Source organism: Lutra lutra, chromosome 10 (assembly GCF_902655055.1).
Source record: "Lutra lutra chromosome 10, mLutLut1.2, whole genome shotgun sequence".
Classification (NCBI taxonomy): domain Eukaryota; kingdom Metazoa; phylum Chordata; class Mammalia; order Carnivora; family Mustelidae; genus Lutra; species Lutra lutra.
In genome coordinates, this window is record NC_062287.1 from 37,086,705 (window position 1) to 37,203,201 (window position 116,497).

At 43.2% G+C, this 116,497-nt stretch overlaps 4 protein-coding genes across 13 annotated transcripts; 1 reads left to right on the forward strand and 3 right to left on the reverse strand.

The window, feature by feature from the left end:
• Positions 1-4,073: 4,073 nt before the first annotated feature.
• ENDOD1 (endonuclease domain containing 1) lies at positions 4,074-31,882 on the reverse strand. The gene is made up of 2 exons (XM_047692446.1): positions 31,456-31,882; positions 4,074-8,337 (listed from the first exon to the last, which is right to left on the reverse strand). Exons 1-2 carry the CDS (start codon positions 31,753-31,755, stop codon positions 7,135-7,137), a joined length of 1,503 nt encoding a protein of 500 aa, XP_047548402.1. The 5' UTR covers positions 31,756-31,882; the 3' UTR covers positions 4,074-7,134.
• Positions 31,883-59,382: 27,500 nt separating this feature from the next.
• Positions 59,383-60,975, reverse strand: LOC125079692 (lysine-specific demethylase 4D-like). The gene has a single exon (XM_047693487.1). It carries the CDS (start codon positions 60,973-60,975, stop codon positions 59,383-59,385), a length of 1,593 nt encoding a protein of 530 aa, XP_047549443.1.
• A 9,460-nt stretch (positions 60,976-70,435) lies between these two features.
• Positions 70,436-100,863, reverse strand: KDM4D (lysine demethylase 4D). Of its 4 annotated transcripts, none has more exons than XM_047692570.1 (3): positions 100,339-100,863; positions 98,616-98,709; positions 70,436-72,929 (listed from the first exon to the last, which is right to left on the reverse strand). In XM_047692570.1, exon 3 carries the CDS (start codon positions 72,591-72,593, stop codon positions 71,007-71,009), a length of 1,587 nt encoding a protein of 528 aa, XP_047548526.1. In that variant the 5' UTR covers positions 72,594-72,929; positions 98,616-98,709; positions 100,339-100,863; the 3' UTR covers positions 70,436-71,006. The 4 variants fall into 4 exon arrangements, 2 of the variants coding, with proteins under 2 accessions (XP_047548526.1, XP_047548527.1); XR_007121051.1 differs by lacking the exon at positions 70,436-72,929 and adding an exon at positions 88,996-96,165 and having other exon boundaries at positions 98,662-98,709; XR_007121050.1 differs by lacking the exon at positions 70,436-72,929 and adding an exon at positions 88,996-96,165.
• CWC15 (CWC15 spliceosome associated protein homolog) lies at positions 100,837-111,324 on the forward strand. 7 transcript variants are annotated; one of them, XM_047692577.1, is made up of 9 exons: positions 100,868-101,186; positions 101,326-101,438; positions 101,539-101,597; positions 102,120-102,258; positions 102,828-102,940; positions 103,992-104,080; positions 105,240-105,353; positions 109,309-109,427; positions 110,445-111,324. In XM_047692577.1, exons 4-9 carry the CDS (start codon positions 102,128-102,130, stop codon positions 110,572-110,574), a joined length of 696 nt encoding a protein of 231 aa, XP_047548533.1. In that variant the 5' UTR covers positions 100,868-101,186; positions 101,326-101,438; positions 101,539-101,597; positions 102,120-102,127; the 3' UTR covers positions 110,575-111,324. The 7 variants fall into 7 exon arrangements, with proteins under 7 accessions (XP_047548535.1, XP_047548533.1, XP_047548531.1 ...); XM_047692575.1 differs by lacking the exon at positions 101,326-101,438 and having other exon boundaries at positions 101,541-101,597; positions 102,107-102,258; XM_047692573.1 differs by lacking the exon at positions 101,326-101,438 and having other exon boundaries at positions 100,869-101,186; positions 101,541-101,597.
• The last annotated feature ends 5,173 nt before the right edge of the window (positions 111,325-116,497 follow it).

Consider the following 116,497-nt stretch of genomic DNA (forward strand, 5'->3'; position numbering starts at 1 on the left):
AATCAACACATATCTTAGGGAAATACACACGTGAGAGAGGCTCCACACACACAATCCTGGAAGCGGAAGCCGTGGTCTGGTATTCTTAGGGATGGGTGGTGACTCAGTGGCAGGCCAGGGCTGGCCTTCAGTTTGTAGGCTGGTCTGGGCGGCTTCTGTCCGCTCTCAGAGGCTCCCCTGTGGCTTTTCAGTCTCTGGCATGTCTCTTGTTCATCAGCTCTATTGTTACGTGACTCATGGAGTGTCTTCTTTTCAACACCTAATATCCCAGGGACTCTGCTGACTCAGACATGAGGAAAAGGCATGAGCTGTGTACTGAGCAGTTCTACTGAAGATGGGATTTATTGGTTTTGAGAAAACAGACTTAAGGAAAGATAAGAGGCAGAGAATCCTAAGGACCTTAAATCCAGACCCTTCCCAGGACATTAATGTTTTGCCAAACACAGTCTTTGGCTAAACCACTTTTACTTTCCAGAAATCTGCTTTAATTTTCATTTATATCACTCATGTTTTAAAATATGAACTATGCATCGGTTTTGGAGGAAATAGAATCAACACTTGAGCCTCCTATAATAATAAATCTTTGATACACTATAGTTTACAAAGCTTATAATCTCATTTGATCCTTACAGAAACCCTATGAGGTTGATATCTTTATTTGGAGAGTTTCCCCCAAAAAAAGAAAATGTCATAGGAGCACAAAGACTTGAACCCAGGTCTATAGAATCCAGACTGCCAGGCTAAAAAAAAACAAATAAAACAACACACCAAAAAATCCCGAACTCATGCCCTAGCTCTTTATGGAAGCACTTTAGTGCAGAACTCATAGCAAATTTGATCTTGAACTCCTTTTCCCTCCCAAAGATGCCCCAAATTCTGGGAGCTCTTGTTAAGACATGGCCTTTCCTGTAGCAGTGAGTCTCTAGGTAGTGATGTTCCAGATCGGGGTAGCATTATTCAATACAGTCCTGCATGCAACTTTTCTCCACACCCATGAAGTTTAAAAAAAGAGTTTTTTTATGGAATATTGGTCCATCTTAGTGAGTGTGTCCTTTTCCTACCCAAAAAAGAATAAATACTCCCTAAGATGCCAGCAGCCCTAGACTCCTACCTTGAAAGTCTAGTAACTGTGGGTGTGCCATCTAGCACTCTAGTCCACACAATGTCTGGGAAGGTTGGAGGAATCCCCGTAGGTGAAAGTACTTCTGCAAACTCTAGGGTTCTGGTAAGTGGATCTACCATTTTCAGATGAAAAAGAAGCCAGTAAACTTTTTCAGATGGGCGAGGCATATGCAAAATTTTACATATATTTAGGAAAGGTTTACTGACTTGCTACAGAATCTTAATGAGTGGTGGTTCAAAGCATCACTCTGCCCCACCACCAAATCACTGCATTTATTCTCAAAGCCCTTTGCAATAAGCAAGAATTACGTTTTTCTAATGCTTCTAAAGTCAATTTATCTCTGGTCAGTTGCATGAACGAAAGTCCCCTTGTTAGCCTTGTAAACTTCTCCCCCATTACCCGGGAGCCTTCTGGTGTGCTCAGGAAGTAGGTTCCTCCTGGTGGGGGCTGTCTGAGCAGCTGTCCAGACGTAAGGGGCTCTGGGTTGGGAAAGTGATCTTTCAGGAGGTAGAACTATGTCAAGATAAAAAGAAGGCTGGTCCTGCAGTGTGGAGTCTTGAAAACACGGAAAGTACTTCATACGTGTATCAGTTGGAGCAGGAGGCAGAGAAGGGTGGAAAGATGCCCAAGTAGGTGGCCAAGAGGAGTGGAACTCATCAGTGAAAAGGTTTAGTTCAAGGGCCCAGTCCATATGCTCTGAGCATCAGCCAGTATGACTCTTTTTTAATGTTGAATCAGAGGGATCCATGAAGTGGGCCAACTGATGACACAAAGAATAAGCAGACCTCTTATCATTTCTTAATTAATGATCAAAACTATCTTTTGGTTCATCCGATGAGTATGGATTTTTTTTTTTTTTAAGATTTTATTTATTTATTTGACAGAGAGATCACAAGCAGGCAGAGAGGCAGGCAGAGAGAGAGAGGAGGAAGCAGGCTCCCTGCTGAGCAGAGAGCCCGATGCGGGGCTCGATCCCAGGACCCTGAGACCACGACCCGAGCCGAAGGCAGCGGCTTAACCCACTGAGCCACCCAGGCGCCCCATGAGTATGGATTCTTCTTTATAGAAATAATCTCTTATTTTGAAAGGTATGCGATCTTCAGAGATAACATCCAGAATCCGAACATGCTGTCAGCATCTGCTCTGGATGAAGGTATTAAAGATCAGCTGGTCTTTGGGCACTACTTCCCAATGCCTTAACTCACAAGAGGCTGAAGAATAAAGAGTGACTATTTACCGTAAGGGCTATCATGCTTTCCAGTCACTGAAATGTACATACTCTCTGTGTACTTACCTCTCTTCCAAGAACAGGTTCTTGGGAAGCTGAGCCTGTTATAAAACCATGGACTTGGCAAGGAAGGGGCCTGGAGAGAAAACTCCTCTCTTCCAGTGTCCAGATGTGCTCGTGCCCCACTTCTAGTCCAGCCTCACCTCTTTCTCCAGATACTCTGACACCAGATGCTCTGGATGCCTTCACTTTCATTCATGACCTCAACTCCCAGACTGTACTTTAATGCCAGGCTTTCCAGCTGTGATCTAGAACTATCCTGACCTCTAGGGCAACTTCTGGGTAATTTCATCCAAGAGCATGGCTGTTATTACCAACAATAGCTGTACCAACAAGAATCAACCTTTACTGAGCACTTACCATGTGACAGCCATGTAACGAACCCTGTCTTCATTAATTCACTGAATTCCCATAACAACCCTCTGAGGTTGGTACTGATAATTAGCCCCATTTCACAGGAGGAAGCCGAGGATTTGGGTGGTAACTTGTCCAATACCACATAGTCATTAAAGGGTGAGGCCATTTAGGATTCCTTCACGGATTCTGAATCACATAGAAGATTACAAGGTTTGAGCCTAAGTCATTTTGACTCCACAGTCTGGGCTCAACCACTAAATACTCCCTCCAGAAGTGACCTTGACCCCTCTCTCCAGAGCGTCTGGCTGTGGACTCCATACAGAACACAGCCAAAGAATGAGAGTCGTCATGAGGGATTTCTTTGTTGAAATTTAAGCTTAACAATAATTAGTTTGGAGTGTAGTTATTAGAAAGGAAGCCAGGATCTGGAGGAAATTACCTACAGAAAGAGACAGGGAAAAGTCTGAGAATGTATGAGAGTCAAGCAGTCCATGCTGTGTGGCTCCTGGTGTAACATTTTGAAAACACACATATTATGTGGTGAGCTCAGGTGAAATGCTGAAGACAGTGTCACATCTCAGACCCTGCCCAAATGGGATGACAGCCAAGAAGTACCTGCACCCCAGATGGGACACCCTACCAAAGGCCACAGAGAAGCCTGGATCCCCGAGAGACTGTTAATTATTTCTCATGTTGTAGGGGTTTCCTAATGAATAAACCAAAAAATAAGTGTCTTTGTAATTTTCTTTGTGATTCAGAACCAGTGGAATAAGACTTTGGTGTTTATTTCAGGAGGACATACCACAAATACCTAGTGTCCCAAATAGCTTTTCAGAGGAAAGAACATTGAACAGTAGTTCAGGCCTCTTTCACTGATCTAACCTTCTCGTTCGATTCTGAAAACCTTTTTTTAAAGATTTTATTTGAGAGAGAGAGAGAGAGAGAGAGAGAGCATGTGCATGCACAAGTTGGGCAGGGGGAGAGAGCGGATGGAGAAGCAGGCTCTCCACTAAGCAAGGAGCCTGTTGTGGGGCTCAAGCCCAGGACCCTGAGATCATGACCTGAGTCGAAGGCAGATGCTTAACCAGCTGGGCCACCCAGGTGCCCCCAAAACGTTTCTTAAACAAACTTAGATGTGAGCAGAAAACTGCCAGAGTTGATGTGGATAAAGAAGAAAATGGGAAAAAAATAAAAATCACAGATAATCCCCAAAGCTCATTTCAACCATTAGCATTTTCCTCTTTTAGATATCTTATGGTTAATAATACAGATAGGCTGATACAGATGGATGGATGGAAGAGCTAATGAGTTGTCAATGATTACTTTATTGAGCATTGCAAGGTGCACAGCATTGTACATAGCCTGAAAATGTCAAGGTGACTTTTGTCACACCCTCTGTTAAGGCTTCCCTCATTTCCATGGTCTTGCGGGCTTTCTTCCTGTGCTCCAGGGAGCACGTGCTGGAACCGATTCTGCAGCACTCCCTACACTGTGTTTCAGCGGTCAACGGCACCGTGGGTCCGCTCCACTAGGTTTCTGGACTCCTCCAAGACAGGGTCCATGTATTGCTGGTCTCTGCAACCTTCATGTTCAAATCAAGGTTTTGAATCTTGGACGGGATCCATGTTTGACATATGAATGACCGATGGAATGGTGAGTGCTTCATTCTAGGTCCTTCTCCCAACTCCCTAGTCTGCATGTAGGTGGAAATGCTGATAGGGAGTGAGAAGCCAACATTCAAAAGGCACAATGGAAAAGAGGGGGGAGGGGCAAAGGCGTGGCTCATCCACAGACTAGAAATTAGCTCCGTAATAATGAAGAGTTGACTTCCCCAGGGCCCGAAAACATAACAGAGCAACAGAAAAATCTTCCAAGCTAAAGACAGGGGTCATCAATCCAAATTCTCACCTCAAAGCTCAAAGCAGCTTGGGAGGACCATCCAGCCACCTGCTGGTGTCAGTGTCCGTAAATCAGGGTCAGCTACCTCTCCCTAAGGGTTTATTTTGCCTTATTATCCGTTTCCAGATTTCACAAAAGGCCACACAAAAATAAATAAGACACTAAACAACTAGAAGTGAAAAGAAGGCATTTCTAAATGGCTCTCAAGAGGCAGTTTGGATGCCCTGTTCCTTGCCTGGTGCCAAGGGGTTCAAGCTTCCATAGATGCCCTCTCTGGGCCTATCAGTATGCAAACACATACTCTGAGGGAACAAACATTCTTCGGGGGGGCAGGAAGCATGGTGCTGTGCATGGACGGCTAATGGTTTCATCCCATAGGCTCAATCCATCCGACTGATGAGCCAGGGCCTGGGCTCTGTTGGTTGGATGATGGGAAAAACCCAGGGAGGCAGCTGAGTACTGACACACACACCACCATATCTGACATCCCAGGTGTGATGGGACATGTGTGAAAGACATTGCTCCTGATCTGCCACGAGCCAGCAGAGAAACTAAAGACAAGCCCGGTGCCTCCCTGTGCCTCAATTTCTTTATCAGTTGAAGATTTGGCCAGACCATCTATCTGGCGGCTTCAAAGATTCCCTTTCATCCAGCAGGATTCTTGACCCATCAATACCAAGGCAAACCCTCACCCTTCCATGTACCTCCATGCAGCTGAAATGAAGGGAGGCCCACTACAGAGTCTCACACTCACAAACAGAAGTGTTGCTAAAATGCTGCTTAAGATTCTTGGATAAGTCTAGTGCATACCCCCTACCATGGACCAGTCTGGTGTTCATAATCCCCAACACTATCTCACCAATTGATCTACTTTGGGGGTGATTCAATTATTTTTCTCCAAAATGGAACTCACTACACTCACATTTCTGGTCTACCTACCTACTGGAAGTATTGTTTCTCTCCATTATCCCCTCCTTGTTGCCTTCTGGATCCCAGGTGTTTACAACTAACCTTCAGATGAATGGTACTCTACACCCCAATGTCAGTATTTTACATTTGGCCCATGGCCCATTTCTACCTCATGGCAACTCTTTAAAATGTTCAGAAAAATCCAGATGATTCCATCTCAGCTGTGGAAAGCAGAGCAGTTTGGAAGACAGCTGCTTTCTCCTTTAGGGCAAGATTTAAAATGATAAGTGCTTGATCAGATTAGCTCCCAAATCAAAATTGCATTAATGGGAGAGTTGTGTTTTCTAGCCTCAAACACACTATAAAATGAATTTCCTAAGACATGGTGATTCTTAATCAAGTTTATGCTTATATAAACTTATATAAGGATATGGTTATTGTTGTTTTTTTTTTTCTAGAATAGTTGTTTTCTTCTTCTGTGGCTCTTCTGTACACATTTATACCAAAACAATCATTTAAGGATAGACGTCAGAGTATTTTACTATAATGAGTACTCGTCTGATGCATAACAAAGACTGACCTAGAATGCTGGAGAGTACAAATTTTCCTATTGGCTAACATACCAGTCTTTGAGCTCATTCTTGTCAGCCAGAGACTTAATCTACGTCAAGTTAATCCAAGCTTAGCTAAGGATTCTCAGACCTACACCACCTACTCAGAGCAGGGTTCTGACCCTTGTACTCTCCTCTTTATGCCCAAGAGGACTGTGCTACACTGTTCAAAGGGCAAACAATTTTTGCCCTTGCATTCAAACTTTGTTATGCCACATTTAACACAAAATGCTTATCATTACCTAAAAGAAAAATGCAGCAAAACTCCTCTTGGGAGGGGAAAAAAAAAAAAAACTAAACACACACGCACGCACACACACACACATACAAACAAAAACAAAAAACACAAAAACTTACAGGTCCTTCAAAGCCATGGAAAGCTCCGGGATATTAGCAAATCTTTATCCCTAAGAAAGTTATTTCAACAAGAAAGCATGTCTGCACTTCACCAAGGTCAGCTGAGTTGGAGAGAAAGAGAAGCGAATGAAAACAAATCGACCAGCAGCATTATATAAGTTGTGCCTTACACCTCATAACAGAAACAAGATTCCCATCCCACTCTCTCAGAAACTCTTTGGGTTAAAGTTGTCTCCTTCCTAATTCTTCCCTTCTCTGTAATTCTTAGTTATCACAAATGAACACCAGAGTATCTCAAGTGGTCCATCTAGCAGCAGAGTGAAGGAAGATTCCAATGGTTTGGAAGTTTGCCCATATCCCACAGATGATCTACCTACCCATAATCCCATTCTCAACATCTCTCTTTGGTCAAGTCTAAATTATACCATCTTCCTGTTCAAAACATGCAAATACCCCTACCACAGGCCAAGATATAAAGTAATTGACAGCAAACAGAAACCCATTGTAAAGACAAAATATTCCAGCTTTCTCTATTAAAAAAAAAAAAAATCAAATTCAATATAACTGGACCCTGCTAGTGTTTTTGAGTTCTATAACTCCCCTGAATTGTCAAAAGTAACCCGGTAGCCAATCCTCTTGCAGATACTAAAAATAACCTGAAACAGGCTCCCCACAGTGCCAAAAGCAGCGTCAAAGAGCAGAGAGAGGGTGCCGCCCAGGCCCATGGCGATGTCCTTGCACACAAGTGGAACCGCGCCTATGGTGTGCATGGGGAAAGTGGCCACGTCCACAAGGACTCGGACCGGAATGCCCAGAACGCGGCAAACAGCCTTCAGCAGACAACAAAGGATCCGGAGAATGGCCCTGATGATTTTGACCATGACTTTGAGTACCTTCCAGGGAATGCTGGCCAACTCTTCCCCGATGGCCAAGAAGTAGGAGATGGTGGCTGAACCCAAGCGGTAAAGGCAACTTTCTATGCCGTTACACACTTGCTTGGTAACAAACCACAGGACGTACATAATGTTCTTCAGGACGCCCACGGCAACGTAATAAAGTAGTTGAAAAAGCTTGATGACGGGGGTGGCGAGGAGGCCCATCAGCTTGCCCAGCAGGCCCCTCCCCTCCTCAGCCGGCTCTGGAGGCAGCAGCGCGGAGCCCTGGCCCTGGGGGCCGGAGAGAGGACGAGCGTCCTCTTTGGTCTGCACGGTTCGCTCTTCATCCTGGACTTGGTTAACCACTTCCAGGATTTTTTTCATTCTCTCCGTGTCCTGTTGGGCCTCGCCGCAGTTGTCCTGGAACAGCCTGGGGCTGGACGGAAGCAGTTTCTCGAGCTCGGGCACCATCACGTCCTCTATGATGTCACCGTCGCGCGCGTGCTGGACGAAGCCCATAGCCCAGCCGGCCCCGGGCGCGGCGCAGCAGGCGGCCAGCCAGACAAACGCGGGGATGGCCACTCTGTCCTTGACCTTGCGGCGGGAGGGCACGGCGCCGGCGAGGATATACAGGTCCGCCCCGCCGCCGCACTGCGGGGTCAGGGCCCGCTCCATCAGGCTGCGCAGATCCCGGTACCACCGCTCGCGGAAGGACGGGGCCATCGGAGCTGCGTTTGTGAGCGCGAACGTAGCCACTTGGAAATCATCGCTAAGGGAGACCGGGTACACCTGTCCGCTTTGGTCATCGGAGTCCAAGTAATCTGTGCTGAGGGCTTGCTGGCTTCCCAGGCTGTTCACAGAGGTGACGGCATCAGCCTCATCACTCGCCTCCTCGAGGTGGCTGGTGGGATCGTCGATCTGAAAGAAGAGAGCAAGTGTTGAGACGCATCCTGTTCCCTGGAGAGAGGGTGCCCCTGGATCGCCTGCACTTGAAGCCGGGGCTCTAGAGAAGTCCCTAGGGCACCAGCCCTCCCAGCGCCCCGGTGGGGAAGGGCTTGTTTCTCCGGTGCACACACACTCCTTCCTAGTATCCCAGGACCCTGGTGTTTGGAAGCAGCTGCAGAAGAGGCTGTTTCCTATTTTACTCCCTATGTACACTCCGCCCTTTCTCTGTGGTAAGACACTCTCTCTCACGCACACACACAGATTGGGTATTATGAAGCCCCTCTACTATATCATTTATTAAACATTAAATCCCAGGGTCTTAGAACAGTCTGCTCACTGACCTCCACTGACAGACATGCCCATTGAGATTCCTGCTTCTTGTATTAAAACCGGTTTTTTAACCTATGACAAAACTTTCTCCGGGGCGCCTGGGTGGCTCAGTGGGTTAAGCCACTGCCTTCGGCTCAGGTCATGATCTCAGGGTCCTGGGATCAAGCCCCACGTCGGGCTCTCTCCTCAGCGGGGAACCTGCTTCCCTTCCTCTCTCTCTGCCTGCCTTTCTGCCTACTTGTGATCTCTGTGAAATAAATAAATAATCTTTAAAAAAAAAAAAAAAAACTTTCTTCTGCTCCCAGGCTCACTAGTATTTGAATGTCACTCATTAAAGAACCATCTGAATAGCTAAATAAAATCAGAATAACAGCTCCCCTTCATCACTGGCCTTAACTCTACAGAACAGCCTCATAAGTCTCGGTAGGCTTCCCTTTCTGAAGGAATGTCTGTGTATGTAACTAAAATACCAAACTCACCTATGGGAAACTGGACTAAATATAGAGTATTTGATTTAGAGAGTCTAATATATTCTTTGAGACACGGTCGTGTAAAAGGCAGTGTATTTTTCCATGCTCTCTGCAGACAGTTTAATGACCTGGCTATTGCCATTACAGTAAATTACTGACAACACTGCTCCCTGAAGACAAAAATATGCCTGTGATGTAAGAAGTAATTTCAGATCACATTTCTGGGTTACACTTGCCCTTCGGCAAGCACCACTAATCTTGCTCTTTGGTTTCCCAGCGGAACCTCTGGACCGGGGGACGGGTACAAAGCTCACTCTGTGTGCTCTACCTCCCTGTGGACCTGGTCCCCCTGGGCTGCCCACGTCATTTGATACAGTTCCTGCATTTAATGGAAATTTTCTTCCCTAATCACAACATGCTAAGTAGGTTTTAGAAAAATGAACTCTTCCCCCTCCACCAGCATCCTGCTCCATAAATAATCTTATAATAAATTCCTTTTCGAATTTAGTATCAAGAAAAAAATGGTTTCTATGAGTCGGTCTCTGTACCAGATAGTAAAAGCTCTTGAAACCCATGGGGTTTCTTGCTGTTTGGGAATTAAGTGAAAGGAGACTTTCAGAGTTCCTGCCAACATGCATGTAAGAAAAAGAAACTAATTGGGCGCCTGGGTGGCTCAGTGGGTTAAGCCTCTGCCTTCAGCTCAGGTCATGATCTCAGGGTCCTGGGACTGAGTCCCGCATCGGGCTCTCTGCTCAGAGGAGAGCCAGCTTCCCCCACCCCACACCCCCGCCTGTCTCTCTGCCTACTTGTGATCTCTCTCTGCCAAATGAATAAATAAAATCTTAAAAAAAAAAAAAAAAAAAGCTAATTTAGAGAATTGCAAAGGAGGGGCACCTGGGTGGCTCAGTCGGTTAAGCGTCTGCCTTTGGTTCAGGTCATGATCCCGGCCGGAGTCCTGAGATGTAGTCCCACATCGGGCTCCCTGCTCAGTGGGGAGTCTGCTTCTCCCTCTCTCCCTCACCCACCCTGCACGTGCTTGCTCTCTCAAATAAATAAAATCATAAAAAAAAAATCACAAAGGAGGACTAGAAGGGAACTACCCATCTATTCAACAACATTTATTGAGCATATATTACATGTGACCAGGATGTCACTTCCTTCCCTAGGGAAGGAAGCAGTAGCATGGGTAACCCCCACACCCCATACCCCCGTCAATCCTTCTTAAGAACTATACGCCAGGCCTTCTTCTGAAAACTTCACATGTATTAAAACAGCAAGTGGCTATGCTAAGTCTTCACTCATTTAAACTTACCAAAAAACTAGGTACTATGGCACTGCTATCACCTTTGGATAAATGAAGACACTGAGGCACATCAAGCGTGAGCAGCCTAGTCTAGGTCACACAGTGAGGGATGGCAACACCACGCAAACATGCCAAGCCCAGCCCCACGGCTGGTGACCTTAATCACTGTTTTATGTGCCTCCAACTAGACCTTCAGAACATAAAGAAATGCACCATCTCTTTGGGGAAACAAGATATAGATACAAAGTTAAACAGGAAACCAAGATAACGGTGCCTGCAGATTACCCTAAATGCTGCAGAAGAGAGATAAAGAAAAAGAGCTAACGAATTCCAAAGGAAGGAAGGGCACCATGAATGCAGTCAAGGATGACTTCTTACTTCTTAGAGAAGACAGAAGCTGAGGCAGGATTCGAAGGATACACAAGACTCCCATAAATGGAGAGACACACCAAGGTCAGTGAGGCTTAACAAGACTTCTAGACCAAGGCATGGGGGCAGAGACCAGCGGCCTGTGAAAATAGGATTCTTTCTCTCTCTTTTTTTAAAGATTTATTATTTGGGGGGGGGGGGTGAGGAGCAGAGAGAGAGAGAGAGAAAGATTCTCCATCAGACTCCCTGCTGAACACGGGGCCTGAAACGGGGCTTGATCTCACGACCCTGAGATCACAACCCGAGCTAAAGTCAAGAGTCGGACATTCAACTGACTGAGCCAGCCAGGTGCCCCCAAAAATAGGATTCTAAGTAAGGACAAGTGAAAGGCTGAATTGGAAAGGACGGTAGCAAGCAGAGTATAAATGATCTGATACACAGAAAACTCACCATAGGAAAATTATCTCGACCAGGGAGTGCCCACTGTGCACCAGGCACCACGGAAAAGGCTCTGCACAGAGCATCTTTTTAATCCTAACAGGATCCCCATCGCCTCAGATATGGCAAATAACTGTAAAGCAAGTTTGCAAATAATTACAATTTGGAAAGCACTGCCATGGGGGCATTTACTCTTCACATAATCCAAGAGGCGAGGCACTATCTCCATTTGACACACAGGAAAGTACAAACTCAGAGAAGTGATAGGGACAAGGTCACCCAATATGTAAGTGGCAGGCTGAGGTTTATAGCCAGCTTCTCAGACTCCAAAGCCCCAGCCCCAGGCCAGCAGCAGCCCACACCCCTGGGCGAGGAAGGGAGTATGAGAGCCACACGTCGGCGGCCGTGCTGGAGGACAGGCGGGGGGGAAAAAAGGCACATGGGAAACAGACAGAGCTGCAGGAGAATCAAGTACTTTGGGTCACATCAGAAGTCATGGGAGGAGAAAGCTTTGGCTAGAGAAGGTCAATAGTGTGGCCCCCGCCACAGAGAGGAAAGGGAAGGATGGAGACAATGAGCAAAGTCTTTGATGACTGAGAATCCTTAGTGAGACTTCAAAGGGCGATTTCCACTGAGGGCTCAGGAAGGAAGGCAGACTGTGAAAGTGACCGGATACGGGCAAGCGTGGACTGCAGACATGGACGGCTTGTTGGAGAAGTCTTAGGTAAAGGCAGAAAATGAGCAGGCCCTCAGCCAAGAAGCAGGGCTCCCAGGAATCAGCAAAGATGGTCTTCCAACCCCCACACACAACCCAGGGACAGGGGCACTGGGAGTGGGGGTGCTGCGAGGTCTCCATGTGTGCAAGGAGCATTTGGGGGCTCGGAGGCATCTCAGGGGAATAGCACCACCGCACCGAACGAGTCCCTGAGGGCTTCTGGGCTAAGAAATCCATGCAAGCCTCAGGGACCCGAGTCAGCTGGTGCAGATTTGCCACAGTGGAGTTTGTCTCCGAGTGTGGTGGGAGGAGCTATTTGTGAACAGTGATAATGGTCTGCAGAACACAAACCTAAAGCTTCAGCAGTCAGCAGCAGTGAGTGCCGCTGCTTTCCCTTCTTTCCTCATTCCTCTTGCTCGCTTCTCAACTCCCCTGGGAATTCACAAGCACCTTTTCTGAAGCAGTTCAGAGGCCTGGCAGGTACAGGGGCGCCCCCTTAACTGCCTTCCTGGTATCAAGACAGCACAAGGATTTTGACGGGACAGATGACCCAACGGGGCCAGAAGACCAGAGAGTCCCAGTCAAGACCCCCAAGACCAGTCAGGGGACTGTGCCAAGGGGTGAGAGAGTGGTAGCAGAAGGAGAGGGGGTGTGTGCCCTGAGAGAGTACAGAAGCATAGAATGTTCTAGAACACAGAGCTGCACAGAGGCTTTGCAGAGGGCTGGGATGACCAGATGAGGAGGATGGGAATGTGGGAGACGCTTACAACTAGTCACATAGTTTAGTTTTAAAAAGAGCCCACACAACGGATCCAGCAGAGATATCGGGGGGTGGGGGAACTGTGCATGTGGAGATAGGGCTCCTGTGCATTTGCTTCTTACATTTTTACAGACTGCAAGTTCCACAGACATCAGGATCATCTCTCATAGTTTTGTCTGCCTAAAACATCATGAAGATTCTGGGTATGGTAGCTTCTAGGTAGGTGGTGACTGATTAGTATGCTGGTGATGACGACAGCACTGATGGCATGGGGGCGGTGAGGGGGAGGACAGCAGAGGGAATGCTTCTGGGAGCACATGAAGAAGCCTCAGCCCGGGACCCAGGGTGACCTCTGCTGAGAGCACAGGGGGAGGAGGAAAGGGTGTGTTGGGAGCTGGGACTGGGGAGTTCTCTGCCCTAAGTGGGGACATGCAGGCAGAGCCCAGGGAAGGTCTGCAAGCCTCTGGGGGTCACTGTGCCAGGGAATTCAAGAGAGAGGCAAGGAAAGATGCTGGAAGGAAAGGGAGGCTCTGTGGAGGCCGCCCAGGACTATTGGGCCAGGCCAGCTCTGCATAGGCCAGGACTGTCATTTTTGTACTTGTCCTACCCACAGACATGACCCACAGTCCAGGGACAGATGCAGAGAAGGAGCTGGGTGTGGCCCAGGAGGGGGGATACAAGGGATGGTCAAGTTGAGCAAGCTGACCGCCAGAGTGGGGAGAAGGTAGCTAGGCCCTGAAACCATGTTTCCCCATCTGTCTATGCCCCTGAATGGAAGAGTCCGAGCCCGTGGCCAGTGATCTCTGGGTCCCAGCACCCAGCACAGGGGCCCTCCGCAGCAGGAGCGATTGGTAGCTGCTAAAAGAATGATCTCACCCTACAACAGTCTGCCGGTGCCCCTCCTGTCCTCAGGTTTGCAGAGGAGAAAGAGAGGCCCCGGAGAGAACAGCCTGTCCTCCAGTTCTGCTCCGGGATCTGCTATGTGGAAAAGGTGGTCATCTAGAAGGATTCTAAATGGTTATAAAATTTTGCAGTGATTCGGGAAGGGTGGAGTTTCTCCTCCTGGGGGAGAATTTTAGGCTGGGGCTAGAGAGGCACTTGCAGGGCTGATCCAGACACGATCCTATCGTCAGGAAAGACCCAAGAGGCTCCTACCTAACTCTGTGGGGACAAAGAGGCGATTTAGTTTGGAGAGTTTTTTTATTTTCAAGAAGAGCTAAGTAATCGATGCGCTGAACAGGTGCTGTTCCAGTTCTGGTTCTGCCCTGATCTATGACACACACAAACAGACACACACACACACACACACACAAACACACACACACTGAAAAGATGCTATCATCTCACGACCACCTCCAAGGAGGGCGAGGGCCCCTCCTTACAAGGAACAGGAGTGCTGCTGACAGTCGGAACATCAGATAATCTTATCAGACCCGGAGCTGGCTGGTGCAAAACAGGCCCTCTCCACAGACACGCACAGGAGAAGCAACATCAACCAGATCTGAGGCCTCGGGGGAATCCGGAGAGAATGCCCTCACCCCAGAAAATACCAAGATGGAGGGAAAGCTGCCTTTCAGAAAAGGAGCTGGAGGCCGGTGGGACCAGGAGGGCAGAAGAAGGATATTTGAGGAGGAATAACCCCTAAGACCTTGCAGCTCTTGGGGAAAGGCATAAACAGAGTTCCGACCCACCCGTTTAAGGAAAAAAAAAAAAAAAAATCCTCCCTGTTTGGCATCCAAAATATTCTTTATCCTCTTGGGAATAGAAACAGCTTTAGAAGACTTAGTAAGATTTTTTTTTTTTTTTAAATTTTAATTCTTTTTTTTTTTTTTTTTGGAAAGAGAAATGCAGGGCTTTCCATTTCCTGACCAGCCCTTCAGCACCGAGACAGGCTTCCCGGTCCTCTTGGCCTTTCTCCCGGTGAATCACCCTTCCTTTGGGCCCCCAGGGCCACTCACACACCTTCCTGCCTCAGGGAGCAGCGGGCATTTCCAGCTCCGGCCACCGCGTGCCCTGGAGGTGCTCAGGGTATGTCCCCGAACCCCATGGGTGCAAAGGCAACCAGTGAAGGGTTCTCTCCTCCTAAGTCATAGGATGACAGAGCAGAAGACAGACTACAGTTCTGTTCCAGCTCCATCGCAGACTTTTCTTTTTTCTTGGAAGTTTAAAAAAAAAAACAAAAAACAATGGAAGGGAGGGAGTAAAAAACGCACCAAACCTAAACAGCAGTACGGGTGGGAAGGGGACCCCTGAGGGGAGGCTGGCCTCTGGCCTCAGGGACAGACAAACTCCCCACAGGCTCCTTCTCACACAAAGCGCCAAGTTTCAAACCCCCTCCGGGAGCCTCCGAAAGTGAGCCGACTCCTTTAAGACCTTTCCAGAAGTGCAGTCCCTCCTCAGGTTACATCATCCCTGCTCTTCTTGGGTTTCCTGCCTTGCTACTTACTGAAGCCCGTTTTCCACTCTCTGCTCTGTTGTCTTTTCCAGAACAATTATTCTTAGCATGTGACTGTGTGGTACAGAATTCCGAAAAGTCCATTAAGCTGAGACATTTCCATTTCTAATTTTTTCCACCTTCTGGGGTTCAGACCAGATTAGAGGTTCTTGGGTCTGGCTGCATGTCAGAATCACCTGGAAGCTTTATATAAAATATGTCTGAGGCCTCACCCCAGCCCAATTAAATAGGAATTCTGGGGTCAGGAGAGGGCTGGGAATCAGGATGTTTTTAAAGTTCTCCGGGTGATTCTAAGCGGAGAACCTGTGGGGCTAGATCTGTATCAGCGTTTCATTTATCCCATCAGTCTCTGCTGGAATTAACTCCTGCCCAGATGGCCAGTAGGAGAAATCAGGGACGTCTCTTTAAACTAGTAGGTTTCAAAATTCAGTTTGTATCACAAGCTCCTTGGTCCTTGTTCTTGTGCTTCACCCCAGGGACATATTGCGTGGTGTGGAGTGGGGCTCCGAGTGCACTTTTACTATCATCCCAGGTGATGCCGATGAACCAGGGTGGGGGGAGGGTTCCCCATGAATCCCACACCTAAAAACAAATGTTTGAATCACCTTAGGGTAGTACCCCATCTGGGTTTACTGATTCACGTGATGCTTGTGATTCCTGAGAGCATTATCCTCACGCTGCAAGAGCGCCGATGACAATACCAAGGGAGAGAACCAAGTACCATAGGGCCATTTAAGCCGGCCGCCTATCGGACCCGTCAGTAGTCTGGTCACAAACGTGTGTAAGCATGGATTTCCTGCCTTATCCATACATGGAACGAGAAGCCCATTTTTGCTATTTATACTCTTTTGAGCATATCTCACTACTCTAAGGTCTTTGACAGCAACCTCGATTTCCTGGTTAAATGACAAACAGGCGTATTTGTCAGCACACCCCCCTCCCCAAAACTCCTCCAATCTCTTCCCTCAAGTCTTCCCTTACTTCAACCAAAATAGGCTAATCCGTCCCCAACCACGTGAGTTACATGGAGGTCGTGTGACTGCTTCCCTGGTTCTGTCTGCACTGCCCCCTCCTCCCTACCCCCCTCACCTGTGACCTCAGGGGCTAGGGGGTGCCTCCACCATTCCTCTCTACTTGCATTCCACCTGGCTACTCGGGCCCAGCCCCAGCCTCACAGCTTCCCGTGCTGGGTGGTCCCTTTTGGCTTCCCACATCCATTTTCCAGTTTTCTCCACCGGCTCTGTGCCCCAGGAAGCTGACTTTTAGGGAGCACATCGTCTGAGCTCTCATGCCCTCTGGCTTCTGACTGAAGCAGCCAGGGGAGGATGGGAGAGAGAAAAACCGGGGTATTTATTCCTTCGTTCCCCCCGCCCCCCCACCTGGCTGCTGTGGTTCTGGCTCTGGCTGAGTTTCTCAGCGGTCATGGCGCCAACCAGGCTCCCACCTGATCCCACAGGCTTGGAAGGGTGACAGCTTCCTGTAAATGGCTAGGCCCTAGCAGCTTTGCCATACCTTGTTGCCTCCCTTAATTCTCTGGAAATAATTTCTTCATTCCATTCTTTTGGTTAAGCTACGTGGAGAGTTTCATCCGTTTCCTTCCAGGACCCTGGTGGAAACAACCTTCAGTGAACGCTTTCCCAAGATCGCAACTCTCCCAGTCCTGGGAGACTGATTCCACCTTGGGGCCTTTGTGGCATGAGTTACACACAGAGTTGGTACACAGAGCCGGTTCTGTTGAGTGGGGAAGGTCCCTTGGGTAGTCGAATATGGCTACCCAGACTGGGGTCTCCCAGACAACCCGGCTATCTCAGGCTTCATCAATCAGTCTGCTATAGCTAACTTCTATTTCTAAACTAACTATTTCAGATACTCTCTCTGAAAGAAAGCACTTCTTACCATATGACCCCTTCCTACCCACCTCCTTGCCAGTCACATCCGGCCAGCAGCCCATCAGAGGGCACTCTCTCGGATTTTCAATCCAAGAAATTCAGAGACTGACAACAATCAGAGTGTGAAGCAGTTTATGGCTGAGAGCCAGGTTGACTCACTTTTAACGGAAAGCCGTTAAAAGACCGGGAGAGGAGGATAGAGACCCTGAAGACTGTAAGACCATTTGACTTCTAGAAGTTTCCCAGCTCTGGTTCCTTGGAGGCCTGTGCGTATCTCTGTTCCCATGTCTGTGAATCTACCAGGGATCTATTACCACAGCCCTGCCCTTCACCTGAATAAGCTTATGTAAATCTGTGATTCATATGCCAACCAGCCTGAAGCATCAGGAGAACCCAGCAAGTCCCCTGTGGGAGTTGGGGCAGGAACCTTATAGGCATGGAACCCTCCAGACACCTGGATTAAATTTCAGGAGCAAATGAAGAAATAGGCCTGTCTTGGTTCCAGAAGTCTGGGAACAGACCGGAGGGGCACCCCATGGAGCAGAGAGAAGGAACTTCTACCGAGCTCCCCAACAAAGACCATATCAACGGGCAAAGGAACATGGAGGACAGTGTATGAGCTACTGAACTCTGGGAAGAAGCTGAGACCAGTCACAAGGAAGGTAGCAATGGAGCAGGAGTATGGATTTTTGTTTTTGCTTTTGACCAGCTCAACAGTCTTATTAGAGAAATCTAGGGTTACACAGGACTTTAGAGTTGGTGTTGGGACTTTTTTTTTTTTTTTTTTGCTAAAGATGCATATGACACTGACAAGCACTGGTTCTGCAACTGCTTAACTGCTTGGCCTGACCTGTCTTCTTGCATTGGGCCACCTTGAGAGTCTGACCTCTTGCTTTCCTGGCACAGGCCAGGAAACCCAGTATTGAGAAATAATACTAAGGCAAACAGGAGCATGGCGACCCTCAGCCTGGCCTGGTCTGGGAAGCAAAGGTTACTTGTTCATTCCGCATGCTTAATGAATGCATACTGAGTGCTTGGACACAATGGGGAGTGCCTTTTGCATACATTGTCACACCATCTTCCCAACCCCCACCGGTGGAATGGGGACAATTTGTTAGGCCCATGCCACAGGGAAGGAACTGAGCTCCACGAAATTCAGTAACATTTCCAAGGTCACAGAGCTGGTAAATGACAGAGTTAGGACTCAACCCAATTTTGTCTCTCTACAAGTCCCACCCTCTTAAACACTCTGTATGCTTGCTCAGTCCTTGCCCCTTTGGGGCTAACAGTCTAGAAGGAGAGAATTCAGTCATGGCCACGATCTGTCTTCCTGACTTAAGTAACAAGACACCAGCAGGAACAGACTGTGTCTTGTTCCAGGGCGGTGTCTGAGACTCCTACTTCTTGGCTTGGTGCTGAGAACTCACTAAATGGTTTCCATGTGGATGAGAATGGCAACACCCATCACAATGTCAATCAGCAACTGGGGGGTGTGGCTCCCAGGTGGCTCAGTTGTTAAGCATTTGCCTTCGGCTCAGGTCATGATCTCAGGGTCCTGGGATTGAGCCTCACATCGGGCTCTCTACTCAGTGGGAAGCCTCTTTCTCCCTCTCCCACTTCCCCTGCTTGTGTTCTCTCTCTCACTGTCTCTCTCTCTCAAATAAAATAAATCTTAAACAAGCAAACAAACAAAAAGATGCAGTCTAAGCCTACCTCTTAAACCCCAAGTAACTGATGATACTCTCTGGTCTCTGGCCGATTGTGACCACATTTATTACGTACGTGAATGAGAGGAAGTACTCGGGCGCAGGCTGTGGCAAGAATGGAGCAGAATGCAACCCAATACTGACAGCAGCAAAAGCAACGGTACCATGCCTGGTCCATGAACCACAGCCTGCGATATAACCACTGTCAACCCAATTATGGGGTCACCCTTGTTGGAAAACTGGGAAAGGCTCAGAGCCTGTCTCCACACAAGATGACAGCTACAAGAAATAGCCTTTCTCTGAAGCCAACTGACAGATTTACCCTCCATTTGGAAGATCATTAGAGAAGGGGACCTGACAGCCCTACTGCCGTTCGCACAGCATAGTAACTCTCACCGTCGGGAAATGGTTTATTTGCTTCCAAACTAAACCCTCCTCGAACTATTAAATCTTAACCCTTCTGTCTTCAGCACAAAAGACACAGCATGTGCTTCTCAATGTTGTATAATAAATATGATTTGAAGCTAGTAAATCTGCCCTCAGGCAAAACCATTTCCATTTGTTCAACCTTTTCTCCTGGGCTTCATGAATGTCGCTCTTGGTTTTTTTTTTTTTTTTAGATTTTTTTTTTCTTTTTCGGGTTTACATATTTTTTTGACAGAGAGGAAGAGAGCAAGAGCAGGGGGAAGGGCAGACAGAGGCAGAGGGAGAGGGAGAAGCAGGCTCCCCGCTGAGCAAGGAGCCTGATGTGAGGCTCGAGCCCAGGACCTCAAGATCACGACCTAAGTCGGAGGCAGACACTTTACCAACTGAGCCATCCAGGAGCCCCAAATGTCACTCTTCTTCAAGTTCTTCTATATGTGAGACTATAGGACAGCAGGGCTTAGGAAAAGACCCAGATTAGAAATGAGGAGACTAGTCAGCTCCGCCACTAACTGGGTTCCTGATGTTGGGCAGGCCAGTGAGTCCCCCATAAGAGGACGAGCATCATCCCTGCTCAGGAGCACAGGAAGGGGCAAGAAGTAAGATTATTTTGGGCTACCCTTGAGTTATCTAGACTGTGACTGGAAAAAATATGATAAAGTAGACTTTGTATTTGAAGGGCCCAGGCCTTCTGTATCTTTTCTTTTCTCTCTTTTTAAGATTTTATTTATTTATTTGAGAGAGAGAGAGCAAGAGCAGGATGAGGAGCACAGGGAGAGGCAGGCTCCCCGCTGAGCAGGGAGGCCCACGTGGGGCTCTATCCTAGGACTCCAGGATCAAGACCTGAGCCAAAGGCAGACGCTTAACTAACTGAGCCACCCAGACCCCCAGGCCTTCTATTTCTAAATTAAATAAATTATTTCTATTCATGTGCAAATTCACTCATGAAGAGCCCCTTCACTTTCTCACTCCATTGGTAGGGTGGTCCTTTGAGGGTCTTGTTAGCTGTGGCTCCGGGGTCCAAGAGGGTGCTGAATCTTGTTGACTAGAATGAAAGGCCTGAGAGCCTATATGCATCTCTACGTGAATAGAAATTTCTGGAATGTTAGTATACGCACGCGCACACACACTCAACTGTAAAGGTTAGCTGTCTGTGAGAAATGAGATCCTTTTCTTTATATACTTCTAAAATGCTCAAAAAATATTTTTACCATAAGCATATATTACTTCTATAATCCTAAAAACCCTTACTATAAATGATGGCCATCATCATACATTAATAGGATTAGTTGAAAATTGTCTGCGGGTCCAGATCTAGGGCTGCTGGGATGCAAGAGGACTAGGATTGCCCACGTTTCAAATTGCACTGTTGCTGTTCAATCCATATTTGCTAAGTGGTCCACACTGAGCAACATTTCTTCATCACTTACAAAGCACTGGCATGAAGCTCGACCAAGGGCTGGCAAGCTACAGCCTGTGGAGCCAAATCCAGCCAACCACCAGTGTTCATAAATAAAGTTCCCTCAGGACACAGCAATGTTCATTCATTTACGTATTATTATCCAGAGCTGTTTTTGTGTGAAAACAGCCCAGTTGAATAGCTGCATCAGAGACTTTAGGGCCCACGGAGCCTAATATACTTCCTATTTGGCCATTTACAGAAAACGTGTGCTGGTCCCTGGGTTAAAGACAGAGGCTCAGACAGTGAGCAACCAGAACCCTGTACTCTCCTTCATAGCACTTCGTGTCTCACTGGGTGGCAGTCCCACAAAGATGTGTAACTGTGACATACTAACAAAGAAAGGTGAGCTCTGGTGCTTAGAGAATATTCTGGGCAGTTGCCCCATTTGAGAATTTCAAGGAAGACAAAATGCAAAACCAAACAGCAGGTACATAAGTCCTTTGAAGGAAATAGGAAAACAGCATCACCACCACCCCCACCGAAATGATCCAAAATGGCTAGAGGTGAAGGCCTTGCAATGTGTGTGGCACCAGATAAGGCTGGGTGGGAAGTGGGAGACGTGTGTGCAGGACTCTAGGGCACCCTGGGGACCACGATAAGGGCTTATCTTTACATGAGGAGAAAGGGGAGCCCCGAGGCTTTCCAGGGAGGCTGTTGGAGGCACGACGGGCTTGATGATCTGAGAGGATTTCTCTGGCTTCCAAGGGGAGTAAGTTTAGAGATGCGGGAGGAGCGATTAACCAGTGTGGAAGCTGTTTTGCAGAGGCCTAGAGGAAGATGAGGGGAGCTTGGCCCTCCAGGTGCAGATGGAAGGGATGACGGGGGCAGGTGTGTCCAGTGAAGGTACAAGAGCAACGGCTCCAAATGATGCCCTTGGCCATGAAGGAGGAATCTGCCATCCTGAGCACCATGGTTCCACACTGGAGATACTCAAGAATGAGAAAAGACCAATGGTGGTTCATAACTTCGCCTTTCCCTTCCCCAGGGTTCCGTGTACCCTGACATTTTGGCAGATGACCAGTCTTTTGGAAACATCGACAGTGGCTATTTCCTTATGTGGCCCCAGTCAGTCATGCATCCTGGTCAATTCACTCAAAACACTGATGTGATATGGGTCCACTTCTTCCCTCGGTTATAAATATTTAAATAATGATACAGGGACCTCCTGAAACCAATGCTACCATCTCCCAGACACAGCAGGAACTCGAAGGCTGGGTGGATATCGGGTTACCTAGGACATGAGGGCAAAGGTAAGAACTTGCATGGGGACGGAGGACATCAGTTTACGAAAAGTCCTAAAGGAAAAAGGGAATTTCTATACTTTCAAGGACGTGGGAGATGCTGAGTTGGAGCGAAGGCCCTCTCCCGGTCCCAAAGCAGGGTGTGTGACATTACCCGGGTATGAAGTGTCAGAATGTGCTGGGTTCAGCTGTCTCTCCTACTCTGGGCAACCAGGCAGGGGGCACCGGAGGGACTCTCAAGCTCTCAAGGGCTGGTGGATGGATGAGCGGGTATTCTCTCTCTGTTCCAGAGGTGGGGCTCTGGAGGGTGTGGTTTTCTTGCCCCCCCCCCGCCCCCGCACACCCGGGGCAGTTGGCACTTGGTCAGGAGCCAGATTCTCCTGAGGCTCGTACAGGGCACCCAGCCCACTTTCAGCTGCAACAGCTCCACACCCCACAAAAGCAAGAGCCCTCCCTCATCCTGGCCACACTCACTGAGACTCAGTGATCCTTGCTGCCTGACAAGGGTTTTTAGAAGATTCCCCCCTTCCCCAACCCTTTGGAGAATGTCTGTTTGCATAATGGCCAAAGGATGGGCTCAGGGTGGATCGGAGCAGAGCACAATTGCAAAAGGGGGGCAACAACCCCCTCCGCCCAGGGCAGCACCTCCAGCTCCTGTAACCACCATGGCTTCAGCACGAGGGTGCCCCTGAGGCCGTGAGCATCCTCAGGCGTGGGCATGCGCTCTGGGCTGGGAACGTGCTTCTGCTCTATAAAATCCTGGTAAGTGAGCATGCGAACTTTGCAAAGAGCAGCTTCACTCAGCAGAGGGAAATAGGAGATCCCCGCACGTGAACAGGTTTGCTAAGACAGGCAGCTCCACGATCTCCCATGTCAGAGAGCCCCAGTCCCACCCTTCCTGGCTGTGTGAGTGTGGACGACTAAGCCACCCTCTCTGTGCCTCAGTAGCCTCCTCTGCCCAAGGAGGATCACAACAGCACCAATTTCCTGCGGCTGCCATAAGGATTATGTGAGATCACATGTGAAAACAGGCCTGGAAGAGTACCCAGGGTGGTAAGGAAACCCCCATCGAGCTCTCGGCCCGACCTGAAGCTCCGCCGAGGACGCGGAGAAGCATCTCGTACTTAGCACGGCAACAAGTCAGCTCCTCTCTGGGATCCTGGTCTCCGTCGCAGCAACCCCATTCTTTCAGTTGTTCTGGCCAAAGTCCTTGGAGTTGTCTGCGACTCCTCCCTTTCTCTCCCTCTTGGCTCTTCCTTCAAAATAGACCTAGAACTGGACCCCCACCCGCAGTGGTCCAAGCCACCACTGTCTCTTGCCAGATTATTGAAAGCTCCCATCTGGCCTCTCCACTTCCGCCTTTGAACCCACACAGCCTGTTCTGAATGCAGCTGTCAAGATGATCCCATTAAAATTTAAGTCAGAGCACGTCAAAAACCCCTGCTCAAAGTCGGCACAGTGGCATCCCATCTCACATGAGTAAAAGCCAAGTTCCTTACAAACAGCCCAGGAGCCGTACATGGTCTGCCATCTCCCACCCCACCTCTCGGACCTCATCTCCTGCTACTCTCCTCATGAATCTTTCTCTTGCCCTATTGGCCTCTTCGTCAAACATGAGGAACACTCCTGCCTCAGGGCCTTGGCATTTACTGTTCTCTCTGCCTGGAACATCCAACCCCCAGGTCCCTGCATGACTGGCTTTTTCCCTTCCTTCAGGTTTGTACCCAAAATCACCTCCACAATGACACCGTCCCTGAAAACTCTTTGAAAACATCACCTTTTCCCTGTAGCTCATATCCTCCTGCCTTGCTTTATTTTTCTTCTAAGTACTTTCACTATTTAATTTGTTATGTCTTTTATTTATTACCTGTGTCCTCTATCAGGTAGTAAGCTCCACGAGAGAAGGTATTTTTGTCTGTTTGATTCACTGCACTGTTCCCAGGGCCAAGAACAGTGCCTGACACATAGCAGATGCTCTAATAAATATTTGTTGATTTAGGGAATTAACTAATTCCCTAAGTTAGTTCCTAATTCCCTAAGAAGGCCAGGGCCGAGGGCCTTGTTAAAGCATTAGGCATTCCTACCAACCGAAACTCAAAACCAATCATGCCTAAAATTAAGGTCCGAGTCGACTGAAACATGTAATTTAACCTTTATTGTCAAACGCTATTTCAGCCACCTGTTTACTCTGCAAAATGAAATGTACCCATATTTTTTATCTTGATTCAAAGTATAAGATGTTCTCAACCTGACCTCTTCGGAGGGAGTCATACGCTGTCTGGCACTGGGTCAACAGAAGCTGACCGGAATACTAACGGTGCTTCTATTTTTGGTTCATACCATGAGTCGGTTTCTCTTTTATTCCTCCTTCCTTTCCGTGGCTAAGGAGATACATCAGCAGGCAACAAATCACGGCTGCCACAGATGCCGCGTTCCACGGGGCCGATCAGTTACGCGGCCACTCCCGAGACGTGATCTACGACTTGAAGGGGGATGAAGGGGGACCACATTCTCAATCCAATGGCAATTTTAGGAGTAAGACCAGATCACAGGAAGCACAAGCTCCTGGCAAGTGGGAGGATTTATTTTATCATATTCTCACTTGTACTTCAGAAGTTTCACTGACCGTTTAAAAGGAAGAGAAATCTGAAACCCAAAGAATAAAGTCTTTATTCAGGGAAAGTTCCATTGTATCACCATGAGCTTGTAACTGAGCTGAGGACAATCTGAAGCCGATTCCAAAGCAAAGCCACAAATCATCCAAAGAACTAGATGAATTCAGTAAAATGAAAATAAATGAACAACCCTAGTCAGTCAGTTTGGAATCTGGAGAAAAAACACGAAAGCTGTCACTGGAAGACCTCACGCTCGAGTAGGAAGGACACGAAGAACTTGGGAATCAGGCAGCCGTGACCTCCCATCCAGACTCTGCACCCAGCAGCTGTGGGACCGTGGGTTAAGTGGCTTCACCAGGCCGAAGCTCAGTGTCCTAAATTCTCAAACATGGGTCCCAGCACCTAGTTATAGGAATGAGTTAATTTGCGAAGACGCCTGTTCACAGCAAGGGAGTCGGTAAGTGCCAGCTCCTTTCCCGGACTGTCCGAATTTCAGTCTGAACTGAAAGAACAGTGCCCAGAGATGTCACCACTGAACTGTTTGGGGCCAAAAGGGCCTGGAGATGTTCTGCCAATGTAGGGCAAGGCCCTTATCCTGCTTCTGAGAACGAGCACAAATCCAACAGAAACACTGAATTCCAAGAGATAGAAAAAGGCAGAAGAGGAGAAAAATGCAAGGAAGAAGAGTCGAGGTGACTCGTGCTTTTGCTATGTGCACCCAAGGAAGGAAGCAATTGTGAGTGACTGACTCTGGAATCATCCTTTTGAGTCAGCCACTTCCCAGGCTTGCCCAGAGTCAGCACTGCAGACTGCAATGCCATTGTTCACTGTCTGTTTTGTGACAACACACCTCTTGGTGACTCAGGACAGGGAGGGTGGAGGTGTTTCTGGCACCCATTTTATTTTTGTTCTTTCAATCACCTCAATCCATTCATTCATCCATCTAGCCATTCAATCTCTCACCAAAGCTCTTTCTGAGCACTTGTACGATGTGAAATACAAGCCTGTGTTTGAGACAGTAGAGATGGAGGGTTTACGTTTTAAGAGAGTTGTAGAATTTTAAGAGTCACCTGCCTAATCCAACGTTTCATTTGTGTGTGTATACGTGTAGGTCTGACACGTTTTATAGCACGTGACTCTTGATCTCGGGGTCGTGGGTTCAAGCCCTACACTGGGCGTGGAGCTTACTTAAAAATATAAAAACAAATATATTTTATATATTAAAATTATTATATTTTTATTATTATTTATATCATTATTTTATATATTATTTATATTATTTTATTATTATATTTTTATATAATAAAATAAAAAGGGGAGCTGACTCAGTCAGCAGAGCATGCGACTCTTGATCTCAGGATTGTGAGTTCAAGGTCGGTATTGGGTGTACAACTTACCTAAGTTTGTTTGTTTGTTTTTTTTTACCGTAATAACAACGGGGCGCCCATGTGGCTCAGTCGGTTAAGCATCAGACTCTTGATTTCAGCTCAGGTCGAGTCAGGCTCTGCACTGGGTGCGGAGCCTGCCTGGGATTCTCTCTCCCTCTGTCCCCCAGCCCCCTGCACTCTCTCTCTAAGTAAATAAGACCTTAATAAAACAGACACCTTTCTATTTCCTAAGACCTCACCATATTCCAGGTACTGTGCTATAGGTTCATGTGTGTTACTCTGGTCACGTGTCACAAACACTCTATGAAGTTAAACACTGTTGCTGCTTCTAATGAGCAGATCAGAAAAACAGGACTCGAAGAATTTAAGGTCACATAGCCTATATGCAGCAGAGCAGGAAATCTGGATTCAAGTCTGGATTCAAACTAGAAAGTCTGTATCAGAATTGTCCTATTTGCTGCACAGGGATTCAAGTATATGATGTCTTCTATGTATCTGTTCTCTGACACAATGAAAAAGGGACTGATGTTAGAATAAAGGCCTGTGTGACAGTTTCAGGGTGTGTGTAGTTGAGAAGCCACTGATAGAAATTAAAGATCCAGAATTTAATCAAGGTTCTAAATTGTGATCACTATTCCCAGGCATTTACTGAGATCTGAAATATGGCCTCACTGGGCCTTTTAGAACAATGCTCTTATAGCATCTACCCTTCACTCCAGAGCCACTTACACCTAAGTCTCGTAAGTACGAGGCCAGATTTCTGCTCCTGCTTGTCCTGCTCACTATTGAAATGAGCAATAGAGTGGAAATTAAGACCCCACATACAAGACGAGAATTAATAACCTATGGCCATTAATGTGGTGGCTTGACTATGAGGTCAAAGTGATATATGCAAAGAGCATTGGACTGAGAGCACATAATCATGAGTTCAAATCCAAGCTGTGTGACCCTGGGAACACTGCTTAACCCCTCTGAGTCCATTTCCTCATCTCTACAATGAAGACAATGACATCTACCTCAGAGTATTTTTGTGAGATTAAATAAGTGTAAGCCAAATACAAAGCCAGATGCGTCCAGTGTTCATCTTGATAAAACGGTAGTCATATATGATGGCCTCCAGCATGAATGGACAGGGCACATTGGTAAGGCATCACTGATATCTTCTCCAAAAATGCTTCCCTTAAATGGAAAGGAACTGAGACATGAAAAGGTCTGGGGCTCCCCGTACAAAAGAGCAGTTCTCAAGTCTCTCAAGTCTTGACTAGAAACTTTTTAAAGCATCTCCACCATGCTAATGGGGGGAATATTTTCTCACCTTTTTTGCCTTTTCCTGCATTCTCTATTTATTTATTTACTTATTATTTATTTCTTAAGATTTTATTTATTTGTTTGACATACAGAGCATGAGCGGGGGTAGGTGCGAAGGGAGAAGGAGAAGCAGACTCCTCGCTGAGCAGGGAGCCCAACGTGGGGTTCAATCCCAGGACCCTGGGATCATGACCTGAACCAAAGGCGGATGCTTAACTGACTGAGCCACCAGGCACCCCCCATTCATTCCACATAAAACTACAACAGCCCACTGTTTTCTCTGCTTACTTTGGAGTTCTCCTTCTGCCCCTCAGAAGATCCCATTTAAATTCTTCCCGTGTGGGTGGACATGGGATCCTGTATCTGACACCAAAAGCTGTTGTACCAAGAAGAGATCTAAACCCTTTGGGGTCGTTCCAAAAGCCAGAGCTGGGACTAATGGGGTGGACTTAGAAGAAGGTTCCAGCTCTGTACACGGAACATGTTTGTATTAGCAGCTGCTGGCCAGCTATGGGGCAAGCCTGCGCAGCAGCGTGAGTCCCACCACAAAAGCTCAAGCCGAGCGTCTCACCCGCTGCTGCCTGAATGAGCCCAACAGCACGTTATTTGATTCAACCCTTGCTGAGGGACTGTGTGTGTCCCAGGCACTAGGAACATAAGCAGGATGAGTGAGATACAGCACTCTCCTCTCAAGGCCTCACACGGAGGAGACCCACGCATAAGCAGGTCATTACAAAACAATGTGCAAAGAGATGCCTCGGTGGCTCAGTCAGTTAAGCGGCTTCCTTAGGCTCAGGTCATGATCTCAGGGTCCTGGGATCAAGCCCCGCATTGGGCTCTCTGCTCAGCAGGAAGCCTGCTTCCTCCTCTCTCTCTGCCTGCCTCTCTGCCTACTTATGATCTCTGTCTGTCAAATAAATAAAATCTTAAAAAAAAAAAAAAAACAATGTGGGGAATACAAAATAGAGAAATTATCAGAGTCCTGACCAGTGGAGCTAAGTCAAGTGGGCAACTCCTTCTAGAAGAGAGGATACCTTGGCCGTCTTAAAAGATGGTGGAGGGGAAGAAGTGAGGGCAAGAGAGGACAGTACAGAAAGGGGATTCGGGGCCAAAGGAATGAGCATGAGGACAGAAGTAGAAGTGACAAGCAGTACGGTTTCTGAGGGGCATGCCAGGCAGCTGGATAATGCTAGAACAGAAAATTCGAGGGTGGGGAGGAGTGAGAACCAAGGCTGGAGCTGGAGCCAGGAGCCAGGACGTGGAGAGCCTTGTAAACTGCATCCTGAAGAATGAACTTCGGGCAGCCAACACCTTAGAGTTTTAAGCTCAAGAGTGATGAAGTTTCTCCCATCTTCAATTTTGGGTTTTTTTCCCCAAGGGAAACAGGACAGCTGTGAAGCTGCTGAACTGGGCTGTGGGAGCCCCCCAGAGGCCAGCAGAACCCTGCCTGACTCATCACTCAAGGCAAGCACGGAGCTCCTCCAGCCTCCCACCTCTTCCTCCCCGTCTGCTGGGCCTCTCGGCAAAGCTGATTTCAGAGAAAGGGGATGTGGGCACAAGGCAGCTCAGCATTACAAAGTGCTCTGAAGCAGCCAGAAGTCCACAGTGAGCCTTGAGCATCCTTCTGCAGTGGGGACCTTGGCTGGAAGGCAGGTCCCGGGATCCAGGCCAGGGGGTGGGGCGGGGTGGCGGGGTGGAGTGGGGCGGGGAAAGGTCAGGTTTGCTGCAGTTTGCTCCAGAGCCCGCCTGCATCTCATCTTGCAGCTTTTTCTCCCTCCCTTCTTCCTTCCCTCCCTCCTGATACCCTCTGGCTCCTGACTGAGGCTGGGGGGTGAGGGGGGAGCGGATCAGGGAGGGAAGGAGGGGTCAGGAGCCCATCCTGCAGGGAAAAGCATCAGCCACTACCACCATTCTGACCTCCCCAGCCAGGAACTCAATGGCCTCCTGTCCTCTTCCAGTTCACTGTTCATCTCCACTCTCAAGCTGCCATTTGGACCCATGTCTCCCCTCCTTCCCCATCCTCTTTTACCTCCCCAGTGCCAGTCCTCATTTCCTGCCCCCCAGGGCCCTCTGCCTCTGTGACTTGGTTCTGCCCCCCAACTTGCTCCAACTCTTTCTGGAATTGCACCAAAGGCTCTGCCTCACTAAGCCTTGATGATTCCTTCATACCTGCCCTCTCCCTTCCATTATTCCCCTCCATTGGGAACACCTGAGCAGACCGTCACCTACCTACTTCTACTAGTTTAGTAACTCCAACCACTCCCCACACACTAATCCCTGAATGTGCATTTCTCCCTTTAGCTGTTCCCTCCAAAGCACCAGGAGGCTTGGACTGTCCTCTTGCTCTTTGTCTCCTGAATTCCGCCTCCTCCTCTAACCACAGCACAAGTGTCATCCTGACCCTAAGGCTTTCCCCTCTCACCTCCAAGAAAGATGAAATCTAATAGGACTTTGTTTACCTTTATTAAAGTATGGGCTTTGCTTAGGTCCTAATAACACTAGTACTTGTGTGCCAGGCATCTCTCAGAGAACTTTATATAGTCACTCATTTAAATCCTCAAGGCCACCCTGTTCTTAGCTCCGGGATAACCTGCCCAGTTTTACAGCTAGTCAATACAGAAACACTCTTAAACCCACATGGCTTGGCTCTGACCAATTGTTTTGCCACTCTCCACCCAGCAGAGTTTTTCACCTGCACACCAGGAAGCCTTAGAGCCCAAGAGCCACCCCCTGTTGTCCTGGTACCCTAGGTTCCTGGCACCCAGCCGGTGATTACTAAATGTGCTCCGAATTCAACTGAAATTGAGCGCACATTCCCATGTCTTCCTCACATGTATGTTCTGTCTCCTCGAGCCATCCAGGAGATCCTCAAGGAGAAAAGCTTAGGTCATCCGTTTCTTGAGAGGCCCACAGTCGTGAGGCATAATGAATTGGGGGATAGGGAAAGAGCTTGAAGCTGGGGGCAAACTATGGCAGATTAATATATATCTTACGTGTGTACAATTTACAATGGCATTTTCACACATGCCTGATCTCCTAGGTCCTGACAGCAAGGTGAGGGTTATGGACTAGATGCGGGCAGGAAGGGAAGAAGACTGACGTGCAAGATGGGATGAGTCCTGGCCAAGCTCTCAGAGCTAGAACTATCTGGACATTACAGGGATTACCGCTCAGGGCTCTGAATGCAGCCCCTGAAAGCCGCAGTCTGTTCCCCCAAGTGGTTTTGGCCAGCTGTGACCGTCAGGGATGGGTGGGCTCAGTGAGGAGCTCTGCCCCCTGCCAGGGTGGCCTGGGTGGCTGGGGCCAGCATAGGAAATAGTGGAAGGTGGGTGAGGGACAGAGAACCTACCAGAAGTGAGCCTGGCTGGGTGTGCAGAGGGGACTAGCTAAGCAGAAACAGGATGTGTTAAGGCAGATTCAGCAGGGCCTCTGGGAACCTTCTGCAGTGTCGGGTCACCCTCCCCAGAACACTCATGACACGGTTTCCAAGTGGTCTGATAATATAGATATGAAGAGTCAGGCAAAACTAGTTTGCCCTTCCCACTAATTGAAGATAGTCAGTCTCCCTACTGCTTGTAACTATGCCATGGCATTTCTAAAACGATGTACCTTTATTGTTCTAACTCAGCAGAACCACAGGTCGGAGTTACTCCACATCCTGTGCACAAGGGGTTTTCAGGCTCAGGTGGCCTCAGAGGAAGAGCAGCTTTTCCATAGTAGAAAGGGAGGTAAACTTCTAAGCCCAAACACCTGTCCCATCTTACCAGCTGGGTGGACTTCCACAGGTCTCTTCACTCCCTGGGCCTTGATCTCCTCTTCTGCAAAATGGGCATGAAAGCGCCCACCCACCCGCCTACCCCGGCCCAAAAAACTGTGGCAAGGCCCTGCCAGAAGAGGCTTTCCGCTGATTTGAACGGTCCATCTCACGCCCCTCACCGGTCGGGAAATGAAGGAGACACTGCAGACGTCTACCTCCCACTGGGGACCGCGGGGGCCCCTGCGGCTGAAGCGGAGGCTCGCGAATCGCCAAGCCCTGGCTGCGGCTCAGACGGGGTGCGGCGGGGAGGCTCGGAGACCCGGGGTTCCTGACCCGGCCCCGAAGACGCGGGGGCTTCCTTTCCCCGCCCGCGCCCTCGCGGCGGCAGGCCAGCGCGCCCCCACCTCCCCTACTCCCCCGGGGCCACAGCCCCGCGCCCGAGCTCCGGCACCGCTCGCTCACCTGCGGCTCCACCAGCCAGCGGGGCTCGGCGCCGGCAGCCGCGGGGCGCGCGGCGCGGAACGCCGAGTACACGGGGATGCGGTCCCGGCGGCTGTACAGGGTGGCGAAGCGCTCGGCGCCCTCGAAGCGCTGACAGATCTTCACGTGGGCCTCGGCCGCCAGCCCCGCAGGCGGGGTCCCGGCGTAGAAGAACCGGTCGCATTCGCCGAAGCCGGCTTCCTCCTCGCCCACGAGCCGGCCTTCCAGCAGCCCGGCCAGGGCGAGGAGGCTGCCCAGCGCGAGCCAGCGCGCGGGCCGCATGGCGGCCTCTGCGGGCGCGGCGGGGGCCGAACGGCGGCCGGCCGGGTGCGGGGGCGCGCGGGCTGTGCGGGCCGGGCGCGAGGGGAAGTCGGGACCCGGGCGCGGGCGCGGCGCGGCGCGGCGGGGCGAGCGCACGGCGGGGCAGGCTGGGCGGCCGGGCGGCTGGGGGCGGGCCGGGGCGCGAGGCCGCGCCTCCCTCCCTCCCACCCGCCCGTGCGGAAGATGGCCGCGGAGGCCTGGGGGCCCGGGGCTCGCGGGTGCGGCGGCGGCGGCGTTCCCGGCTCCCCTACCCGACCCTACCCCGGTCGGCCTGCGCGCCGCCTCGCCTCTGCAAGCCGCGGGGACGCGCCCCAAGGGTGGGGTGCCCGAGTCGGGTGGGCCTGATCCGAGGGGCTGGGAAGGGACGGTCCCTGGGCGGGGCGCCCGGAAGCCTATGGAGCCTACTCGCGGCGGGAGCGGTCAGGGATGCTGAGGCGCGGCGGGGGATGCGCGCGGAACTGTGGCTTTCTGGGGCGAGTGGGAAAAGAGGGCCGCCCCCCAGCTCTGAAATCCACTGAAAAGCGAAAGGCTCCACCGGGCGCACACGTAGAGCTTTGATGTCATTTTAGCAGATCAGAAGCGTAGAACTTCAAACTGAGAAATTGTGTTGTAGGAAGTTCCTAACCTAGGCAGACAGGAGAGCCCGGCTGTGGTTTGCCTGGTTCTAGGCTGAGAAAACCAAAATCAAGAAGGGACACCAGCGGACATCCTCAGTTGATGTGTTTATTTGATTCATTGTTTGCTTCACCGCATTGAGTGCCTTCACGCCAGCTGAGGTTGGGCGCGGGGGTAAAGCCAGAACAGGGCCCCTGCGGCATGTCGACAACTGCCTAATGGGAAACCTTCTCATTAATCAAAGAAGCGTGCTATTAAAGGAATCATTAAAAACGGAATATGGAACTTTGAGAAACTGACCCCTTCCAGTCCGTTTGCTTTCCTTCCAAAGGTAACATTTTATTCTAAGATTGAGCTAACTTTTGTAAATTACACATGTCCTCACCCCCAAGATTCTGGAACAAACTACAGGGTGTTAGCGGCTGGATCTAACTAAAGCTTTTGCTGACTGCTCATTACGGCCACGGCCATCGTTAGCTAGCTGTGTCTTTATCTGCTGTCCTCAAGTGCAGCCACAGATCAGGGCTCTCTCCCCATTTGATGGCGCCTAGTCCCTCTTTTCCACTGACTCTCTTCTCACAGGGGAGGGGATTTCAAACCAGACCCCCTTGGGCTTCTGCACTCATACCCCACCTCAGTGGAACATCAGTAGATAGCCTTCAGCAAAGGCCTGAAGAGGAAAACTGATGGCTGGTGTGGAATAAAATGACATTCTACTTACACTTCTGCCAGCTGGTTGGTATTTCCCCTAGTTTGTTTGAAATCGGGAGGTAATTTAGAGACATCACACCCCTGTCCACACCTCCATGCTCTGATGACAATTCATCCTGGGCATTCCCCCCATCACTACCTTAGACCAAGCCAGCTTAATCTCACACCCAATTTTTATCCTTTCATCCCCTCCAATCCATTCTCCAGCTGGAGTGACTTCCTAAAATAAATCTGATGATGTAACTCAACTCTTAACAGCTGTTCAAGTGGAGACTTGCCTGAGGATGCCCCCAGACTCCCTGCTTGACCCCATGACCACTGAGATCTGGCCCTCCTGATTCCTCAGCTCTAATCTTCCACCCACACCCCGTGCTGCTAAGCAGCATTCAAATTTACAGTTCCTCAGTTGATAATGCTCTCTCTTGTGCCTGAGACTTTGCATCATAAAGGACTTCTGCTGGTCTGGAATCCTCACCACTCACGCATTTCCTCCTGCCCCCCTTTCATTTAGCCTCCCCCCCAACAATGATCTGGTTGAACATTAGTTCCTCAAATCACCCGCCTTCCTAACAAGCTTACCCTTCCTCCTCCCCCTCAGCCCCATCATCCCCCATCCCATACCTGAGGTTAAAGGTCCCATGTTATCCTGCCTGCCAAGCCTAGTATATCCCGTGTATCTATTATCTCCCCCCTTAGAAATTCACATAGTTCCTGTCATAGGGATTCAGTGCAGTGAGTGAGTAAATCAATGAATGAAAGAAAAAAAAAAACCCTTCCTCCATGAAGTTTTATTTGTATTCTCATTGCTCTAGTTCATTCATTTTCAAGTGGTTTTATTTTTTCTATTTTTTTAAAGATTTTATTTATTCAGAGGGAGAGATAGAGAGACAGAGCATAAGCAGTTGGAAAGACAGAGGGAGAGGGGGAAGCAGACTCCTCGCTGAGCTGGGAGCCAGATAGGGAGCTCAATCCCAGGACCTGGAGATCATGACCTGAGCTGAAGGCAGAAGCTTAGCCATCTGAGTCACTCAGACGCCCCTCATTTTCAAATGTTTTTCAAACATCTACCATGAGTCAGCCATTGTGCTAAATGTCGAGTATGCAGGGGGAGCAAAGTCAGATCTGGTCCCCACTCTCGTGGCACTCACACTAGCACCTTGAAGGGCTGCCCTGGTAATCAGGATAGAAAGCAGAAAGTAATGGATCCTGCGCACCTGCTCTGCCTCAGATCAGAAAAGGCAATGCTGGGAACTTTCTGGAACGTGGACTTCATTCCAGTGCAAGACTGAGCTGCACCAGCCTTAGCAGAATAGAACTTAAGTAGGCCTGGAAAACAGATAAGCAATTACAAGACAGTGGGGGAAGTGTGATTCGCTATGAGGGGCCAGAAGGCTAATCTGGGGAGAAGTTCTCGAAAGACAATGCGTACAGCGGAAAATCACACTTCATGATGAGACATGTTGAAACAATGGCTCACAAACTACCACAATAATTCATTTCTAGCCAACATCTCTAGCTCTTCTCTCAGGGGATCATTTAGCACTTGCACAAAATTGACAACTCATGAAGAAGTTAACCTCCTTTGGATCACTGGGAGTGGTGAGGGGGCTGAGAAGTAGCTCCTCTTTGGGTTAGAGTGCCTGATTCATTTTCCTAATGATGACTAAAGCCAAGGAAGCAGGCCTGGCTCACCACTCCGGTGAAGGCAGAAATCCCCTGAATCATAGGGGCTGTTGACACCCACACCAGCAGGGGGCTAAGTCATGCTTACCTAGAGTGGTGGCAGAGCTGTCTTCTTCCCAGCAAAGCTAAACTTTGGATGATATTTAAAAGTAATAATCAGACAACTTCTGTCCTCATAGAAACAGCATCCATGGGGGTGCCTGGGTGGCTTGGTCAGTTAAGCATCTGTTGCTGGGATCAGTCCCCTTCTGGAAGACAGCTTATCCCTCGCCCTTCGCCCCTCCCCCCTCCCCCCTCCACCCCGCTTGTGCTCTCTCTAGCTTGCTCTCTCTCTTTCTCTCTCTCTCTCTCAAGTAAATAAAATCTTAAAAAAGAAGAAGAAGAAGAAGCCTCCATATGTGCACATGCACTGTTTCTCTGATGCCTTGTACCTGGCTCATGGAACTGCTGGATCATGGAACTGTTGAGTCATCCAGAATTTTCTGGATCATTCAATGGCCTTCTTGATATTGTCCAGACATTAAAGGATTACCTCAGGTAGGAAGAATAACTTTGGACCCACCAATGGACAAATATTGAAAATAATTTCTCTGATATACCTCAATAAAAATGGATGAAATAAAAACAGATCTTTTTGTAACTTTTTTTTGGCTTTCCATATCTATGGGGAGAAGGGTGTAGAGGTTATGAGCTTGGACTCTGGAGTGAGACTGTCTGGGTTCCTACGCTGGATCCTCTTCCTGGCTTTGTGATCCTTGGCAACTTGTTGAACCTCTCTGTGCCTTGAGCTTCTCGTCTCTAAATGAGGACGATGACAGCACCTGCTTCCTAGTGTTAAATGTTAAATGCATGAATGCACCCTGTTTCCTTGAGTGTAAGGCATGCATTTTCACACTGAACATTTCTGAAGTTGAGGTGCGTTTTACAATTGACAGTGTGGCAGAGTTTAATTGTCACAGGGCTATGTGAAATAATGGTGCATCTTATCATCAGTCTTGTCTTAGATGTGATGAAAATCAGGATACAAAATAGAGCTTAGAAAAGTGCATAGTAAAAAAAAGAAAGAAAGAAAGAAAAGTACATATCACCCAGAAAATACTATATAAGTATTTAACAGATTATAGATACAAAATATAAATATAGCTCCTCTGACTTCATCAGAGCCAATCAGTATAGCTTATTTTAAAACGTTTGTCCATGTTGGCAATGGCAGATCATGGCATGACTGATCCATTTGCCAGGAAGGAGAGAAACTGCTCTTAACACCTGGTGTGCTGTTGGAGGATACATCTGATATCCATCCTTGTGTCTTAGCAAGATCTCGGAAAGTACATATCTGAGAGCTACTGAGACACAGGTACCCTGAATGGGTTAATAAGGTGGCACCCCTCTAGGTCAATATGCTTTATCTATTTATTGGAGAGACTGGGTGCTCTGACATACAGCAGAGAAGTAGGATCTCTGACGGTAGGGCTCTGCAACCCAGCTGTGGCCCCAAACCTGCATACATCAGGGGGCACACCAAAACTGTATAGTTAACCACTACCTTTACAAGGATGATGTTCTTCCAGCTACTGGAACTATCCATCTAGCTTAGCTACTCAAGAGGGCCCTTTGGAAATTTTACACCCCTCTCCAAGTGACTAAAAAAGTATTGCTTTCTAATCATAAACAGCACCCTTCCCAAGAAAGGGTTCTTTATAAATATATATGTATATATTTTTTTTTAAAGATTTTATTTATTTGTCAGAGAGAGAGGGAGAGCGAGCGAGCACAGGCAGACAGAATGGCAGGCAGAGGCAGAGGGAGAAGCAGGCTCCCCGCCAAGCAAGGAGCCCGATGCGGGACTCGATCCCAGGATGCTGGGATCATGACCTGAGCCGAAGGCAGCTGCTTAACCAACTGAGCCACCCAGGCGTCCCAGTATAAATATATATATTTTTAAATCATCACGTTTCTGGTAATGCTTTAGTGGACCTTGGAGACTTGTCCTATGAGTGACTCCCATGCCTCTTGCCCCCAGCCATAATTCAGCTCAACTTCTGGGCCCCAAAAGGCCCAGATGGACAAGCAGACAGACATAAGTGGGTGTTGTATAGTTAGAGAGGGGAGCAAAAGCAGCTTCTCTTGCCTTTTATTTCTCGCTGATTACATGTTCTCTCTTAAAATGTATTCAACTGTCAATGTGAGAATGCAGAACATTCTGTGTTAAACTTTCATTATTTTTCATTCTCTTCATTGTGAACAATTTGTATAATTCTACTTATCTAGAACAAATGTCTATTTCCTTTGTACCAAGAAATTAAAAAAAAAAAAAAACTTCCCAACAGCAATCAGAAGAAGGAAATAAGGGCATCTGAATTGTTAAGGAAGAAGTAAAACAAACACTATTTGCAGATAACATGATACTATAAAAATGAAACTATAAAGACTCCACCAAAAAATTACTAGAACTGATAAATGAGTGCAGTAAGGTTGTAGGATACAAAATCAATGTACAGAAACCTGTTGCATTGCTATACACAAATAATGAAACAAAAGAAAGAGAAATTAAGAAAACAATCCTGGGTTGCAATTGCACTAAAAATAATAAAACATCTAGAAATAAAAAATAAATAAGTTTGAAAAAAAAAAGAAAAATGTCTAGAAATAAACTTAAGGAAGGAGGTGAAAGATCTCTACTCTGAAAACTATAAGTCGCTGATGAAAAAAATTCAAGATGACACAAATGGAAAGACGTTCCATGCTCATGGGCTGGAAGGACCAATATTGTTCAAATGTCCATACCACCAAAAGCAATCTATAGATTTAATGTAATCTCTATCAAAATAGCAACAGTATTTTTCACAGAATTAGGACAAAAATCTCAAAATTTATATGGAACCCCAAAAGATCCTGAATAGCCAAAGCAATCTTGAAGAAGAAAAACAAAGCCGGGGTAACACAATTCCAGATGTTAAATTATATGACAAAGCTGTGGTAATCCAAACAATATGGTACCGACACAAAAATAGGCACATAGATCAATGGAACAGAAAAGAAAGCTCAGATAAAGCCACAACCATATGGTTGATTAATCTTCCACAAGGGAAGCAAGAATATAAACTGGGGAAAAGACAGTCTCTTCAACAAATGGCGTTGGGAACAGTGGACAGCTACATGCAAAAGAATGAAACTGGACCACTTTCTAACATACACAAAAATAAACTCAAAATAGATTAAGGACTTAAATGTGATGTCTGAAACCATAAAAATGCTAGAAGAGCACACAGGGAGTGATTTCTCGGACGTTGGCTGGAACAGCATCTTTCTAAATACATCCCCTGAGAAACAAAAGCAAAAATAATTTTGGAGACTACATCAAAATAAAAAGCTTCTGCTCATCAAAGGGAACCACCAACAAAACTAAAAGACAAGCTACTGAATGGGAGAAGGTATTTATGAATGACACATCCGGTAGAAGGTTAGTATCCAAAAGGTATATAGAACTTATGCAACTCAACACCAAAAGAAACAAAATAATCCAATTAAAACATGAGCAGAAGACATGAACAGACATTTCTTCTAAGATGGCCAACAGACACATGAAAAGATGCTCAACATCACTTGTCACTGAAAATCAAAACCACACAAGATGTCACCTCACACCTAACAGAATGACTAAAATCAAAACCACAAGAAACAGTAAGTGTCAGCAAAGATGTAGAGGAAAAGGAACCCTTGTGCACTGTTGGTGGGAATGCAAACTGGAGCAGCCACTGTGGAAGACAGTACGGAGGTTCCTCGGAAAATTAAAAATAGAATTATCATATGACCCAGTAATCACACTACTGGGTATTTACCCCCCCAAAATACAGAAACACTGATTTGAATGGATATAAGCAGCCTGTGTTTACTGCAGCATTATTTACAATACCCAAATAATGAAAGCAGCCCAACTATCCATCAATAGATGAACAGATAAAGATGTGGAGATAAATACAATGGAATATTATTCAGCCACAAAAAAGAATGGAATCTGGCCATTTGCAACAACATGGATGGAGCTAGAGAGTATGTTGTTAAATAAAATCAGTCAGTCAGAGAAAGGTAAATACCATATGATTTCACTCATATATGGAATTTAAAAAACAAACCAAATAAAGGAGAGGGGGGAAAGGCAAACCCAAAAAGAGTCTTAACTATAGAGAACAGACTAGTGGTTATGGGGGTGGGGATGGGTGAAACAGGTGAAGGGGATTAAGAGCACACTGGCAGTGATGAGCACAGTGTAATGTATGGAATTCTTGAATCCCTGTATTGTATTATCTGAAAGTAATGTAACACTGTATACTAACTACACCAGAATTAAAAAAAAAAAAAAAAAAAAAAACTTTCCAAGAAAAAAAGGAAACTAAAGTTCTAGTAACATGTTTATAATAGAAAAATTAGAAAACTAGAATAAACAATTGTATACATGGCATGATCACACTGTGTGAACATAGGCAAAAAATAAAAGACTGAGAATTCACTAATTGTCTCTGCATGATAGGATGAGTAAGATTATTTTATTCTATTTTTGGATATTTTAAACAGAGAAAAATATCTTACAAGAGAAAAAAATAAAACTTTTTCTTTAGATAAAGAACTCAGAAGTATGGGGAAGGGCAGAGGGAGAATCTTTTCTTTTCTTTTTTTTTTTTTTTTAAGATTTTTATTTATCACAGAGAGATAGTGAGAGAGGGAACACAAGCAGGAGGAGTGGGAGAGGGAGAAGCCGGCTTCCTGTGGAGTAGGGAGCCTGATGTGGGGCTCCATCCCAGGATCTTGGGATCATGACCTAAGCCAAAGGCAGACGCTTAACGACTGAGCCAGCAGGCGCTGTGAAAGAGAGAGAATCTTAAGCAGACTCCCTGCTGAGCATGAAGTCCACTGGGGGCTCAAACTCATGACCCTGAAATCATGACCTGAGTCAAAATCAAGAGTCTGACACTTAACTGAGCCATCTAGGCACCCCAAGAAAACACATTTTTAAAGCAAATGATACTAGGGACGTTTGGGTGGCTCGGGCGGTTGTGTCCAACTCTTGATTTCTGCCCAGGTCGTGATTTCAGAATCATGAGACTGAGACCCAGCAGGCTCTGTGCTCAGCGTGGAGTCCGCTTGAGGTTCTCCCCCGCTGCCCCTCCCCACCCCTACCCCCACCCCCACCGCTTGGGTGCACCCGAGACCACACACAGTCTCTCTCTCTCTCAAAAAAGAATAAATAAACAAAGCAAATAATACTAAGTTTAGAAAACACTAAATTTAGTAAGTATAAACTTAAAAAAAAACCAAAACTCTCAGGAGGATTTCCTTCCACTGTTCATAGATCACCAAGGCGCTTGGTCATTCTTCATAACACAAACATGACTTGGAGGCTCTGATGAAGCAAGAAGACCCAAATCCACACTCTCCAGATAACAGATAAACTGCTTGGCTTGGTTGTCTCACTTAACAAGATAATTTAATATTATTACTAAATTAATATTAGTGTTATTAATGTTAATATTATCTAGTATTTGCAGTAGCCTGTTGGGGATGCTATGACAACATACCGCATACCAGGTAGCTTGTAAACAACGAACATTTATTTTTCAGAGTTCTGGAGGCTGGGAAGTCCAAGATCAAGGTGCCAACAGATTCAGTGAGTAAATTTCATCACATCCAATCACCCCTGATTATCAGAGGCACCACTAAGGTAATTAAACAATTCCACATTCATGCTAAAACCCAAGAGGTTCATGGTATGTCATCCCCTTCCTTTGATTTGTCTAAAAGGCTTTATTGAGAAAAATGGAAAGGAGCAACAAGAACCCTGCTTTGTGTCCCTGACCTCATGCCTCAAGAGTTCTGCCTATGCTTCCAGTGACATCTAGAACGTGGCCTTGGGTCCCGGCTCACCCACAGGGCTGTCCCCTCCACCTTGCCCAACGCTGTGTGAGCCCATGGCTCTTGCAAGTTCTGCTATTAAAGATCCTGGGCATTTGAGGTCTTGTCTTGGCTTTATTAATCTGCTCCCTCACAGACCCAGGGCCCAACAATGAGGGCATCTGTTGCAATTCTAATATTAGCAACAAACACGAGTCACATCATCTTGTATAAAGAGAACATTGATGGAGCAACAATTCGGTCACTAGCAGAGACATGGCAACATAAAACAAGGACCTCTGTCAACTGCTGGCCCGTCTATTACTCAGGGGAGAGAGATGGAGGAAGAGAGATTAAATCTTCCCCTCCTCCTTTCTGTTCTGCGGTCCTAGGGAAATGCACATACTCTGCAGAATTCCCACGCAGGCAGAGAGGTGTGCTGCAACCCTAGGAGGACAGAGGTCTGAGAAGGTGAGTCAGAAACAGCCGTGCTTAGGGCTTAGGCATATGGAAGGTGTGCAGAAGGTGTACTGAGCTAACAAGTCATCTGAATTACACACCTTAGGTCACACGACTTAGAGGACTCCAGGCATCTCACCTTTTTACCAGCTCCAAAGGTAGGGTGACAGTATTTAGGTTTGTCGCCATGATTGTGGGATCTCTGCAACCCAAACTAGCTGTTTAAAACAAGGGGCATGGGGTGCCTGGGTGGCTCAGTGGGTTAAGCCTCTGCCTTCGGCCTAGGTCATGATCTCAGGGTCTTGGGGTCGAGCCCTGCGTTGGGATCTCTGCTCAGCAGGGAGCCTGCTTCCGCCTCTCTATCTGCCTCTCTGCCTACTTGTGATCTCCCGTCAAATAAAGAAATAAAATCTTTAAAAATAAATAAATAAAACAGGGGGCATGTCTCAGAGATCTATGGGCTAATTCTAACCTCCAGAAACATTTCATTTGGCCTTCAGGGATTTTAAATTTGGTAATTAGCTGCCAAATTTTAAAAACCTGAAGATTTTTTTTTTTCCCTAAAAGTGCCAGTTGCCAGCTACTCTGGAAAATTCAGAAAATGGCAACCGCATGACCCCCTTTCCCACAAAACCACAGAAGGCTGGCCCCAGGGAGAGTCCTCGGTCTTCCTGCCGGGCTTTAACCAACATCTCCACAGTACCACTCACTTACATAACTCCTGTGAGCCCAGGCAGAGGGCGAATTTTCCACCAGGGGTCAAGGGTCTCACAGGAAAGGTCAGGAGATCCTGGCCAGGTTTTCTCCAACCAAGCAGCCTCTGGCCGTGGGCAGTGGCAGGAATGGATGGAGAGAGAAGGACCCCACTGCAAAGAAATCAAACTCCCACAGCTGAAAAGCCAAGCCCCACCTGTACAGCGACTTGACTGAAGGAGACGGTGGGAGCCAACACAGCCTGGACACTGTGACCCGCAGCAAAGAGAAAACAGAAACGTTGGCCAAGAAGTCTGCACAGAGCCTTGTCACGTGTGCTGTTCCCTGGAATGAAGATGGGAATGGCGGGGGCAGGGAAAGAAGAATGTGTCCTCTCTGTGTCCCTTCCTACTTCCACGGGCCGAAGAGAAGGAAAACAAACCAGAACTCACTGGCACTTGCCAAAGAAACTAAACTCCCATGCAGCCCTGCAGCCTAACTCCCCAGGGACCCAAAGCTAGGTGGGTGGTCCTCATCTTGGCTGCACAGGGGCGTGGCCCAGGGAGCTTTCAAAATCTTGTACCCCTGCCATTGAAATGAAACTGGGGGGCGGGGGGCGGGGTGAGGGAGGGCGACCAGACATTAGTATGTTTCAGATGTGATACCAACTACTCCCCAGCAATGCTTCTCAGCCTTAAACTTGACCATGACTCACCTGGGATCTAGTTAAAAGTGTAGATTCTGAGTCATAGGTCTGGGCGGGAGTTTGAGCTTCCACATTTCTGCCAAGCTCAAAGGCCATGTCCATACTTCGGATCTAGACCGTGCTTTGAGTGACAGGAAACCACGGCCCTTTTCCTTTGTCTTTCTGTTTTCAAGTATTTTAGCAAGGGAGACTGACGGCCTGTCACTTCCGATTCTGAAACATTAGTAATAACAAAAAAAAAATAAATAAAGTAATAATAATGTTATTGAAGTAATACAAAATAATAATAATATCAATAATAGCAAGACTTTGTTGTGTGTTTTTTTTTTAAAGGTTTATTTATTTTAGGGCCCTTGGGTGGCTCAGTGGCTTAAATGACCTCGTTGGGCTCAGGTCATGATCCCAGAGTCCTGGGATCAAGTCCCACATCGGGCTTCCTACTCCTCGGGGAGCCTGCTTCTCCCTCTGCCTCTGCCTTACACTCTCTCTGTCTCTCAAAAATAAACAAATCAATTCTTTAAAAAAAAAAAAATAGAGATTTATTATTTATTTTAGAGAGACAGAGAGAGAGCATGCAAGCAAGCAGGGAGAGGGGGCAGAGGGAGGGACTCCTCAAACAGACTCCCCACTGACTGTGGATTCCCTTCACCGTCACCAGACTCGATCTCACAACCCAGGAGATCATGACCTGAGCCAAAACCAACAGTCAGATGCTCAACTGACTGCGCCACCCAGGTGCCCCTGTTGTGTGCTTTTTTGCCAAACACCATGCTGATGTTACACTTTTTAAAAATATATACATTCAACAAGAAGTTGTGGATAGCTTGTTCTTAACTTCGAGGTGGTTACTCCTGAGCGTTTTACTTGTGGTGACTTATCTGATCTTCACAACCCTTTGTCTTGTCGTGGGTGCTGCTATGATCATTTCCATGTCCTAGAAGAGGAAGCTGAAGCAGAGACGAGGTCACAGTTTGTAAAGAGACGAGGTCACAGTTTGTAAGTGCAGTCTCCAGGGCACCTCGGAGTTGTCAGTCACCTGCCCGTGGTCACGCTAATAAGTGGCTGAGCTGGGCTTCAAAGCTCCATCTTCTTAACTCTGCTGACTGACTTCTTGGAAGGAAAAATGAATGATGTGTATCCTCTGCAAGTCAGTGTTCTCGGCACACTGCCGATATGGCGACTGTGTCTCCTTGTCTCTTTAGCCCTTTCTTTTACCTTTCTTCCGGACAACCAGTGTGAACCCTAGACAAGGAGTTTGGGAGGTGTCTTTGCCCATTCGGGCTGCTGTAACAAAATAGTATAAACTGGGTGTCTTGACATTTATTTCTCAGAGTTCCAGAAGCTAGACCTCCAAGATCAGGATGCCAACATGGCCGTGTTCTTGGTGAGAGCCCACTTCCTGGTTTCCAGACTGCCACCTTCTTCCTATATCCTCAGATGGTGGAGAGAGAAATCATCTCTCTCAGGTTTTTCCTTAGAAGGGCATTAATCCATTCATGAGGGCTCTACCCTCATGATCTAATCACTTCTCAAGGCCCCACCTACAAATATCATCATACTGGGGATTAGGGTTTCAGTGTATGAATTTTGAGGGAACACATTCAGTCCATGGCCAGGGGTGGGGGGCAGATCGTGGGAAGACAGAATGAACACAGGAAATGGAATTTAAATGACTTGGCTCCCTAGAGGAGCAGAGGAATGTCAATGGCATGGGCAGAGGAAGGGAGGGGTCTGACAGCAAGCCCCATTCACTTTCCAGGGTGAAGCAGCCAGTGGGGAAAACTCAAAGCCAGCCCCCTTCCCCATGCAGAACTGGGCGAGAAAGGAATAGAGATGTCTGGAGCAGTCCTCCTTCCCCCCAAACGGTGGCAAGTGTCCATTTGTCAGCCATCATTGAGAAAAAGCCAGCAAGAGGGCTGCCATGAGCCCCAGAACAGAAAGAAACAGCTCGGAGAGCCCCACAGCACTTTGGCCCTGAACTTGAGGCTGTGGACTCCCCTAGCGTTCCATCTCTCAAAGGATCTATAAAACCAGTGGCTTGGGGAGCCCCTGAATATGGTTATGGCTGCTGAGGAGAAGCTGTGGCATGGAGAAACTGCCTAGTGCTTGTCTGTGTCTCCAAGCAGCTCCCAAACTCTGCATTATGTTGTTCTCTGGGCACCTAGTACAGTGCCAGTCGTGATGGTGTTTAGCAATGTTTGTTGAGTGAATGAATGAACGAATTGTGTTTAGAATATGAGACACAGAGTTTATTCTCTGGCTCTGTGAGTTATTTCAACCTCCTAGCTGAGAACTGGATATCTTATTTTAAAACATACTTAATACGAAAGCAATAATGCTATCCTAGAGACCGTTGATTTATTTTAGCTGTTTCTTATGATGTTAACCTTTTTCTCAACTCTATGGATGTTTCGAGTCATGTATTCATTCAACCAACAACACTCATTGAGTTGTCACCACACAGAGAAAACCAAGAGATAATAGCCAAGTGTATAAATCTGGTATAATCCACAAGATAAACCAAAGGTAAAATAAAGTTCTTAGGGTCTTGGGGGTCAAGGGTAAGTACAGTCAAGATGAAACCACCACAAGAGAGGGAAGGTTAGGCCAACTGGTTCCTAAGGAGTTTCTCAGGAAGGAGAAACTTACTCAGGAGACCTTGGACATTCACAGGGAATGGATCCCAACATCTTCGCCAATTCCTAATGCTGGCGCTTTCCAGAATAGTAAACTTCTCTGGACCTGGGATTTTCTCTCACACCTGATTGTCCACCTTCTAGTTGTTTTGCTAGAAAATTCCTGCTGCAGGTGCCCCAGGAGTGAGGTATCTCCCTCCTTCACACTAGTGTCATTGCCCTCTGCACTATTCACGTACGGGCTCAGCAAAGCTCCAGAATATCGAGCGCCCGCCATTCCTCGGAATTGCTCCTAAGTAGCTGAAATGGCTGTTAACTGAGGGAATGCTCTGTCTGCTGGAGTCCCCGCTAATGACAGTACAAGTCCGACACACACCATGGGAGCGGGTCCAGCAGGGCACCGAAACATATAAAGCTCCTGCTCTCAGGATTTGTATTTATAGAAAAGACAGACCAGTTCGTGTTGGCTATGAATTATGAGTGATTCCAAAGGTTCTCTGGTCCCCAGACTCGTCTATCCCCAGCTTCCCTAACACACCAACCACCATAATCACTGGGCAGTCTTCTAGAGCAGCGTGCATTAACTGAGTTAAGATGTTCTGTGCCTCCCCCCTAACCCCGATCCCCCCGCAGGCTCCCACTCCCTCACTTCCACTCTCCACCCATCTGTAAGAGTATTAAGGAGGCTCCCGCCTTAGTCTCCAGCGTTTACACGTGTTGTCCCTCAGCTATAATGATACCCCATGTCCTCATGGAACACTTGAAGACCACAGCCCCAAAAGATCTTCTCGAAGTCTCTTCCCGTATCCCTAAAAGGCCACCCTATCAACTAGAGGTTTGTCACCCTCTAGCCCCTTAGCTCTGTTTGTTTGTTTTTTTCCCCCTTATAGCACTTAGGACTACTTGATGTGTTACTGTATATAATTTATTTATTTATTTATTTTTAAGATTTTATTTACTTATTTGTCAGAGAGAGAGAGAGAGAGAGAGAGCAAGCCTGAGCAGGGGGAGAAGCAGGCTCCCGCTGAGCAGGGAGACTGATACAGGGCTCCATCCCAGGAGCCTGAGATCATGACCTGAGCCGAAGGCAGCTGCGTAACCAACTGAGCCACCCAGGCATCCCCGTATCTCAGTTTTTATAATGAGAATCTAAGCTCCAGGAGAGTTGAAAGTTTTTCTTTTCCACTGTTGCATACCCGATCCCAAGAACAGTGCCTGGTACCTAGTAAGTGCCCAGTAACAGGCAGACTGACTGAATGAATAAATGAATGGTCCCCAAAAGGGCTCTTCACACAAGATGTGGATCTTTGGAGAAGAGGCTCTGAGAGATGGGACAGAGAAAAGAAGCTCTCTGAGGTCTAGAGGCTTGGAAGTAAAGCTGATCTGAGTAGAAGACCCTGAACATTAGGGCAGAAGGACCCTGGAGGCCAGCAAACCAGGGGTGCTGAAAGAAAATGCAGAAACCCAACAACACAAATGTTGGGTCTGTGTAGGGTCACCCCTCCAACAACGTACCCTTCCCCCCACAGTGCTTAGCTCTGCTCCTCCCCAGTCCTCCCTTGAATCACCCTATAGTCCCCGCCACTTATTGAGGGTTACAGCGAGAAGGGGGTCACTCTCACCCCACAGTGAGGGACAGTGAGAGACAGGGACATGTGAGGAATTTCAGCGTGCAGCACGGGAGGGCCAAGGCCCTTCCTCACTCCAGTTCTGTCCAACTCTGATCGGTTTCCTTTCCGCTTATCTCTGCGGCCAATTCCTCGCAACGGTTTGTGGTTTCCTACTTCAAGGGATGACAGGTAACCCAAACACTGTCGGGGTGGAGCGGGGTGGGGAAGCAACTTCAAATCCATATAGAGCCACAATCCAGGGAAATAAATATCGTGCTGCAGATCTTTCTGAATCTCTGGAAAAGACCCCATTTACACGCGGAGACTGAAACGGGGTCCTGGTTAATCCTGCCAAAGAATGCAGAGTCCAGACAGACAAACCAATAACCGAAACATTTTAATAAATCTTACAGGAGTCCCAAGACCCAAACACCAACCCTGCAAGTCCGGTTTCTTCTGTCCGTCTTACAAGTTTGGGCTTGTGAGTAATAATGACCCCAGCTAATATTTCTTTAGCACAGTTTTGTTTGCACTGGTCTGAGCCGGCTGTGGGCGGCCTTCAGAGCAATGTGGTAACAGTTGCCCTTGCCTGAGAAGGGGAGTGGAGAGCCAGAGGAAGGAGTGACTTATTGACAGATTACTTAACACAACGGCGTGGGAGTCCGAATCCACATTGGGTCTTCTGGTTCTTGAGCCTGGATGAAATCTTGACCTTGCCTTGCTAACATTACAACAAGGCCAAACACGACAAGGAGTGAAATTTGCAAACAAGCAGATGTGACCTCTTGTACAATTATGTGGTAGATCATGAGGGAAAAAAAATAAGCTTTCTACCAGGGAGAGGAATGGGTGGAGGGCAGTTGGGCATTTTCTTGCAAAACTAAGTATACTTTTACCATGTGATACAGCAACTGCACTCCTTGGTATTTACCCCAATGAGCCGAAAATGTCCGTCTACACAAAAACTTGCATGCGAATCTTCAGAGTAGTTTTATTCATAATTGCCAAAGCTTAGAAGATGTCCTTCAGCAGGTGAGTGGGTAAACAAACAATGGTATCTTCATACAACGGGGTATTATTTGGCACGAAAAAGAAAAGAGCTGTAAAGCCACAAGACACGGAGGTAACTTAAATATGTATGACTACGGGAAAGAAGCCAATCTGAAAAGGCTACATATTGTAGGATTTCAGCTAGATGACATTCTGGGAGGGCAAAACCATGAGGTCAGTAGAGAGACGAGTGGTTGCCAGGAGGTTGGCAGGAGGAAGGGAGAAACCCAGGCAGAGCACAGAGGATTTTTAGGCAGTGAAACTACTCTATGCTGTCTGTAAGGGTAGACACATGTCATCACACATTTGCCAGCCCCACAAAATGAACACTTCCAAGAGTGAGCCCTAACGTGACTATGGACTTTGGGCGAAAATGATACGTTAGTGGAGAGTCATCAATTATTTTTTTAAGATTTTATTTATTCATTTGAGAGAGAGAGAGAGAGTACAGAGGGAGAGAGAGAGAAGCAGACTCCCCGATGAGCAGAGAGCCTGCCTCAGGGCTCAATCCCAGGACCCCAAGATCATGACCGAAGCCAAAGGCAGACGCTTAACCAACTGAGCCACCGGGCACCCCCCAGCTTCATCCATTCTACCAACTGTGCCCCATGGGTGTGGAGGCTGATGGAGAAGGCTGGGAAGGGGGTATGTGGAAGTTTCTGTACTTTCTGCTTCATTTTGCTGTGAACTATTCTAAAAATAAAGAAGGAAGGAAGGAAGGAAGAAAGAAAGGAGAGGAAGTTCTCTTAATTAAAGAAAAGAAGAAATAGAAAAGTCATGGGTAAGCCTGTGGGGATGCTGATGAGAGCAGCAGTAGAACAGAGCAGCTCAGAATGAGAGCATCGGAGAGCACATCCTTGGCCTTGTGCTTGCCCTAGGGGCAGCGAGGATGTGTGATACCCAGCCAAATGCCCTGAGCACCTCCCACGTGCCCATGGCAAGGTCATCCCGCAGCTTTGCACACACTCTTGCCCTGTAACGTTGGCACGTCGGTGAGTGCTTGCTGCAGATCGCCAACTAGAAGGTGGCAAAGCACAGGTCCAGATGACATTTTCTGATTTTGAGTCGGGTTCTGCCCTATCAGTCACTGATGGCAAGGGAAAAGCCGTGACTGGGGAAATACGTCATGCTTCAGAATCAGCTTTGCACATCTGGAGCCAGAGTGGGTATATCAATGAACTGAGTTTGTGGATGGAGGGAAAACACAGAGCCACCTCAACGGCACGATTGTGTCTCTCCTTTACCACCAAAAGAAGAGTCAGAAGCTACAGGGAAAGAGGTAAGGAGGAAGAATGAATAGAGACTCCTGACTATTCTCTAGCATGACAGCCTTCCCAGATTTCCCAGACCAAGGACCGAAGGCCATTTGTAATGGACAAGCAGAGTCCCAAGGTTCCCCAAAGTCACCCTGGGGAGTCGTGGTCTGTGAGGTGGTGAGGAAGGTGAGCCTCTGCAGGTCTGGAATCCGGTCACAGCAACTCCATGTGGAGTGGCCCAGGCAACCTGGCTCAGTTGTCACAACCAGCCTGGTGGGAGGTCTGAGGGGATGGGCAGGTGCACAAATACAGAAGGGCAAGGGAGGCGAGCAGGGGAGAGCCGGAGTAGAAAGTGTTATGCTCTCCAGGACTAGGGTCTCACTACAGTAACTTTAATTCACCAGCAGCCAGCCAAGGATCCAGTCCAGCAGCTCTGATTCCCTTCTTGGTGTCCTCACTGTAGCAACTTATATCTTTTAAAGTGTCTCACATGACGCACGATGTCCTGTGTAATTCCAATCACTACAGAGTTTTCTCCACCCACAGGGCTGACTACTCTCCCTGGCCAAAAGCAAGTCTCAGGATCCCAAAGATGTGTTACCCACTGTCCTGGGGCCCATCTTACACCAGAAGCCCAAAGAGGAGGCAGGCAGAGCCCACACAGCCCCCCACACTGGCCACTTTGCAGATATCAGAGCCTCAGTCCACAGTTCTAGTTGTATGTCTAGAGAAACAAGTCCCGCTCTGAATGTCCTCACCAGCATTTGATGAAGAAAAGCACAGAGCCTTTGCTGTAGCTAAATTTCCCAGTCTGCTCTAGACCCAGGCAGGCTTTCCCAAGTCTCCTTTCTTGTCTACCATGCATCCCAAGGACTAAGACCCATCTCCCCACCTCTTCATGGCCACACCATCTCATTCTTCCTTCTCCAAGCCTGGCTGGAGAAAGAGAAAATCTACCTCCCTATTTACTTGCTGCTCCAGGAAAACTAAGACTTCATTCCTTACACCTGCAGTAGAGCAGAAAGGAGACAACACACACACACACACACACACACACACACATACACTTACATACACACACACTCACACACACTCACACACTTTCAGTGCCTTACAAAGCTCTGGTCTTAATGTCATTTGTCTGACTCTAAGCTCCCTTCCCAGATGGTAATTATAGGTGTCCTTTGGACTTTCTCTTCTATTTTTATTCTAAAAGTGCTCACCTAAAATCTTTCTTATTCTGACCCAGACTTTTCCAAAAGTGATGTAGAACCCATATTCCCAGGTGGTCCCTACAGAGGCAGTCAAGATCAAATGTTAACTACTGTTAGTTGATTACATGGTAGTATACAGCAGTCACTGTTAAAGATAGCTTGAAGCATTAGCTAGTAAGATCCTCACGGCAATTGTGAAGTAGGTATAGTATCCCACTTCACAGACAGCAGTCTGAGGCTCTGAGAGGGGGAATTAACTTGCTCAAGTTCCCATAACTTCTAGGCAGTGACAGAGCTAGGATTTGAACCCGGCTGATGCCAAATCTAATCTTTTTGACCACGAGCTCGGAGGTGCAAAGGAGATCAGGAGCTTATGCTACTAGTTGCCAGGTATCCAGACAGAATTCTGCAGCGTCCAGGAGCGTTTTTGGAGAGCTCCGTCAGAAACATAATAGCGTTTTGCAAACTCCACTTTGGCCCAGAGCTGGAATGATAGTTAACGGCGTTAAGTGGTGGCACCAATGAGGCAACCAGGAAGGACTGGAAGGGACGGGAGGAAGCAAGGTCCAGGGGCCGTTCAAGGACTCTGAGCTGCGGAAGCCTTAGCCTGGTGACAGATTGCCGGGCTCAGGTCCCGAGCGTTGTCTTGGGGCGGGACTAGCCTCCGGGTCCGGAGTTGTGCGCACTGTGCCCACCGAGGCGCATCCTGGCCGCGGGCCCGGGCAGCCGACTCCCGAGCCTCCTGTTCCCGAGGACAGTGACAGCGACCCTGCCTCCTAGCTGGGCAGGTGGGTGGAGATTCCGGGCAGACCTCCCTCCAGGCGCTCAGCTCCGGGCTGGGCTGCCGCACTGCTGCTCCAACAGGTCTTGAATGGTTCCCGGCTTTCAGAGATTTGATCATATAAAGAGCCTTTGTTTTTTAATGCCATAATTTGGTCGTTTGTATAAGCGTTTCTTCAAATATTTTCGCTCCAAATCTTCAGAATCCACCTATGCCTGGATCTATATTTGGGCTTCTCCCCAGCGGGCGGTGCTTCTCCGCAGCCCCGCCCTCTCTTTCGGCGTAGCTTAGTGAACAGGCTCCCCGCCCCCTCGCCCCCTCACCCCCTGCTGGACAGGAGTGGTTATTGCAGCGGTATCCGGCGTTCTGCTTTCCCATTTCTCAGCCAGGCGGGTTCTGTGCCTGTGTTTGGACTCCGTGTTCCATGTAAGCAACGTATTTCTGAAATATTTAAATATTTTTCACGACTGGACGAACCGTCCTTATTGTACAGCTTATATTCTAGATGCCATGTTCCTGAGATGCTATAGTTTCAAATGAATAAGCATCAAAGTCCTAAATCCCAAGGTCTATTCTGGATACAGCTGAAGTTGCTGGAGGTCCACGTGAAACCCACAATCGTATAAACGTAAGTATAGGTTACTACAGTGCTAAAGGTGCTCATAGATGTCAGGAACCACCACCACCCATTCTAACTTGAACTCTTCAAGCAACTAAAATTATAAGAATACCCCCCAGCCTGCCAATTCGTTCAGGAACTAAATCCTATTTTCAGCAGTTTCTTGCACAAAGGAAATGGGATATTTTTTGACTGGCATTTTAATCAAAAAATATTATTGAAGATAGTCATAATTGAAAGAATAATTTTATTCAGTCAGCTCCAACATAATTCCGTTGTCAGCAGACCCATCAGTCTCCAAAATGTTCTTTTTCACTGCTAGTAAACCTCAGTTTGTTACCATCTCACAAAAAAAAAAAAAAAAAAAAAAAAAAAAAAACTATTTGGGGTAAAAATATTTCTTTCAAGCCTGAAGACGAAAAGGTACAAAAACTCACATGCCTTAATAGTGTGAAGATTTGATTAAAATTTTTTTAAATGTTCTTAATCACCAACATCAAAAGTAAAGATTTAAAAATTTTAAACTCTATTTCAAATGTAAATAGTTCCTGCCTTAATCTCTTTTACATGCTTGTTTGTTTTAAAGAACAAGGGTGAGAAATAAATAGCCAATCGTCCAACAATATGAAATCCTGATTTCCCACGAGCATTTTCCAAGACCCAGAAATAAGCTTTCCTGTTTGACTGCAACCTCAAAATGAAGCAGGATGAATTGATTATGTGTTCCATCAAAAACTGAATTCGCTGAGCACTCTTCTCATCCAATCCCTCGATATCCTCAAAATCTTCATGTCAAACTCTGGTCTGCTCCTTCAGTTTCCCATAAAATAAAGACTGCCTGATAAAATCTGTCTTTAAGACATTTTTAAAGATTTTATTTATTTATTTATTTTATTTGAGAGATAGACGGGGGTGGAATGGGCAGAAGGAGAGACAGAGAAAGAGAATTAAGTAGGCTTCACGCCCAACACAAAGCTCCAGATGGGGCTTGATCTCACAACCCTGAGATCACAACCTGAGCCAAACCCAAGAGTTAGACATTTAACCAACTGAGCCACCCACTCACCCTGACTTTAAAACTTTTAACATGACAACATAGCAAAAGTAGTTACCATCCATGAGACAATAACTTAATGTGTATATATATATATATTTTTTTACTTAATTATATATATGTATTCATTTTTAATCCAGGAGAAATAGAAACCCCATCTATCATGATTTCCGGTGCAAAAATTAGAAAATGTTTCCACAACTGAAAAGCAAAAGCTTTAGACATTTAATAAGAGAAAGTTCTCCCTTTCCATCAATTTCACATACTTAACAATAAAAAAAAACCCTCAAAATACAATAATACATAGCCTATCTTCCACTGATATGAAATCCTGATTTCAAATAAGACACTCCCAGACCCATAAAGTGCTTTCTCACTGGAGCTGTTTTCAAAATGAAAAGGAATGGGGTGATAAGCCAACCAACATTTTATTTATTTATTTATTTTTTAAGTAAGCTCTATACCCAAAGAGGGGCTTGAGCTCAGGACCCTGAGATCAAGAGTCACAGACTTAACTGACTGAGCCTTCCAGGAACTCTGCAGTAACACTTTAATTCAATCAGCTGTATCCTAATCCAATCCCATGGATCCGCACTGTAATTCAAGATAGAATTAAAATTAAAATCCACAAAAAGGTGGAAAGGTAAGGATCAAGAGAAATTTTTAGTCAGGAGAGAGTTGAAAAACTTTAGCTAAATGAATTGAGTGACTGCAATGCTTAAGGTATCAATATAAGTTCAATGAAGAATACAAAAATGAGTCAGAAGATGTTTATATCCATGGGGGAGATAAGACATGTGCAGAATGAGCATTAATTGACAAGATGGATTTGAATACTGATCCCAATATTTACTAAATGGTGACCTTAAGCATTTTATCCAATTTTTCTGTAATTTTATTTTTTCATTTATATAATGAGATTAGTAATACCCTCTACCACATTAGGCAATTTTGTGTATTAAACGATCTGCTGATCTTGATGCTTGGTATGGTTCCTGGCGTATTGTCTGTGGTCAAGAATCTATTACAGAGTGTTGCCAAAGTTTGAAGGAGAGAGGTCCGAGATCATTCTGGAGAGTTTGTTAGTAAGTAGGGATTAAGGTCATCTGCCTAAAAATGGGAGGAGTGATAAAACGGAGGTTCTGGAAAAGGCAGAAAGTTTAAAATACAGTACACCTTTGAACAATGTGGAGGTTAGAAGTAACGCACAGTTGAAAATCTGAAAATAACTTTTGACTTCCCCAAACATAAAGCCTACTGTTGACGAGAAGCCTTACTGATTAGTCAACTAACACATACTTTGTGTTCTTTTTATTATATACTGTGTTCTTACAATAAAGTAAACTAAGGAAAATGCTATTAAGAGAATCAAAAGGAAGTGGGTGTGGGGGTTGAGGGGCTCAGTCGGTTAAGCATCCAACTCTTGATGTCAGCTCAGGTCAAGAGATCGAGCTGGTGCTGGACCAAGAGCCTGCTTAAGATACTCTCTCTGCCCCTTCCCCCGTCCCCTCCTCTCACTCTTTCTCTAATAAGGAAGGAAGGAAGAATCAAAAAGGAAGAGAAAATGCATTTCCAGTACCGTACTGTATTTATCAGAACAAATCTACATATAAATAGACTCTCAAAGTTTAAACCCCTGTTGTTCAGGGTCAACCGAAATGACTGTGTGCGGGTGACCACCGATATAAACAAGGAAAATGGGAAAGGTGACAAGCTTACCTCTCCCCTTTCTTAAATGATCTTTATCCTCACGCCAACTTAGTCACACTGTGACCTCACCTTTTTTGAAATTTTGACTTTAACAATCCTTAACCAATGCTGACTACTCCCTCAGTTTGCATAAAATATACCCAATATGTATCTATTTTTTTAATCTAATTGGAAATCTCCAAATGTCTGATTGTCTTGGTTCTCTCCTTTTGTTACTCATTTTAGATAAACAACAAAGTTGTGTTTGTTTGTTTTTTTTAAGATTTTACTTGTTTATTTGAGAAAGTGAGAAAGAGTATGAGCAGGAGGAGTGGGAGAAAGAGAAGCAGATGAGCAGGGAGCCCAATGTGGGGCTCGATCCTGGGACTCTGGGATCATGACCTGAGCCAAAGGCAGATGCTGAACTAACTGAGCCACCCAGGCACCACAGGACAACAAAGTTTTGATTGAATTCTTCTTCCAAGAAGTAAAACCTGGGAGCACAGAACCCTGCTAGGATAGAGTAAGACAAAAACAAGAAAGATACAACTATACTCCTTCTTGGGTTTTCTAGGTTTTTAATCATACCTACTTAAAAAAATGACTAATTTCATCACTTCCCTTCCATCAATTAAAGTTCTAATATTTTGCCCTGGTTTATACTTCTAATTCTATTGTAATTGCTGGTAGAAATGTCTCAAATATAAAATAGCTAACTAGATACAGAAAATGCTTTCATTTTAAGGAATTGTTCTTTCATAGATTCATATGTGGGGGTGTGTTTAAAGCATCCATAAAAATGGTCATATAACTTTCATTCTTGGAACTATTAATAAGGTAAGTTATATTACCAGATTTTTAAAATTTTAAACCAACATTACCTTCCTGCAATAAACCCCACTTAGTCATTACATTATTTTTATAATGTAGTTATCTTGTCTTAGCTAATTTCAATTTAAAGCTTTTGCATGGATATTCATAAAGAACATTTGCCTATTATTTGCTCTCATTATGCAATTTATTAGGTTTTTCTATGTTGTGCTTGCTTTAAAACTTTGAATTTTGGGGGGCATCTGCTTGAGAATTCTTTCTCTTTCCCTCTGTACCCCCTTTCACATGCTCTCTCTTCCTAAAATAAAATGCAAAAACAAAAAAACCTACAAATTAATTTTTTAGAAATGAAATTAATGTCTCACCACCTGAGCCAAAACCAAGAATGAGATGCCCAACTGACTGAGCCACCTAGGCACCCCTAATTTCTAGGGTTATTGTGTGGTAATCACACAATAATGATAAGGGTTTTTTCCTACTTTGTTTTTGGAATGATTGATGCTTTTTTTTCACCCTAATATATTGTCAATTTGTGTGATTGATCCAATGGCACTTGACAAATGTGAGTGTTCCCTCTTGCCAGGTACGTAAGTTCTGCCTATTGTTAATGCTGATTAAGTTTTTGACATCCTTATGTCTGTCCATTTTTATGTCTTGCACTAGGTTAGATAAAGGGGGTTCTGCCCACCCAATTGTGATGTGTGTCCCAGTTTCCCCACACCAGCACCACTGCCAATGCTGAGAATACCAGCAAGTTGTACAAGAACTCAATTCTGAAACTGTTAGGAGTCAGGTGGATAGGTAGGTAGTTGGGGCCAAGGTCCCCAGCAAGGAAATACGGAGTCAGGACAGCTGAGATCAAACAGCACTGATGTCCTGTTTTGCAGCTTAGACAGGACCCTACTGACATTCTGCTTTGCAGCTTTTGCACAAATGACTTCTGTAAAACCTCCTAAAATAAGACAATTCACTGCAAAAGCATTTGTTAAAATCACAGGTAAGGGGCAGGTAAGACATAAGCCCCCACATGGCAGCAAAAAAGGACCATCAGCACATGGACTAAAAACCCAATAAGTAGACAGTTACATGACCAAAGCCCTGATTGGCATGACTCAGCGCTCCCTGATTGCTTAAGAAAGTTCTGCAAAAGAGCTCATAAAAACCCCCAAACTTAGAAACTCTGGGGGCAACCCACTTGGGACCCCTCCTTCTCCAGGAGCTTTGTACTCTTGCTCAATAAACCTTGCTTTGCTGCCTACCACTCTCCACCTGCTCTACCTCTTCATTCTTCAAAGGAGCACAACCAAGAACTACGGGCACTAAGGGAACACAAATCCTGTAACAAAACTATTTACCTGGAGATAGTATCAGGTGCTACAAGTTACAGTGTCAAGATTGCTGTACCCCTGCATTTCCCCCCCATCTTGCCCACCCCCCTTCAGCACTTGCCTGTACTTCTGACCAACTAGCTAAAAATCTCTCCACCCCTTTCTTCGGCTTGATTAATTTGTTAGAATAGCTCCTAGAATGCAGAAAACATTTTATTTCCTAAGTCACCAGGTTTTTAATAAAATGATAGGACTCAGGAACAGCTGGATAGAAAAGATGCCTAGGACAAGGTAGAGGGAAGAGGTGCAGAGCTTCCTGGCCCTCTCCCAGCACCCCAATGTATTCACCAACTCGGAAGCTTTCCAAACCGGTGGTTTCATCGCCTAGACCTGATCGGTTAAATCATTGGCCATTGGCAACTGATTCAACCTCCAGCCTTTCATCCCCTTGCTGGAGGTCAAGGACGTGGGACTGAAAGTTCCAACGCTCTAATCCAAGGTTGGTTTCTCTGGTAAGTCACATTTAGGTGACCTACAGGCATTGCAAAAAATCACATTGCTAATGTAACAAAAGACACCTTTATCATTCTTATTTCTTACGAGATTCTAAGGGTTTTAGGAGCTCTATGCCAGAAATGGGGATAAAGGCCAATGTCTATTTCTTGTTACAAATCATAATATCACATAAAGTGACAAATTCTATTTTGATGTGATTCTTTCAACTTGTTCTGTTTTAAAATCTGCTTTTCATCTAAAGAATAATTTATAGTTTGTCAAGGTTGCATGGACAATCATGATGGCTCTATGTACTTGGTGAAATGTAGCCATTGGTGTTATAAAAAACCTTTCTATGTTCCTTTTAGTCTCCATTCTGGCTTGTCTGCTATTAAGACCCACGACACCTGCTCTCTGCTTGTATTTTGTGTGGCATCGTTTTGCTTGTTCTTTTTAACTATTCTGAATCACTCTGTGTTCAGACTGTTAAAAAACTGAGGCATGTAAAAAAATTTTAGAGTTTATTTGAGCAGAAATCAATTCAAATCAGGCAGCATCCAATCTAGCAGATAGGTAGGAACTCCAAAATGAAAGGCTTTCATAGGCAGAAGGGAACAGGAACAAAGAAGTCATATGAGGCCAAAAACTGGGCTGGGTACAGCAGGGTTACTTAAAGGATGGGGGGAGGGGTGCCAGGGTGGCTCAGTCAGTTGGGTGTCTGCCTTTGGCTTGGGTCATGGTCCCTGGGGTCCTGGAATCGGATCCTGCATCAGGCTCCCTGCTCGGCGGGAGGCCAGCTTTTCCTTCTCCCTGTTCCCCCTGCTTATCTTCCCTCTCTTGTTTTGTCTCCTTCTGTCAAATAAAAATTTTAAAAATTAAAAATTAAAAAAAAAAAAAAGGATGGGGGGAGACTAGCAGACAGATACCCTCACTAGTACTGGCCAGGCGATTCCTGATAAGCTGGTTTAAACCCCCATTGCTGAGAGCTTAAACTTACAGTTAAGTCTCTCTTTTGTGACATGGGGCTTATCACAAGACACTTCATTTTGGACCTGTTGTCTTGTTTTAAATACATTTTATTTTATTTTTATTGTATTTATTTATTTTGATAGAGAGAGATCACAAGTAGGCAGAGAGGCAGGCAGAGAGAGAGAGGGAAGCAGGCTCCTCGCTGAGCAGAGAGCCTGACCTGGGACTCAATCCCAGGACCCTGGAGATCATGACCTGAGCTGAAGGCAGAGGCTTAACCCACTGAGCCACCCAGGCACCCCTTAAATACATTTTAAAAATCTATTTTAAGGATTTTAACCTTTCTTTGCTTTGCAGATACACAGTATAGGTAACAACTTTAAGAAACATCAATAAAGTTAAAAACATCCCTGAGGTGGAATTGGCTGACAGACTCAATGCGTTCTGGTTTCAGCCTGAGCAGTGGCCTGAAAGGTGGGGTGTGTCAGAGCTGCCGAAGCAGAAGAAGCTTCTGGGGCTCAGTTGTGGCTGTAGCAATGCCCAGGGGCAGCCAGGATCAGTGACTTAGAGGCCCAGATGCAATATGAGGACAGAGGGGCTCGGTCAGATTCTCAGCAACATTCAGTGTTGCCCCAAATTACTGCGGGGCAGATATCCTGGGGGGTGACCTCAGAAACAAGCAGCGTCCGTGGCATCTAGGCCAAGGCAGAGCCCAAAGACCTTTTGGTGTTCAGGGGTGGGCTGAGATTCCCTGAGAAGTACTACAGCATTCTGTGGGGAGCTGTTGGGAGCCACTCACTGGGAGTCCTGGCTGTCCTAGCAGGAGAAAGTCTCTGGCATCTTTGGTAACCCGTCTTTTCCAAAAGACAAAGCCCCTCTACTGGGATAGGCCCAGCCTACACGTCCCCGGGTTGACAGTCAGATGCAGCTGTATTGGGCAAAGTCTTCAAAAGTCAACAGCTCAAAGGCTGAAGATCTTCCATCAGGCCTGAACAAATCCCAGGATTCAAAGAGCGCAGCTGCACTTGGCTTTAATCCCAGAGGATCAGAATCAGGGATGGAAGAGACGCTGGCAGCTGGAGCTGGTGTCGGATTCATAGAGGCATAAGTGTGGTCCATCATTACAACCTCGAGAGGGTCAGAGGGGCCCTGCAGTGCCCATCAGAGTTCCTGGGGAATGTTTTCTGAGTTCTGGCGACATCAGAAAGAGCGAGGTGAACACTGTCAGAGAAGCTAACTCTAATACTGTCCAGCAGGCATGGGCCAGGGTGCATCTGATAATCAGGATCCAATGGGGGCCCTAAGGGTTGAAGATCAGGGGCACAGGAGCACCCAGAAGCCTGAGCATAAAACCGGATCCAAGGCTCAGTGGTGCCGCCTTGTCCACCCAGCCTCCATCCAGAGGAAGGGGTTGAGCCTCAGAGTGGGGAGCTGTGTGCCCCACTCCCTCCAAGACGCGCCTCTTGGCCCGGGCTTGGAGGCTAGGCCCCTGAGCCCCCTGTTCCCGAGGACGACGACCAGGACCACACCTGCCAGGGGAGGGCCGGGGACCTGGGGCACAGGGAGTGGGGGGCTGTGGCCCGGTGGGTCCGGGCTCCCCGGAGGGGCGGGCGGGGACAGCCCCGCACTGGGCAGCAGAGGAAGAACTCTGGGCGGGTAAGGGGCGCGGGGAGGCCTGGCGCAGAGCCGGGCCGCGGCGGCGGCGGCGGGGGCTCCAGCCAGCAGCCCCGGGTCGCGGGGCCCGCGGGGCCCGTGGGGCCCGGCGCGGTGGCAGGTGCCGCAGGCTCCACGCGCCTCTCCCGGGGCCGCGCACCTCGCGCCAGGCGCTCAGCTCCGGACCGCCCGGCGCCACGGGCTCCGTGTGGTCCACGGCAGCCCGGTCCTGCCCGCGCTTCCACAGCTCATAGCGCTCGGGCTGCAGGATGCGCACGAAGGCGTCCATGGAAAAGGTGACCCTGGCCTCCCCGCAGCTGCACTGGGAGGCCACCTTGCCGTAATCGATCCAGCGCGGGGTGGCGAAGTTGATGGCTTCGGCGCAGTTGAAGCCGTGGTTGAAGCCAGAGTGGTAGCCATAGGGAAAGGTCACCATGAACTCGCCCGCCTCCTGCGTGATCCGACTGAACGGGATCCCGTTGTCCTTGAGCACCGTGGGCGAGATGAGAGCCACCTTGTGCCGCAGGAAGGCCTCGCAGGCGCGGGCGCTGCCGGGGAAGAGCTCCGTGGCCAGGCGTTCCAGGCGCTGGCCGTGCTCCGGGGGCACCGCGTACCAAGTCTTGGGCTCCCCGAAGTGCAGGTAGTTGATGCTGTACAGGTCCATGTCCTCCGTGTGCCAGGCGAACGTGGTCTTCCACATGCCGAAGTACAGGTACGGGGTGTTCACGCCCTCGATCACCACGCCGCACTCCTGCTCCAGCAGGTCCTGGATGGTTCCCAGGTGTCCCAGGTTCCACTCCTTGGTGTTTTCGTCGAACAAGGAGCCGCTGATGTCAGCGCCATAGATGGGAGAATCGTAGAGACGCGTCTTCCAGTATTTTCGCTCCAAATCCTCAAACCCCGAGTGTGGTGGAGTCTGATACTTCCCGCTGTTTGCCAGACGGCGGTACTCGCCCACTGTCGTGGCTTTCTTCTTTTTATGGTATTGAGTAAACACACCTGCCTGCCCGGAGACCACCTGCTGGAGGGGAGTTGCAATTAGGATGTCACTGATGTCGTCATAGGTCGGCCTGGCCCTCCATTCCTTGGGTGGAATCACCTTGGCGAGGCCTGCTCGGTGTGCACCCTGGGATTCCATGTAAGCAATGTATTTATTGAAATCTTTAAATTCCTCCGCGGTTGGGCGGAAGGTCATGACTGCATAACTTGCGTTCTGGGGACCACAGTGGTTAGACTTCATGGCAGCAGAAAGTCTCCTCAAGAACGTTTAAAAGCTAATTCTAAGAAAAGCAAACAGAATGTTTGAAAACAAATAGATGACAAAAGAAACACCAATTTAGCAACAATTAGAAGAAAATTGGTACAGAAGTGTTAATTTCAAAGTTAGAAATGCAGTGCAAAAATTGCACTGTTGGCCGGAGTGTCTATTGGTGTAGCCCCTATGGAAAACAGTGTGGAGGTTCCTCAAAGATTAAATAGAGCTAACACATGGACCTAGCAATCCCACTTCCCAGTATATACCCAAAGGAAATGAAAGCAGAGTACCAAAGAGAGATCTGTACCTCCATGTTTATTGCAACATTATTCACAATGGCCAAGATATGGAAGCAACCCAAGTGTCCACGCATAGATGAAAGGATAAAGAAGTGGTATATACATATACAATGGGATCTCATTCCGCCATAAAAACGGGTGAGATCTTGCGGTTTGCAGCAACATTAATGGACCTAAAGAGTATAATGGTAAGTGAAATAAGTCAGACAAAGACAAAGACCCTATAATTTCACTTATATGTGGAATTTAAGAAACAAAAGAAAAGAACAAACAAACAAGAAAGAAGCAAACGAAGACATAGACTCTTAAATACAGAGAACAAACTGAGGGTTGCGAGGGGGGTTGAGGGGGATGGGTGAAACAGTTGAAGGTGATTTAGAGTACACTTATCGTGATGAGCACTGAGTAATGTATAGCATTGTTGAATCACTATATGGTACAACTGAAACCAATATAACACTGAATGTTAATTAAACTCCAATAAAAATAATTCTCAACTTCTCTATTAACAAGAAAGGTGTGATGTGTGTGTGTGTGTATATATATATATATACACACACACACTAGGGAATACCATTCATCTTTCACGAGAAAGATGGAGATCCTACCATTTGGGACAACATAGACCTTGAGAGCATGATGCTAAATGAGGTAAACCAGATAGAGAAAGACAAATACTGCATGTTATCCCTTATACACGGAATCTTGAAAAAAAAATTTTTAAGTTGAAACAGAAACAGAGTGGAAAAAGTCGTTGGGAGGGGCTGGGAACAATAGGAAGAGGTTAGTAAAAGACTAAGGTGAGAATGTTCTGAGGAGCTAATGTAAAACACAATAACTATCCTTGATAAACTGTGCTGCATAATTGAAATTTTATGAGAGTAGAAATTAAATGTTCTCACCAAAATATACAAAATAAAAAAGTAAATACTCTAGGTGACTGAACCACCCAGGGACCCCTCAGTTTGTTTTCTGAGGCTACGAGCATAACCTTGAAGCTAAACCCAGAAGGGCCAACCTTGGATAAGCACTTTATAGGGTAAATGATATCTAGGGCAAAAGTTGCAAAAACCTTAAGCAAAATTTTATCAAATTTTTACCACAATAGAGCATTAAAAGAATAACACATCGTGATAAATTATTGCAAGGATGCTTTAAAAACTAACAGTTTGGGGGCCCCTGGGTGGCTCAGTCAGTTAAGCAATGGACTCTTGATTTCTGCTCAGGTCATCATCTCGGAGTCCAGGGATAGAGCCCTGCATCAGGCTCCATGATCAATAGCGGAGGCTGCTTATCCCTCTCGCACCCCCACTTGTGCTCTCTCTCTCTCAAATAAATAAATAAAACCTTCTAAAAAGTTAAAAAAAAAAAAACCTCTAGCAGTGTTACTGAATACCATAACAAATGAAATGGAAAAGTCATCATCTTATATCATGCAGAAAAATATCTGAAATAACTCAAAATCTATTTCATTATTTTAATACACATATTTTAAAAAAGAGGAAAGGAGTCCCAGAACAGAAAAAAAAAAAGTGCTATGTAAACTACAAGCAGACAAAAAATACAGAACATAAGTGTGGACATTAATTGTTCACTTAATGTATATACTCATAATCCTTAGTGGGTAAACACTTGAAACAATCTAATTAAAACCTAATCATGTTGCATCAAAAGATAAATTATTAGAAATAATAGGGTTTAACAAAGTTTCTAGACACAGATTAGCATCCAGAAATCTAGAGCATTCTGCACACCAGTTAATAATCAATTGGACAGTAGTCTCCCCTTGTCCTCTGGGGATACACTCCAAGACCTCCATGGGATGCCTGAAACCGATGATAGCACCGAATCCCATATGTATTGTTTTTTTCCTATACGTGTTTCTATGCTACAGTTTAATGTATAAATTAGGCACAGTGAGAGATTAACAGCAACAACCATAAAACGGGACAATTATAACAGTACACAGAATTAAAGTTATGTGAATGTTATCTCTTCCTCTCTTCCAATAAGTGTACTCCTCTTTCTTACCATGTGAGAGATGATAAAATGCCTACGTGATGAGTGAAGTAAGGTGAGTGACGAGGCCCTCGGAGGTACCACTGGACTACTATTGACTTTCTGAGCAAACATCAGAAGGAGGACCTCTGCTTCTGGACCTCAACTGACCAGAAGTCATGGAAGTGGAGGAAAGCAACACTGTGGATTAGAGGGGCTGCTCTAATGGGATTGCAAGAAGGTTTCCATCCCTTTTTGCAACAGAAATACAAGATCCCAAAGAAAAAAACTAAAAATGATAGGTACATAATAGTTGTACTTTGAATGCATAAATAAAGAATTTTACCAGGGAAAAGTTGCTTTCTGATATAAAATGTCCTCATTTCATCTGTTTTATGCTTTAAAGGAGAAAACAAAAGCAAAACCCAAAGAAAATGCTTGCTTTCTACTAGCTTAAGACCTTGATATTAAATGAGGATACACATTAGACCATAGAAATGGTCCCCTTTAAGGATTCAGCCTCTAAATGAAACTTGCTTTGCTCAAACTCCAGCTATACTGTCCCACCCTAATTCTAATTCAATCAGCCCCATCCCAAATCTGCTAGCCCCATACCCAGTCAAGGTCTCTAATTTAGTCCCACGTATTTCCCAGTTCCCTGACTTTTTTTTTAAGGTTTTATTTATTTATTTAAGAGAGAGCAAGCACAGAGGGAGAGTGAGAGGGAGAAGCAGAATCCTCACTGAGCAGGGAGCCTGACATGGGGGCTCCGATCCCAGGACCCAAAATCAGGACCTTAGCCCAAGGCAGATGCTTAACCAACTAACCCAGCCAGGAGCCCCCTCAGTTCCCTTTCTGTTCATTCATTCCTTTGCGGTTCTAGGAAATCCTCTTAATTCTCTTGGATACCAGCCTGCTAAATGCAGTGCTTTTTCCTGAAAATCTGTGATTTTTACCAAGAAGATAGTAAGAAAAAAAATTAAACCCACACATCTGAAAACAAGTTTAAAAATAAGAAAACTGTTTTAACTCAAGGAAATGATAATCCCAATGCATATTTCTCAATTGTAAATTGTATATATATGTGTGTGTGTATATACACACACACACATATATATATACACACACACATATGTATATATGACTACAGTTACTTTCTTAAATTTATAACAGAAAAATAATTCTTTTGCTCACAAGCACAAATAACAAAGTGACATACCTTCTACCAAAGAAACTGATTCCAGCTGAAGGTACTCCAGGACCCAGAGAGGCAGTGTCCTCTTACTAGCTAGCCTCCTAGTGTAGCCAGGAGTCCTAATGGCTCTAGTTTTATACCTGGCCAGTAACCTATTTTGATTTAATCAGTGTCCATCTAATGTAATCATGGGGCTAGGGTCTTTGGTAGTTATCCTACTTTCTCTAAGCTCTTCTGTTTTTTTTTTTTTTAAACCAATCTTTAAATCAAGCAAACCAATCTTTAAACCAAGGAAATTAAGGTTGAAAATAAAGGAGTGGGAGAGTCAAACCAGGCAAATATTAAACAAAAGATAGTAATTAACATTAAATGCATTTATAGGATAAAAGAAAGATGTCTTGTAGTTATCAAAGAGAAAACTCACTAGAAAAATATTAACAGCAATACACTTTATCTAACCACATTGCAGCAAGAGATCTAGAACACAAAGATGGAGAATTTTATGGAAGATGTTTTCAGTACATATAAAACATAAGTATAAAACATTTATAAAAATTCACTGGTTGTTGGGGCCCTTGGGTAGCTCAGTTGTTAAGAGGACATCCTAGGATATAGTTGACCAGTACTCCCCCAAATTGTCAAGTTTCTATATATGCATTTTTGTGAGAAACAAGGAAAGACTGAGAATCTATTACAGCCGAGAGAAACCTAAGGAGACATTTTTAAAAAAATTTTTAAAGATTTTATTTATTTATCTGACAGACAGAGATCACAAGTAGGCAGAGAGGCAGGCAGAGAGAGGAAAGGAAGCAGACTCCCTGCTGAGCAGAAAGCCCGATGCGGGGCTTGATCCCAGGACCCTGGGATCATGACCAGAGCAGAAGGCAGAGGCTTTAACCCACTGAGCCACCCAGGCACCCCTAAGGAGACATTTAAAACTTAATGAAGGTGGTAGCTTGGATGGCGTCTTGGAACAGAAAAAGAACATTGGGTAAAACCTGAGGTAATCTGAACAAGCTACGGCCTTTAGTAAATCATAACATTTGATACTCATTTGTTAATTGTGACACATGCATCATGGGGGAAGTTAGGGGGAAAGAGGTCATGATCTTGGAGTCCTGGGATGGAGCCCCCCATTGGGCTCCTTGCTCAGTGGGGAGTCTGCTTCCTCTTTCTCTGACTCTCCCCTCCTCCTGCTCTTGTTCGTTCTCTTCCTCTCTCAAATGAATAAAAAAAAAAAATCTTTAAAAAAAATTCTAGAGGAAAAGGTGTGTGGGATTGGTTGGGGGATATGGGGACTTTCTGAACTATCTTCTTAATTTTTCATTAATCTAAAGCTGTTCTAGAGTCACGTGGGTGGCTCAGTCAGTTAAGCATCTGCCTTCAGCTCAGGTCATGATCTCGGGGTCCTGGGAGGGAGCCCCATGTTGGGCTCCTTGCTCAGTGGGGAGTCTGCCTCTCCCTCTCCATCTGCTCCCCCTTTGTGCTCTTTCACTCTCTCTCTGTCTCAAATAAGTAAAAATCTTAAAATTAATTAATTAATTAATGAACTTAAAACCTGTCCCCAAAATAAAATATTACTAAATATAAAAAATAAATAACAAAAGAAGCTATCCATAAAGGATATTAGAATGAAAAATATTGGAAATATGATATAGACTTTTTAAGTCTACAAAACAATATGAATCTAATGATTTTATGAACCACTGCATGACTTAATTTTTTCAGAGCAGAAAGCAGTTTTTTTAACATTTTAAAATTATGAAATATAGAGTGCTTACGGAAATTTGGAAAGCATATATGTACTGTTAACAAACAATTACAGAGTAAACAAAAATAGAACTACCACCCAGGTCAAGAGAAGAGAACTTCACCAGGGACCCAGGATGCTGCCTTGTGCTTCTGCTCTGGGATCACAGCCCCCACTGCCTTCTAGGCTAATCCTACCCTAACAACAGGCATATTCATTTTGGTAAACAATATAAAATTGAAATTTTGTCCATTTTTGAAAACTTCATATAAACATATCAATAGAATCGTACCTTATGTACCTTCCTGTGTTCTTCTCTGTATTTTTTTTTTTTTTTGGTCATTTTTATGTTGCCACACGTAGCTGGACTCTGTTCTGTCTCAGGGCAGTCCAGTACTCACCATACACACGTTTATGCTGTGGATGGACCTGTGAGTTGCCTCCGCTTCTGGTCCCATTACACAGAGCGTCGCTCTGAAAATTCTCCAACATGTCCAACACACATGCATTCATACCTGGAGGATGGATTTCTTTTTTTTTTTTTTTTTTTTGAGAATGGATTTCTTGGTCATAGAATGTGAATTCATCCTTTATCTTGCCAAATTGGTTTTTTTCCTAATTGTTTTTACCAATTTACATGTGCCCTAGCTTCATATGAGGGTCTTGGTTGTTCTTCACGCTTGCAAATCTTTGATGATTTGTCAGCCTTTTAGTTTTAGCCAATCAGGTGATGGCACAGGAGTATCCTGTTATTATTTGCATTTCCTTGACTGCAAAGGAGGGTGAGCGATTTTTTCATATGCTTCTTAGCCACTAGGATTTCCTCCTTCATTAAGTGCTTAATCAAGTATTTTGTCCATTTTTTCTGCTGGGTTGTCTGTCTTTCTTTGGAGGAATTATTTATATATTCTAGATATTAGCTCTTTCTTGGATATGAGTAATACAATATGTTTCTTTTCCTTGATTTGTCTTTTCACTCCCTTTTTTTCCCTTTCCTTTTCTTTCTTTTTTTTTTTTTTCTAGAAAGAGAGAGAGAGAGTGTGCTGGGGGTAGGGACAGAGGGCAAGGGAGAGAGAGAATCTTAAGCAGACTTCATGCCCAGAACGGAAACCCATCTCACAACCCTGAGATCGTGACCTGAGCCGAAATCAAGAGTCCCACACTTAACCAAGCAGGCCACTCAGGCGCCCCTCTTTTCCATATCTTTTGATGAATAGAGTCCCTCTTTACCTCTAATAGTACTATATTATTAAAAAGTAGCTAACACATATGGTGACTATCAAATGCCAGACACTGTTCAAAATAGTCTGCATAGAATAATTCATTGAATCTTCATAACGACCCGATCAGGGGAGGCCTCCAATTAAGCCTCAGGTTTCTCAGGTGAGGAAGCAGAGTCAGGGTGACATTAAGCAACTCGCTCAAAGTGACAGATGTAGTAAGTGATGGAGTCAGATATTCAAACAAGAATCTCCAAGATTACTCCTTAAAAGGAAGACAAAGAAGGGCGACTTCTCCATTATCAGTCGGTGATAACTGAATGGCAATGAACAAAATCCATCTGTGTACGAGAAAGAGAGGCCCAACACAGACACTGTGTACGTAGGAATCTGAATATAATGGAGGTGGTACACCAAGCTGGTGGGGGGTGGGGGGCGATGTACTGTTTTTGAGAGGAAAAAAAAGTAGAACTCTACTTCATATCACTTACATAAACTTGAAGTGGATCGCAGACTGAAGGTTCAAAACGGGGCTAGCAGAGAAAACACTGAAGAATGTCTTCTTGAGCTCAGCGTGGAAAAAAAATGTCTTCAAGAACCAAAGGACCATGATAGAAGTATCTTCTACATTTAACTGACTTCAGTGTCGTGACTCTGATGGTTAATTTTATGTGTTGACTTGACTGGGCTAAGAGATGCCCAAGTAGCTGGTAAAGAAATTATTTCTGGGAGGGTCTGTATGTGTATCTCAGGAAGAGATTAGTGTTTGCATCAGTAAACTGAGTAAAAGATCACCTTCACCACTACAGGGGCGCTGATCCAAGCCATCAAAAACTAGAACAAAAGAGCAGAGGAAACATAAATTCAATCTCTCTGCTAGAGATGACATATCATCTTGGCCTTCCCTGGGACATCAGACGTGGGTCCTTCTGGTTCCCGGGTGTTTGGATTGTGAAAGCTAGCAATGGAGTGCACCTCACTAAAATGGAGTCAGGGTGTTTGGCAGGGGGAGCGCTCACGTCCTACCCTTCATAGTCAGTTACAGACCCAACAGGAAGAGACAGACTTGACCTTATAGTCCATCTTCTAAGTGGGTACCACTGTCTTCTAGCTAGAGGAAGAGACACTACCTCATCTCTGGCAAAAGCTCAGCCAATGAAAAACCACCACACTTGAAACTTCCAGTTTATTCCAGTGAAGCTTTCCCAACTTACCCTTTCTCCTTAAAAAAGTATGTCTCTCCTTTTTCTCTGGACTTGCCTATGGTTTTGCCCGGGTTTGTTTGTCCCAGACTGCGATGCTTTTTTATTCCCAAATAAACCCATCTTTTGCTGGTAAAATAACTGGTTTTTACTTTTTAAGGTTGACAGGACCCAGATTCAGGCTTACACCATTAGCTGCCAGATTTTCGGGCCTTTGGACTCCTGCTGAATCGCACCACCATATTTCTGGGTCTTCAACTGGTAGAACATCAGTCTAACAGATCACAGGATTTCTTGGTCTCTGTAACAACATGAATCAATACCTACAATACTAAAAACTCCTCTTATTTGTATGCATTATATATAATATATGCATATATACATATGTATATATTAATAGATCTATAGATATACAAAAAGAAACTAGTCTTGTTTTTCATCATACAAAAAATATAGTGAATTAATATTCTGAATATCACAAAACTTCTACAGATCAATTAAAAAAAAGTCAACCTCCCAAAAGTAGGCAAAGCCTAAGCTAGAGGGAGGGGAGTGGTGGTTTGCTTCTCTGACATGTTTCCTTCTCTAGCCAAGCCATCATTTTCAATTTCCAAGATTTATTCGGAGTTTTCTGCTTCTGCACGTTTTAAATATGGACATCAAAATGACCACATCTCACTGGTATTTTTTTTTTAAGATTTTATTTCTTTATTTGACAGACAGAGATCACAAGCAGGCAGAGAGGCAGGCAGAGAGAGAGAGAGGGGGAAGCAGGCAGAGATGCAGGCAGAGAGAGAGAGGGGGAATCAGGCTCCCTGCCGAGCAGAGATCCCGATGCGGGGCTCGATCCCAGGACCCTGAGACCATGACCCGAGCTGAAGGCAGAGGCTTTAACCCACTGAGCCACCCAGGCGCCCCACATCTCACTGGTATTACTGAGACCTTCTACCTATGTCTCCTGCCCCCGGAATTGTCACAGAACAACTAAGCTGACTGTTAAGTATATAAGTCACAGCATGTCAAGGGCTGTTTCAAACTTCCACTGCCTTCCCATTTCAAGTTGGGAAAAAACTCAAATACTTGACATGAGCCACGAGGGCCAGCATATGGTGCCCTGACTCTCTCCTTCTTCCTCTCTATGCCCAGACGCAAAGAGCTTTCTTTCTCTTCCTGAGAAAACATACATTCCATGTTAGGTCAATTATACTGATAGTTTCCTCTAAGTGGAAGTCAGCTGTGGACCTATCTTAGTTGGGCCTTGGAAAAGGTCTACTGCTTAATCCAACTTCCCCAGACTACTGGAACCCAGGCAGGCCCTACCCATTCTGGTCTATATCCCCTCCCCTTCAGGTTCTTTCCAGCACAGAGTACCAGATGAAATTTATCTTGTTGATTCATTTGTGCACATGTTTACTGCAGGAATCAGTGATTGCACTATGCGAAATATGCATACAACATGGAAAAGGCCATGCAGACTCAGGGGAAGATACTCAGATGACCGCACGTTAGTCCTCTGCTCACCTCCCAGCAACTCGGGTGCTCCTGCCTGGCAAAGGACCAGGTGATTTCTGTCCTTCGTCCTTAAGGTAGGGCTGCAAACCTAATCCCCTCACCTACCCAGTTAGTAGTATCCAAGAACCACCCTCCAAACTCCTTCCTCAACACCACACAAGGCAGCCAGCCCATAAAATCAGTCTTGCTTGAAATGTTTTGATATAATTATCAAGAGAAGTACAGGAAAGAAAAACTTCCACCCCTCAATCAGTTGAATGGACAATATTTATTAGAAACAAAGTCAGATCTGAACAGTTTGGTTTTATATGTAATACGTTTGTGAACAAATACTGGCGATAACACATTTTGAATACATTGAAGCCTCAGAAAGATGATAAATTATTTTCTGAGCTTCTCCTGACCCATTGGTGGAAAGGGCCTAGTTTTTCAAGAAAAGGGGGAAAGGGGGTGGAGAGGAAAGGGAAGGAGATTGAGGAGAACCAAAACCCAGCAGCATTCATAGTTGGCCCAGAGGATAGGAGTCTGGGGGAGATGAGGCTCTGGCCACCTCCACAGGACCCAGCTCGCAGACACACAAGAATGCCTAGTGGATGAAAGCTCAGCTGGCGAAACGGGCATCAGCAGTGTCCAAAGACATTCCAGGGTCTGGCAGAAAGAACAAATTATGGCGAACTTGGTAAAGAACATGGACTCAATGCATCAGTGGCAACATCACAGGACTCTCAAGCAAGACCAGTGTCCTGCAAGTTCGCCCAAAGCTCTGACATAAATATGGCCAGTCTCCAGAAGACTGTGGCCACACTCAAGAGCAGTGGGTTACAAAAGTGTCCCCTAGGCTTAGGGGACGGGGGCACAGCCAGACACGGAAGCCTCAGCAGCTTGCCTGAGCCCAGGGCTCAGTGGTGCCGCCTTGTCCACCCAGCCTCCGTCCACAGGAAAGGGCTGAGCCTCAGAGTGAAGAGCTGTGTGCCCCGCTCCCCCCAAGACGCGCCTCTTGGCCCGGGCTTGGAGGCTAGGCCCCTGAGCCCCCTGTTCCCGAGGACGACGACCAGGACCACACCTGCCAGGGGAGGGCCGGGGACCTGGGGCACAGGGAGTGGGGGGCTGTGGCCCGGTGGGTCCGGGCTCCCCGGAGGGGCGGGCGGGGACAGCCCCGCACTGGGCAGCAGAGGAAGAACTCTGGGCGGGTAAGGGGCGCGGGGAGGCCTGGCGCAGAGCCGGGCCGCGGCGGCGGCGGCGGGGGCTCCAGCCAGCAGCCCCGGGTCGCGGGGCCCGTGGGGCCCGGCGCGGTGGCAGGTGCCGCAGGCTCCACGCGCCTCTCCCGGGGCCGCGCACCTCGCGCCAGGCGCTCAGCTCCGGACCGCCCGGCGCCACGGGCTCCGTGTGGTCCACGGCAGCCCGGTCCTGCCCGCGCTTCCACAGCTCATAGCGCTCGGGCTGCAGGATGCGCACGAAGGCGTCCATGGAAAAGGTGACCCTGGCCTCCCCGCAGCTGCACTGGGAGGCCACCTTGCCGTAATCGATCCAGCGCGGGGTGGCGAAGTTGATGGCTTCGGCGCAGTTGAAGCCGTGGTTGAAGCCAGAGTGGTAGCCATAGGGAAAGGTCACCATGAACTCGCCCGCCTCCTGCGTGATCCGACTGAACGGGATCCCGTTGTCCTTGAGCACCGTGGGCGAGATGAGAGCCACCTTGTGCCGCAGGAAGGCCTCGCAGGCGCGGGCGCTGCCGGGGAAGAGCTCCGTGGCCAGGCGTTCCAGGCGCTGGCCGTGCTCCGGGGGCACCGCGTACCAAGTCTTGGGCTCCCCGAAGTGCAGGTAGTTGATGCTGTACAGGTCCATGTCCTCCGTGTGCCAGGCGAACGTGGTCTTCCACATGCCGAAGTACAGGTACGGGGTGTTCACGCCCTCGATCACCACGCCGCACTCCTGCTCCAGCAGGTCCTGGATGGTTCCCAGGTGTCCCAGGTTCCACTCCTTGGTGTTTTCGTCGAACAAGGAGCCGCTGATGTCAGCGCCATAGATGGGAGAATCGTAGAGACGCGTCTTCCAGTATTTTCGCTCCAAATCCTCAAACCCCGAGTGTGGTGGAGTCTGATACTTCCCGCTGTTTGCCAGACGGCGGTACTCGCCCACTGTCGTGGCTTTCTTCTTTTTATGGTATTGAGTAAACACACCTGCCTGCCCGGAGACCACCTGCTGGAGGGGAGTTGCAATTAGGATGTCACTGATGTCGTCATAGGTCGGCCTGGCCCTCCATTCCTTGGGTGGAATCACCTTGGCGAGGCCTGCTCGGTGTGCACCCTGGGACTCCATGTAAGCAATGTATTTATCGAAATCATTAAACTCTTCTTTGGTTGGATGAAATATCATTATGGTACAGCTTGGGTTCTGAGCACAGCTGGCCTTAGACTTCATAGCTTCCATTAATAAGCACCGAGCTTCACAAAGTTTTTCAGTATGTTCTAGATAGTTGAGGATACTGGAAAATGCTATATTTTAACAAATGGGTCTGAGAGTCTGAGCCACTAGGAACCACCAGTGGACCTTTATGAAAATGAAATGATGATAATGTTCCTTAGGCTTGCCGATTCCCCAACGAATGATGCTCTGGGTAGAGGAGTTGCCTAGAACTGAACTAGCGCAGGTAAAGCCTGTGCTGCTCTTGAGTCAGTACCCAGCTCTGTTCCCTGGAGGTGTATTGATCACTCAGTCTGGGGCAGGTATACAGGTTATTTCTTCAGGGCAGTGTTTAAACAAAGCCTAAAAGGAAGAATACAAAAGGGTTGAAAATTAATGTTGCAAAAGTTATTAGAGAGTTACAAATAAAATGCCACTATGGAATATTATTGCACACTCAAAGAAAGGCTAGAAGTTTATAAGATTAACAAAACAAGAGGTGGTGTGGATGTGGAACAATGGGAGGGGTTATATTCTAATAAAGAGAATGGAAATCATTACATTCACCTTGTAGAACTATTTGGACAGTATATACCAAAATTGAGCATCTGCTTGTGTAACATTGAACACATGCCTGTGCTATGATTGAACGGTTCCCACAATATGCATGGCTCTGCACTGACAGTCACCTCCAAGAATGTCTATAACATTATTTCTAGTGGCCAAATACTGGAAACAACCTAAATGCCCATCAGCAGTAGAATGGATAAATACGTGATGGTATATCCATATAATGGAATACAATACAGCAACGAGGACAAAAAATTACAAAGAAATATAAGAATAACTTTATAATCATTATACTAAGCAAAATCATCCAGTCTCAAAAGAATACCTACTCCATGATTCCATTTTTATAAAGATAAAAAGGAGGCAAAGTAATCTATGTTAGAAGTCAGAGTAGTGATTACCTTTGGGAAAGAGAGAGATTGTGCGTGGAGACATAAGGGTGCCTCTGGAGCATGTTAATATTCTTGTTTTGAACCTAGGTGCTGGTTACACAGCCATCAGAAGAGCTAGTTGTGATAATTCATTAAGCTATGATGATTGTCACAAACGTCCATATGTTTATCTAAAACTAGAGCTTAGGTGCAGCTCAACAACAGTAGTAGGGTACATAGAGCCCACATAGTAGACACCTCTGAAGTGCCTGGTTCTAGTGAATAGGGGGCATTGTGCTGTAGGGCACCACAGGACCTCTTTTTTATAGGGCCATCACTTTCCAAGATCAGTACATAGCTGACTTTCCTATTGGGAAACAGACACAGAGAGTTTAACAAAACGAGGAGACAGAGGAATATGTCCCAAATGAAAGAAGAGGACAAAACCACAGGAAAAGAGCTAAATGAAATGTAGACAACCAATATGCCTGATAAAGAATTAAATGTAGTGATCATAAAGATACTCAGGGACTTGAGGAGAGAGGGGAGGATCTCAGTGAGACCTTCAACAAAGAGATAGAAAATATAAAAAGAACCAATCAGAGATAAAGAACTCAGTAACTGAAATTGGAAAAAAAAATACACTGAAGGGAATCAATAGCAGATGAGAGGAGGCAGAAGAGCAGATCAGCAACTTGGAATACAGGGCAATGGAAAGCAACAAAGCTGAAAAGCAGAAAGAAAAAATGAGTAGTAAAAAATGAGAATAGGTTAAGGGAACTGCATGACATCATCCAGGGAAATAACATTTGAATTATAGGGACCTCAGAATATGAGAGAGAATGGGGCAGAAAATTTATTTGAAGAAATAACTAAAAACTTTCAAGACATTTAGATCCAAGAAGCACAGAGAGACCCCAACAAAATTAACCCAAAGAGGTCCACACCAAGACATGTAATAATTAAAATGGCAAAGGTAGTGGAGGAGAATCTTAAAAGCAGAAAGAGAAAAGAAAACAGTTACATATGAAAAAAAAAAAAAAACCATAAGGCTATCAGCTAACTTTTTAGTAGAAACTTTGTAGGCCAGGAGAAAATGGCATGATATATTCAAAGTACTGAAAGAAACAGACTTGCAACCAAGAATACTCTTACCTAGCACCATTATCATTTGGAGTAAAAGGAAAGACAAAGAGTTTCCCAAGACAATTTCAGTAATTAAATGTAAATGGGCTAAATGCTCTAATAAAAAACCATAGAGTGACAAAGGAGTATACTACATAATGATAAAGGGAACAATCCAACAAGAGGATATAACAACTATAAATATGCACCCGATATGGCAGCAGCTAGATACATAAAGAAACTATTGATTGACATAAAGGAAGAAATTGACAATAATTCAATAATAGCAGGGGGCTTTAACCCCCACTATATCAATGGATAGATCATGCAGACAGAAAATCACAAGGAAACAGTGGCTTTGAAATGACCCAATGGACTAGATAGACCTAACAGATAAACTCAGGACATTCCAAACCCCAACAGTGGAATGCACATTCTTTTCAAGTGCACATGGAATATTCTCCAGAAGAGATCACATTAGACCACAAAACAAGTCTCAGTAAATTCAAAAATACTGAAATCATATCATGTGTCCTTTCTGACTAGAACACTATGAAACCAGAAATCAAGAAAAAATCTGGAAAGAACTAAAATACACGGATGCGAAATACTATTAAACAATAAATGATTCAACCAAGAAATCAAAGAGGAAATAAAAAAATACATGGGAAACAAAAAAAAAGAAAAAAGAAAAAACTACAGTCCAAAATCTTGGGATGCAAAAAAAGCTGTCCTAAAAGGGAAGTTTATAGCAGTAGAGGTCTACCTCAAGAAACAAGAACAGTCTCAAATAAATAACCCAAACTCATACCTAAAAGAGCTAGAAAAAGAAAAACAAAGCTCAAAGCCAGTAGAAAGAAGGAAATAAAAAGGATTAGAGCAGAAATAAATGAAATAGAGACTTAAAAAAATCTAATAAAACAGCTAAATGAAACCAGGATAAGATAAGTTTGATAAACCTTTAGCCAGACTTATCAAGAAAAAAGAGAGAGGACTCCCAATAAATAAAATCAGAAACAAAGGAGAAGAAATAACTGACACCCCAGAAATAAAGAAGATTTTTTAAAGTTTTTTTTTTTATTTTTTAAAAGATTTTATTTATTTATTTGACAGACAGAGATCACAAGTAGGCAGAGAGACAGGCTCAGCAGGCTTCCTGCTGAGCAGAGAACCCGATGCGGGACTCGATCCCAGGACCCTGGGATCATGACCTGAGCCGAAGGCAGAGGCCTTAAGCCACTGAGCCACCCAGGTGCCCAATAAAGAAGATTTTTAATCCCAATATACTTAACATACAGTGTTGAATTAGTTTCAGGTGTACAATATAGTGATTCAACAATTCTACACATCACGTTGAGCATTGGGTAATATATAGAATTGTTGAATCATTACATTGTATACCTGAATCTAATATAACATTGCCTGTTAATTATACCACAATAAAAAAGAAAAATAATAAAAATAAAATAAAGATAGAGTTTAGGTATTAAGCTAGTACTAAAGAAGATGAAGATACATATTTCATTGTACTAAAAGGAATAGTGAATAAAAATAAATAATAAACACTGAATTGAAGGAGCTCGAAATTAGATAGGAGGAGAAGAAACAAATGACAAGGAATAAAGGTGAAATTAATGAAAGATAATACATGAAAAACAAGGATGAAGACCAAAACTATTCTTTGAAGAGACTAATAAAAACACACCATGAATATAACTGATCATAAGAGAGAAGATAATAAGCAAGACTAGAAATTAAGTAGTGCACGAATCTAGTAATACAGTAGAAAAAAAATTAATCTCCAAAGAGAATCTTCTTGGCATCCTGACATCAAAATTTTCAAAAAAGAATAATTTTCTACAGAGGAAACATATCCAAAATGGATCCAAGAAAAACTAGAAAGCATAAACACAAAAATATAAGAATCCAATTCAAAGTATGACCCCTAAAAGCCCAATAGATAGATCATATTGTAGGCGATTCTAGCAAACTTTTAAGAAACAGTTAACTCTTACTAATGCAAATTCTTTCAGAGTATAGAAAAGTTAGAAAGCTACTCAAATGAGGCCATTATCTCTGGCAATAAAATCAGAAAAGGACAAAAAAAATTTAAGCTAGAGGCCATCTTTAGTAATAAACATAGATGAAAGCTACACAGGATATTATCCAACCAAATAAAGCAACATATTAAAAGAATAATACCTCATGACCAAATGGAATGTATCCCAGGAATGAAAGAATGATTCAACATCTGAAAATCTAATGATATAATTCAGAATATTAACAAAGAAAATGAGAAATATCATCATCTTGTAGGTACCAAAAAACCGTTTGATGAAATATGACACTCATTCATGACTTTAAAATTCTTTACTTGTAAACCACTAAGAAATAGTTCTATAGTAAGATAAAGGATTTCAATGTAAAAAATATATAGCAAGCATCGTTCTTAACAGTGAAACAAAAGAAACATTCTTAACCAAAAAAAAAAAAAAGCTGCATGAATATGCTCTCTCTCAGAATCTTAAAAAAAAAAAAAGATGCAACAGCTAAATACTTCATTAACACAATCTCAAGAGGTCCCTTAATACTGTTTGCTAATTCTTTTAAATTCCTAATTTCTTAGTTTTTCTGCTCTCCAAACATTGTTTTATCTTTCCCATCTTCAAGTTTGAGCATGCCTACTCCATCCCACTTAGAATCCTTCATATGTCCTAAAATTACCTCCCTACCTGATCTGGCCCAAAATTACCTCTTTTTTTTATTTTTCTCTTTTAAGATTTATTTTTTTAAAAAGATTTTATTTATTTGAGAGAGAAAAAGAGAGAGAGAGAGCGAGCATGAGTTTGGGTGGGGGCAGGTTGGGGGCAGAGGGAGAAGCAGATTCCCCAGTGAGATGGGAGCCTGGCCCAGAACTCAATCCCAGGACTCTGGGATCATGACTTGAGAGGAAGGCAACTGCTTAACCAACTGAACCACCCAGGAGCCCCCCACCATTACCTCTTAATGCTCAACACCACGGCTTTCTACTTACCCCTTGCTCTTCAGTTCCAACCACATTCCTGTGTCTCAAACAAGCTTGGAGTGGGGGCGCCTGGGTGGCTCAGCTGCTTAGGCATCGGCCTTTTGGCTCAGGTCATGATCTCTGGGTCCTGGGATCGAGCCCCACATTGGGCTTCACTTAGCAGGGAATCGGCTTCTCTCTCTCCTTCTCCCCCTCCCCACTGCTCATTCACTCTCTCAAATAAATAAATAAAATCTTAGGAAAAAAGAAATCTGGAGTACTCCTGCTTAATGGTCTTCCTACACAGAAAACTCTCTTACCTCCCTCAAGTCTCAGCTCAAATATCACCTTCCCAATAGTCTTGTTTTGGGTGAGATGGTTTTCTCTCAAGAAAACGACTCCAAATGAAACATGAACTGATGATCGGGACTTAAATATCTCTTCAAAATTCTAATCAAATTGGCTCCACCCAAACTCCATCATCCCTAGTCCAGTCACAATTGAATCCAATCAACTAGCCAACCATGTCTTCTGAGGGAACCACGGTTCCTTGTTCTAGTAAATAGGCCTCATTTTCAATGTCACCAGCCCACAAAGCATTGGGTGTTTTGCCTGAATTTTTTTTTCCTCAGAGATTTCTTATAAGAAAATAAAGAATAACTGCCATCCTTCAACAAATCTGAAATCATATTTTTAAAAACATTTTACTTATTTATTTGAGAATGAGAATAAGTGCACAAGCAGGCGGGAAGGGTAGAAAGAAAGGGAGAAGCAGACTCCCTACTGAGCAGGGAAGCTGGATGCGGGGCTCGATCCCAAGACCCCGAGATCATGAACTGAGATGAAACCAGACACTTAACTGACTCAGCCACCTGGGTGCCCCCTGAAATCTTATTTTAAAAATAAAAACAATTTGTAAGCTCAAACAGCTTTTCCTGCACCCAGAGCTACTGTGGCTGAAGAAACTGCTAAGACGACAGGATGGAAGTGAGTCAGGAGGAATGGCTGGAAGATGAAATGGAGAGGTTCACGCTGGGCTCTCTACTACCAGATAAACCTAGGCTTACCTATGAGGGAGACAAATAAGCCTGCTTCTATCTTAAGTTGGTGTGTGAAATCAGAGCAGATCCTAGAGATCCTGAGTCCACTCGGAGTCACCTTACAAAATCACTGGATATTCGTGAGTGACTGTTTCTGGACAAATTCCCTAGAAGTTTGCCAGACACCAAGAGAACATTCATATTCTGTGAGGTCTGAGGGTTCTACAAATTTTAGGGCCCTCATAGGAACAGAAAGATTTCTCTGGGAACACTGCCAGCATGGGAGGAATAGTAGTATAGGAAAGCTGACACAGCTGTTAGAGCTCAAAACACCATTAGCATTTGGGTCTGCCCATGAACCATGGGGAAGAAAAGAAAACCTTGCCAAAGAAATGGGATGAGGAGGAGCTCCTGGGAAGGAGTCAGCCACATTATGGTTAGACACCAAGGCATTTACTCTTACCTTAGATTTTCCCCAATAAAACTACGAGCGATCACCTTACCTGCCACTGCTCGAAATAATGGAAACCACCCATATCTTCCACGGTTCGCAAGAGTCTTGGCACCAGAGGTCTCTCCACCTTATTCGAGGTCCATTCAGCCAAAAGGAAGCTAAGGCTAGGGCCCAATCCTCTACCATCCCTGTCCCCCGGGGAGGTCACCACGGTTTGGTTTCTTTATTAAACACAAATCCTTTTTCCTTTGGGTCTGGGGTCTTAGGCAAAAATAGCTAAGGAAGGGCTTGCTCTCTGTGACCTGGTGGCTTTTGTAGAAGTGTACCAAACAAATGTTTGCTGCAGACTCATATGCCAATGGCAGGGGCACTTGGAGTCAGTGGTGGTAGCTCTGGGCACCTTGAATTTCGATGGACTCTAAGCCACTAAAGAATCTGCAGAGGTGGGATAAGGAGGATCGATACATTCCTCTCCTTTTCCAACTTTAGTGTCAAAGGCCAAAAGGAGGGCTTACAGCTGCTGAGACAACCTCTAGGTCTCTACAGAACTTGTAGCTAATAAATGCGGGTGAGGGGAGTAGATGACAATCTGGCTCATCCTTGAGGGAGCAGGACAAATGCAATTATTTAGACTCTAAAGATTGGGTGGAAGTCAGATAACATCTGTCTTTCTATCCCAGATTTAACTGATGATCACTCAAGAGTCTTGGGTATCAATGGTTACGAAGGAGAAGCAATGTCCAAAAACGACCCCACATGTTCACCCTAGAATGCCTGAACGATTTGCTAGCCCAGACCCCTGCCCCTAGCTGGATGGGAAGTGCTCGTGTTCAGGTTCCTATGGGAATAATGGCTTGCTGCCCGTGGCTGGAGGACTAACCATCCAAAGGGACACAAGGTCCCCAGCTGCCTCCTTTAGTGCAGGGCCCAGAAAATATTGTAAATGACTGGTATGACATCTAGCCAGCTTGACTCACCAAGCAGGCTCTATGTACCTCTCCTGATAAAGTCACTGTTACTGAAGCTCTGTATGAAGGAAAAGCAATGGGGGAAGACACCCGTCCATAAGAACAAAACCAAAGTTGTGTCCAGCATGCCTCCTGAAATATGAGATGCCTCTCTGTGGAGATGCTAAAGAAACAGGAAGACTGTGTGTGCCTTTGTCTTGATGTGTTTCCTTAACTCATACCCTATAACTTTGAAGTATTTGTCTCCAAGCCTTGTATAATGGGTGGTCGCCCCCCACGGACCTATCTAGCATGAAAAAAACTTTCCCCATGAAGAAGGAACATTCAAAAGATAGGGAGAAAGCAAATAGTAAGGTTCCATCAGGGTTAGTGTTTTTCCAGGCAAGTATATCTCAGGCAAAGAGGGATACTGACGGGTTAGGTGGGGGTACAAGAGAGTGGTTGTAATCGTGGGCCCTTAAATCTATCCTGAGTTTAAACAAGAAAGGAGAGCATGTGGGTGGTGATGGAGAATGAAACGGGATTCAACCTGTGGGCTGAATTTCTCAATCTTGATAGAGCACTAGGAAACGTAAGCTAAAAAGAGATTAGGATCTTGTAACGGATTTTTTTTAAGTTGGGCAGTTTTTAACTGAGTGTCCATTTTTGATGTATTGAAATCTCTCTTTTTTACTTTATGCTGTGAAACTTCAAACTGTCTGCCTCTATCCACATTATCTCATCCAAATTTCCCTTCCTTCCTTCTCAATCCTTAAATTCCACCCCTTCTTAAGTGCATGAACCTGACCCCTTTTCTTCCTTTACTGTCCCCATTCTCTCAGCTCCCATAGTTCTCTCTTAGCACTTATCCTTCATACTTTATGTAATGTGAACAGCAAGAGTTACCTTTATTTAGAGTCTCACTTTTCCAGGCCTTTTACTAAGCACTTCCTAGTATCTCATTCAAACTTCACCATTACTCGATGAAGTTGGTATCATCATTACCCCCATTTTATGGAGGAGACAGCAAGGTCTAGAAAAATTAATACTTAACTCAATAGCTTGTGGTCTCAATCTCTAGAGTTATTTCCGTACCTGTCTAATCTTCCATATAAAAGTATTTTGAAAGCCTGGTCTATGTCCTGTCCATTATCATATTTTCCAAGAGATCTTGGTACTCCATAATAGCGTGCGCTCCAAAAAAATTTTTTTTGCACTCCAAAAATTAATTAAATAAATAATCGAGTGAGGCCATTTGGTAAATACTTGGAGTCTCTCTCCTCCTGGTCATATGCCATCTTCCTTCCTGTGCTCCTTTTGTAAGAGGATATACTCCTCTCCACAGCTAATCTCATTTAAACTCCTTAAATCAACATGTCTCCCTTGTTCCAAGAAAGTCAATTAATCACTATCATCTTTGCTTTTCTTAAATCATCAGTCATCCCTTTCTTTCCTAATTTAAGCTACTGTCCTTTCTCTCACTTTCCTTTCAGTGCCTAATCTGTCAAACGATCGAATGAAAATAGTCTTTGTTCACAAATGCATTTTCTTATCTTTCTGTCTCCTCTTCTGGTTCTACCCCCGCTCGTCCACTGAAATTGATCTCTAAATCATCAGAGTGTCTCCTCCCCAAGGCTCCACCAGAGATCATACTGAATCTCACCACATCATGGATTGTTGGAGCACCTCCATCTTCCTCCTAAAACTCTGACCTCTCAGGCATTGCTGTTACTCTTCATCCTGGTTCTTCTCTTTCTCCCGGCTTCTACTTCCTCTTCCTGCCACATGAATGCAAACTTACCTCAAAGCTCAACTCTCTTAACTCTGTATTTTTCTCTCTTTAAATTTCCCGTTTATGTTCATGGCTTTTTTTAGTACTGCACTCTCTCTTCAAAGATATTTCTTATCATAAGTTTCTATAATACTGACCTAACTCCTAACCTTGTTTGTCTTCTTTGTCTTGGGACAGCCCACAGAGCCCTTGGAAATCAACTGCTTTAGTACAAATTGATCATCTTTCTCCTAAAACTAATTCCCTCCTTTAGATCTCTTTATTTCATTTATTTATTTTTAAAGTAGGCTCCATGCTTGGTTTGAACTCAGGACCCTGAGATCTCAACACTTAACTGGCTGAGCCACCCAGGTATCCCACCCTGGATATCTTTATTTCTGCAGTTAATACAGTTATCCGAGTCACTGTCTGCCTCAGACTTTAGCCACTGTATCTGCTGATAATATCTAAGTCTGTGTTTAATAAAAAATTCCTTCTTGAGTCAGAAAATCTACTTACCATTCAATGAACATAATTTATAATCATGGGATTTGATGGCTAAATAAATTCTGTTCTGTAAGTGACTCAACTGTTTTCTCCCTATTATTGGAGTTACTTTGTTTTCACTTTCCTAACAATCATTACTTATAAATATGTATCCCATATTTCAGTACCTTAAAGAGTATATCCAGTAAAATATTGGTTAAATTAATCAAATTCCTTAGGTATGTGACATTGTAGTATTTAAATATCTTAAGGTTTTTAACACATATTTCCAAAACTCTTCAGAAAGAATGCATCATTTCATATCCTCACCACTGAGCAACTTTTCTTTGGGGGAAATAAAAGGAAAAAGAAACTACATTTTGGTAAGAAAAAAAGTGTAGCTCAAGTTTTAATTTACATTTCTTGGAGTACCATGAAGGTTGATTTTTTTTCTTTCGTGACTAGGAGCCATTTGCATTTCATCATATGAATTGGTTCATATCCTTTGCCCATTTTACTCTAATAGGGCCTGAGTGTTTTTTCTCATCTGCCTATATGAACATTTTACCTACTGCTCATATGAAAAATTTACATATTAAACCCTGTTAGGTATATTCATAGGTTTTTCTCAGTTTGCCATTTCTTTATACTTCTTTAATTTTATTTAACCTAAAGTGTTTTTGACATACATTTCAGTGTTTTATGTTGTTGAGTCTATCTTTTGTATTGTCTTTTACATCTTTTAGAAAATTACTTAGTCATCTGGGCACAGATAAATATTATCTTTTTTTTTTCATTTATATATGTTAATTGTACTTTTAACTCTGATTTGAAATATACATTTAATTCTGTATTTTTTAATGTTATATTACTTGTTTTATTGTTTTGTAGGGATGGTTTGAGGAATAAGGCAGATGCAAACCTGATACTTGGTCCTTTAAATATACCCTGTTTATTGTGTTTTCTCTCTTTTTCTCAAGTTTACAGGAGCTTTTCTTTATCCTAGTGGTCTTAATTTTTTCCCAATCTCAAAATTCAGGTTCTTTGGTTTAAGGAAAATTTTTAAGTTATTTCTTATTTCCTCTACTTTTTTCCTCTGTACATGAACTCCTGTTATTTGGATGTCAGACCTCACGGATGGGACCTTTGATTTTTGTAACTGTTCTTCTGTCAGTTTTCTGTCCTTTTATTACTACGCTTTGTCTTCTAAAAAACATCCTTATCTCTACCTTCCCAAACTCCTTCTGTTGTCTTTTCCATCTCTCTCAAAATTTTAATTTCCAACAGGTCATTTTTTAGCTCTTTTTGTGTGTGTGTATGTAGCTTCTTTTACCCCCCTCTTTGTGTCTTATTGTCTGTTCTTATTTCATGGCTGCATTTCTTCTATCTCTTTGAAAATATTAAAATGTCAATGGCTTTCGAAGAGTTTTTCCCCCCCTGCATGGTCTGTGTTTCTTTGAAATTTCCTTTTATTAATTTTTTTGTTTCAGTTTCTATCTTTCAGGTTTAAGGCTTTCCTCAAATATCTGGTGATCCTTAGTAAGTGGTTCATAGAAGAATGTAACACAAAAACCTGTTTAGAACCTCAGAGTGCGTGGCGATTATGTTTTCCTACATGATGATCTGTCTGGGTTGTTTCTTGGGTGAGCCTCCAATGCTGGTATCTGGGGGGCTGTCATATTCAAGAGTGATGGATCTTCCAATCTTCCTCTTGGAGGGGACAGGCCCGGCTTTCCTACCCCATGGAAAAAGGGTCCTGACATTTCTAATACCAACTTATAAAGTTCGCTAGGTCAGCTTGTTTTCCCTGTAACAACCACACTCAACAAATGCTGGAAATTGCCAGTCCAGAGACCATCTTTTTCACCTAGTCTAGAAAATGAAGCCTAGGTAAGAGTGGAACGGTAAACTGTTCCTAAAGGGAGGGAGGGGATCTGAGGTTCTAGCTGCTTCTTAGACAGGCTTTCAAGAAATCCTAAGCCTTTTGGGTTTTGTAGAGATAATTGCATTGCCTCTTGGCTTTCCTCACTGCCAATTTAGGATTCAACTTCACAGGGTTTGAGAAATCAGTTTCTACTTGTCTATTTTTAAATTCTACTACTATCTTATCTCCTTTACCATTTTTCTCTTTGTAAATTATTTTGTGAACCAAAAATCCTGTTATTGTTACTTCATTGGAGTTTTGGAGGGAGCAAGTAAGTGAGTATGCTTAAACCACTACTTTTATATCTTTTTGTTTTCCCCAATATATCTCTCAATATACCTAACCCAACCCTGGGCTCAGTCACATTCTCTATCACTGACCCTTTATGCTCCTCCTCCCTAACTTCTCTAAGTTATAACCCCTGCCTTCCAGACAAACACCTTTCTTGAGAGATCCTTCCCCACCAACCCTAGGCCTCCCCACCAACTATATGTCTGGGCAATGTATTTGGTGCTTAATACAAACTGTTGAAGTGGGAGTTCTCCAGAATGTTCTACTTGACAGTTAGCTTTCACCTCTAATGTGTACTTGTCTAAAGTCATAAATTCCTTCCATGAGATGTGCTTGCTTCTCTTACCAAGATATTTGTATGTTTCTGCCCCACAAATTTCAACATTCTCCTCTTGATAAAGTGCATGGAAAAGAGAAGATAAAGAGGACTTTTCCTGTACAGTTTGTGCCTCAAATGCTAATATTTGGTGTCTAGTTCCTATTCAGGAACATTCAGGAGTTTGGACATAGAGAAGACTCATGGTAGGAAATGTCAGGCATGAATAGCATAGATTAAATTGTGACAGATTGGGACTTGGACTCTTATTTTATTTTGGGGGGACGACTTGCCCTTTAAATCAACTTAAATGTCACATTATGAAAAAAAGTCACATTATGATTTCATTGTGACATACATTGAACATTGGAATATTAACCTCATTAGAGTATTTTCTGTTTACTTTCCTCTGTTACATGGATACAGTGGTATCTAACAACAGAGAGAGGCAGGAGCCAGAAGTCTTTTTTGAATCCCTTATCTCCAGGACATAGCCACTCTATGGATTTTTGAGGCAAACATGCTTCTTTGAACTGCAATAAATTTTGAATACTTTTTTTTTTTTTTGAGAGAGAGAGAGAGAGAGGGAGGGAGAGAACAAGCGGGAGAGGTATTGAGAGGGAGGGAGAATCTCAAGCAGACTCTGTGCTGAGCATGGAGCCCAACGTGGGGCTCTGTTTCATGACTGTGAGATCATGACCTGAGCTGAAACCAAGAGTCAGGGGCTTAACCAACCAAGCCACCCAGGCACCCCTAAATACATTTCTTGAGTAGTATGTAAGTCTGGTTCTTGGATTTTCCCAAAGATTCTAAACTACTTAATGCTTGGGGAAAAAAATAACATTTGCCCTAAAACAGTGAATTCTGTATAATGCACCTAAAGAACCCGGACCAGTACACTTCCTCTCCCTCATTCCCACTCCCCCAATCACTCTTTAAATATTTTAGCTGTTTCTTGCATTTTCTTTTTCCAATATTTCTAGACTTTTAGTTTTGGATATTATAGACAGTCATACTATAAAAGATGTAGATTTAACTCTCTTATGCTCTATCCCAACACAGACCTTCCCTACCCTATCCTCTCCTATAGTTGTATCAGTTTTTTTAGTTAAATCAAGTCTGTATTTTTACCGTGCAAAACTAGTTACAGTGGAGTCACGTCATACACTATGAGTGCATTTCCACATAATTTTATTGGGGAGTTAGTAACTGTCTCATTGTTTCATTTGCTTGGTTTTATATGTATTTATTCATTCCCAAATTCATTTCCAGCAGTATAAATATCTTCCAAATACACAAAACACATCAGGTATTAAGTCAGATTTCTCTCTTCAGAAATAGTCTTCCTAGAGCCCTCCAAATGCGTACTTGAATCTGGACTGCTTAGTCTTTAGACCACTGCATAGTCTGCAGCCTGGGGTTTCTATTTATCATAATCCTGGGATTCTCCTTCCCTGTTATGTTAGACTCCGGTTTCCTCTTGTCCCAGTATTTTTTCCTGGTTTACTCCCTTGGGTTGGTGGAGCATACCCACCAGGATCATCCTTTGAGGTTACATTAGAATTTATTAAGTAGCTCACAAAATCTCCAGAAGGACCAGAGAATAGGTTTTGGAGACTGTGCTCCTAGGAACAATACCCAAATTATCCAACAATCTATATTAAGGTATTGCTATGCTTTCTTTGGTCCAAGGTACTAAAGACCATGAGAAATGGACCTTACCAACTACAGTCTGTGGCACGGCTGCCTCTGAAACCTCTCACCACCTCCTCCAGGAACAGATCCTGCATAAAATCAATTTTCTCACATTTCTTCAAATTGAGGTCTTCATGGAAGTGTCTGGTGGGAAGAGCCTAGGTCATATGTCTATGTCTTTGCTGAAACAGATCTTGGATAATTGAGTTCTGGCTTCAAACTTGGCAAGGCAGTGGTCCTAATATGTGAATTTCCCCCAAATCTAAGAAGGGAATTCAAAGTTGGTCACAAATATAACAACTGTCTACTAAATTTTGCATGCCTGAAAAGGTCTTTTTTTTTTTTTTCCTACCTTTACTTTTCTCTTTTGGGATTCTGAAGATGAAACTTCTCCATTGAATTCTAGCTTCTAGAAATCCAAAACCAATGTGTTTTCTGATCCTTCTTGTGCAACCTGTTTTTACTCTCTTGACACTTTTAGGATATTTCTTTGCTCCTTATTTTCAGAGGTTTCATTAAGATAAGATTTGTAAGTCTTTTTTTTTTTTTTTTTTGTCAACTATTGAGCTAGACTTTCTGATATAGAAACTCATGTTCTTCATTGCTGTGAAACTTTCTGATAGCCATTTCTTTAATATATTTCTTCCCACTACATATTCACTTCTCTCTCTCTCTCTCTGGAAATACAACTAGTTGGTTATTAAACCTCTTGGACTGATCCTCTCATTTTCTTATTTTTTCTCCTATGTTCCATCTTTTTGGTTTTTTGTTATATTTTATTTTCCAAATCTTTTAGCAATTATTTTCAATGTCCAGAAATTCTTTTTTGCTCTCTGAATATTCATTTTACTATGGATTTCTGATATTTTCCATGCCTGTAGGTTTTCTCTTCTCTCTCTAGAAGTATTAATTTTAGGGATCTTTAAAAGTTTTGATTGCTCTCTACATTGTATCTCGAATTCACCCTTTCACGATGTTTTGGTTTCTGTCTTTCATGTTAAGTGCTTTCCTCATAGTTATTCTTGCCTTATGTTTAAGAGTCAGGCACTGAAGAGTTGCATTTGCTATGTATGACTGGTAAGCTTCACTGAGAATGCTCTGACAGGGATCCAGTCATTTCCTTTGGGGATGGGGCAACTGTCAATACCTGAAGGTAAGCATATAGTGAAAAACTTTAAATTGATGTATCAATTTCATTTGAAATTGGGGCTCAGGAATTTAATTTTCTGTTTTTGAGAAACATTAAATAACAGAGAAAATTGCATAAACCAAATTTGCATTCCAAACAGAATTGACATTCTTAGTATTTTGTCATATTTGCTTCAAGTGCGTTTTTTAAAAAAAGCTTTATTGAGATATAATTTACAGAACAAATATTTCATCCATGATTAGTGTACAATTCAATAATTTTTGGTATATTTACAAAGATGTACAACTATTACCATAATCTAGTTTTAGAACATTTGCAACACTCCAGAAAGAAACCTAATGCCCATTTTCAGTCATAACCCATTTCCACCCTCAGCTCCAGGCAACCACTAATCTATCTATAGATTTGCCTATTTTGGACATTTCATATATATAGATCATATGAAGTTTTTTGTATCTGCCTTGTTCCACTTAGCAGGTTTTTGAGGTTCATCCCTGTTGCAACATGTATCAGTATTTTGTTTCTTTTTATGGTTGAATAATATTCCATTGTTATGAATATACCATATTTTAGTTATCCACTCATCTGTTGATAACATTTAAGTTGTCTTCATCTTTTGGCTATTATGAATAAGGATGTTATGAACATTCATGTACAAGACTCTGTGCAGACACATGTTTTTATTTTTCTTGTGTAGATACCTGGGAGTGGAATTGCTGGATCACATTGTAACACCTATGGTTTAATGTTTTGAGAAACTGCTACATTGTTTTTCTGAAGGGCCTGCAACATTTTAAATTTCCACCAGCAATATATGAGCATCCTTGTCTTAACATTCTCACCAACACTTGTTATTGTCTTTTTTTAAATAGTACTTCTAGTTCGTATGAAGTATCTTGTAGTTTTGATTTGTCTTTCCTTATTGACTAATTTGATGCTGAGCATTTTTTCCTATGTTCATTGCCATTCATGTATCTTTACTGAAGAAATTTCTATTCAAATTCTTTGCTCATTTTTTGAGTTGTCTTATTATGGAGTTATAAGAGGTCTTTATATGTCTTGGTTCTAAGTCCCTGTTGAATATATCATTTGCAAATATTTTCTTCCAGTCTGTGGGTTATCATTTCTCTTTCTTATGTCTTTTGAAGTGGACAAGATTTGAATTTTGATGAAGTACAACTTATTGCTTGTGCTTTTGCCTAGCCCAAGGTCATACAGATATAATCCTGTTTTCTTCTAAGACTTTTATAGTTTTTGCTTACATTTAGGTCTCTGATCAATTTTGACTTAATTTTTGTATATGGCATGAGGTCGGGATCCAAACTCATTCTTCTGTATGTGGATATCCATTGTTCCAGCAACATTTGTTGAAAAAACTATTCTTTCACTGTTGAATTGTCTTGAAACCTTTGTTGAAATCAACTGGCCATATACGTAAAGGTTTATTTCGGGGTCTCAATTTCATTCCATTTAATTGTGTGTGTGTGTGTGTGTGTGTGTGTGTATACACACACACACACTCATACCAATGTCTTAATTATAGCAGCTTTATAGTAAGTTTTAAAATCAGGAAGTGTGAATCCTCTAAATTTTTTGTTCCTTTTCAAGATTGTTTTGGCGACTCCAAGTCATTGTGTTTATATATCAACTTTTAGTTTCTACGGTTGGGGGGGGCACAGAAGGAATTCTAATAGGATTGTACAGAACTCATAGATCAATCTGGAAAGTACTGCCATCTTAACAAAATTAAGTCTTCTGATCCATGAATATGGAATATCTTTCCATTTATTTAGCTCTTCTTTAATGTTTGGTAGTTTCCAACGTAGAAATCTTACACTTTTGTTAAATTTACTCCTAAGCATTTTATTCTTTTGATGCAAACAGAATTGTTTTCTTAATTCTATTTTCAATTCAGATTGCTCATTGCTAGTGTACAGAAATCAACTGATTTCTATATAATGGTCTTGCATCCTGAAATCTTGCTGAACTTACTCATTCTAGTAGTCCTTTAGTGGTTCCTTAAGATTTTCTCTATACAAAATCATGCCATCTGTCAATAAAGATAATTTTATTTCTTCCTTTCCAACTTTGATGCCTTTTTTTTCTTGCCTAAATGCCCTAGGATTAGAATCTTCAGTGTATGTTGAATAGAAGTAGTGAGAACAGACATCCTAAAGAATCTTATTCCTGCTTCAAGTATTTTTAAATAGAAGAAATAAATGTTTCAGATGATGTAAACCCCAAATCCCAATTTGCTTTTCCTCTCCAGCCCCATAAACAACAACAATTATAAATTTGGTGCATTTCTGATTGGTAGATGTCTTTTCACTTGTATGTGTATATGTGTTGTGTATCAACTAATAATATGAAGTATTGTTTTGTGTATCTGTTATTTTATATAAATTTCATTACAAATATGCTATTTTTTCAATTTTTAAATTCAACATTATTTCAATTCATATATACATATATATATATGTGTATATAGTCTGTCATAAGAATATATTTAACGCATTTCTCTATTAGTTGGTATTTAGATTACTTCCACTGTTTTTTATTATAAACAATGCTGCATTAAAAACCTTTTACATGTGTTCTTAAAAATTGTATGTGAAAATTTATCTAGGGCACATACTTTTAGGTGATACAGAAAGTACATTTTGTATTTTATTAGGCATGGTCAAATTGCTTTACCTAGTGATTTTCATAATTAACACATGCACTAGCAGAGTAAGAGAATTTCTCCATACCCCCAGATGCACTTGATAATGTCAAAGCTTTAGTTAACTATCTGATTGGCAAAGTAACATATCCCCTTTTATTTTATTGTGTGGGCTTGTTTCCTGATGAGGTGACATGCTTTTTCATTGATTATTGACCTTCTGTGGGTTTCAGTTTTATGAATTACCAGTTACATCCTTTGCTCATTTTTTCAGTTAGTTTTGTTTTTCTACTGATTTTGTAAGAATTCTTTAAATTCTTTAAATGTCTTTAAAAGTGATACCAATGCTATGTCTACTGTATTGGTGTAAGTATCCTACCTCATCCTACCATCTCTATTTAAATTTGCTTATGGCAGTTTTTTAGTTATTTTGAAAAATCAAACTTAACACTTGTTAATCTTTTCCACTATGATTTGTTTACGTATGCCCTGTTTAAGTTACCCACTGTTTCTTGAAGTCACAAAGATTTAATTTTCTTTTGTTTTCTTTGTATTTCATCTTTATCTGTTTCATTCATTTAGAATGTTGTGTCACTGCAGTTGGGAGGTAGGGATATATATTGTTATTTTTGCTTTTGTTTTTTTAAGAAATCTAATTGTCTACCACCATTTTCCCCCACTGAGTTGGAATCCTCCACTCTCATATTCCAAGTTCCATTATAAGCATGGATCTCTTTCTAAACTTTCCATTCAAGTCCACCAAGTGGCCCATTTCTGTGCTGAGCCTACACCATTTCAATTATAATAGCTTTACAATTACTATTGATAATTGGTAAGGCAAGTCCCTATGTACTTTTCCAGAATTAATTTGGTAGATTAGTAGAGTTAAATTTCAGCATTAATTTTAGGACACATTTTTCAGTTTCTGCAAAAATCCTATTGATTTGAATTGAAATTTTATGAGTTAGAGAAAAATCTGAGGTACACATAGCTCCCATACTGAGAATTCCCATTCTTTAACTGGTATTTCTCCATTTACTCAGATCTTGTACATATTTCAAAAGAGTTTCAGAATTTTATCCATAATGTATCTGTTGCTTTAGATACATTCTTAAGATCATGTTAGTTTTTTGAGTGTATTGTGATGACACTTTTTTCTGTTAATTTTCATTATTTTTAAACTATATATTGTTTCACTTTTACCTCTTTTTCCTATTAGTTATACTAGCCTGACCACTGACTCAAGAGTGTTCTGTATTTCCACACAGATGGTGATATTTTACGGAAAAAAAAAAAAAAAAAAAACCCACAAAAATTATTTCTCTTCTTTTCCAGTAGTCATAGCTTTTTTCTTTTTTCTTCTTTCTTTCTTTTTTTTTTTTTTTTTTTTTGAGCTGGACAGGAATGGAAGTCTTACATAATTAGATATGATCTCTAGTAAAATAGTGAATGTTTACTGATTTAGTAGAAATTCTACATTTATTTCAGATTTTATTAAGAGTGGTTCTTAACTTTAAATTACATCATATCATTTATCACCTAATCTGACACACTTTTGAGAGTGACAGGGACCCAAGAAAGATAGACATAAACCAGGACTCTACTAACTGACCAAATATTTGAATATTTGAACAATGTAACATTGTATAGAATATAGAACAATATAGAATATTTGAACAATGCAATCTAAAAATTGACCTAATGGGCATATATCAAACTTTATACTCCCAAACCACAAAATGTAATTTTTTTTCAAGCACTATGGAAACTTTACAAAATTGACCATAAAACTGTGGCAATAAAACAAGTTTTAACAAATGTCAAAGGGCTAAAAGCAGGCAGGACATAATTAGAAACAATAAAGTTAAAAATTAATACTAAAAAGACATGTAGAAAACACTCAATTTTATCAAATTAAAAATAAATTTCTATACAAACCTTTAATCAGAAAGAAATAAAGATGAAATTAGGAACTACTTTATGGGTATTCTGCATTTCTTGTGGGATACTGGTAAAACGTATTAAAAGGAAGATTTATAGACTTAAATAAATAAGAAAGGAAACAAAAGAAGTCTGAAAAATTCCATCTCAGGAAGTTAGAAAAAAAGCAAAAAAAAAAAAAAAAAGGTAGAAGAAGAAAATAATAAAAATACAACCAGAAATTGATGAAATATAAAACCAATATAAAATAGAGAGAATGAACAAAACCAAAAGTTGGTTTTTTTTGAAAAGCTGAATAGAATCGACAAACCTCTGGTGAAAAGAGTTTTTTTTTTTTTTAATATTTTATTCATTTATTTGAGACAGAGAGAGAGAGAGAGAGCATAAAAAGGGGGAGAGGGAGAGGGGGAAGCAGACTCCCCACTGAGCCAGGAGTCCGATGCAGGACTGGATCCCAAGTCCCTGGGTTTATGACCTGAGCTGAAGTCAGATGCTTAACCATCTGAGCCACCCAGGCACCTCACCTCTGGTGAAAACAGCAAAGACCAAAAATAGAAGGCACAAATAACCAATATCACTAAAGATAAAAAAATCATCACTATAACAATGGCAGACATTAAAAAAAAAAAAAAAAGGAAAAAGGTAGTACAAACAACTTTAACCCAATCAATATATTTTAAAATTCAGATAAAACAAATTCTTAGAAAAACATAATAACAAAATGGACACAAGAAGAACTAGAACACTAAGTACATCTATAACTCTCTTCATAAAGAAAATTCGAAGCCCAGATGACCTAATCAACAAATTCTACCAAACATTCAAAGAAGAAATGACACCAACCTTAAACAAATTTCCCCAAAGAGACAAATTTCCAACACATTTTATGTTACAAATTTTATGAGATAAGTCTCCAACGAGGACACTATGAGAAAGGAACATAATGCGCTAATCTCACTTACGAACATAGATATAAAAGTCCTAAAGAGAATTTGAGTAAACTGATTCCTGCAATAAATTCATCACGATCAAGATGGGTTTATTTCAAGAATGAAAGGTTGACGATTAAGCAAAAAAAATTAATATGTAACACACTAACAGACTAAAAGAGAACCTCACTAGATGTAGGAAAGTGATAAAACTCACCATCCATTTAGCAAACTAAAAATTTTAGGGAAATTTTATTGAATAAAATGCATCTACCCTAAACCTTCAGGAAACATCATACTTAAGAAGGAAAAGTTAAAAGTTTTTCCTTTCTGATCAGGAAAAAGACAAGGATGATTGTGATTTCTTTATTCAACATTGCCCTGGATGTCCTATCCAACAAAGACATCAAAGAAAAAAAAGAGGGGGAGGGGAAAGATTGGAAAGGAAGAAACAAAGTTGTCATTATTCCCAGATATCACTGCATATGTGAAAAATCCAAAAGACCTATAAATAAGCTATTTTAATTAATAAGAGGGTTTGGAAAGGTCTCTGAATTTAAAATAGCAATATATAAAAAACGATTTATATATACCAACACCAATTAGACAGCAAAATTTAAGAACAAGGCCATTTACAATAGTATTAAAAATTTAGCGGCTGAGGCTAAAGCTAACAAAATTTTGCAAGTCTTCTGTAAAGATAGTAAAACAAATTACTGAGAGGCAATTAAAGTAGACTTAAGTGAATCAAAAGACATAATGTATTAATAGATTTAAAGATTCAATATTGTTGAATTGTCAATTCTTCTTATATTGATCAATAGATTCAATGTTATTCTAATCAAAATCCCAAAAGTATTTTTGTAGAACATACATACTTTATATTGAGGCACAAAGGGCCAGGAATCATAAAAGAGAGACAAGACTAGAAGACTTGCTTTACCAGATTTCAAGCCCCCTCTGTCACACTATGCACAAAAATGAATTCCTAGTGGGACTGTGTAGGCTATAACTATAAGAATTTCAGAAAATAATATCCAAGAATATTTATATAACTGTAAAGTAGGGAAGATTTCTCAATACCATGCACTAAATAGAAAGGAAAAGACCAATCAATCAAAACACCCAAATATTAAAGACTTTTTATATGTCGAAATATACCAAAATGAGGAGCCAAGAAATGGAAAATACACATGTAGCACAAATAAGTGACAGAACTGACGGCTAAGGTATTAAGAGCTCTGAGGAACCAATAGAAAAAAGACTTAAAGAGATACGTCACAAAAGAAATCCAAATGGACATTAAACATATGTAAAGTGATTGGTAATCAAGAAAATGCAAATTCAGACCTCACTAAGAGATTACTATCACCCACCAGGTGAGTGGAAAGCTGGATAGTATCAAGTGTGGTGCAACTATGGAACAAGAACAAGAATGGGATATATACAAATGAAATGTACACACATGCATCTCTGCACATTCATAAGAAGGTTCATAGTAGCCTTATCTGTAACACCCATACTGGAAAACACAACTGTTAGAATAAATAACATATATTGTGTATTTTTACACAATGAAATTCTATGTAGTCTACTACAGCTACACAGTATACACAATTCATTCATATAAACATTTTGAACATTTACATAAAGTTCAAAATTTTCAAAACTAAATATTATCATTAAGAAATATATATAAGCATTCATTGAAACTTATTTGGGTGCTATTTGATTAAAATTTGTAAATCTTCAATGTTTATTAAATATGATGTGTGTTCTCTTGTTTTAAAGGATTTTCTATAAATCTATAAACCTATAAATGCAATATACAAATATATATGCATATATAAATGCAATAAGGATATTTTTCTATACACACAATGCATCAATGTTGTTAATCTGTCTGCTTGACCTATCAATCTGAGAAAAACGTCCTTTAAAAAAATTCCCATTGTAATTGTGTTTTTCCTTTTAATTCTTTATTTTTGCTTTATTTTTCCAGACTATGTAATAGTTGCATACATTTTCATGACTGTAATATTTTCCTAGTGGATTTTTCTTGATGATTCGATAAAGATGGCCCTATTCATGTTTGTTAATGCTATTCTGTTTAAAAAATCCTTTTGATAATTCATGTTGCTACATAGTTTTTGGTTGGAATTGCTTAGAATTTGCCTGGTATGCCTGTCTATTTTTCCCCATTTTAGTTGCTTAGTTTTAACTGTTTTTTAATATGTTCATTTTTAACTATCTAGATAATTATGGGCTGGTCAACTAATGAGGTAGCCATATGCTCAGATTATGTAAAAGGTGGTTAAAGTGTACTATTATCTAGTAAGCTAGCCTGGACCAGCAGCAAATTTCATTTTGAAGCTGGGTCATCTGTCTGGGCCCCAGAGCACCTTCATTTAAAATCAGGAATTTGTTGGTGTAAGGCAAGCTACTTTTTTTCCCTATTCTTGTCAAAACAAAGTTTCAGCTTTCGTCTTAGAAAATTGATCATTTTCTACCTAAAAAATTTAAACAAATGCCATTATGTTTATATATTTATGCTTACTTTTAAATGTGATTTCTGACTTGTGACCACTGGGTTTTTCCCCTTCATTTTCTTATTAAAAGCCTCAAGGAAACATTTTCAAGTAAAGTTTTCAGCTTGTGGGTTGGTAACTTGGTAAACAAGAGGGTTTACTGGAATTGGGGACAATGATTCAATTGAAAGAAGAGGGAGGTTGGTTTAAATTACAGTTGTAATTGGACTGGGGGTAGGGCTGACCGAATTAGAATTTTGATAATATATATATAGCCTGATAGCCATATGACTTCTCATTTAGTGATTCTTTCCTGAAAAGAAACCATCTTTCTTGGCGTATCTTCATGTCAAACCTGGATTTCAGACTAGCCGAATGTAAATTACTTTTTTCTCCTTTAAAATATAAAAGAGATTAAGGCAACAACTTTTTACATCAAAATGTGATTTTTTTCTTCTTAAAACTCATTCACTCACCATCTCACTCATTTATTCATCCATCCATTCATTCATTTACTTATTTGGAAAAAATTTGTGGGCACCTCTTGGTGTCAGGCACTATTTTAGGTGCTTGGCCTACATCACTGGGATAAACAAAGATTCTGCTCTGGTAGAATTTGTATTTTTCATGGAATAGGTAGAGGAGGAAATAATACACATAACTTAAATTACACAGGATCATGGAAGATGATACATGCTATGTAAAAAAAAAAAAAAAAAGCATAGCAGAATAAGCAAGATAAGGAGTACAGGATGTTGGGGGACCAAAGGGGAGGATGATCGCAACTTTAAATAGGGCTGTCACGGTTGGGTGACCTCATTTAAACAGAGACCTGAATAAGACAAGTAAGAGGGCTCTTGGCCAAGGAATAGCTAATGCAAGGGCCCTAAGGCAGGAGCTATGAGCAAATAGCACCAGGAAGGCATGTAGCCTAGAGAGGCATGAGCAAGAGAGGAAATCAGTTAGGTAGGGGAGAGTCTTGCAGGTCACTGTGAGCACCTTTTAGTTTTACTAAGAGAGAAATAGGGAGCCAATGCCTGTTGTCTAACTAGATCCCCTTTTCTCCCGATCCCATACAATTGTATTGTTAATATTTAAAAATTATTGCCAATCTGATACTATAATGTGATAATTCATTATTGGTTTACTTTCATTTTCCTCACCGGGAGGTTGCATGTATTTTATACTTATTGTTTCTTTGGAATTGATTTCTTTGAATGGCCGGTTTATATTCCGTGCCCATTTTTTTAATTGGGTTATTTGTATTTTGATATATTAGTATATTGGTATGTTATATTAGTGTATTAGTAGTAGCAGTAGTAGTAACCTTTTATACATTATAGGCATTACAAAATTTACCTGTTCATCTTTTGTTTTGAACATCTTCTGCAAAAATATTAAAATTTTGTATAGATAAATTTTTACAATTCTTTTATAGCTCTTAGGTGTTCTGCCTTGCTCAAACGATCTTTACAAACTCTAGGCTATACAACTAGATTTTTAAGGTTTCTTTTTTCCTTTTGGATATTTAATTCAGCAGGACATAGTGTCTGTAAAAGCTTTTTTTTTAAATTTTTTTTTAAGATTTTATTTATTTATTTGACAGAGAGAGATCACAAGTAGGCAGAGAGGCAGGCAAAGAGAGGAGGAAGCAGGCACCCTCAGAGCAGAGAGCCCAACATGGGGCTTGAACCCAGCACCCCAGGATCATGACCTGAGCCGAAGGCAGAGGTTTTTAACCCACTGAGCCACCCAGGCACCCGTCTGTGGAAGCTTTGAAGCTGGAACTCCCTACATTACATCGTGCTACAAGGATAGTCAGTTTTGCAAACATAGTTATTATATAAAACATCCTTTTCACACTGAATTAAAATCCTACCTTTGTCATTAAAATGAAGGAGTTTTTAAGGTTAAGCTATATTACATCATATCCAAAACCTGGTAAGACAATCTAGAAGGGATGGATTCATAGATTACAGGAGAGAGAAAATATAGCAGGATGCCAGTTAATAAGAAGGTTGGAGGGAGTGGGACCCAGACCATAAGGGAGAGGGCTTAGGTCACCTCATCTCTACTAACCCACAGAAAGCTGAGGGTATGGGCACAGTCATAGGCAGCTTGCTAGATCTGCTGAAGAGCACATGAGAAATCCTTATTTAAGAACTTTTATTTTCCCAGAGAAGTCAGAAGATCATCCATTACTCAGGAAGAGGATGAGAAGGGAAAAGAGGGTGGAAGAGGGGCGTAGATTTGAAGAAAGAAGGGAATGTGGGAAATTCTATCATTGCAAAGCAGGAAAATAAAACAATTAGAAGAGTATAAGTGGTTTGGCAGGCAGAATTTAGGGTACAACTGGATTTCTGTGGTAATGGGTTTCAAAGGAGAATTCTTGGGAGGCTATATACGATTTTTGCTAGGAAAGATAGCTAATAAGGTGAATTTTAAGTTTTTGGTAAACTTTTAGTTTCTTTTGCTAATATTTTTGAACCATTTAAGTCAAAGGCTTTTAGTTTCATTTATTAGTACTTTAAAATCACTTAAGGAAAAGCTTTTTAAGTTGTTTTCTAATTAATACTTTCAGACCGTTTTAAGTCAAAGCTTTTCATTTTGTGGGCTGATCATGTTGTATGTCGGGTGATTATTTAATCATGGTGATCCAAAGATTAGGTGGTGGGCTAAGAGAGAAATGAATCAGCATGACTGACTCGGGGCTAATAAGGGGAGTTGGAACATCAAAACCAGGGGTATCTTCTGTAACTGTGTGCCCACTTGCCCTTGTTACTTCATTCCTCCACCTCAGAGTGCATCAATCATTCATTCACTCATTCATTCAACAAATACTTACTCAGCACCTATTATGTGCCAGGCACTGTTCTATATGCAGAGGATACACCAGTGAACAAGAGAGACAAGGTTCCTGCTTTCCTGGAACTTATGTTCTAATAGAATAGGAAGATAGACAATAATAATAAAATAATATTAATAATAGTAATAGCTAACATTAATTTTGCAACTACTCTTTGCTGAGACTGTTTTGAGCACTTTACAAGTATTCATTCATTTAAGCCTTATCATAACAATAAGAGGTAAAGACTAGAATTATCCCCATTTTATGCAATGGACACTTGAGGGCACAAAAAGGGAAAATAACTTTCTCTTTCTGGCAAGGTTGAACAGTCAGGAAAAGGCACACCTGGAATTTAGTACCAAGTCAGGCTATAGATCCCTTTCTCTTAAATGACTCTTGTTCTGTGTCTTGGAGAAGAAACAAGGCGAGAAACAATAAACAGAATATATTTTGGTAGAGTTCAGTACTACAAAAAACAAAACAAAACAAAACCCAGGGCCACATGATGGTATTTGCATGTCAGGGGTGCAGGGTGGTGGGGGCGGGGTTTGCGCAGGAGGGATGAAGAGGTCAGGGAAAGCCTCACTGACCAGGTGACATTTGAGCTGAGGCTTGAAGGAGATTACCACAGTTATCTTGAGGCACAGGCAACAGAGAAAACCTGGTGCAAAGAAATCTTATCCTTGTTTGTGAAACAGAAACACCTTGTTGGCTGTAGCTAGAGTTTAATACGTAAGAGAGTGTCTGAATAAAAATGAAGTCAGGGAGATAGGCAGGAACCAGACCCCATAGGGTCTCAGGGCACATTAAGGAATCTGTCTTTTATTCTAAGTGCAGTGGGCTTTTATGCAGGAGAGTAACACTCCCTAATTCATAATTTTCAAAGATCACCCTCATTGTTACATGCAAAATTAACTGTATGTGGGCCAAAGTGGAAGCAGGAAGATCCATTAGGGAGCAATTGCAATCCAGGTGAAAAATCTTGGTGGCCTGAACTAGGGTAGTGGCAGTGGAATGAAATTTAGGGTAATGAGAGTAAAATTGGCAAGTCTTGCAAATAAACCAGATGTGAAGAGTAAAGAAAAAGGAATTTAATTAGGAGCCTTGGGGTTTTGGTTTACTAACTGGTACATGGTAGTGTCCTTTACTGAGATGTATAAAACCAGGGGAGAAATACCTTCCTTAACAAAATTAAGATCTTCCTCTTGAACTTTATAAGGGTAAGGGCTCTACTTTAAAAAAAAAAAAAATTATAAGTTTCAAAGCGTTCTGGAAATAAAGCTTTTAATTCAATTTTATGAGCTCTTTACATTTGAAACCAAATTGGAAGAGCTGAATTTTCATTTGTTTAATAAATATTTATTGAGCATCTACTGTGGTCAAAAACCATGAGATAAGGAGATTGACTAAACAAGAGCCCTGCTCCTAGTGCTTTTTGGGAAAGGGAGGAAGGATGACCGGTGATTTCTTTCCCCCCTGTTCGTTGTCTTATTAAAAGTTCACCTAAAGCTTGAGTAGCCATCTTGTAATAACTGCATCTCGTGCTTCTGGCAGTTGGGCCCAGCGTTCTAAACGCTCATAATCGGGTTAATAAATGAATCTCTAAATAGTGACATCTCCCCTCCCACTAGAACTTAGGCTTTTTAAAAAATAGAAATTTTAACAAACAATACGAATACAACCTTTGCTTTGAGGACTAATATTTTTGCAGGAATGGTACCTTTGTAAAGATCGTGGTTGCCCCCGTACATATTTGTTCTTTCTTCATATCCAATTAAATGAAAACACTAGTTTTTCCGTAGCCCAGCTCTCTAGGCTTGTTGGGTCTAGCTCAGGAGAGAGGAAGCAGGAGCCGTAGGATTTACACAGTTTGGTGTAATCCTTCTCTACGCTCTCTCTCGCTAGCCGGGAACCTGGTGTCGGCTACCCGGGGCTTTCCGTCCACGCAGCACCGGAATGAAGGAGTCTGGGAGGGGGTCGGGGAAGGGAAAGACGGAAGACACATTAAGTAATTGGTTCCTGAAGGTATAAAATGATGTTTAGGGTCTACTCTAAAGCAGTGATTTCAAATGCCCGCCCCCTGGGCCGTTTCAGCCCCGCCCCTTGTTGTCGTCACGCCCACTTCCACCTTGCCTGCTGCGGATTGGTCTCCGTCTCTGCCTCTGAAGTGCGGTGAAAGAGCTTGGGGTTTGCTTCCGGGTCCTGGGCCCTGGCCCTGGACGCAGAGGCTTCTGGGAGGTATGAGTCGTAATGGTGTCTGTATGATTTCCGGAGGCTGTCGCCTTAGACCTCGGCCGACGTGAGCTGCAAGAGGGTGGCAGATTGATTCTCTCGTCCTAGTGGGGCGGAGACGGGAGGTCGGGGTCGGAGTCGGCAACAGAGAACCGGGCGCGGGCGGTGGAAGCCCCGGAGCATTGGGCGGTGGTAGAGCCCAGCGAGTCTCCGGCCGGCCGCGGAGCGCTGAGCGCGAGGGCAGCTTTGCGGACGGCGCTAAACAGCGTCCACACCCCTCCATCCCCCGAGCCCCCTACGAGTCGGGCCTTTGGGTGAAGAGTCAGCGAATTTCTGGTAACAGCCGGAAGGCGAGCCCCCGGGAGGCGGGAGTGATAAAACCCGGGAGTGTGTGGGCGGGCGGCGGCGCCCCCAGCGGCAGGAAACGCAGTTTCTCCCTCCGCATAGACCCCTTTTTCCTTTTTGAAAAATCTAGAGAAGTGTACGGGTTCCCCCAGCTTCCCTGCACGCTCACCGTTTGGACGCTTAACGGGACTTCAGTCGCCACATCTGCTAGGCACTGTACCTGGCAGCCCCAGATCAAAAGTAAAATAAGGAATAGGTCCCTGAGTTTTGCTTATCAGAATCCTTTGGGGGTGAGTTTCCTGTCTTGAGCATTATAACCTACAAAAGATCTGATTTATATTATAGTGGTTGCTATAGAAGAAAATTGGACGAACGAAAGATTTTTGGGGAATTTTTGCACATGTAAGTGTCATTAAAGTTTAGCACAGTTTTCTCCAGGACACTCAGTATTTGTCAGTGACTTTAAAACAACTTTTGCTTTTGTAGTTACTAGCCTGTTTTCTGTTTTCAGAGAATTGAGGTTTAGATAAAATGCAAACCTTGAGACGTCTGGTGGAGTAGGGTTGAGAATTTTTCAAAAACCCAGTCGTGGCAGTACCAAATTTTACATGGCTTTGACATTTCCATTCTCATAATAATCCTGTGAGGGACATTGCCCATTCCACAGAAACTTAATCTCGATCACTTGCCCAGGGCCACAGAGACAGAAGGAGAACAGGAACACAAACTCAGATCTTCATGAGTATTCCTTCTGTACCCTGAGCTTCGTTATTTGTTTTCTTCAGTACTTTTGTTTGAGATTATCTAAGTAATTTGGGGGGAGTGAGTTTTGGGAATTATTTCACAAGAATGAATATTTATTAATACTTTATGAAATGAGGGTTTTTCATTTTGGAAATAACTTGATACAGTTTTCCTTTAAAGCATAAAAGATGACAACAGCAGCTAGGCCAACGTTTGAACCTGCGAGAGGTGGGAGAGGAAAAGGAGAAGGTGATTTGAGCCAACTCTCAAAGCAGTATTCGAGTAGAGACCTACCTTCTCATACAAAGATAAAATATAGGTAATGAAGACTTTTTATTCTCTTGTTCAGAAGACAAGACTAAATCTATTAAATGGCATGCTCGTGACATTGTAGCGTGTTTGGGGTATATCACCTAAATTATCTATTTTCATAGGAGTAGAATGCAATAGAGTGTTTGACATTAAAATTATGCTCTTTATAAAAGTTATTGTATATTACTTATGCAGAAAATCCTGTTAACTGGGAATTTCCATATGTATATGGCATAATAACAATGACCTCAGAGGGCCAGTGCACTATTAGCACTAGTCAATATGAGATTAAAAGTGTCACAGTAATGAGCCCTGAGTTGATACACCAATAAAAAATAAAGACATTTGAATTAATCTGCAGCCTTATGGGAAAATATGTGACCCAGTTTGGGTTATCTGAAATATTGGAAACATTACAAGGATGCCTGTTGTAACCTTCCCCTTAGGGGAATGGGCTTGTTTAGTACCTTGAAACTTGAGAGACTAAAGAACAGAGTTGCTTTTTGTGAATTGTCTTCCATTGCTACAGCCATGTGTTTTCTTAGTAACATTTTTGCTGATTTGTTTCTACTTGAGACAAACTACTCAGGATGCCCCTGAAGAGGTTCGCAACCGTGACTTTAGGAGAGAGCTGGAAGAGAGAGAGCGAGCTGCTGCAAGAGAAAAAAATAGAGATCGTCCAACACGAGGTACCAACACTGCCCCCAGACATTTGTCTCATGAAATTATGTTGAAAACAGTTTTTCTTTCATTTATTAATTGGAACTGATTAATATTTTTGTTTGCTTGCTTTAAAATGTTGGTGTAGGGGCACCTGGGTGGCTCAGTGAATTAAGCCTCTGTCTTAGGCTCAGGTCACGATCTCAGGGTCCTGGGATTGAGTCCCGCATCGGGCTCTCTGCCTACTTGTGATCTCCATCAAATAAATAAAATCTTTAAAAAATCAAAAAATAAAATGTTGGTGTAAATTTTAAGTATTATTTGCTTTAAGATATTGTTAACACTTTCTTAATTGATTGGATTAGAAGTGATAATAAGGTTGATTCCAGTTCCATCTCTTTGTGCTGCTGTAGTAGAAAGAACAGGATGATTTGGGAATAGTTGGCAGCTGCTGTTTCAGTTTACATAAAGGTGGTTTTGTTTTGTTTTGTTTTGTTTTTAAGATTGATTTATTTATTTAAGAGCATGAGCGCACATACACATATGAGCAGGGGGAGGGACAGAGAGCAGAGGGAGAATCTCAAGCAGACCCACACCCAGCCGGAGGCCTGATGCTGCTCTGTGGGTCTTGTTCCCAGGACCCTGAGATCATGACCTAACCCAGAATCAATAGCAGACGCTTAACTGACTGAGCCACCCAGGTACCTCTAAAGGTTTGGACTGTTGACAGCAACCAGACTTGTTGAGACCCTGTGTTTTCTGTCTCAGAGGGTCTCCTATATTTGTCACTGGCTTTTGGAACACATCTAGAGGTATAAGTTATAGTATCTTTTTTATATTTTCAGCATATGTAAACTCTTTTCCTATATTTCCTCAGAGAGGCTATGGTTCCCATATTAAAATCGATACTTTCATTAATTCATTCAACAAATGTTGACCAAGGGCACATGTCAGGCACTGTGGTTCCTGTCTGTGCTGTCTTGGTTATAATCTAAGCTCTTTGTTCCCACAGGTCCCTAAAATGTTACAAAAAACACAGTATTTATTTTAGTAAGCTAAGTGATATTTGTTTTCCCCCAGAACATACAACCTCCTCTTCAGTATCAAAGAAACCTCGATTAGACCAGATTCCGGCTGCCAACCTTGATGCAGATGATCCTCTAACGGATGTATGTTTTACTTCTTCTGTTGATCTCCACATAGTAATTCATTTATTACGTTTTCTGAAATGCTTGTTTTATTTTTTAGCTTTAAGAAGTGGCCTATATTTATTTTTACTTACTATTATTCAAATGTAGTCCTGACTTCAATGCTAAGCTTTATGGTTGATTTTTTAAAGAAAAAGTATTATTCATCACAAGAGTAATTAAACTTTAAGATAAAGTTTGATCTCTGGACAACCAAATAAAAAAGTGATCTATTAAAGGAAAAGCTTCTCCCAAAAATAATTCCCCATACTAAACCCTGGAAGTTGACCATGTTCTCTACCTCCAGAGGGCATTCTTTATTCTAGGGTCTCTTATCAGTAATAGCACCCCCAAGAGTCGAACTTAGAGACCTTTCCACATTAGATACCAAAGGTCCCCCCTCTAGGTGTGCAACTCAGTGGAACTTAATGGCTCCCTCTTCTTAGGAAGGGAAGTGATCTAAGTGGAAGTTCTTTTTAGGATTAGTGCTTCAATTAACATTAAATTCTATAGTTTGCAGTTTTGTACATAGAGTGGGAAAACATGACTGGCCTTTCATTGGATGCATCTAAGTACATGTATCAGCAATTAATTCCAGAGTTGACAGATTGAATTAAATAATTGACTCAGTAATTAAAGGGAACCCAGTTTTAAATTGGATTTAATAATTGTTTGAAAGTATTCTGAGAATGTAGCACCATTTTTTGTACTTTTGATTATCCTTATTTCCTTGCTTAAAAGTTGTTTTTTTTTGAGCTAGTAAAATTGCTTGACTCTCAGGATGATACACCATGTACGTCTGTACAGTATGTATCAGTGTAAAGTGTTCCATGTCTGATTTTAGAAATATTTTCATATGTAAATCCCCTTTGACCATGTAAACTTGAAGAATACTTTGTTACACTTTTGCTGTTACAATCTCTATAGCATCTCAGGGACATTTTAGTAAGAATTCTGTAAGCTTGTTTGTAGGGCTGCATTTTATGTTTTGATTGATGGTTGACTTTAATCATATTTAGGTGCATTTATCTGTCCATATAGAAAGATTAATCTTTCCCCAAAGATTTGATGAGTGTAATTTTTATGGGAAAAGTAAGGAATAACATGTATTTTCTCATGGGCTATCATCATACTTTTTTAGGAGGAAGACGAAGATGAAGATTTTGAAGAGGAGAGTGATGATGATGATACTGCAGCTCTTCTTGCAGAACTAGAAAAAATTAAAAAAGAAAGAGCTGAAGAGCAGGCCAGGAAGGTAAAAATCAGAATATTACGTACTTGCACTTTCTCTTTCATTCTAAACTACGAATATATTTTAATTTAAGTAATATCTTCTTACATTAGAAATTGCCCTTGCCATGTCTAGATACTAGACCCCTATAGATCTAGAAATCTTATTTTTTTTTTGCAACATCCTAATTTTTCTAGTTATGTTAGAAATTATTTCCAAATAGTTCAGGCATGCTTCATAATGTTCATCAGTTTGTTTTTCATTCACTTGTTCATTTGTTCAACAGACATTTAATCATTGTCCATTAAGTGTCAGAAGAATTAAAGATGGATTCGATATAATCATGGTCTACAAAGAATCCATGGATATAATGAGGCCATCTTATGTCTTTGTCTTCTGCTTCCAGCCTTCTTTCCAGGCATTTTTTTGTGCAGTCTGTCTATAGATTTCCTATAACCTAGGGCAGTTTACCTAATTAATCTCCATTTATACAATGAAAGAAAAGAATGTCTATCTCAAAAAGAATTACATAGGATCCATAGTACATACCTTCAAACTTTAGATGAGTTTGTCATAGTCATAACAAAAAGAGATGAAACAGGTGAGCAAGAGCAGGTCAGAACAGTAGAGGTTCATAAGCCCATGCTAAAGGAGTTTGGACTCTGTCTTTAAGGCCAAGAAGAGCTAGTTGGTTTCAGCAGGAGTATGGTAAGACTGGGTATGCATTTTATTATTTTGTTTTTATTAGGAAATGTTTCAGTAATACAGAAAAATATGAGTAATAAATTTAATAGTCATTTACTTGGATATGCATTTTAGAAAGATTACTCTGACAGAAGTATGGAGGTTGGATTGGGAGAACTGATTGAGAAAGATATTCCAATAATCCTCACATGCAATTAAGGTAATTTTGCATAAAAGGAATTGGAATTGAGAGAAGTAAATAGAGGCTGATAGAGCTGTCAGAGAGGTAAAATTGACCAGATAAAGTGACTGATTAGATGTGGCAGCAAAGATGACCTCTAGTTTCCAGCTGACATTCACTAATAGGGGGGATGACAGAAGGATGCCTATGTTTAGATGGAGAGAAAAGGGATGATGAGCTCTGTTTGGAACATGTTGAATTTGACACATTATGAGACATTCAGATGGAGATGTCTGTCCACTTTCAAACAGAACAGCTCATCTTTTTTTTAATGAGCTTCTGTTTTTAAGTTTTCATTTGAACCAAGAATTGTTCTGTTTAAAGAGGGGGAACCCACTGACTTGGGTTCATGTGAGGAGTCTCAGGAAGTAGAAGATTGCTGGAATTCAAATTGGAAGAAGAATATTTTAAATATAATTCCCATCAAAGTTTGGCTAGGATAGCACAATTCCCATAATACCTTCTAATTGTCTTCATCTAATTTTTAATAATCAAAGAATTCTAAGAACTTTCCTAATATCACTTGCATACCACTAGAGGGCAGTTGTTCTATTCCTGATTCTTTTGTCTTGCCTGACAGTTCTGGATACATAAAGAGACAGGCAGTTCAAGTGCATTTGGTTGACCCTTAGGGAGAATAAGCATTTTAGACAGAAGGTCTTGGAATTTTGTAAGATTCCTCTACTCTCTTTGTACAAAAACACGTTGGTATTTCCAGGGGTTGAAAGACAGTTTTGCTTTTATTCCTGTTGTCTGTCTGCTTTTCTGGTAGCTAAGTCTTGAGGTGTCCCAAAATATCTTCGAACCAGTCAGCCTATGTCAGGGGCTACGAAGCTTTCTGTAAAGGCCCAGATGGCAAATATTTCAGGATATGTCAGGCTTGCCGAGCGTGCTGTCTCTCATGCTGCTCATCAGCTCTGCTCGCTGTAGCATGGAAATAGCTGTAGACAATGTAGAAATGAATGAGTATGACCGTCTGTTCCAGTAAAACATAATTAACAAAAATGGGGTGGTTTGGATTTGATCTGCATGCTGATTATTAGCCTATATTTGTGAACCATAATATGCCTGGTACTTGAATATGGAAAGAGTTGGCACCTTTTTTTTCCAGGGTTGTGTGTGGTAAGCAGCCAGCATTCTAAAGGAAATACATTGCAAATATAAAATGGCCAGAACTTTATTACATCACATGTTATTATAAGTTGGATACATTGTATATTTGAGCTTTTATTTTTCTAGCATCTCAGAGAAATGTCTTTTCACTTTCAACATCAGTATAAATTGTTAAAAATACATAGTTTTTAGAAAGCTACCTATTCTTAATCTATAGTGGATATTCCTGATTTTGTTTGCTTAAGGTCTGAGCGGTAACCTCAAAGGAATTTCCCTGAGTATTGCATCTTCTCCCATCCCAGTTATTTGGTCTCTTAAAAATGAAATCTTTTGGGGCGCCTGGGTGGCTCAGTGGGTTAAAGCCTCTGTCTTCAGCTCAGGTCATGATCCCAGGGTCCTGGGATCGAGCACCGCATTGGGCTCTCTACTCAGCAGGGAGCCTGCTTCCTCCTCTTTCTCTCTCTGCCTACTGGTAATCTCTGTCTGTCAAATAAATGAATAAATCTTAAAAAAAAAAAAAAAAAGAGTTATCTGGGGTCCAGAAAAAAATTAAAAAAAAAAAAGAAATCTGTTGTTCACATTTGGATATTAAAATATCATTAGTTATATGGAAAATTGGGTTATTTTTCCAAGTGGTCTAAAACTTTCTTAGGTTCATTTTATTTATTTATTTTAAGATTTATTTATTTCAGAGAGAGAGTGTGAGCAGGGTGAGGGAGAGAGACAGGGGGAGAGGGAGAAAATCCAAAGTAAACGCCATGCTGAGGGTGGAGCCTGATGTGGGGCGTGATCTCACAACTCTGAGATCATGACCTGAGCCAAAGTCAGGAGTTGGCTGCTTAACCCACTGAGCCACCGAGGTGCCACTGTTAGGTTCATTTTAAATTGAAAGTCTCTTTTTCCTTGATCCATTAAGTCATCAATTTTTGTCCTTCCTCAAATACAATAAAATGGAATTTATTTTTGTTTTAAGATAGCATTAACAGGTAGATCCAGCAGTTAATGGCTAAGAATTCCAGGCATTTTTTATTTCTAAGAATGAAGCTGAGGGTGATTTGAGTTTAAAGCTAAATTAAAAGTGAAGAAAGACAAGCTTGTAACTGATGAAGGATGAATGACATAAAAATGGAAAGTTGGTAACAACAAATCATAACAAAATGGATAGATCTAGGGTCAATTAGTAGAAATGCATGTTAATGGAATATATGTTACATGATAGTTTATCTTAGGAGCTACTTCTTGGCCAATAATAAATTGTCACTAGTCCTGGAGCTACAAATTTACATTGTTAATAATTCAAGATAAAATTATTTTTAATCATAGTTCTATATAGGTCATCTTTAAAAATCAAGTAATAGCTTTGCTGAATGTCTCTTTGGTGTTTAATATAGTCTTATTACTAGAATATATTTATTCATGTACTCTTAAAATGGGCAATTAATTTTACATGTACCTTAAGAAAGAAAATAGATTTAAATATGCATTCATAGAATTTCTGAGTCAGACTAATGAATGTATGATGACAAGCATGAAATACTTGTAATAAGAAGACCAAATTATGGGTGCCTGGGTGGCTCAGTTGGTTAAGCGACTGCCTTCAGCTCAGGTCATGATCCTGGAGTCCTGGGATCGAGTCCCGCATCAGGCTCCCAGCTCCACGGGGAGTCTGCTTCTCCTTCTGACCTTCTCCTCGCTCATGCTCTCTCTCACTGTCTCTCTCTCGCTCTCAAATAAATAAAATATTAAAAAAAAAAAAAAAGAAGACCAAATTATTTTGATAGGTGAGACTTCTCTGGTATATCTTATATCTTAAACAAACTCCTACCTTGATGCTCATTCTTTCTCCCTCATAAAATCCTCAGTCTTTTAAAACAAGGGTTATGTAAGAAGATTGACCCCAGAATTAATGTAAGTAAACGAGTCCTCCTCTGTCATTGACAGGAACAAGAACAGAAAGCTGAAGAAGAAAGAATACGTATGGAGAACATTTTGAGTGGAAACCCTCTCCTTAATCTCACTGGCCCATCTCAGCCTCAGGCCAACTTCAAAGTTAAAAGAAGGTACTTTACACTAACGAGTTGGGTATATATTGCAGACTGTGCATTTCATACTAAACTATAGTATGTAAGGCCTCTGAAAGCCCCCTTTTCGCTAATACTCTTCTCCGTCAGATACGGGAATAATGAAGGAGGAGAATGAAGGAAAATGTACTTATTTTCGGTAGATATTTATAACAGCTGTGTACTAGGTACTCTTCTAAGCACTAGGGGTAGAGCAGTGCATTGAGCCTTTGGCTCTCCGAAGCTTACATTTTATTTTTTTATTTTATTTTATTTTTTTTTTAAGATTTTATTTATTTATTTGTCAGAGAGAGAGAGAGAGAGCAAGCACAGGCAGACAGAGCGGCAGGCAGAGGCAGAGGGAGAAGCAGGCTCCCCACAGAACAAGGAGCCCGATGCGGGACTCGATCCCAGGACTTTAAAAAGAAGAAAGCTATGCTTCCTTATACTCTGTCACTCCTGTGAGGGGTCACCCAGTGCAGTCTTTCCTCCAGACTGAAATGGAGATCTGGGCCAGTCTGTGAACCGTAATGATTCTACCCCAGTACTTTCTTCTCCTTTGTTGCCATAAAATGTAAATACTACAGTGGATGATTACTAAATGGCAACTGATGAGAGAGTATAAAAGCCTTAAAACCATACAATCTAAACTACAGTAAAGTGGTCAGTTATTATCATCTAGAAGTATCTATGCTAATCGGGCTGTTGCCTCTTTGTTTTAGACCTGAAAACATTAAATATTGATGTAATTAAGCCTATGTATTCCTGCTTCTTGACTCAAAGTTCCTTATACAGGAGAAGTAATAAGAATGTATGTTCTAAATAAGAATTGCCCTTCCTGCTGTAATAAAGCACGATTACAACCTATTAAGGATGACTTTGTTCTTTCGGGTGTAATTGCTGCAGCAGATAAAGTACATGTTGAGCATCGTTCTGGGTAATGACTAGGCTTTGCAATTCACTTGTTCTTATCTCCTGGATCAGACATGTAAGCCTTCTGTTTTTTCTTCCCTTTAGGTGGGATGATGATGTTGTTTTCAAGAACTGTGCAAAAGGTGTAGATGATCAGAAGAAAGACAAAAGATTTGTAAATGATACGCTGCGATCTGAATTTCACAAAAAGTTCATGGAGAAATATATTAAATAGTACAGTTTTATGTGCTTCATTAAAGACTGTAAAATGTAAACGATCATTTTCACTTTTTCTTCTGTTTTTCTCTTTCCCCATCTAAATTGTGTATAGGCTTCCCTCATTTTAAGTTCCAAAATAACCTGTCCTTTATTGATACCTTATTTGAGGAGGACTTGGGAATTGGTTTAACCTAGTTTCCTCAGAATATCTCCAGTCATATGTTTTCCTTTTAATATGGGAAAGGGAATCTTGTAATAAATATTTTCAAAAATCGAAATAACTAAGTCTGTGTCCCCAACTTTTTTGTTGAAATGTATGCAGCTTATAAAACGTTGCATATTTTCTTTTGTGAATTGTATTTCTTTGTGTGTTAACTTCCTCTCATTTCTTTGACATTAATTTAAGGTCAGTTAATGTGTGATATCTTCACCGTGTCTTTTTAAGAATGTGATGGAGGATGAAGGGCATTCTATTTTGGCCCACATGTTCGTATGAAAGAGAGTCATCAACCTCTCTGCTCTCTGAGTGTGTGTCTGAGGACATGTGGTGTATCCTTCACTTCTGCAAGTGCTCCTTTCTTTTTCTCTTGGCCGGAAACTGCTCCTTAAGCATGGCTAGGAAGCATGTGGCATTTAACCTATATTCTGGATCCTCAACTGCCGTGTTTCTTCTTAATAAGAGTTTGCCCACTGACAAACGTGAGATGCAGAGCCTAGGAAAGTTTAACATCAAATAATACATGAAATAAAACTTTTGGAAATAGGAGTTTGTTTGTTTGTTGTCTTGGAGGATATGTATGTGGGAAGTGGGAGTATCTCTCGGTAGCTGGGAAATGAAGTTTTCCTAAGCCTGGACTATGATTGGAGGGTGTCACTTGGGTAGAAAAATTAGGACCAGAAATTGAACCATTTACAGAGACTCAGTCATAGGATCCCTCATTTGTAATAGATACTGAGCTTGATAAGGGTAAAGATAAAACTTTGCAAGCAAGAAGAACATGCCTTTATCAGTGGTTGTTTCTTCAAGCCCTCTTTAAGAGCTTATTCATTACAGCATTTTCCCAGTGGAAGCTGGGATGCAGGTTCTGTGGAGCCTGAGTCAGGAGTAAAGCTGGACGTGAGGCCCAGATCTTGACTCCACATTCATGCTCTGTATTTTTTCCAGTTGATCCATTTACACAAAATTTTGTAATATTTAGGATGTTATTTTTTAAATATCTCCTTGGGGCACGTGAGTGGCTCAGTCGGTTAAGCCTGTGACTCTCCATCTCAGCTCAGGTCTTGATCCCAAGGTTGTGAGTTTAAGCCCCAGGTTGGACTCCATGCTGGGTGTGAGGTCTACTAAATTAAGTAATTATTTAATTACACTCCAGCTTTACAGTTCATAAAGTGCCTCTACATTCCTTTTCAATCTTCTAAATAGCACCGCTGTTGCATAGTTAGGATGTCCTAGGTGCTTCCAAGTTAAGGACAATGAAACTTGGGCCAAATGTCCGGATCAAGGCTAATGCATGATGGGACATGTACCAGTGCTCAAACTCCATGAAAATGTGCTTCCAGATGTGACAGACTTCCAAAACTAGTTCTTGGGATTCTGGGTAAAGTCTTGAGGAAAACAGGTGGCCACACTTAACCAGGAAGCTTTTCCTTTTTCAGCATCTGAAAGGCTTACCACTTACCTGACACTGGTACACCATTATTTCACCACTCCCTGTAAAAGGTGGACATTATTTTCCCTGATTTATGGACAAGGAAACCGAAGTTAGTAAGAAGCTTAAAAGCAAAGTCAGAAACCTTTAAGGGGGTAGGGTCCAGCTTCAAACCCACGACTGTCTATTCTCAAGCCCATCCTCTTAATTGCTAGGCGTCACCGCCACTTCATGTTCCTTTGCCCTGACTTTGCTCACCTACCAAACCAGAGCAATAAGATAATCATAATGGAGTTTAGTGGGAACTGAGGAATACTGTAAGGTGTATGTATCTGGCAGGCACATAGTAGAGATGTCTTATGTGTTCTTTATACCAGCATATAGCAAGGGTCGGCTAAGACATTCTGTTGTTTCATTCTATCATAATGGTCTCATTTTGAATCGATATTTCCTAACCCCTCAGAGCTTGGGCTGGGCAATAGACATGAAGATTGCTTTCGCTTGGTGGCTAGGATTAGAAACCTAGTTACCAGAAACTCAAACGAAATCGAGGTTTATCTAATTAAAAAGGCACCTTTTTTGCCCAGCTCCAATTCTGCTTCTGTCAATTCATCTGCCCCACTTCTTCCGCAAGCCTTGATTTCCGCACCGAAGTACTAAGAGGTCATTCCTTCATGCTCCTGGCTTCCCTGCTGGGTCTGTGTCCTGCCGGGTCCGGAAACACCAGCCCCAGGGAGCAGAGTGGGGCTTGTCCTTGAGACACCTGCTCCAGAGGCCTACCTCCACTGAGCCACTCTGAGGAGAGGCTGGAGCCACAGAAAGGGAGAGGAGCACAGCCGGTCCTCCTCCGCCCGCATGGGAAGCCAACCACTCTTCTTGGGGTCTGAGGGCTGCAGAACGGAAGACCCTGCACCAGCCTTGGGATCCTCCTTCAACAAACACTGGGTGCTGTTGTGTCTGTGGTATTGTGGGGCTGTGGCTCTCTGTCCTATCTCTAACTCAACACTCCCCCAGAGGCCCCACTACATCCGAGCAATTGGAATCTTTTTATACTGAAGCTTTTAGGTGTTTTTTGTCTTTCTGTTGGAAAATGTCCTGCTCTCGCCTGGCCTAGATGTCAGCAATCTTAGGAGGGGGAAGGGGAAGAGCAAGAAATCCGTGGCGTTCACACCCCCGAGAGAGGCATCTGCCAGGTTCCCTTTCCTGGGGGGACTCTTTCATTTAACCACATTTTCAAGCAGCCTCCCTTCTGAGGAAGAGTCAGAGAAATGGTCCTAAAGGCCCCAGGCTAATTGGAAGCAGCTTCCCAGGAACTCTGCCGTCTCTCTGTGCCGGAGTCTGAGGAAGGAGTGGGGCTTTAACTACCTTTTGACTTCAGACTCTTGATTTCAGCTCAGGTCAAGATCTTGGGGTTGTGAGATTGAGCCCCCTGTGACTCCTATGTGGAGCCCTGCAGGGAGCCCTGGCTAGGGCTTGGAGCCTGCCTAGTGTTCTTTCTCCATTCTTCTGCACCCAGGGAGGGAGGCAGAGAGCCTCAAAACTCATCAGAACCAGGAGGCCATGGAAAGCTGTCTCTGGCAGAATCCTTGGGAGCCAGTGAAGCCAGGAGCAGCTCCTCTCATGTCTCCCATTTTCCCACATGCCAGCAAGATCCCAAGGCATTCTGCCAAGATTCGCATCTGTTGAGTTCAAATTCAAGTCCTGCTGGCCCCAGGTGGCCTGTGCAGGTGCATGTGAGGTCCTGCGTGCCCTGCACAGAGCAGGTCCCCAACAGCACCGCCACTAGTCCTCCGGAGGAATTTCTCTGTGGTTTAAAGATTTGAAGGAAATCAACAAATAAATGTACTAGGGAAAAACATAGGTAAATGTATGTTTAATTCTGAGCTGAGACGGCCTCTCTTTTTTCTTTTCTCTCTCTCTCTCTTTTTTTCTTTTTTTTTTTTTTAGGAGAGAGCGCATGGGCTCAGGTGTGGGCTGTGTGCAGAAGAATGGAGAAAGAACACTAGGCAGGCTCCAAGCCCTAGCCAGGGCTCCCTGCAGGGCTCCACATAAGAGCCACAGGGGGCTCAATCTCACAACCCCAAGATCTTGACCTGAGCCGAAATCAAGAGTCAGACGCTTAACCCACTGAGAACAACACTCAGGCACCCCAAGGGATGGCCTTTCTAAGCATGATATCAAAAGCAGAAAATACAGAAGAAAAATAAAAGAGAAATTGATTACATTAGAAGATTTCAGAGGTCAAAGAATTAAAAATGCCAGTATTATGATTAAATTCCCTTGTTTAGACAGCTTCTTTATTTTCTCAGAGCTTCTGATTACCTTTCTCTTCTCTGTTAGTATCTTCACGTATCTTCATTTAAAAAAAAAAAGTGATTTCACTATATCAGATTAGCAGTCAAGTTCTCTCTTTTCTCTCTTCCAGGTGGAGTGGTCCCCGCATGAGTCTAATTGTATGACTGCCGTTAATGCTCTCCCACTTAGAATGTCCCATTTTCAGTGTCCCATGTCTTTCTCCTTGATTTGTTCATTTCACCTCACAGAATATACCCTGCAGTAACTTCCTAGGGAAAGATGAAGGAGAGGTAACACAGGTGAGTCCTTGTATGTCTACATCTAGACTTAGTTTACCCACCCACCCACTGACCCATCCCACCCAACCCACACCCACTGACCCAACCCTCCCCACCTCAACTACCAACCCAGACCCATCCCACCCCCACCCACCCACTCCGCACACCCTGCCCCTTCTGCCAACGCCTGAACACCATTGATGGCTTCCCTGAGTATGGGGTTTTTTTTTTAAGATTTTATTTATTTATTTGACAAAGAGAGAGGAAGAGAGCACAAGCAGGGAGAGCAGAAGGCAGAGGGAAAGAGAAAAGTAGGCTCCATGAGAAGCAGGGAGCCTGAAGCAGGGCTCTATCCCAGGACCCTGGGATCATGACCTGAGCTGAAGGCAGACACTTAACTGACAGAGCCACCTAAGTGCCCTGTGACTATGGGCGCGTAAAATAAATTTCTCTTAGAATCTAAAATCTTTGGTCCATTTTTTTCTAAATTCAGAAAACTGATGTCAATATCCTTTATGTTCCTTTATATATGTCCTAGTATTTTGTTATTAATGTCTGAGGTCTTTTGGGATATTCTCTCTCACTCACTGTGGCTGTTTCATAATTCCCTAATGATATGACTGAGTAGACTCAGCTATGAGTCCACTACTATTTTATTTGATTTGATTCTCAGTGAGTGTTTGGTGAATCACGGCCTTCAGTTCTGATAAAAATTTCTCCCTCTATTTCCTCTGTTCTCTCTGTTTGGAATTCCAGCTGGTTGGTAGATTACCCTTCCATCTTTTTTTTTTTTTCTTCTTCATGTTTTGGTCTCTTTTTGTTCTATTTTCTTTTTTTTTTAATTTTAAAGATTTTATTTATTTATTTGACAGAGAGACACAGCAAGAGAGGGAACACAGGCAGGGGGAGCAGCAGAGGGAGAGGAAGAAGCAGGCTTCCCGCTGAGCAGGGAGCCCAATGCGGGACTCAATCCCAAGACCCTGGGATTGTGACCTGAGCCAAAGGCAGAAGCTTAACTGACTGAGCCACTCAGGTGCCCCCTGTCCTACTCTCTAGGGCATTGTTTTTTTTTTTTTTTTTTTTACTCCTTTTCATTTCAATTATTCTGCTGATTTTTTTTGTTTAATTTTGAAAACCATATTTAAACTTTTCAAAACCTCTTCTTTATTCTCATAACCTCTCTTCTGTTCTCAGTGATTTTCAACCTTGGCTGCCCATTAGAACTACTTGGCACCTTTTAAAAACCTTGATGCCACAGTTTGGCGACCATGACCATTGCTGCTATAAACATTGGGGTACAGATGGCCCTTCTTTTCACTACATCTGTATCTTTGGGGTAAATACCCAGGAGTGCAATTGCAGGGTCGTAGGGAAGCTCTATTTTTAATTTTTTGAGGAATCTCCACACTGTTCTCCAAAGTGGCTGCACCAACTTGCATTCCCACCAACAGTGTAAGAGGGTTCCCCTTTCTCCACATCCCCTCCAACACACGTTGTTTCCTGTCTTGCTAATTTTGGCCATTCTAACTGGTGTAAGGTGATATCTCAATGTGGTTTTAATTTGAATCTCCCTGATGGCTAGTGATGATGAACATTTTTTCATGTGTCTGATAGCCATTCGTATGTCTTCATTGGAGAAGTGTCTGTTCATATCTTCTGCCCATTTTTTGACATGATTATCTGTTTTGTGTGTGTTGAGTTTGAGAAGTTCTTTATA

Bases quoted from the DNA above. Each gene is read 5' to 3' on its own strand.
- CWC15 (XM_047692579.1), top strand. From the start codon at position 102,128: ATGACAACAGCAGCTAGGCCAACGTTTGAACCTGCGAGAGGTGGGAGA. The intron at 105,354-109,308 runs GTAAAAATCAGA...TGTCATTGACAG, and splicing joins CTGAAGAGCAGGCCAGGAAG to GAACAAGAACAGAAAGCTGA. The intron at 109,428-110,444 runs GTACTTTACACT...TCTTCCCTTTAG, and splicing joins AACTTCAAAGTTAAAAGAAG to GTGGGATGATGATGTTGTTT.
- LOC125079692 (XM_047693487.1), bottom strand. From the start codon at position 60,975: ATGAAGTCTAACCACTGTGGTCCCCAGAACGCAAGTTATGCAGTCATG.
- KDM4D (XM_047692570.1), bottom strand. From the start codon at position 72,593: ATGGAAGCTATGAAGTCTAAGGCCAGCTGTGCTCAGAACCCAAGCTGT.
- ENDOD1 (XM_047692446.1), bottom strand. From the start codon at position 31,755: ATGCGGCCCGCGCGCTGGCTCGCGCTGGGCAGCCTCCTCGCCCTGGCC. The intron at 8,338-31,455 runs GTGAGCGAGCGG...CTCTTCTTTCAG, and splicing joins GCTGGCTGGTGGAGCCGCAG to ATCGACGATCCCACCAGCCA.